Raw genomic sequence first — 121,291 nt, 5'->3', positions numbered from 1 at the left:
TCTCAGGAAACAACAGGATAGAGGCCCAATTGCCAAAGATGGAAGATGCCCACATCCCCGAGTCACAGATACAGCCTATTACAGCACACATTCCTGACCTTATAATACTACTAGTGAATTTAAAAGCCTCATTGATCACCTTTATGCCAGTTAGTATTAACTCACATAGGAAATGCAAATAAATGAAAGAATTCAGCATCTTACCCACTTTTCTTATGCTGAGCATACCTCAGGGTAACCAAATATTTAAGGAGGCTACACGTTACTGTGTGTATTCCTGTTGATAGACTGAGAATGGTCGGGGTTGGGGTGTAGCTCTGTGGTAGAGCACTGGCCTAGTATCTACAAGGTCCTGGGTTTAGTTCCCCAACGCAACGCAAGCAAATAAAAAAAAAAAGGAATGATGGTGGGCCTAAGGATATGGCTCTGTCAGCAAAGCGCCTGCCAGGCAAGCAAGAGGAACTGATTTAATTCCCAAGATCTGTCTGAAATCCAGGTGTGCAGGAGGTGCACGCCTACAATTCTAGCCCTGGGAGACAGACACAGGAGGGTCCTTGGGGCTGGCTGGCCAGATAATTGAACCAAATCATGGATCTCCGGGTTCAGAGATAGACACTGTCTCACAAAATAATATGGACAAAGATGCAGAAGTGATGTTGACCTCAGGCCTCTACACACACGTACAAATAGATGCATGGGTACCCGACACATATACATAAACATGTAAGGCACACACATGTGTACACACACTGAAAGAGACAGAGGGGACCCTGGAAGTTCAAACAGGACTTGGAACACCTCCTGAGCTCACATACCTGCAGCCTCCTCACACTCAGAAATGTCTCCAAGAAAGGGTTTGGACCTCACTGGGAGCCTGCATTTTTCATTCCTGTACACATCACTTAGCCTCCACACAGAAATGCAAAATGCAAGAGAAATCATTTTCTGTCCAAATTACCACATGGTCAGGCACCTTCCTGTGGCAGCAAACATCCAGTACATTTCCCAGTCAGCCTCAAGGATGCAAGACAGGAGATGTGAAATTATTTGGGGGAATTATTCAGGTGGGGGGGGGAATCAGCAAAATCCCAAATGTTGTATGACTTCTCTGAGAACACAAATTAAAAGGCAATTTTCCCCAAGAAGACAAAAAGGATCATTCGAGTGGGTATGGAAAACGGCAGCCTTGAGCACTGGTTAGGCTGAAGCCACAGAGTAGCCTCAGTTTGGCTGACAGACTACCGTGGAAGGCAATGTCCTAAGGGTGGATCATCCAGATTCTAGTTGGGAAAGTGAATTCCAAGTCAGAGTGCTGGGGAGTGACAGAGAGGAGGTGACATTTGCACCTGGACAACTAAAGAAGGCAGAAAGTCAAAGACTATATGAGAGACAGCTAGAGGCAGCCTATCTCTACCAGATGCAAATGAGCCCTCCTGCCTCTCAGGAAGACAAGGATGGGGGAAGAGACAGCCTCAGCTTCCTTCCCTTCTGCCTCCTTCCAGTGGCTTGGGGCAGAAAGGATTTGGGGACAGAGTGACAGATGTGCTTTTGACACTGAGCACATCTATCTGTCCTATCTGTGCAGAGCCTTCTGGGCAGCTTAATGTGCTCACTCTAAGGCTGAGGTGTGGCACTGGCAAACCTGGCTAACTTTTACCTCAAAATCTGACTCAGCCCTTAGAACCATGAGAAGCAATGGCTGACTAAGTCTCCTAGCCTGAGGTCTGCACTACTCAGACCCAGGCAACAGATGTCACAACCACAAGTTTCTTGGGGCTGGGGGTGTGGCTCAGCAGTAGGAGACTTGCCTAGCCTGCATGGTATCCCAAGTTTGAGCCCCAGTGCCTCAAAAATTGCTTTCCTCTTTGTTTTGATTTATCTTGCAGTGTTAGCCCTGAAAAGTGGTGCTTACAGGGATGGTATGGTGTCCAGACCTGGAGTTTCGCCCCTCAACTGCCAGAGAGAGATGAGAAGGGTCCACAGCCCTCTCTAGAGTCCCCTTGACTGCACGGGGAAGGAGAGACAGTACACATCTCCAGGAATGTTGTTAGCAGGGCGGGAAAGACCAGACTCACACCACACAACATGTAAAATCATGAAGGGCCAGATGCTGCTGAGGCCAATCCCATGTCTCTGGGGCCCTAACACTGTAGCAATCATATTTTCATCTCACTTCAGCATAAGACACCAAGACCCCAGCAAGTAAGGCCCCGGAGGCTTGAGCAACTTGTTCAAAGCTACCTGCTACAGAGGGCAGGCAGAGCCCAGGCTTCTGATCGCGGTGTTCTGTGACTTCTCTGATCCAGTCACCAGCTAGAGTTGTGTGACACCGACCTTCAAGTTCACGATACAATTCTCTTGTGTGTCATCGATTACAGCATGTTTCCCATGCTTTGGAAGGTAACCATCTCTCGGCTCTCTCACGGAATCTGTTCTCAGGTTACGTCTGTCCTCTCGTCAGAATTCACAACTGTGTAATGAGGACACAGAATGTGTCTTGAGGAAGCCCCAAGACTAGCCCCACCCCAACACACACACATAATGTGAGTCCCGCAGATTGGAGCTCTTGTTTGTAATGAAGAATTACATTCTGCCTATCTGTCTCCCTCTCTAATCTTCCTAGTCTATTCCCCAACTCTCATGGTGCCTCCTGGCTGCCTCTGCTGAGGCTCCTCCTTCCCAACCCAGCCTGTAGCCAGTGTTTGCCTATGTATGCCTTCCCAGAGTAGCACAGGCCTAGGCTTTCCCCATCCATACCCCAGAGAGGTCTGTCCGCACTCCTGCATGGAGCAGACCTTCAGCAACTGCCAACAGCAGAACTCCAGTGCATTCCCTGATCAGCAACCGTTGTACTCAGTAGTTTGTTTATCGAGTCGTTTATCTTTGTTTACTATTTCCCTCACTATGTGTGAAAGACTTTTCCTGAAAGAACTGCAATATGCATGTCTTTTCAGCCCAGAAAGGGAGCCCACTACAGACCAAAGTAATGACTGCACCAAAGCCCAACCTGGTGAAGCCCAAGTTTTTAATTGCAGTCACTAGCAGGAGTAAGGGCGAGGGTGAGGGGTGAGGGGTGAGGGGTGAGGGATGGCTCAACAGCAGCTGCATCACCCAAAGGCCCACCCAACATGGGCGATGTCTCGTGAAAACTGCATCCCTGGATTTTTCTGCATGACCTGCCGGCAGCTCAACAGGCCCAAGAATCTCGCCACAGCTGGGCCCTCACTTACTGCTTTCATGACCTTGGAGAAGGGCCTGCAAATTTCATCTTCCCCAGGCATTAAAGCGTATTTTCTTCCTAACTGAACCTCCCCTCTCTGCCTGCACCCTCCTGTTCCATCTGTGGATGCTGCTGTAAAACACTGGCCCAGAACACAGTAAGCTTCCAGAAGGTGAACTAGAATGAATGGGGACGGTGGTGATGGTACTAACGATACTGAGATGGTGATGGGGAGGGTGGTGCTGATGGTGAGGATGATGGTGGTGGGTGGTGTGTAGACTGTGCTTGTGGTGCTAGCAGAGGTGACGGTGACAGTGATGAGGGTGTTTGTGATGGTATCCAGACGGCAGTGCTGAGTCAGCAAACGTTAGCAAGATCCTGAGTGGGACCCCACCTCTCAAGCGTTTCTGTTTTTCTTTTTCTTTTTTATGAAAATCTCCAAGTGTGAACTAACAGCCTGTTAGTCTCAGTTGACAGATCAAGGCCTCACAATTCTCTAGAGATTGACCCAGGTCTCCTTTATCTGGAAAATTCCCTTTCTCCCAAGAAGTTCTAGTGTTACCAGTTTTTACCACCTGAGAAAGCACCGTTCCACATGAGCTACACTTGTCCTGTGCAGATGGAGTCCCTCACGTCCTGTAGGGGTGGCTCCAGCTGTGCCCACCATGCCCAAAGGTGTGCCTCGTGCCCTTCACAGGAATCCTGCTCACCTCCTCATGCTCAAACACCAGTGAGCACTGCTGGATGCCACTGGTGGACCGGTCTCAGTGCCAGGAACACAAAGGAGAGGGAACATGCTAGAGTGTTTGGGCCAGCAGGTCTTTCTCAGACTCCCCTCTGACACTCCATGCTGTCACCTACATTTGGAGACAATCTTTATTGAGTGTGTCTGTAACTGGTGCCTATATTTGGAGGCCATTTTTATTGTGTGTGTCTATACCCTCGGGATGCTGCTTTGTAACTTATTTACATACAAGATGCTCTCAAAAGTTTCAGTGGTGTGTGTGTGTGTGTGTGTGTGTGTGTGTGTGTGTGTTTTAAGTAGGGGTTATAACACAAAACAAGTACAGAGAAAACTCTAAAGAGAACATGAAAACTTCATGGGGGAGTACTGCCTGGAACTCTGCATTTGGAAGTGGAAACAGGAGGGGACCTGTGTAAAACAAAACCAAGCCAGCCAAATGCTAAATCCAACCAACTGGAACCCTCGTTTCATCCCAAGCCACAACCGCTAAATTCTAGAGGCTGGCTAGACTAGGAGGGAACACACTGGATGTCCACACTGCTTGGAGACTAAGGTGAGGCTTACTCAGGTGCCCCTTGAACCTGAGGTTCCTCTCAGAGAGAGACACGAGATGAAGGCAAAGCGGTGATGCAGCCACTCCACCCGAGGCGCACCTTCCAGGTACACCAGAGAGGCTGGCTATGGGAAGCCGCCACGCCAACCGCACCTGCTCTACAGACACAACTCATCCCTCCCCCCTTCACTCTCTTTTCTTCTGGGTGTGTGTTCACCCACAGAACACAGTGTGCAGGTGGAGGTCAGACACAAGTGTGTGGGAATCAGTTCCCTCCCTCCACCTCATGGGTCCCTGGGATCGAAGTCAGGCTGTCAGGCTTGGCAGCAAGTGCCTATACCTGCTGAGCCATTGCTTCTGTCCACAGAGTCTTTAGACATACTGTCTGCTTTGCTGAGTGACTTCTCTGGTTTATGTTTATATTGTGTACTACAATGTAAGGTCTATATGGATAGAGTTTTCCTTCTTTTTTGCCTGCTGTACTCTTTGTTCTGTCTTCAACATTTGCAGTAGGTATTGACATGACCGATATTCAATAACTGTTAAGTGAATCCACTAAAAATTAATAGACTTCTAACAAATTGTGATGGCTAACATGACAGTCTCAGACATTCGTGTGGCTACACCTAGGCTGGATGCAAAGCCACTAGCTCCATCCATGTGTGTGACAGAACAATGCAGCCACCCTTAAACACAGGGTACAAAGCAAGGCCGGGCCAAAAACTAGCCTAGTGGTGAAGGCGACCACAACACAGGAGGGCTGCTCCCATTTACGGCAGGTTGCCTGAGCCTGTCTGAGCATACAGAGGGAGTCTTCAAGGTCCTTGACACTCATTCAACAGAGTTGTTCTCTCAGCTCTGCAATCCTATCTCAGTGCTGGGATTACAGATATGTGACTCTTAGAGTGGATACAGAAAAGCAGGGCATGGTAATAACACCTATAATCGATGTTCTTGGAGGCTGAGGCAGGAGGATCCAGAGTTTAAGGTCAGCTTAGGCTCTCACCCAGTCTCAAAACAGTTATAGTAATTTTTTGAACCTCAGGTAAGAGCTGAGCAGTAATTATAGGCACCGCACTGATAACATCCCTAAAAGGGTAATCACATGGAGTCATATGCATGACACTATGTGTGCCTTGGAAAAGACACTGGGCTCAAGGAGCAGAAAATGAGGAATTGAGGACATTTGTCATACTGATGGAGATTTATGACTTTGCAACACCAGGGAAATGATTCAGAAACTAGTCAGGATGATGTCTTATTGGGCAGGTCCTTCTAATTAACTCCCTGATTTTTTTTATAATAGTAATTTGGAATGGAAAAATACATCAGTGAAGACCCAGCAGTATTACGTGGTCATTACATGTGATGACATGACAAGGGGAACACTTGTCTAATCCCAAACCAGATCTCAGTCTACTCCTAAGAAAACACCAGATAGATGCAGACTGGGATCCTTCAGAAATGTCAAGGATGTGAGGCACAAAGCCAGACAGAGGAGGCTGGGCAGGCGGGAAATGATGTGCAAAGTGGCGTCCTCTCCTTTGCAGCTTTGGACCTAACAGCCCACCTGGAGGAAAAACTGTAAGAAGGATGCATCCACTGACCCATCAGAACAACCAGGCTCTTTCACAGCTGACCGCAGCTGGCCAAGCAGAATGCTCTCCCAGTGTGACAGCTCCTCTAACAGACACGTGAACCTGGGCTCACAATCGCCCCTGCTCCATGTCTAACCAAATCCTGACCCTGGCCAGCTGCTTCCAGAACCATCTTCCTTAAGCTGGGTCTATGCTCCCTACTCTTTGTTCTCAACACTGAACTAATTGCTATTTCCAGCTCTTAGATAAGGGTCAGCATTTGTATACCATATCAGTTTCTCATCATGTGTTGTGTTGGCTACAAGACCATGAAACCTTTCTGCTACCACCTTAGGTCCTTCCTAAGTAGCCATAGGATTGATTCCAGGATTCCTGTGGGTACCAAAATTCACAGGTGTTCAAGTCCCCTATACAAAATGGCCCCATATTTGCAGAGAACCCACACACATCCTTCTGCATGCTATAAGCCATCCCTAGGTGATTAATAATAACTAATACAATGTAACTGCTGTGGAAATGGCTGTCACACCCGGTAGCTATGACAATGTAAGGGAAAACGATTGTACATGTTGCTTTTCGGAACTTTCTAGAATCCTTTTCCAAATATTTTGATCCCCATTTGGCTGAATTCCTTAGATTCTGAACCTGTAGACATTTCCAGTCATTCCTGACATTCACCCAGGAAGACATGACAATGAAAGTAGGAAAATATAATTTAGACATACAGTAAATCACGTAAGTGATTTCTCCCTCAATAAAATATCGCAGGACATCCCTATTTTGTGTAGCTTAGTATTCCGCATTATCACAGCCCACCTCCTTGAAGCTTCCCTCGCAGAGCCTCTCAGTGTTATCATGCTCCAACATGTGTATGAGGTCTTGGGACATGGAGCCTGCTGCATGGTCACTTTCAGATCTTCAGCCATTCAGTGTGGGCTGAGAACATGGGGGTGTGTGCTGATTAAGACTCACAAGCTAGAGAAAAATGATCTAGTCAAAGTCACAGCTTCCCACACCACAATTGCCTCCACCCTGAGGAAATGCAGCTCCCTACCTCATGACACTAAGACTCCCACCACCCAAAACTGCAAGGCCAGTGCCTTGCCAGCGCTGTTGAGGAGCCGGGTAATGGTGGCCAGCGATCAGAGTTGCTGCGGAGAGATGCACGCCTTGGTGTCCTCAGAGCGCTCTGGAAGCTTGTGCCAGCAACAGACTTCAGGTTGAAAGAGGTTCTAGAAATGACTGTTAGAGCTGATGTCTTGCCTGGTGAACTCTACACCACTCATTTAGTGCAGTCCACATGCTCCTTAAACATATCTGACCAGAAGACTACAGGGCACAACTAAACTAGCTTGGGAAGGTACTGGCCCAAACTGGGGGACCATTTGCACATTTGTTTATGTGTGTGTGTGTGTGTGTGTGTGTGTGTGTGTATGTGTGTGTGTGTGTGTGTAGAAATTGACTGCCCTCATGGAATCAAGACTTTTATTCAGAATATTATTCATTCAAGATAAAGGTGATTGCTTCATAATGCAGGGTCACAGGGCACTCAGGGGGTGAGAAAATGATTACAAAAATTCTTTTGTAGTAGATTAAGATAACAGGAAACTGCAATTATCACCTGGAAATGCACGATGCCTCAGAGCCCAAGCAGTGCTCTGATAGCCCAATGCAGGCTTAGGCAGGAGAGACCTGAAGACACTTGGTGTCTACAGCTGCTCGCAGTGGAATACCGGGGAGCAAACCTGGTCTTCAGGCCGGCTTCCTGGGCTTCCCGATGCTGCATAGGGATTGGATCAAGAGCTTCTCATCTCGCCAGACAGAGCTTCCCAGAAAGGAGTGATGGTGGCATTACAAGAAATTTACTGGGGCTGCACCTGGTGCTTCAGTTTGGCGAGTTTCATGAGACAGTCGTCCCTCCATTGCCTTCTGGCAGCTAAGTGTTCTGGATCATCAGGAACCTTCATACACATGTCCTGAGAGAAGGAAAGGGGAGGAAAAACAGAGAACACATGCAGAAAAATAATCTGCCATGAGGGTAACTGTCTTTCCTGTTTATGCCAGCTGTGTGTACACCACTTCCAAAGACACAGAAGCACAAACCCCACAGTTAGTTAACACAAGCTCCAGATCTCCAGCATCCCCCAAGACAAGTAAAAATGAGATGCTGGTCACCATCACCTGACCCTTAAGGATCCTGAGGGCCAGGATGAAACTGCACAGTCAGGAAGGAGTAACCATCAGAACCAAGGGTCAAGACTGCAGCTACTGACAAAGCCCCACCCACAGGTGGACAAAGCCCCACCCACAGGTGGCACGGGAGGGAGATGGCCAGTGTGTGCCAGCTTGCATGCCCCTGGGGAGTCCACATACCTGGTTAACTTTCTCCACTGTGGCCCCTGAGAACTCTGGAACAGGTCCAAAAGTCTTGAGGACACGCTTCATTCCATCACTGTACCTGCCACAGTAGCTTACCATACCTGAAATGGCATGAAAACAGGAACCCACACACTAGCATCAACATTCTGTAAGTCTAAACAGATCTACGCAGAAGCTTCTGCCCTGTGGAGAGGGAATCTACACAGAAGAGGCAGGAGATGAGCCACCTGCTGACCTTGGCAAGCAAGACCCTCCCCAGAAGGGGAGCCCCTCAGGCCTGCCATGTGCCCCACACCAGTGCATCTCGGGGTCCTCGGTCAGTGGCGCTCACACTCTGACATGCACAAAGCACCTCTTTCACCTAGGTACTGCTAAGGGTCTGTGCTGAGCTTCAGTGCATTTTTCTCTTCGTTTTCTCTTTCCTTTTGCCTCCCACCCCTTGTCTTTCTTTCTGACACAAGAGCTCATGTAGCCCAGGCTACATAGATGACTTGGAATGTCTGGTCCCATGCCCACTATTCAAGTGCTGGGATTACAGGCATGTGCCACCACTCGTGCTTTCGGTGGAGTTGGGGATGGAATCAAAGGTTCTATGGATGCTAAATAAGTACATCTTCAGGCTCCCCTCCTTCCCCCACCCTCCTTTTCAGAGACAGAGTTTCACTCTGTGGCCCACTGTAGCCTTAAGCTCACGGTAATCCTCTTGCCGCAGCCTCCCAAGTGCTGGCATAGAGGCATGAATCACCATGAATGGCTTCAATTCATTCTCCATGCACCCCGATGTCAAAACTCAAGTCACTCCCTCCTTATCACATGCTTAAGTCTCAAGGTCAGGTTATGCCTTATCTGGTATTTATGAGCGGTGAGACCTGGACCGGGGTTGCATTCACCACTTGCTACACTTCCATAACGAGGGCTGGAGACAGGCCTGCCTGAACCCCTGTGCACAGGCTGTCCCCGCCCAGCCCGCTGGTCAGTTTCCCTACTGCAGGGTTTTGGTGGAGAAATTAGGGAGGAGGAGGAGGAGGAGGAGGAGGAGGAGGAAGAGGAGGCACACAGTCCGTACAAGCAGCGCAGGGCTGTGTGGGCTGACGCCAAGATTAAATAGACATGGAACCCAGGTGAGCTACAGAGTAAGCACAAGCCTGTGTGTATCCTGGGCACCTTTCTGAAGTATAGCCACCTGCCCCGGACACTCAGCTCCCTCCTCTTCCTCTATATGCTGAGCCGAGGGGCTGCAAGAGGAGGCACAGGTTAGAGACAAGTCAGAAGCCAGGCCTGGATCCCAGAGGCCAACATGTCCACATGTCCTGGCTGTGCTGACTCTGGTCCATTTTTTTTCCCTTTTGTGGTACTGGACATGAGTTCTACCACTGGGAGAGCCCCCAGGCCCATATTCAGTCTCCCAGAGTTCGAAACCCTCAGCAGTGGGTCACACAAAAAGAATTGCAGAATTTGCACAGCCCCCAACGCTTGTTCATCTACCCCATGAAGACAAAGGCCAAAGAGTGTGTGTGTGTTCAGACTGAGTCTCATGTAGCTCAGGCTGGCCCCAAAATCACCTTGTAGCCAAGGCTGACTTTGAACAGCCCCTCCTACTTTTACTTCCCAAATACTGGGATGACAGGTGTGCACCTTCCACACCCATCCTGAGAAATCATTTTGAAGGGTAAACTATTAAAGCCGACCAGCATTTCTGTCATTAGCACCTGCAGTTAACCATTGGCTGGTTTTAAAAGAGCGATCGATCTCACTGCATACATGTTAGCTCTCAGCAGGTTAGACCTCTGCAAGCTCCTGTTGGCTTAGGATTGCCAGGGACCAGAAAACCAGGTAAATGTCTTTCCCTTAAGAAATTAAGCATTTTGTCCACTTTTCCTATCTGTTTATTCATTTGCACTAACAATAATAAAATCTACACACAACTGCAATGTACTCATTTGGAGTTAGGAGCAAGAGACACAGGACGGAATATATTTGAAATATGTTAACTGATGACAAGTTAGTCAGCTTCCGTCATTATGACAAAATTCCTAGGCTAATCGAGTGTGGGGACGCGGTGAGCTGCATCAGGACAGTGCTCACCACTCACTTGCACAGCCATCGGCGTGCTGGAGCCAGACCTGCCTTAGCCGCCAGCCCTCTAAGCTGCGCTGCCCCAGCTCAGCCAAGCTGATGGATCTCCCCATTGCTTTGGGCCGGTGGCAAGCAGAACCCCATGGTGTGGAAGACATGATGCAGAAAAACTGCTCACCTCATGATGACCAGGATACACACCGGAAGAGGCCAGCCTCCCAATATCCCATTCCAGGGCACACCCCCAGTGGTCTAACTTGTTTCTAAATGAACCCTGCCCCTTTTAAAACAAATTTATGACACGTATGCTTGCGTGTGTCAAACCGTGTGTAGGTCAGAGAACAGCTGTGGGAGCTGGTTCTCTCCTTCTACTATGTGGGTTCTGAGAGTCAAATTCAGGTCCTCAGGCTTGGTGGCAGAGCCCTTTACCCCTGAACCATCTCAATGGCTCAGGATCCTGCCTCTTAAAGATCCCAAACCACTTCCCGAATAACACCAGGAGCTGGTCACCAAGCATTCCACACAGAGTGTCTGGGAGACTTAAACCCAAAGCATCACAGGAGAAAGTTAGAAACTTAACGTGGCTGCATGTTTAACCAGCTTATAGTGAAAATGGAGCCCTAGCCCCTCTCAAGAGCCAGCTCCATCTCCCCAGACAATGTAAGCAGCAGCCTGGAGGGATTTGATACACCGATCATCCTTTATCTCTGTGTTACTTTATATTCCCTCAACAAATGTTCAACTTCCACTATCCTGAAATCATTCCACTCTCACAGAGACTTTCTAGAACTTTCTCTACTGCCTTCTATAAAATTCCTGAAAATTCAAAGGGACATTTCTTCCTCTTTTTGTAGATTTATTTATATTTTCATTTTATGTGTGTGAATGTTTTGCCTGCCTGTATGTATATATATGCACCATGTGCATCCTTGGTGCATGTGGGTTTGGAAGAGGGTATTAGGAATGGCTCTTCCACAGCCCTTGGAAAGTTTGGCTCTGCAGAAGTTAAACTTCATGTTTTTAAAAGATGTATTTGTTCTTATTTCATGTATGTAGGTGTTTTTTGCTGCATGTGTGTCTGTGCTGTGGTTGTGAGACTCCATGTGGGTACAGGGAGTGACGCTCCAATCCTCTGGAATAGCAGCCAGGGCTCTTAACTGCTGCTCTCAACTCCCTGGCCATGAACTTAATTTCTTAGGAGATGCTTGTATGGACAGTGAAAACACAGAGAGGAGCTGATTCCCAAAAAAAATAGAGTTAGCTTATCTTGCTGACTCCCAGTTCTCTCTCTGTGAGCCCCTCAGAATAAAGCAGGGGGCTCCCTGAACCCTAACTAACATTCCACCAACAGGAAACCCTGCCTGTCGAATACATGGGGTGAGACACGCCATCTTTGGCTGGCCACCCATACCTGATGGACACCCACCCACCCCCAACACTGGGTGTCAGTTTTCTTGAAGAACCTTATTGTAACCAAAACCTAAGGTCTAGTTTTGACCCAGTTCATGAACCCACACCTACATGGATTCATCTGACTTATCAGAGTTTCACAGACTTTATGAAAACAGGTCAGAAGTGCCCAAAAACGGAATGACAATATTGGATGTCCTCTAAGGACAGAGCTGTCCAGGCAGCTGGGTCCACTCCAGCACCAGGCCTTGTCTTTAGCTCAGCTGCTCCCACGAGTCACGATGGCTCAACATAGACAGACAAGACCTCCAGCAGGCTTCCTGCTCAAAATCCAGGTGAGTATCTACAACACAAGAAGCTGGTAACCAACCAATTCACCCAGAGGGATCTGGGGTTTCCAGGCTCTGAGATGTTGTCCCTCCACAGAGACAGCAAAACACAAAGTCCAAAGAGCTGCCAGGGACAGGGCAGGACCCACGTTCTCAGCTGAGAACCCAGGCCTGCTTCTAGGGCTTCCTCTGCCCTGCAGTCAAAAGGCAGCCTCATCTGTGTTCACTCGGTATGTCTCCCCAGGCCTGGGTGAATCTTTGGGGGAGAATTAAGAAAACTAAACACAAACAAAAACCCTGGAAGAGAAATAAATTAAACACAACAGGCTAAATAAAGATAACATTTAAACGGTGGATATGTAGCTCAGTCTAGCATGGCACTGGGCTCTGGGTTTCATGCGCCAACACCCAAAGATAAATTAAGCAAAAGATCATTTATTAAGCAAGCAAGTAAGTGGAGTTTTTTGCTGTTGTTTTGTTTGTTTGCTTGGTTTTTGCAGGAGTAGGTTTTTTAAGGAGAAAATGGGGAGTCTGTACTTGGGTGAGCTAGTAAATCCTGATTGGACATGCTAGCTAAATAATGAATTTTGATCACTGGACCTTGGTATTTTGTCTCAGGAATAAGTCAGTGGCCAAATTAAGGGAATGGACCTTGGGGGCTAGCTTTAGGTATGTAATCTAGTGGTTTTTAGGGAGGAGGAGGAGGAGGAAGCCAGGTGGTGGTGGCGCTCGCCTTTAATCCCAGCACTCGGGAGGCAGAGGCAGGTGGATCTCTGTGAGTTCGAGCCCAGCCTGGACTACAGAGCCAGTTCCAGAACAGCCTCCAAAGCAATACAGAAAAACCCTGTCATGAAAAACAAAGGGGGAGGAGGAGCAAGGTAAAAGGCAAAACCTATGGGCACCATGTTTATCATACTTGGGTTTGCCATGCTCAGGCCCGTGTTTGCCTCTCTTGGGCCTGCCAAATCCCTTCTTTACCTTCCATGGGTTTCCTTGTACCTGAGTGTGGTCTCTGTGTTGCACCCCACCGCCAGCAAGTGGTCGTTCTCCCCACTGAACAGATGGGAAAACCAAGGTGCCCTTAACCACAAGGCTGATCTCAGCTTATACAGCTAACAGATGGGAAAGCTAGGGTGGGGATCTAGCTGTCCTACTGGCCAAAACCTCTATTCTGAGAGCACATGCTTCACAAAGGCTGCTCTTAAAAAGTTGACAAGAAGCTAGGCGTTGGTGATGCACGCATTTAATCCCAGCACTTGGGAGGCAGAGGCAGGTGGATCTCTGTGAGTTCGAGGCTAGCCTGGTCTACATAGTGAATTCCAGGACAGCCTCCAAAACAATATAGAGAAACCCTGTCTCAAAAAACCAAAAAAAAAAAAAAAAAAAGGAAAAAAAAGTCGACAAGAGGCAAACTTCTACCCTACTGTTTCCCTAATTAGAATCTCTTTTTAAAAAATTTTTCCCTTCCCCTAAACAGCTTCTCGAAGCACCTCTGCCACAGGCCTTCCCAAGTCTCTGAGTTTCTCAGCAAACTGTAACTTTTCTTCTTTTCTTTTTTCTTTCAGATACTAGCCAAAGCCTGTCAACACTTTCCCTGGAACTCTGGGAATTCTCTGAGTGTTCATCCACCTCCTCCATGCTTCCAGCCTCCACTGCAGAGGCTGCCTGCTTTCCCAGAGCAAACTCAAAAGGCAAGGCCCTCCTCCTCCTCCCCCTCCTCTTCCTCCTCCTCATGCCCTCATCACCATGGAGGCTGACATTTACAGCTCCTCTGCCTGGTGTTCTCTCTCCAACTCGAATCAAATTATCCCCAATCTTTAAAAGTAAATCAAGAAACCTAAAGTATCTGCACTCAATTTAGGTCGGGGCGGGGGGGGGGATGGGTAGCTTATAAGACCAAAAACTCCTGTAAGTTCAAGATTTATGAAAACCACTTCAGCAAAACCAGGAAACGTCCTCCTGACTCCAACCCTGATATATTCTGGGTGACACCAGAAGAATAAGGGCCGTTGACTCCCAGCCAGATCTTATAACTGTCTAGCTCTGGGCTTTGGAATGCTCAGAAGTTGAAAACTACATCCGACCCCTATTATCATGTTAAACCAATTAAGCTTTCTTATCGTATCGGTTTTGTTTGAAAAATTGTTGTGGCCTCCTTCCTGTCTGCCACCCCCCCTGATCTTGAGTGTCTGGTGTCACTGGCTTCTGTTTCTATTTGTTTGAGATTCAAGGCTGTTCTCAGATCCCTCCTATCGGTTTCGCACAATACCTGAACTGTCTTAGTTCTCTCAAGAAAGGAGAAATGTGGTGGTTATCAGACAGTGTCCATGCCCATTTCAAATGCTTGCCTATGCCTCACTCACAAGAGCTGGCTGAAAAGGCACCTGAAATGATCTAAGGCCATTCCGATGATGCTTCAAAACTCTTATTTCACTTGTATAAAGGCGTCTTCTTGGTATTTTCTTCTCAGGTTCAAAGTTACCTCCCACACAAAACATGGGAGAGTCCTCTCTTCCTTCAGCTGCTCTTAGCAAGGCTTGCCTTTCAAGGAAGACTCAGTCATTACACTATTATCGCAAGGCTTGTGTAGTGGGTCCCCTCCTCAAATCATATATTCATTTGCATTATGTAATGCTGGGTCTGGGAGAACTGCCTTGAATGTTGTTCGGGAAGTACAGCTCATTAACTAAAATATCATAGGATCAAAGGACAAAAGTCAGATCTGAAAGGCTCCAACCCACCACAGGACAGGAATTTCCTCTCAACATCTGCCCATGGCCCTGTAGTTCACCCAGGGTGTGAGCCCTCTCTCCCCGGGTCACTAGCAACAGTTACTAGAAAGTTCTCTCTGTCACATCAGTCACATACTACACAAACCAGTCTGCCTGCCATTTCCAGTCTTCTGTTCTGGTTCTGCCCACTCAAAAAACTAGGTATGGTGATGCACTCTTGCAATCCCAACACTGAGGAAGCTGAGGCAGGGGGATTACTTGATGTTTGAGACCAGCTTGGGCTACATACTAAGTATCAGGAAAGCTGGAATTGGAATGGAACCCTGTCTTCTCCCTCCTCCCCAGGAAATCTCTTTCCTCAATATCTCTTGTGAAATATAGCCTTGACCTACAGGTAACATCCTTTTCTCTATGTCTCCTTTACCACTTAATGAGGATTCCATTAAAGTAACATACAGAAATTCTATAAGTTTAGAGCAACAGAGCAGTAAGAAAAGAATAAATATTACTTGAGGTTCAGCAAAGGAGTGCTTGTCTAGCATGTAGAAGGCTCTATATTTGATCCCCAGCAACACAAAAGAAAACAAGGAAAAGCAAAAGCCATAAGCACCATTTCCTACTGTGCCTGATAAGGCTAACTAACGCCTATGATCCCAGCATGCAGCGTGAGAGTCAAGCATCTGTGGCTAGCCAGGGCTATGGAGTGAGACTTCACCCAGGAGAAAAAAGAAAGTTACTATTAATTTTAATACCAAAAGATAGCTAACGTGCAGGTAGCATCTTTTCAGATTTTGGTACATCACTGCATTGGTGTGTTTTAATTTGGTACATCACTGCACTGGTGTGTTTTAATTTGGTATTGGTTTCACCAGTTGGTCGTCTTTGGGTCCTTTGAAATCTCCTTCACTCTTGTCCTTTCCAGTTACCTTTCTTTGGAACTACCAGGTTTCCCGAGCCTCTGAAGCCGGCTTCCAGACAGTTGTCCGGCTTGTCCCACCTTGCCAGGCCTCTCGTGTAAAGCACCCGCCTTGTGACTGCTGGGAGGCCATCCCAGCACTCTGCAGAAACACACCCACAGGCACTCGAGTGTGGGCAGAAGATAACTCCAGAAGCATCCCTGGGGACTGCTGGCACTACCGTCTCTTGTCTTCGCTCTCCCTCTTGCTTCTGTAACTCATTTCAACCCTCACAGAAGCTACAATCTCTCTTCCACCAAGGTCCTCATCACAACTCTTCCCTTTTGTCCTTTTTGGACCCCTCGTGGTCCAGAGCCCTGAGCTTCGCAGAGCCCATGTGGACTTCATGTCATTCCACAGTGCTCTGTGCCTCAGCCCTTTCTGAGTTACTAGGGTTGATCAGAGTCCTTCTAGATACTACCATTACCACACTGCTGAAAAAGAAATGGCGCAGGCCAGCAGATAAGAAAGCTCAGAGAAATACTCCACACTGCAGAGCCCCATCTCTGTCCCAGGCATACCTTCAGCATTGAGGTGCATAGTCTCCAAGGGTCCAATGAATGCATACCGCATGCCCAGCCCATCTGACATGACCAGGTCCAGGTCGTTAGGAGACACTATTCCTTCCTACATGGGGAGAAGGTGGTAACATACAGTTGAATTCCTTGGAAAGGAATTTTGTTAACATTGCTTGTCCTAAGTTCTTGTAGGCAGTATCTCCTCCCACCCACACACAAAAAAACCACTTGCCAATGCACTGTAATAGTTTAATGGAATTTTGTACAACCAAGCTCTCCTGTATGTGTGGGTCCTGAAAAGCACAAATACTGAGACCTGCAATCAATCTGTACCCTTTGCCTCTTCACCAACACCACATGTCACTTGCAGCTTTGGAGACAGCGAAGACAAAGCAGACCCAGGGGCTTTTTCTGGATATTTTTGATCACAAGGTGGGAATGCATTCAAACACCCCCCAAAGAGTGGGGAGTGCATGCAGGCTTCACCTGCCTGCAAGTCCGGCCTTGTTTAATGAGTTTGTGGGAAAGGCCATTCTTTGATAAAACATGACTTAGGATGGGTTTGTTTGCTGAGGTGGGGCCCTAGAAGTTTCTGCAAATCTGAATTGCCAAACAAGAGGAAAGTTGTTATGTGCCATACTTAGAAAGCCAGCCAATCTGTGTGCATGGCTTCGGGTATGAGGCTTCAACACTGCAGGTTCACTCCCTGCTGAGGACCTCTGTACCCTGAACATCTCAAATCTCTGGAGGGCAGATAGGAGGGAAGAGAAACATTTCCCCCAAACTCCTGCTGGCTAGGCTGGCAGCATGCCTGAGGAACCTGATACTCAGGGACTCTTTCCTGAGCAGTATTTTTTTTTTCAGAGAGGACCCTACAGGCTTGATATTTGTAAGGCCACTAATAGTGCTGCCTCTCCTATAAGCAGTCCTGGGAGGCCCCATCAGTCCTCAGCCGGAAGACACAGTTCCCATACAGAGATACATCCATACACTGTCACCCTGTACACCTTGCTCCCAGTGACAAGCTCAGGCAAGCAATCCACCAGCCATGTCACCTCAGTCTGGGTTTTAGATCTTTCCCTGAAATGGCTATCTGACATCTTTCTGAAGAGGACAAGCCTTGTCAGCCGGAAGGAAGAATCCGAGAGGTCATCATGGTCCCCACTGGGAGAACCACTTTGTCCTCCAGATGCCCCTGGGATTTGGGCATCAGAGGCTGAAGAACCCCCTGCTGGCCTGGTCAGTGGGCACTTTCCACTTCCCAGACTCCAAAGGTAGGAAGAGGTAGAGCAGTTGGGAAGCGGATTTGCAATACCCCACCACCTCTGCTACTGTATCCCAATGAACCCCACCACCTCTGCTACTGTATCCCAATGAACCCCACCACCTCTGCTACTGTGTCCCAGTGAAAGGAAGGGACACAGGGAGTCTGGGATCCCCAGCTCTATTGAGGGAAAGGATAAAGATGCAGAATCAAGACGAAGACGGAGCCCACCACCCTGGAACGGCAAGGATAAGTCATGTCTGACTAAGCAACTCAACTTCAAAGAACCAGTGTCCATTGAGCTGTTGCACATATACATGAGTATAGAAAGACTGTGTGTGCTCAAGATGCACACACAGTATGGAAAAATGTGATAAAGCAAGGATCTGGAGTCAGCTCTACCTTCCTAAAGACAGACACCAACTTTCTGTAATGACCATGTCATGGCTTTTGACAGGCCCTCTGTTTATGACCCTTAGCAACATAGCTTGCTTTTTGCATACTTCTAATCAAGCAGATACATAGTATGTATTCTCATGTGACTTGATTCTGTTTCTCAACATCACATTTTTTGTTTTTGTTGGGTTTTTTTTTTTTGGTTTTGGTTTTTTTTTATGTGTTTGATTTTTGAGACAGTGTTTCTCTGTGTAGCTTTGGAGCCTGTCCTGGAACTAGCTCTTGTAGACCAGGCTGGTCTCAAACTCACAGAAGTCCGCCTGCCTCTGTCTCCCAAGTGCTGGGATTAAAGGCATGTGCCACCACCACCCGGCCAATATCATGTTTTTTAAGATATACACAGGGATGGGGGTGAGGTTCACCTTCCTAACACGTGCAAGTCCTGGGTTTTATCCCCACCACCACAAAAATGAAAGTAAACATGTACCTGTTCTACATGTGTCTGTAGTTTGCCCATCCTTGCTGATTCTCATGTACAAAGTGGGCATCTCTGTACAAAGTGACAGAGAATATTCTGGAACACAGCCCCCGCCTATGTCTAAGCACAACTGCTGGGACCATGCTCCATCTTCTGCTTTATCAGGCAGTGCTCTGTTGCTCCCCAGCACCACACCCATGCTCATTGCCTCAGGCACCAGCACAGCGTACAGGAGCTTCCACGACTCATCGCCTTCCAAGGACAGGGTGCTACAACGAATGCAAACCTCTGCTGATCTGGGAGGGCACTGTGGAGTCGCACTGTGTCTCTTGTTACCGCTAACCACCCTGCCAAGTGTTTATTTGGACTGCACAGAAGAGCAGTTCACCAAAATGCTGACAAGTGTTGCTTCCTTCCACTCTTCAAAATAAAGCTGTGAGGTGGCAGGGCATCCACAAAGGCATGAATCCACAGAAAGTCCATGGTAATGTCCAGAACCATCTAGAAGATCATCCAGTGTGAAACTGTCCTTCCCAGCTGCTTCTGCCTGCCTTGCAAACTCTTGCTCTCCTAGCCTGCCTGAATCGGGGTGGAGGGTGGGAGGTAGGGGGCTGGTTCCTGAACTCTTTGGAGCCTCCAATGTAGTGAGATTTGCGTTTCCCGGATGGCTAAGGATGTTGAGCACTTTCTCAAGTGCCTCTCAGCCATTTTAGACTCCTCTATTGAGAATTCTCTATTTAGTTTGTAGCCCACTTTTTAATTGGATCCTTTGGTGTTTTGGAGACTTGCTTCTTGAGTTCTTTGTAAATTTTGGAGATCAGCCCTCTGTCAGATGTGGGGTTTGTGAATATTTTTTCCCACTCTGGGGGTTGCCTTTTTGTCTTGCTGACTGTGTCCTTTGCCTTACAGAAGCTTCTCAGTTTCAGGAGGTCCCATTTATTAATTGTTGACCTCACTGTTTGTGCTACTGGTGTTATGTTCAGGAAGCTGTCTCCTGTACCAATTCGTTCAAGGGTACCACCCACTTTCTCTTCTAAGAGGTTCAGTGTGGCTGGATTTATGTTGAGGTCTTTGATCCATTTGGACTTAAGTTTTGTGCATGGCAATAGACATGGATCTATCTGCATTCTTCTACATGCCAGCATCCAGTTATGCCAGTGGGTGGCCTGAAGACCCTCCTTCAACCTAGAGTTGCAGCTCAGCATTCCAAAATGCCTAAAGTTTTCACTTTCACCTCAAACTATGACTGATACAAATACTGAAACCACCATACGCTTGCAATGCTATCTGACTCATCTACAATTGGATTTAGTATTTTTAGAGCTGACTTTAAAGAATTTCAAAACACTTAAACAACGAGTTACCCAAATTAGGGTTTTCAGGTTTTTTTTTTTTCGTTTTTCTTTGTTTGTTTGTTTTCACCTTTTTGCTGGAAATGGAAGGAACCTGGGTCTCACATGTGCCTGGCAACTACCCTACCAATACCCAGCAGCTTGCTTTTCTTTCTGGTGTCGTCTGGAGGAAAGAAATCTACTTTCCTCATTCCTTTCCCCATAGGACAGACATAAAAGGAAGAATGTTGTATTATCTTCACTTCTGCATTTCTTTCTGCCCTGTGTGGAATTTTCAAGGGGAATCCTCACACTTGTGTTTTTACCTAGAAGTTAATCTAGAGGAAGAAAATGGCCGTGGGTATTTCCTGAGCCTTCCGGACTGAGATTTCACACGGCCGAGGCAGCCGTGCGCACTTCTCCCTGACTGAGATTTCACACGGCCAAGGCAGCCGTGCGCACTTCTCCCGGACGCTGCCCTGCATGCCGAGCTACAGGCTTCGCCCTCGGGGCACACTGGTCCTCAGGTTTGCTCCTGAGCTCATTTCCACCCCAACTATATAATAACATGAATGGCAGTATGTATAACAGATATCCGTGGGGGCGGGAGGGGTAGAAACAAATGCTGACTCCTGGAACCTAGATGGAGCCCAGCACGCTGGCTGGGACATGGAACCCGACGCAGCCCAGCACGCTCGCTGGCTGGGACATGGAACCCGATGCCAACCCCGTTTAATCCTTATCAGATAGCTATCGGCACTTCCTCCATCTTGCAGCAAAATTCTCAAGACATGTGTACAAAGGACAGTCCCAGGGGGTTAGAAGAGTCCTAAAAACTCCCACAGAGCAGTGAACACTACTATCACTGTTTGTTCAAAACCTGGCTTTTGTGCCACATTCTGAAACCTCGAGGTGAGGAGGGCCCAGACACCGTGGTAAGGAATCCCCTTTCACTGGAAAACTTCTGCTCTGGCCTTTCCTTAAGATCTGGGACTGACCACAATTTACACTGATGCATCGGGGACCCGGAGGGACAAGATAGTCATCAGAGAAGCAAGAAAACACAAGGCACGAATGAAGAGTTCAGTTACTCTGACACATTTTAAGCATAACTAAAGTTTTGGAGGTGTACCAGACAGGATTCTATTAGTGGAAACACACAGAACACACATTCTCTCTCTCTCTCTCTCTCTCTCTCTCTCTCTCTCTCTCTCTCTCTCTCTCTCTCTCTCTCTCTCTCTCTGTGTATGTGTTTCCCTCCCTCCCTCTCTCCCTCCCTCCCTCTCCTTCCATCCCTCTCCTCTCTGTCTATGGAAAACTTACTAAAGAATATCCCCATCTCTCCTTACCCAAGTTCACAGATGCTCAAGTCTCTCAGATAAAATGGAATTGTCTTAAAGCCCATATACATCTTCTCATAGACTTTACCTCATTGCTTGGTGACTTGAAATACCTAACACAGCATAAACGCTATGCAATAATATCATCTGACAAGATGGCTCAGTGGGTAAAGGTGCTTGTGGCCAAACCTGATAACCTGAGTTCAATCCTTGGTTCTCACAGGATAGACGGAGAGAATCCTACAAGATGTCATCTGACCTCCATATGTATACATGAATACATACTGGCCCCCCTCCACACACTTAATAAACAAATAAATTTAAAATTTGTCATGACATCTCATTTAGAAAACAAAGAAACTCTATATATGTTCAGTTTTTAAAAATATTTTCAGTCTGTAGTTTCTTGAATTCTTGAGTGGAGAATCCACAGATTTAATACAAGGAATTGGCTTATGTGACTGTGGGCTGGTGAGTCATGGGGAGGCCTCAGTTCAGCTTTTTAGACTTCTTAACCCATTAGATGCAATCCATCCAGATTATAGAGAATAGCCCCATGCAGATCAGGTCGGCTGAGGCACCATGTCCCTCCAGGACATTGCCCACCCTGGTTATCTGTGGGAGAGCATCACCAATACAAGGGGTGCACACTGCGCTGACTGACCTGCTTCTCTGACAGAGGGAGAGAAGACAGGTGAGGGGCTGGCATAGTACACAGTATTTGACGACTAAATCCCATGACCGCCACCACTTCAGGTCGGCAACTGCACACGCTGAGCTCCCTTCTCCGTGACCATGCGCCCCTCTCTTCCTGTCTGTGGTTGGCTGCCCTCCTTTTTCTCTTCGTTTTCCCCATTTTAATCCCGGCCACTCCCCTTGTCTAATTTTTTTAAAACAATCCCAGCCTTGTTTGTTTTGATTTCCCCACACTTGGTACTGAGTTGTCAAGTATCTCTATGAGCACATAGTCCTTACTTGGCCACCATGGTCACCTCCAGGGACCACGCCTTGCTCCCAGGCATGCAGATAAGGTTCTACCTGACTTCCTTCCCTCCCCCAACCTTCAACCAAAACTGCTGGGGTGTAAGCCCAGTGCCTTCATTGAGAAACAACAGAAAAGGGAAGGGTGAGGAGTAGAAGAGGTTGTATCAAGAGTACATTCCAGTCTGGGTATCTTGGCCACTGGGAAAAGGTTACAGATCAAGGGGCCACTTCATTCCCTTTATATATGGAACAACCCTGAGTTTCAGTTGTTTCTCTGTCTCTCGAGGTGCTCCCAGGTAGGTTAGATAAAACAACCAGCAGGTACAGATTTAATTGCTGCAAAAGCCAGGTTCAGGGCTGTTCCACTTGGAGACACTCATTCCTGAAGCCCTTGGAGATGATCCAGAAACAGAGAGTTTCATTTAGATCTGAAGGTTGTAACTCAGAACTGTTTGGGCTCCGAGGGTCTTGTAAACTGAGGACTATAACAATGCAGTTCTCCCATGAAATGAAGTAGGACCACGGGCTAGTTCCCTCGACTGGTATAGTCTTATATATTGCTTTTTATTTTCTTCTCCACACATCACTGCTCTTCTACACGCCACAAACATGATGCAGAGAGGTAGGGATGCTAGAGAGACCTCCGCGGCCAAGAGCACATACTGTCCTTGCAGAGAACCTGAGTTTGGTTCCCAGCATCCACATCAGGGGTTCACAGCAGCCTGTAACTCTGGCTCCAGGGGAAAAAGCAAGAAAGACCTGGCCTAAGCACTCCCACCCACCCACAGCACCTTTCAGGGAGACATGAGGCAAGAGTAAACCTCAATAAGGAGAAAATACAAGATGTCTGAGAGCTGCCTCATGACACACAGTTACTCACAGAGTTGTGAGCAGCGTGGCCCCCTGCCAACACTTACAAGAGTTCTTGGAAGCAGGACACAGACATTCCTGCATGATGACACAGGCAGATTTTGCTAACTGTGGAAAAGCCTACTGAGGCCCACACTTACTGAAGCTCATGCAATAGGACACTGAATCATGCCTAGAAAACACACGTCTTTAAGAGCCATCTGAAAGACACTGAAGAGCTAGAGTCCCTCCCCCAGCCCCCACAGGGAGGGTGAGAAGCAGCAGGTGGCCCTCACTGGTGAGCCTGCTGGGGACAGGTGTCCCATGTGCCCCTCGGGTGGCAGGAGAAGCACATCTCACTCCTGGGGACATTTTGGTCACGTGTAGTAAGTGATGAAATTGTCATTCCCTGGCCTGGACAGCCCACACCCGAGACTACCCAGGAAAAGACCCCCAAGGACGAAGGTACAGGAACAAAGGCATCGCTGAGTGGAGGTCATGACAGAAACAGAAGGTATTCCTGCAATGGGAGAAATACCCAAATATCTAAAAGTCAACCAAATGAAATAATGAAGCTATTAAACAACGAATATCTGAGCAAATCATTCGTATTAGGGACTAGATGGATGAAAGCCCAACTAAGGTAGATAATTTGTTGTTGTGTGTGAAATGCTTTTATATCCTACAACTTTACTGAGCTTTCAGCTTCAGTATCCCGCCTGTGAACTGCAGCTTTATCTGTTCTAACAGGGTTTGGGAGTCTTCAGTGTTTTCTGTATGTAAGATCACACCATTGTCTAAGATGATTTAGTCTCTTTCCAATATAGATGCCTCTTATTTCTTCTTTTGCCTAGGTTATCTGGCAAGGGTCCCTATCATGATACCAAGAGAAGCAGTGACATGGGTGGCTTCTACTTTTGCTTGGTCTTAGAGGAAAAGTTTTTGGCTTTGAATTGATAGGTGAGCCCTGAATTATGATGCTTGCTGTGGGTTTGTTATACATGACCTTGTGTTGAGGTATGCTTTATCCTTTTTTTGTATTTTTTTGAGATAGGGGCTTACTCTGTAGCCCTGGCTAGCCTTGAACTCACTATATAGGCCAGGTTAGTCTCAAACTCACAAAGATCTACTTGCCTCTGCCTTCCCAGTGCTAGGATTAAAGACATACATCATCAATCCGGCCAAGGTATACTGGTTTCTTTACTTAACATATGGAGTTTGCTTGTTTGTTTTCCCTACAGAAGGTTGCTGAATTTTGGCAAATGCTTTTTGGCATCTACTCAGAGGATCACACGGGTTTTGCTCTTTGTTGATGTGATGTATCACCCATACAGCTCTGCATGTGCTGAACCACTCCTGCATTCCTGGGACAAACCCCACTAGACCTTGTAGATGATGCTCTTCTTGTGCCATTTCTAATATTCAGTTTGCTAGTTGTCATGGAGATTTTCAGAGATCCAGACCACGCATCAGCTGCTCTCCTTCTGGGAGCATCTCCTGGTTTCTGCTGAACTGGACACTGTGCTGACTTGGAAGTGGGGTTCTGGTATAGTCCTGGGCTCCCCCAAAAGTCCTCCTGCTCTCAGTACCTCCACGTAGAAGGTAATAGGTCACCCACAGGGACAGAGTTATGCATCAGCTACAATAACATGGCAGCCTGACAGATGTGTGGCTTGCACTGTCACTGGACATCCTCCATGTTTGCCAACTTCACATGGGTGAAAGAGTGAAAAGAGCTAAACCTCAGAAAACTCTGACTCCCTCTGGCTACTTGTTGGCTGTGGTAGACACACTGACTGACTGAGTTTCTAGGCAGCTGGGTGCCCTGGGTCCTGCACCCTGCAGTATCCAGGAGCTCACACTTCCACACTCAGCGGGCAGACAGATACCCCCAATCCTCCTTGCTGCAAGCAGGTATCTGCATAAAGCTGTGATCTGCAGCCCTGCCTGGACTTGGACATACATTCCCAGGCTCCTCGTCCTCCCGGTTCCCACTTCTATCCTCCTGACTGAAAACCTGATCACAATTTGCATCTCTGTTCAGGAAAGGGAAGGGTGGAGTGTGGCTGGTGTTACATGGGTGAGCAACGTGACCAGGAAGCAAGTCCAAGTGATATAGGGTCTGGCCAGGCAGCTTGTGATTAAAGAACAATTCTCGCCTCCTGATAATTCCAGTCTTACATTTGTACAACCTGCTTGTTTTTTGCTTTTGTTTTTGTTTCTTGGGACAGGGTCTCATTTAAACCCAGACTGGCCTCAGACTCTCATGGTTTATGTGGTTCTGGGCATCAAAACTAGCGCCTCATGCATGCTTGCCAAGCGCTCTACCAAAGGAGCTACATCCCCAACACACATAAGTGCTTTAGTGAGAGTGAATTACGACTTTTAAAATACAATTTTTGAGCTGGAAATGGAACTACACACCTGTAATCCCAACACTCACAAGGCAGAGGCAGGTAGTTCTCTGTGAGTTCAAAGCCAGCCTGGTCTACATTAAGAAACTCCATAACAGCAAAGGCTACATTGTGAGACCCCTGTGTCAAAAATCAGTTTTCACATCTCTTTTGGAACAGGCAGAGGTTCTCAGTGTTTTAAACTGGGGCTCAGATTCATACAGTATTGAAATCATTGGAACCTGTATTTAAGAAGAAGTTGGTATCGATGGGAGGCCTGAGTCCCAGGTAAAGAGATAGAGTAAAACACATATAAGCAGGCAGAGAAAACTAAAGAGGAAAACCATTGGGAAGTAAAATATCATTATCCCCATGAAAAGGATACTCCTCAAATGCAAGCTGAACTGCTAATAATATTCTATTAAGGAACAAAGAGCTGCCAGTCAGCTAAGCCGCCCCACCAGCTGCAATGTGCAGAGTTCATCTTTGAATGGATGAGACATAGTCTTAGGAGAATTTTTGACCAAGGCTTCAGGGAAGCCACACCCAAGGCTTTTCCAGCGTTCACATCCATTAGACCCCCCTGACTTGTCACTGATTCTGATTCCACGGGCCGGAAGGGTCTGCAGACTGTATTTCTGATAAGCACTCAGATGAAGCCCACGAAGTCCTGAGGGATGTCACCTATATAGACAGGATACGGAGGCCTCAGCTTAGAGCACTGGTTCTCAACCTGTGGGTCAGGACCCTTGGGGAGTCAAATGACCTTTTTACAAGGGTCACTTAAGACCACTGAAAAACAGATGTTTACATTATGATTCAGTACAGTAGGAAAATTACAGTTATGAAGTAGCAACGAAATAACTTTATGGTTGTGGGTCCCTACTACATGAGGAACTGTATTTAAGGGTCACAGCATCAGCAAGGTTGAGAACCACTAGCCTAGAGCATCGTTGGAGGGAGCAGATCCACATGAGAAAAAAAGAAGGGTAAACTCAGAGGCTATCATCATGTGTGGGACACTGGTCTAAGCTCTTACACAGAGACCCCCACCTGGTCCTCATCACAGCCCAGCAAGCAATAGGTCCATTATCATCTCCACTTCATAGACCCTACAGCAGAGGCCAGTGGGTATAGTGTGTGACCAAGCCACTTAACTTATTGGTCAATTTCCTATTAATGTAAAGTCTAAAATCATGGAATGTTTCTCCTGATATTGAGAACTAACTGACAGATCTGAAAACATCCGATCATGGGAAATGAAAAAGAAAGTTTCCAAATCCCTGAAATCCTACAATGGGGAAGATGACTGTGATGAGCATTCGATTGTCCTGGGTGGGCTAGGCTAACTCCCAATTCCTGCAGCAACTTCAGGTAAGCAATATCCATGCTGCAGCCCTCCATAAGGAGCCTCACAAGCTAATCTGACGACATGATCTTTGAAGCACACTTTGCTAACTGGAATAATCCTCCCAGCACTTGGCACTAGGGTCTGAAAGGAAGCTCAGTGCTGCAGTTCTAGAACCCCCAGGGTGGCTTGATCAGATGCCACAGACCACGCCCCTTGTGAGAGGCTAAGAACTGAATCCAGGATCTCAGGGTGCAGGGCCCATAGACTGTCTCCCCACAACACAGCAGGCCGACCGTAAATTGCCTTGTGTTGGCAGAGGCTGTGTGTACCTAGGCTAACCTTCCATTTTCTGCCTGAAGACTAGACTCACAAGAGGAAAACAACAGCCTCTATCTCTCTGAGGTTTCATGAACTAACCCTGCCTACCACAGGATGACTGAGATGCCACCACCCCGGGACAGACTTTGTCACGAGCTATTGTCCATCTTCTGAGTCCACTCACTTTCCAAAAGGAACAGCTTATGAACTACTATCTGTTTTCCAGGTCACTCATTCGGTCTAGAAATTAATGCCCCTCAAATATGTCCTTAACTCCCTCTCCCTTAGAAAAAAAGGGCACAACTGAACCCTGAGAGTTTGTTGGGCACCCACTATCCTGTGATGTCCTCCTGGCAGGGTGACAAACTTGCATGCCTTGTCAATTATCAGTCTATTCTTAAACCTCTCAAGGGCGAAGGGAATACTTCCTCCTCATCCCCATAGGGCCCTATGAACAGGAATCCTGCTAGGGATTATACTGCTCAGAAGGATAAAACCCACGGTAAGCAATTTCTAAGGCTTACCACCAAAACATGCCAGCAGCCTGAGAACCTGCTGATGGCTTCATGATTCATTCCAGGCTCCCCCACCCACCGAACCCTGATGGAGAAAGAACTGACGGGCAATAAATCAGCTGTTGTCTGACCAAAGGCTTTTCATCACAACACAACTTCCCTCACTGTGCTAATACCTCAGGAACATGAACTTGAAATTACATTCCCAGCCAATAGGATCTCATCACCCAGTGGCCCAGCCCTGGCAGGGAAATGTTAGTGTTTCCAGACTGCAGCCAGACCTGTATACCCAGAATTCACTTGTTCATGAAGGACTTCTGTGCCCCAAGATATGAAGCCAAACTAGAAGAGAGGACAAAGCAGGACTAACATCTATGAGACAATACTACAGACCCCAGTTCCTTGGATACCATTCTTCTTCAGAAGGTATGGGGACAGCAGCAAACAGCAAGTCACAGCGAGGCCATGCAAAGACAGGGTGAGAGCATGCCTCTCACTACTGCACTTTCTCTTTCTTACCTAGAAATGCCCACACATGGTACCCTCCACAAGCACCTGCCACCCATGGTACCCTCCACAAGCATCTGCCACACATGGCACCCTCCACAAGCACCTGACATGCATGGTACCCTCCACAAGCACCTGCCACACATGGTACCCTCCACAAGCACCTGCCACACATTGTACCCTCCACAAGCGCCTGACATGCATGGTACCCTCCACAAGCGCCTGCCACACATGGTACCCTCCACAAGCGCCTGCCACACATGGCACCCTCCACAAGCGCCTGCCACACATGGTACCCTCCACAAGCGCCTGCCACACATGGTACCCTCCACAAGCGCCTGACATGCATGGTACCCTCCACAAGCGCCTGCTGGTGGACATGTCCACAGGGGAGTCTTCTCCCATGCCACTCCTCCTTTGCTTCTCTTAGAGTTGATCTTGGTTGCTTAGCTATAAGAATTCAATTATGCACTCCATAATTAGTGACTGGAATTTAAAACAGGAAAAATAGATACTGATCAATGAAAAAGAAAAAGATTCTGCTGTTTAGACATTAAATGTCCCCCAAAGACCAATGTAGGAAAATCTTAGTCTCTAGGTGGTAGTGCAGTGGTTCTCAACCTTCCTAATGCTGTGACCCTTTAATACGGTTCCTCATGTTGTGGTGACCCCCAACCATAAAACTATTTTCAGTGCTACTTCATAACTGTAGTTTTTTGTTTTGTTTGTTTGTTTGTTTGTTTTACGAGACAGGGTTTCTCTGTATTGTTTTGGAGGCTGTCAGTACATCCTGGCCTCGAACTCACAGAGATCCGCCTGCCTCTGCCTCCCGAGTGCTGGGATTAAAGGCGTGCGCCACCATCGCCCGGCCATAACTGTAGTTCTGCTACTATTATGAATCATAATTTAAATACAGGTATTTTCTGATGGTCTTAGGTGACCTCTGTAAAAGGGTCGTTTGACCCCCAAAGGGGTCACAACACACCGGTTGAGAAAGAACTACAGGCCTAGTGGGAGGCCCTCGGGTCATGGGAAATGTGTTCTAAAGGGGTATAGGACCCTGGTCTTCCCTCCTCCTCTCATGGGAAATGTGTTCTAAAGGGGTATAGGACCCTGGTCTCCCCTCCTCCTCTTTTTTTCCAATCTGGACACCAGGACACAAACAGGTTTCCTGTTCCACAGGCTGAGATGCTGTCTTGCAACAGGCACCAGCCAGTCATGGACTAAGCCCTCCAATGCTGTAAGCCAAAATAAATGTTTGCTCTTTTTAAGATGCTTATCTCAGGTATTTTGTTACACAGTCATGGAAAGTTGAGTAACACAGTCTTCCTTCTCATAATTTACAAATAAATAAAATTGACAAACACCTAACCAAATTCAATGGAAAAAAGTAGATATAAAACATTAATTTCAGAAATAAAACCAGGGACATCACCATAGACCCTGAAGCCATAAGATGGATAAAAGTGATATTACCAATAGCGCTACACTTACAAACCTTGATACCTTGGAATAAATGAACCCATTTCTGAGCAACCATAAACAACCCAAACTCAAACAAGAGGAAAATAGACCAAAAGTCTACAATTAAAGAAACTAGATTTGCCATGTAAAGGTTCCTAAAAAAAGATTTCTCCAGCCTCAAATAAGTCTACTATAGATCGACCAAATATCTAAGGAAACATTTAAGAAATTTAAATTTAAGGTTAAGGAGAATTAATGTGTAATCTCTTTCAGGAAGACCCTTTCACAATTCACTTTACAAAGAACTACCCTGAAATCAAAGTCACATAGTGTACCATGAAAACTACCAGTAAGTATCGCCCAGGTATCCAGAGGTAAAAATAAGCAAATGGAACTCAGTGATGTCTAAAGTAAGTGGTATACCACATGAGAATGTGTATTAGCACAAACATGGAGAACAGAATAGAGTCAAACACCACTGTGCAGTCCACAGGTAAACCCAATGATTTATCAATTAAAAGCAAAACTTTTAACTTAGATATATAAAGATAATTCATGAGCAAGTAACAGTTATTCCAGACAGGTCTGGCTCCATACCAAGAAAGTCAATGTAACTCTCGGAATCCCAGCAAGTAAGTGCCAAGGCAACTTCCCTGAATGTTCGTCCCATATCAAAACTCTGCCACGCTGGTGGCAATAGTCTGGGTTCCATCCAGACCCACTGCCTGCCCTACCCCATCCTAGCCCTTACCACAGGGTTAGGACACAGACACATGGCTGTGATCTGTCCTGGGCTTTCACATGTGTGACAGGGAACATAATTAGCACCAGGCGTCTGGACAAAGGCTCTGAGGCTCTTCTAGAACTATGCTCCACCAAGGACTTGCCTGGAGTAGAAAGAACCTTCCTCACTTTGTGAATCCAGAGAACAAGGAGACAGAGCACCCGTCCCTGGAGAATGGGAGGGAGAGGTGAGGAAGCCAACCCACATACGGAAGCTCATTCTGTTCTCAATCCAGGCTAAGGGCAGGGCGGGCACACTGGCCACAGGGGGAACTAAGCCCAGGCTTTCTGTGCAAACAGAAGCTCTGAGCTGGCCCTTTGGTGCCTGCCTGTAAAGGAGGATTCAGTAGTTCGAGGCTCCACAGGCTGTGTGCTGAGTTTCAAACAGGCCTGGCCTTCTTAAAATGACCTTGTCTCCAAAAGCCAATGAGAGTGGGAATATGGAGGAAGGGAGGAAGGGAATTGAAGAAAAGTGGGGAGGGGAGACGTGGAAGGGGAAGTCTTCCCAAGGGCTGTGACTAGCCGCAATTCTGCTCCTTTTGATAGTAAAGTTACCCTAGAGTTTTGAAGCAAACTTGGAAAACCCCAATCCAGGTCGAAACAAATGTAAACTCAAGTTCAACAGGCTCTGTCTGAAGTTGTGAGGAGTCATTTAACTCCCACCTGGACAGGGACTGATTGGCAGCAGGAGGGCAGGCTCTGGAGAGGGTTTCTCCAACCTTTGCTGATTGCAAGTGCTGAAGAGAAACCAGGCCATAGGCAGCATAGACCTTTCCATGAGAATGGACACAGTAGTCAGGTGTCCTTAAGCAACCCCCAGCAGGTGCAGCATCAGACACACTTCCATGGCAGAGGGGTCCTGCAGCTGGCACAGTTACTGTGGGGAGGGTTTCTCTAGAGCCACCTCGAGATGAACCACAGCTCTGGAAACTACGGGAAGGAAGGGGTCCATGTAGACACACAGAAGCCCATGCCAGCAACTGCTTCAGCAGAGAGCCGGTATCCAGGGCGCCCTGCTCGAGGTCCTGGGAGAAGAGTTAAAGAGGGTTGAGAAGTTGATAAGGTAAAAGGAAGCGCACTCCTGGATCCCGCCCCTGCTCTCTGCATTCCAGCCGCCTCCCTGTGCATGCAGAGCCCTGAGCCCCGCAGACTGGAGACAAGACACACCGACCAGCAGTTTGTCCTAAAAGTCTCCAGATCACCTCTGCACTTGACACAGATTGTCTTCTAGAATCACATGGAAGGTAAGACTTTGGGTTCTTGTCACACTTCCCTAACCTTCCCATGTCTTATCCTGAAGTAAACAAAAAGCAGACAGTACAAGCCAGTGGGAGTTTGCAAGGCAGTGAACTCAGCATCCCGTCCAGTTTGCTTTCCTCCAACAACACAAAACACCAATGCTGCTCAGATATTCCAAAGTACAGTCAGCTCCACTGTGTCGTCAAACAGACAAGTTTTGTCCTACACAGGTCTCTGCGTTCTTTCCAAAGTTGGTTCATAACTTTCAGAGGAAACCAGGCAAGACTTAATCCTAAAGCAATTCTTTACTCTGAATTAAAAAATAAAAATTAAAAATTGGCCGGGTAGTGGTGGCACATGCCTTTAATCCAAGCACTTGCACAGCAGAGGCAGGCAGATCTCTGTGAGTTTGAGACCAGCCTGGTCTACACAGCTAGGTCCTTGACAGCCAGGGTCACACAGAGAAACCCTGTATTGAAAAGCAAAACAAACAAACAACCTACAAACTAAAAACCTAACAGATAAAAAGTTAAAATTGCTGCAACGCCATTTCATACCATGCTGTACTATAGCACTAAATTTTTCTTGAGTCTAGTTTTGCTGTTCTATTTTAAATAGGCCTCAAAGAAGAAATTTCAAATGCAGGATTCATTTAAGACATCCTGACACTGACTGATTTCTAAAGCATTTTTCAAGGGGTGTGAGATCCCAGCATGCACGTAGCAGGTGGAGAGTGGGAGGCAGGATTTAAACACTGAGTCACAGCACGGTGTGCACCTACTGCACAGGTAAGTGGTGTCACATGGTGACTCTAACAGGAGAGTCACATACATCATGCACACCTGTTGAAGTCTGGAGGAAATACTGGAAGGAAATATAACACCCACAAAAAAACAAGGTCCAGCTGGCTTCCTGGTTCCTGTCCTATGCACTCTGCAAGGAGCTGTGGTGCTTCATCTAGTGTGGGTGGTCCAAGGCAAGCACTGTCCTCACCTGAGAACCAGGCAGCCCCTCATATACTTTACTATGACCTGCACGGACGTGGCTGCTGTACGTTTGATCCACAAAGAAGACAAGCCTATTACTAACAAGTTTAGTATTTATCACGGCTTTCCTCGGTTCTTGAAATAAGCTGTGTTCTTTAAGGGGGTACAAGCTTACATTGTACAAAAAGAATACATTCTCATGCTGAAAAGATTTGACACCAGGAGGTAAAAATCTGTCTGTGGGAAAATGCAACATGTCACAAATAGGTAATTTTGTACAGAGGGCAGGGAAGGCTTTCAATTGTGTCTCACTATTAAATAATGACTTAGAGAGAGGGATCTCTCAGACAGGGAACTGCTATGTTGTTTTGTTTCCAAATAGAAGGCCGTGGGTCTCCAGAAGAGAGCAAGGAGCCCTGAGTGTCCTCTAACTTTGACAGACCCAGAAAGTAACTCCTTTCCTGCTCGACCATGGAGGCATGGAGGAAAGAGGGGAAGAAAGGAAAGGAGGGATGGAAGGAAGGGGAATGGAGGAAGGGACACAGGGAGGAAGGAGACGGATGGGACGGAGGCCAGAAGGAACAGGAGAGTAAAAAGGGACACAGGGCACGAACCTCCACCAGTCTCCAGGCCTCGCTGATGATGGCATACTGCAGGCGGTTCAGGACGAAGCCATCGATCTCCTTCAGGAGTCTCACCGGGGACTGTCCAATCCTCCTCATCAAGGCATAGGTTCTGTCCATTGTGGCTGGAGCTGTCTCTGGGTGAGGGACTAGCTCAACCAGCGGGACATAGTATGGTGGATTGACCTTTTGAGAGGGAGAGAAGAATAAGAGGATCAAGGCCATGGCAGACAGTGGGGTGTTAATCTGGTCCACTGCACCTCACCCGTGTCCAGTAGCAAGTGGGGTAGGAGCAACTTTGGAAAGGCCCCTGGCTTCCACACCCAAGATAAGACTTGAGTAAGGGCTACATGGACGGGGAGGGGTTTTGTTTTTGAAAAGAGCACACAAGGTACGCCTTGCCATCCTGCATACATTTGTGGAGAGCCCCAAGCCCTCCTGCCTCCCAGGACAAGGGTTCTACACTAGTAATTGACATAGCTTTACCCGTCCCCACTGTCCAGAGCCACCTTCCCATCCTAGACTCCTCACACTTGACCGTTCTCTGCCTGTGTTAAGAGCATGAGCAGGACGGCCAGCTGTGATGGTTCATGTTTGTAACCCCAAAGCCTGGGAGTTGGCAGCAGAGGGCAGGTGACACTAGCTTTGTCTGTGTAGTGAGTTCTAAACCAGCCTGGACTACAGATGAACTGCACTTCAGTGCATAATGGAGAAACTAGGGTCTGGGGTCTTTGCAGCACTGTGGGTGTCACAGATGGTGAAAACAAGCCTGCATCTCTTGATATGGAGATATTTTGTTCTGCTGATACATTGTAGGGTGTGCAGTGGCAGGGACTGGAGAGAGAACTGATATTTAAGGGGTAAGCCTCCTTCAAGAAGGGAAGGTGTTCAAGATGGATAGTCAGTAAAAACAGAAAGGTATTCTCAAATTTAATGCCTCTGAGCCACCCCCTTAGGATGGTTAAAGTCATCAATTTTATGGTAGTGCTCTGATCTCCCCACCTCCAGCTCCAAATTCTGGCATGATCCCCTGTGGCCAGTTTAGAAGCTGTACAGCTGAGGTATGGTGGTGCATGCCTTTAATCCCAGCACCTAGCACTCATGAGTAGCTAGGCTTCTGTGATTTTGAGGCCAGCCTTGTCTACACAGAGTCCCAGGCCAGCTAGCGCTACATAGTAAGACCCTGTCTCAAAAAAAAAAGTGGTACAGCTATCAAGCATTGGACCTCTCAGACCTCCCGAGATGGAACCTGATCGCCCTCCTGTCCCTCCAGGAGGCTCCAGGTAGGATGGTATCACTCCACCCACAGCACTTGGCCTCTGGCAATGAAATCAATCCCTGTTTGGAGTCAGAGACGAGCAGAGACAAGCCTTGGGCCATACAGTGGACAGAGAAAAGGGTAGAACAAAATGCCATGACAGAGGCAGCCAACGTCAGATGGTGGTACCACTTCTAAGCCTACCCAGGGTGGTATTCTTCTCATGGGTCCGACCAAGGCAGGGTCTCCAGGCACTACAGACGTCATCCTCCAGAGGCCATCCATAGGGGCTGTTCCTCTCAAGCTTCCTGGGAAGTGAGCTGAAGACCCCCATGTTCTGTGCCTAGCCCCCCTCTAGCCAGGTGCCAGGATGCCTAGAAGCAAATGTGCACATCACAACAGGGCTCCCTCAGTCAAGGGCGTACTACAATTCGATTAACTTGGTGTCCAACCAGAAGGTACCGCCACAGAAAAGGTACAGGGAGCTGGCCTTTCCTCCCAGCTCCCAAGAGGCTAAGGCAGGAGAGTCTCCAGCTTGGTTTGGACACTGAAAATAAGAGTCAGAGGTGGAGCTCAATGGTACAGCATTGGAAGCATGGTAGCAGTGACAGCAGCCATTTTATACCAAAAAAAAGCAGGCCCTTATCCAATTCCAGGAAGAGATGTCCTGGGTCCATTCCAGAGTCTATGGCTTCCTTCTAGGCAACCTGACCTACAGAACAGAGCACGGAGAGGCCCTATTAGCTCCACCAGAAACCTTGATCCCATAACACATCAGGAAGGAAGATGAAGGGGAAGCTTTTAAAAGTGAGGCCAAAGTAAGTGCAGTTCTCTGTAACTTTGATGGACGGCTGACGCTGTGTGGTGGAGACAGAGAGACTGCCTCTGTGCCCCCCCCCCACGCCAGTCTCTCTAAAGCCACCCCTACACACACCAACCCTGGCTTCCTCCCTACATGAAGGGAAGTTGATATAAAACACATCCAAGGACAGGAAAGGCCACAGCAGGGTAGGTGGGTGCATGAACACCCTTTCCTCTCTCGGGCTTCATGTAGCAGGTCTTCCGCAGCCTCCGAAGGGACAGTCCAGAAAGCCCATACCGAAGCCCGCGAGGCCCTCAGTGCTGACAGCACACACCCACTCTCAGTCCCTTCCACTCACCCTGGAACAGAGATGACCAGAAACTCTGCCCTGCCCCTGTGAAAACTGCCTGAGAGAGCATAAGGCTGTCCTAACTTGCCGGCTGGAGCTTCCCTGTGTGGAGGTGGAGGCCACAACCTATTGCAATGGTAAATATCCGGTGTGCCAAAGCCCTGCAGGGGCATGACCAGGCCTCCTTCCTGACATCTGATTTCCTGTCCAGGCAAAGATCCCAGGGGACTATTGGGCTAAGGGCATGAGCTCAGACACTTTGGTCTGGCCTGTGGGACTGGGAGGAAATGTAGATTCTCAGACTAGGAATGACTCTTAAACATTTAAGATAGTCCATATGATTCAAGATGGTCTGCCTACTCCCCTGGATGACATAGAATGACAGAATTCAAAGATGGTCAACTTTGGTGATCTGATTTGCTTTAGTTAACATCAGTTTGGATTAAAAAATACCTCATAAAAACAATAAAAGATAGTGTGTGTGTGTGTGTGTGCGCGTGTACACGCACACACACATGCACATGCATATGCATGTGTACACTCTTCTTGTGTCCTAATAGGACTGAGACCTAGGGCCCTTTGCAAGCTGGGCAATGCTCTACCACTAAGTAGATCAATTTGCAGTGACTTTTGATTTTGTTTTTGTTGTTGTTTTGATTTTTTTTGAGAACTCTGTAGCCTCCCGTCTCAGTGCCTCTAGTCCTGGGATTATAGGAGTGACCCATCACACCTGATTTTAGAGAGGTCTGAATGTATGCTTTAGTTTGTGTATTCATCTACTCATCTGTTATTCTTTATCTTTGGTTTTAATAATTTTATTTTTGAAATCAAATATAATTTCACCATTTCTCTCTTCCCTTTCAGCTTCCTCCAACTCCTCCCATGTACTTTCAAATTCATAACCTCATCTTCTTTGTTGTTTTACATATATTCCTAAATATAACATCCTCAGTTCATATAATGTTATTTGTATGTATATTATCATTTCAATGCTGACCACCTAGTACTGGATAACTAATTGGGGGCCACTGCCTTGGGGAAGACCATTTCCCCCTCTCTCAGAATTCCTTCATTGCCTGTAACTCTTTGTCTAGAGCTGAGGTTCCATGAGATTTCCCCCTTCCATGTTAGTATGCCTATGGGTATCATCCTTGTTCAGGTCATGCTTAGGTCTTGTAAGACTTCATGAATATAGCTTCTCAGACATTTCTAGGAAATACAATATCACAACAGACTTCCTGCTTCTCTGACTCCCCTTCTTCCATGATCACCCCAGAGCCTTAGGTGCAGGGGTTGTGCTACAGACGTATTCATTGGGACTAGGCTTCACATGATCTCTTGTTCTCTGCATTTGGATTGGCTGTGGTTTTCTGTAATAGTCTCTGCTGCAAAGAGAAGTCTATATGATGAGAGGTGAAACCTATACTTACCAGTGGGTATAAGGTTAAATATTTAGAGTGTAGTTAGGAATTATTCTGATTTAGTAAAGTAATGGTAGTATATTTTCCTCGAATATCTATGATTTCACTAGCCCTGAGTAGATATTTAAGTCTCCAGTATGATCATTGAGCATGTCTCAAGTCCAATTAGACAGCTGCTGGTTACTGCCAAGGTATAAGTGACACTATTACACCCTTAGAACTATTGTGCCATGCTGGTCACTGTCGCAGTCCATAGGCATCACAGCTGGGTAGGACTGTTGGTTGCTTCCTTCCTTTAGAGACTTGTGTGACATCTTCTATACCATGATAGCTAGTCCTCAGAAAGGAGGCTTCAGGGTCAGATCCAGCTTGTGTTCTCCAGGTCCTGTGTCTAAAAACCTCTGGGTCTTCAGTATTTATTTATATGGGGACTGCACACGGGTGATGTTTGAATGAAGGTCTCATGAATCCTGGCAGGCCTCAAACACCATGCTGCTGAGGACCTCCAGCTCCTAAGAGCCCCCTGCCTCCATCTCCTGAAAGCCAGAGTTACAGGCATTTGCCACCCTACCCAGTTTCATACGTTGCTAGAGATCGAATCCTGGGCTGGCGTACACTAGGGAAGCCATCTACCAACTAGACTTGACTTATGCCATTTGTCTTTGCCTAAACAAGGTGCAAAAGTCTTTTTGAGAACATACAGGTGATTTCTGAAGTCTTGATTTAAGTAGTGTTCCTTTCTGAACCAACTTAAATGCAAAACAACTGATTAAAAATTAGTGGCTTTCTTACAAGCAAATGTTTTCCACTGTAGTAGTCAGTGGCTGTTTTCAGAGCGATTTTGTGACATCTATCTATCACAAGAAAAAAGACAACTCATGGCCTTGATGCCTGGACACTTTCAGTTATCATCCCTCTTGCCTCTAATGTTACTTGCATGTTTTGTAACTGAATGTAGCTACTTCTATTCCATGTTCTTTTGGTTCTATGGCAGTAACCCTGATGATCATTCATCATTCTTTTCATGTATTTCACAATACAGCAAAACTTGGAGTCTGGGCTGCCTAAAGCTTGACAGTGAGTATCTAGCGGGTGTCTAGTCTCTCACCCTGACCAGTCTGACATCTCTTCTTAGCTGATCTTCTTGGAAGAAGACTTTCCATGCTCCCCATTCCAGTCCTGGCTCCTCAGGCTTCAGATATGGCCTGTGCACTGTGTGGTGAGTCTGGACTGTAGGAGGCCATTACCCTCCCAAAGCAGCATTTCAATGCTTTGTACCGCCTGGCATTGGTGGCACACGCCTTTAATGCCAGCACTCGGGAGGCAGAGGCAAGCGGATCTCTGTGAGTTCAAGGCCGGGCTGGACCGATAGCCTCCAAAACAATACAGAGAAACCCTGTCTCATAAAAACCAAAAAAAAAAAAAAATCAAATCAACGCTTTGTACCTAGACTCACACAGTACTTCAAAGTAATGCTCATGAGCCTCTAAAACACTCCAGGTGGAGCTCCACTACCCCCAAAGGTTCTGGGCACCTGAAATGTTTTAAGCTCTGACACTACTTTAAAAAAATGTAAATTTCAGAGCTTTTCAGATGTGGGTTTTTTTTTTTTGGATTAAGAATTCACTTGATAAAGACTATGTAAGCATTCCAAACTTCAAATTCTGAAATACTGTTAGTTCCAAGTATTGTGGCTAAAGGATACTGCTATGGTTTGGATATGAGATGCTCTGTGGAGCTAGATAGAAGGCTCAGCAGCTAAGGCACTCTAGACTCTTCCAGAGGACTCAGGTCCTATTCCCAGCACCCACACGGTAGCTCACAGCTGTCTGTAACTCCAGTTCTGGGGAATCTGATGTCCTCTTCTGGCCTCGGCACACACCAGGTATACATGTGGTGCACAGACATATCTGCAGGCAGATCACCCAAACACATAAACTAAAAATAAACTTTATTTTTAAAAAAGGTTGTATACACACACGCACACGCACGCGTGTGTGTGTGTGTGTGTGTGTGTGTGTGTGTGTGTGTGTCTGTGTTTCAACACTTTGTTCCTAGCTGCTGGTGTTGTTCTGGAAGACTTTGGAACCTTTAGCTAGCTTTTCTCACTCAAGAAAGTGGAAAATAGTGTCTGTGTAATGGGTCTTAAGGTTTACTAGTGACCCTACCCCTTGACTTTTCTTTGCTTCCTTCCACCAAGCTTTCTCTATCATGATACCCCTCAAACTAAGAAGCTAAAATAAATGTCCCCTCCCTTAACTTACTTCCTGTCAGACATTTGACCACATCCACAAGAAAAGCAACTGACACAGGTACCGGTCTGTATTCTCTAATCTTCCGACCTCCTGCTGACTGTCCCCCCACCAGTGTGTGGGCTCTGCCAGCAAGGCCATGATGACCCCACCCCAATTACTCCGCTTGCTCCTGCCTTTCAGCCTTTGCTTATGCAATGCCTTAGCTTGCAGCAGTTCCCATCAACCCAGCCAGGCTGGCCCCGCTCCTCTGTGTAGCTTTTGGCCGCTAATGACACAGTATGCCATCATATTTATCATGGCTGGAACTAAGGTAGCTTTCCCACCCAAACAGGCTGTCCTGGTTCTTCGTGGCTGTACCAGGTTCATGGTCAGGGCTCCAAAATCATTCACCCAGTGATCTACAAACCCTATGCTTGTTCCTGCCCTCACAATGACATGTCAACCTCAGAAAGACTCACTGAGCCCTCCCTCACCTGCTAATAGGAGCCTGTGACCCAGCGGACCACACAAGGTGTTCCTGGTGAGGAAATGTGCTTAGCAGCTCGCAGTGGATGGGGAAAGGGGAGCAGCAGAGAAAGAGGTTGAAAGAGGGCTTCAACACAGACGTCCTGAGTTAAAAATTTTTGCTATGACACCCAGAACCTGCATTTTAACAGTGCATATCCAACCTTCAGTAAATGACACAGGGAGAGTGACATGTCTGTAAACACCTGCATGACATGTACATTTTAAAATCCTCTGTGTGTGTGTGTGTGTGTGTGTGTGTGTGTGTGTGTGTGTGTGCGTGCGCGCATGTGTGTGTGCCTACATGTTCCTGTGCTATGGCCACATTCTGCGGCCTGACGACAACCTCTGGTATCAGACCTGATCTCCTACCTTGTTTGAGACAATGTCTCTGTTGCTTGCAGCTGCATACACAGGCTTAGCTGACCCTAAAGGTTCCATCATTCTCCTGTCCCTATTTCCCATCTCCCTGTAGAAGTTCTGAGATTACAGATACACACACTACTATTCTCAATTTACATGAGTTCTCAGGATTCAAACCCAGGCACACATGCTTGCACCCACACACTTTATCCACACAGCCAGCCCCCCATCCTACATGGACAATTTTAATGCAGCACTTTATCTTGATAATGGGACTGCTAACTTAGCAGCTTATCCCACATGATGAGTGTCCTGGGGGGTTAAGCATTAACTACTGCTTGTTTTATGCCATGACACCTTAGATGCTCATATAAAATTTCAAAGAATTTTGGTTCATATTGCTTTGTTTAAATGATGATATTGCACAATCCCAAATGTATGCAAAACCACCCAATTGTATAATGTTGGCCAACAGACAGTATGGTATATGGGTGACATGTCAATAAAGCAGTTCTGGATACTTGCAGATCCATTGCAATTTATTGCCCCTAAAAAAAGAACGAGAGATACAATCAAGTCCCCAGGCTTACCACACTCCTAGAGGCTAGAGTGGACCTTGGTACTTGACTAATGTGTGAAAGGACCAGGTTTGATCCCCAACACCATCAAAGAAAACAATGTACTCACGGGATGAGCCACCACGCACTGCTTCACATGTGCCAAGCCTGTAAACAGCTTGGAAGGCAGCAGACACGAGCTGGAGCTGCTTAAGACGACTCTGTCGTCCACGATGCGATCCAGCTGGGCAAAAATCTTCTTCTTCAATTCCAGGTCCTCTGGAACACATTCCTGAAAGGGACACATTTGGATGACTACTTATGATCAAAACAGCAGTCAGGCTGTGATTGCTTTTGTTCCTAAAATGAATTAATCTGGAAATGATGGATCTAGGGACCCATAACCCTAGCACAGGGCACCTTGAAAACAACTGAGACAGGAAGTTTTCCTGGCTTTTTTCCTGGCCTTCCCCCGTGCAGAAGCTATAAGACAGTTTTCTGCTTTTCCTAGAAGCAGATCACAAGACCCTCTACAGGAGGTAGCCTGAGATACACAAAGGGAAAGGGAGACAGACACGATAGACCTACCCAGAAGGCCTTGCTGACTCCTTAGGTGAGAATCCCTTTGTCCACTATTCATCTTACCAGCTGTAAAACCATGGGATTTCTTTGATCCTCCCTGCTGACTAGTCCTGTGCCACATAAAACTTTATTAAATCAAGGTGTGTGTTCTTATTGGTCTCTATTTTACTCATGGAACCTCAGCTATAGACCTTGTCAGAGGTGAGAAAATATCACCCCCACAGAGCACACCAGGATTTTAAGAGGGGAAGAGACCACTGAAAGGATGTGAACACTCCTGGCAGGGACTAATGATGCAGGGACTCACTCGCTCACTCGCTCCACTGCTGGTTTTAGACAGGTCTGAACCTTTCATGCTAAGAGGCCCAGGCTGGGGATCAGCTCTGTGAGAAGGCACTTGCCTAACATCTGGAGGCAACCCTGCTTCCATTTCTCAGAGCCAGGGCTGCGGGACCCTGCCAACTGAAAATCCCCATGATGAAAAAGACCACAGGGAGATGGATCCTACAACAGGGCTCACAAGAGCCCTCCAGCAAACTGCTATAACCCGAGTACTTTCACCGCCACATACTTCCCCTATCTGCCCTGACCATCACATCCAGGATCTTCAAGGGAAAATCTCATCCTCCTACAATGAACATACACATTGCACCTGTAACTCCCAGAGGCGCCCCAGGACCCATTTCTAATTGGGAGTCCTTTTGAAAAAGACCTTTGTTTTTAACAATTGCAAAGTACTAAATGGGGTGGGCAACTGGATAGAAAAGATAGGGGAGTGACTTTGGATTAATTACACTGATAACAACCACTCTGAAATTCTAATTACAGGCCTAGGTGGGGCTGAGATGGCAATCTCAAACAGCCCAGGCTGGCCACAGGTAAGAGATGTTCCTGGGAACTTGGAGTTGAGGAGGACACCCTGCTCTGAATGGAAGCAATGCATGAGGAAGTGCCTTCCTGCACCTATGGGGATCACATGGGGTCACAAAGAGGGTCACTCAGCCTGGGTGACAGGAGACCCCCAACTTAACCTTTGTGACATTCACTTTCTTTTCACAGTGACCCCAAAGCCAAGGATTAGAATCAGTTAGGTGTTCCTTAACCACAAAACCCCAAGCTCCCATCTGAACCTACTGGATGGAGTTACCTGCTTTTTCACAAACATCCCAGTGATTCCTTAAGCTCAGCATTACCATTCTGAAGCTCAGATGCAAAGTGCATTGTCATCACGTAAAGAGTGGCCATGCCCCACACTTGGAATTCTACCAATGTCAGGAGCCCCCATCTCCTAGCTCAGTGCTTCTCAACCTTCCTAATGCTGCGACCCTTTAATACAGTTACTTCTTCATGTAGTGGTGACCCAACCATAAAATTATTTCGTTACTACTTCATAAATGTAATTTTGCTACTGTTATGAATTGTAATGTAAATACCTAATATGCAAGATATTTGATATGTGACCCCCTTTGAGTTGTGATCCACAGGTTGAGAACCACTGTCCTAGTGACTCACAGCAATTAACACAATCACACTAGTATTTTGGTCACTTCAATGACTCTAATCACCTAGCCAATTTTACTGGAACATTATATTTATGAAACATTTAAGGTAATGAAAAAAATTCAAGAGCCCAACTGCAAAAACTCAGTGTCTAAGTGATATCAGAATCACTCCTCACAAATAAAAACTGTCAGCCAGACAATAATCCCAGCATTTGAGAAGTGGGGTGTGGTGACCAGTCCCCCATTTTAGCAGCCATTACAGGCTAACATGTGCTTGCATGACCTTGCCGCTCCTGTCTTGGTCACTATGGTCAGATGCCTCCTCGTGGCAAGGAACCAATCAGAAGTTAGCTGGCGGGGCTGTGCTTTACGGCTCTGGGTATGCTTTACGGACAGCACACAACAGTGACCTGCAGAACATAGCAACCGCCCTGGGAGGGCCTATGGGCCATAACAACCAGTTGACCAATCAACACAGGGCGGGTCACCCAAACCTAGAAGCACACCAATCCTGAGACTGTTTCATGCCCCTAGACCCTCCCCTTACGCTGCCCTTTAAGATCCCTGCCTCAAGGTTGCTTGGGGTCTTTCTCCAGCCATTCGCCATGGTGGCGGGGTGAAGGGCCCGAGCTAATGGGGTTAGCTCGTTTAACATCTACAATAAAAGACTCTTTGCTTTTGCATCAAAATGGGCCTCTTGGTGATTTTGGGGTTCAGAATTTGGGCACAACAGGGGCAGGAGGATCAAGAAGGTCAAGGCCGCCTTCTGCTGCACAGTTTGATAGTGGGCAGTGCTACACTGTGTCTCAAAAGAATACATAACTAATAAAAATAGATAAATAACCCAGGGGCTGGAGAGGAGGCTCCGAGGTTAACAGCATTGGCTGATGGTACAGAGGACCTGGGTTCAGTTCCCAGCATCCACAGGGTGGCTCACAACCACCTGTAACTCTAATTCTGGGGCTTCCAATGCTCTCTTCTGTGGGCACCAGGCACACCCATGGTACAGATACGTACACAGGCAAAACGCCCATACACGCAAAATAAAATTTTAATTTTTAAAAATCTTATTCAAATGGGATAACACTGTGTTTATTTAAAAGTATAATCAGGCCACATGAAATTTTATTAAGAAGGAAAAACCATATAAGCATCACATCTCATACACAGAAGGAAAGAATGGAGTCATTTAAGAACTGTAAAGCCCATTGTGTTCTGTCCCCTTATCAAAACGGGAAAAGGAGCTACAGTAGCTGGCTGTCCCTATTGAGTCACTCCTGGATCAGTTAAGTCCGTGAGGCGGGTTCGGTTTAAATGGAGCCTTGTAGTCAAGCCAGAGGTGAAGACCGACGCAGGGCTTGTATGAGCCTGGAGAGAAAGGACTCATTGTCCACCACCCTGCAGATTCTCCTCTGAAATTCTACGCCTTTCTCCAGATCGTTTGATCATGACAGAGGCAAGAAAACTTGAACCACAGGAAACCCAAACCTTCTGCAATTATGTAAGGGTTTCCAGTGGCCTGCTGGCTTGAAATTTGGTTGCTCTTGCTGTTGTAACCCAGTTGTACGAGATGGATGGAGCCACAGACCTCAGGCTTCGATCAATGCCACGCGCTAGGCTCAGTTCCCTGTTATCCACTAAGGTAGCCCAGGTCTATAAAAGGGAGTGGGTCATTTTAATCAGGATCTCAGCCCCCAAAGGCTGCAATCCTGGCCCTTCAGGGCTGCAAAGATGGGACCAACAGCTTTGACAGAGGAATGTGGATATGACCCTCCAGCTTCTCCGGTCAGTCTGCCTAGGGCATATTTCTATAAAAAGCTACTATGTGTGAAGTATTTGCAATGACTGCCACACCAGCTTGCCTGTCTAATTAACCTCTGACCATAGGGAGCTGATTTACTACTATTTGTTTGTTTGTGTTTATTTGAGGGAGTAGGAATACCACATCTAACAAATAATATGGTCACATACAACCAAAACTATATGCATGCCTAGATTTAGGCAAGCAAAACTAAAGAGTGAACACTTGGGAATTAAATTATAACAAAACTTCCCAGCCACACAATTCTTTTTTTTTTTCATTTAAGTTAGAAACAATCTTGATTCACATGTCAATCACAGCTCCCTCTCCCTCCTCTCCTCCCCTGCCCTCCCCACCAGGTCCCCCAGTCCCCCACCCAATCTCCACTCCAATCCCCAGGGAAGGTGAGACACTCTATGGTGGATCTCCAGAGTCTGTCATTTCATCCAGGGCAGGGCCTAGGCCCTCCCACAAAAGTCCAGGCTAAGAGAGCATCCCTCATTGTGGGATGGGCACTCGAAATCTATTTGTACGCCATGGATAAATACTGATCTACTACCCAAGGCCCCATACCTAGGCCTCTTCACTGACACCCACATTCAGGGGGTCTGGGTCAGGCCCATGCTTTCCACACAGCCATCAATCTGGGGTCCAAGGGCTCCCCCTTGTTCAGGTCAACTGTTTGGGTTAAACCAGCCCACTCTTAGCCGGGCGGTGGTGGCGCATGCCTTTAATCCCAGCACTCGGGAGGCAGAGGCAGGCAGATCTCTGTGAGTTCGAGGCCGGGCTGGACCGATAGCCTCCGAAACAATACAGAGAAACCCTGTCTCGTAAAAACCAAAAAAAAAAAAAAAAAAAAAAAAAACCAGCCCACTCTTAACTCCTTTGCTCATCAATTCTCCCTTTCTGACAATGAATTCCACGAGTTCAGTTCAGTGTTTGTCTGTGAGTGTCTGCCTCTGCTTTCATCAGTTGCTGAATGAAGGTTCTGTTTCCTAGACTCTCTGGCAGTGGGATTGTATGCTGGCACTCCCCTGATTCATGTCTAAAATCCATATGTGAGTGAGTACATACCATGTTTCTCTTTTTGTGACTGGGTTACCTCACTCAGGATGGTTTCTTCTAGTGCCATCCATTTGCCTTCAAATTTCAAGATTCCATTGTTTTTTTTTCCGCTGAATAGTACTCCATTGTGTAAATGTACCACATTTTCTCTATCCACTCTTCAGTTGAGGGGCATCTAGGTTGCTTCCAGGTTCTTAATGATTGCCAAAATCAGCTTCTTCCCTTAGTTTGTTTGAGGCAGGGTCCCACAGCCCAGGCTAGCCTCCCACTCTATATAACTAATGCTGACTCGGAACCCTGACCTTCCTGCTTCTGCTTCTCTGCCATCCCAGGCATAAGCCACCATGCCTGCTTTACTCAGTATTAGGGACCAAACCCAGGGCCTGACAACTCTTACCAGCTTCCAGGTCTAGGCAGTAGCCACAGCTAAACTGTAACACTGCCCTTTTCCCTTCTCCTCTCAAACTGAAGAAACTGGATGGTGGTGTTATGGGTATAACGTTTTTGGTTACAAGTTTTTAAAAAAGTAAACCACAGACAAATGTCAGTGTCTCTCGTCTGTAGTAAAAGCTAGTTGGAACTGTAGTTTGGAGAATCTGCACAGTCACAGCAGGTCAGCTCACGGGAAGATTCCCAGAGAGAGCAGAGCACCAGGTGAGTAAGTTCCTGCTTGGCAAGTCCTGCCACTGGCCAGAGGACACACACTCCCACAGGCGTCTGCCATGAAGGGCAAAGATGAAATTTTGTTGAGATTTTCTTTTTATGACCCCACCCTGCCCTGCCCCACCTGGTCACCCCACACCATTTAAATGGCATCCCGTTACTCGAGTAAACCGTCTGGATGGAAACGGCAGTGTGCTTTCCAAATAAAACCAGACGACTGCAGTACTTAAGGAGTTTTGCACACAACATGGTTCTAGAGGCTGGTTTTAAAATGGGAGAAGGAGACTCAGGAAGGCCAGGGAGAGGAGCTGACAGGGCCCGGGGGAAAGTCACTACAGAGCAGAATACAGAAATGTATGGCCACCTTGATGTCAGCATTTAATCTCCTGCTTCCGTCTGTCAAATCACCACTGCTTTCTCTACAGGGTTTTCCCCAAGAGCACCATCTTTAAAATCGATCAGTTACCAGGTGACTGTGTCCTCACTCCTGAAGACGTAGACAGGATGTGGGAGAGGGAGAGAAGAGGTCAGACATGAAGGGGACAAGGAGCTTCCCTGCTCCAGAAGTGCTGAGTCAGAGGAAAGGACATTCATTCCCCAACATCCCAGCCAAACTAATTGGACTCTTTATCCCCTAAAAATAAAATTAAAGTTGTATTTTGTTCAAGTATACTACATGTGCTCACTCTGCTAGCCTAGAGGTCTCCACAATGATCCAAAATGAATCATACCCAAAGACCATCCCAAGACAAACAGCAGAACAGAGTATACTGGGCAGTCTGGGGAGCAGCGGGGCACAGTGTACTGGGCGGTCTGGGGAGCAGCAGGCACATCACACTGGGCGGTCTGGGGAGCAGCAGGCACATCATACTGGGCGGTCTGGGGAGCAGCGGGGCACAGTGTACTGGGCGGTCTGGGGGGGTTGGAGGGGCAGCAGGCACATCATACTGGGCGGTCTGGGGAGCAGCGGGGCACAGTGTACTGGGCGGTCTGGGGGGGTTGGAGGGGCAGCAGGCACAGCATACTGGGCGGTCTGGGGAGCAGCGGGGCACAGTGTACTGGGCGGTCTGGGGGGGTTGGAGGCAGCAGGCACAGCATACTGGGCGGTCTGGGAGCAGCAGGCACAGTGTACTGGGCGGTCTGGGGAGCAGCGGGCACAGTGTACTGGGCGGTCTGGGAGGCAGGCCAGTGTACTGGGCGGTTGGAGGGGCAGCAGGCACATCATACTGGGCGGTCTGGGGAGCAGCGGGGCACAGTGTACTGGGCGGTCTGGGGAGCAGCAGTGTACTGGGCGGTCTGGGGAGCAGCAGGCACAGTGTACTGGGCGGTCGGGGGGGGGGGTTGGAGGGGCAGCAGGCACAGTGTACTGGGCGGTCGGGGGGGGGTTGGAGGGGCAGCAGGCACAGCACACCAAGTGGTCAGTTCCTGGAGCTTAGGTGTTAGCTTATAGAGATTAGTGCGGCCTGCGTTTAAAAGCAGTCCTGCCTTGGGTGATGTCACAGAACCTCAGTGGCAAGGGTGGCACAGCGCTGTCCCTGCAAGCATCTACTCCCATCCTCATTCCAGGGATATTTTTGTACCTTTTATGAAATCATTTATTTAGAATTTACATGCTTGACATGAAAAAAAGAATACAATAAAAATAGTTCACTTACATCTCTATTTATACTATTGGTTTTTGGCATTTCTAGTATTTCTCAGGAGGAAGAGGTGACATTTGTCTGAGTGCCATGGGCTAAGCCATTGTGTCACTGGAGCTTCAAGATAAGTGACATTTTTAAATACGCATTACTGAGACTTTTGTTTCTGTAGAGTGGTGTGTGTGTGTGTGTGTGTGTGTGTGTGTGTGTGTGTGTGTGTGTGTGTGTTCGGACAGGATCTCATGTGACTCAGGCTAGCCTTGGCCTTACCTTGTAGCTGAGAATGATCATGAACCCCCGATCCTCCTGCCCCCACTCCCACCTCCCAAATGTAAGAACTACATGTATGAGCCGTGACACCTGGCTTCAAGCTGATTAAAAGCAAAAACAAAAACAAAAGCAAAAACTGCCCAACCACAGTAGACCAGGATCTTATTCTGTAGCCCAGGCTACTCCAGAACTCACTCACTATGTAGCCCAGGCAAACCCCATCTCGGCCTCCAGAGTGCTGGGGTTGCAGGGCTGAGCCACCATGCCTGGCTGCTACATTTTGGTATTTCCATTAAGTTAAAATTCCATTTTAAAGCCAAGACACTAATTTTTATTTAACGTTAACAATTAGGCAGCATGCTTGTTTCTTTTCCTGATTCCTTTATTGTTCATTTGATCTGTTATCTTCACTGTGGCACTAAAGAGAGCATACTCACCCCCACTTTATTTGAGACAACACCTCGTGTGTCCTGGGTGGCCTCGCTGTGTAGCTAAGGACAACTTTAAATTTCCAGTCTCACTGCTCTCACCTCCCAGTTGCTGAGGTTACAGACATATGCCCCCATACCTGGCGTTGCGTGGTATTTGGCCTGCTGCAAGCTAGGCAAACGCTCTACCAGCCTATTTGTTTGTGCTGTGTTATTTTGTTTGGACTAGGATCTAGCTGGATAGCCATGGCTGGTCTGGAGTTGGGTATGTGGACCAAACCAGCCTCAAAGCTTTGGATATCCTTTTGCCTCTGCCTCCCAAATGCTAATAGTATATTCGTACCATATCCCTCACCTTCGTTAAGAGATATTTCTAATTCTGCCTACTACATATTGAATACATATTTCAGTCTTTAAAAAATTTGTTTTCTTTTTTAAATAAACAAAACCACACTTGATTTTTTAATGGACTTATTTGCTGGCTTTGGTGGGCCAAGACTTCTATTACAAGCCAGTCATGGTGGTAAACACCCACAATCCCAGCACTTGGGAGGTAGAGGCAAATGTATTAGGAGTTTGATGCCACTCTGGGCTATATGAGACATTTCAAACATAAAAAATAAGATTTAAAATATCTAATACAAATATAGTCACTCTAACCCTCAATTTCTAATGTAATTCTAGTCTGCCATGAATAGTTAAACATGAGTGGCTAGCATAACAATCATTCTTTCCTAGTCTCCAAAAGAAGCCAACCAGCATTCATATGGCAAGTGCTTGTAAGGCAGAGAGACAGTCATTGGACCAGGGTCTCAAACGGGAGCTCACCAAAGTCATAAGATATCCTTGAACGTAGCAAGAAGATAGGGTAGGGCCCCGTGTTGATGGCCTGCCTCACAAAGCCACACAAAACTGAGAGCCTAACACATAGTTATGTGTGATGTTGAGACTGTGTATTGGTTTTCTCCCATGGTTGTTAATCCACAACTCCTTCCTCGGGGCGTCCCCCATAGAGACTTTAATGTTCTCCTGACTTTAGCTGGCCATAAAGAAATCCCCTAACCTTTCCTGGCAGGTAGTAAGTTACACTCCCAATTCCAGCAGAGTCTTGCTCGTGTCCTAGAGCCCTGGAGTGCGACTGGTTCCCACTCAAGATGCTGCTGTGGGAAAATACTGAAATATGGTTGGTCAATATGGCTTCTCCAACCATATTTCAATACTCTTGTCCTTGCTTCAATCACACTTACTCATCAGTGAAGTCCCCCCAACAGCTCAACAGATGGGGTTCATGTGACTTTCTGCCCTACTAGACAGGTGGGAAACTGTGGAGGGTCTAGAAGCTTTGGTCCCTTCCCCCACACCTCAGCCCATACATCTCTTCATTCGAAGCCTTTGTGATATGCTTTGCACAAACCAGTATGGAACAAATTAATCAAATGCAGTCATCGAACTGTGGGAACCCTGATTTGCAGGACGTCGTATGGAGAAAAGTCAGGCACGGTCCCACTGTAAGGCAGTGGCAGGCGGATATTGTGTAGGAAATCCCACCTGGTCTACATAGTTCCAGGAACAACACCACCTCGTGCCAAAAACAAACAGAAGTGTAAGGAAATCAGGAACTTCTGGAAAAAGTGTAGGGGTGGGGAGCAGCCTTAGGGTGTGTTCACCATCCACAAGATTGACAGACTCTGTCTCCAGGCAGACCATACAGCCCCCAGCCAGTGTGTGCTGTTGTAGAATGCACACTTCCCTCAATGTGGGGGAAACCACACCCACTTCTAGAGTTTGTGTTGACTGCCTGTGAGAACACAGGGAGGGTAGCACCTTGTGACTGACACACACCTCTGTTGAGACACAATCCTGATATTTTATCTCCCATCAAGAGAGCCAACAGAGGGGTGGGAAGGGGGATGCTTAGTGTAAGTGCATATGGGAGTGTTTATTAGTTTGTCTACATGATCTTTGGCCTACAGTAGAATGCGACTCAAAGGCTTCTCACCAGGGTTCCCCACAGGTTCCAAAGTAGCTATGAAAGAAAGAAAATATATTATGACCCCCAAAACAAGGGTAGATAGTTTCACTGGGTGGGGACATTCCCATGTAAAAATAAACCTTCTCCCATCAACATGTGGTAACTTCTGATTCGAAAAATATGAGGTGCTAGAAAACCCAGTCCTCCTTCTTCAAATACTGGCTGATTCTACACAAAACAAACCATCCTTCTAAATGAAGTGCTTCACTGTCAGAAAGCTAAAAAAAAAATCATCAGGTAAAAACCCAAAACAAAACAAAACAGATCCTGGGGCCACAGGGTTAGGACTCTTTTTCAGAGTCCGGATGAAGTTGGTTCAAATACCTTCCAGAAACGCTGAAAAGATGAGCCATGTATTAAAAACCACAGCCCAATCACCCCAAGACCATGCCTTTAAAAAACAAGGTGGACAGCTCCTGAGGAACAAAATCCAAATGCATACTCAGACACACGAACACACCTACACAGGTATACCTGTACATACACAAGCATGCACACATGTCAACACAAAATAAATAAGTAAATAACAATGAATGAATAGATTATGTCTTACATGCAAGAAAATTAAATGCAGTAAGAGTCTGGAGTACTGTCAAATAGCAGAGCACTTGGCTAGCATAAACAGCAGTTCTGAGCTCAACAACTTCAACTTTGACACCAAAAACAAAACAAAACAAAAACATTAGTAGACAAGCTGGGTATGGTGGGGCTGAAGCAGGGGGATCATGAGTTCAAGGTTCCCATCTCAGGAAACCAACCCCCCTCAAAATTAATATTATGTGTATGTATATCTATTAGCAGAATGCTACCTATCTTCACTGAGACATTTATATATAATTTATATAAAATTTCAAGAATGGAGATTAGATTTCTATTTTTTTGTCTGTATTGTAGCTCTATCTTCAAGAATATACCCAGTCAGTACCTGGCGTGAGCACTATGAGAATGAATGAATGAATGAATGAATAGCAGTCCCTGGGTCTTAGGTCCTTTCACTGGAGCAAAGGGACATAGTGATAATGAAAAATTTGTATTTGTAGTTATTTTTGCATTAAAGTACTTTTTATTTCTTTTCCCACCTCTACTTGTATATGTGTACATGTATGTGTGTGAGGCATATGTATGTATCTATTTATGGGTGTGTGAGGTATATATGCATTCATATGAAATATACATGTGCATGTGTGTAAGGTGTGTGTAGGGAGGTATGTATGTGTGTGAGTGTGTGTAGGGAGGTATGTATGTGTGTGAGGTGTGGGGAGGGGATATGCATGTGTGTGAGGTGTGTGTGGGTATGTAGATGTCAGGTGTGTGTGTGGGGGTATGCATGTGCCCGGTGGGGGTGTGTGTATGTGTGTAAGGGTATGTGTTTGATGTGTGTGCCTATGTACACACAGAGAAGCCAGGGGACGCTGTCTGGTATCCTCCTTTATCACTCTTCACTTATTCTAAGAAGAGAGGGTCTCTTGCTGAATCTGAAACGTGAGGTTTTTCTACGAGGCTTCCTCCAACAAGCCCCAGCAAGCCTTCTGACTAGCCCTCCACCCCACCCCATCAATGCTGGAGTTACAGGTATGCTCAGATCATGCCGTTTTTTCACATGGGTGCTAGGATCTGAAATTTGGTTCTCATGCTTACACAGCAAGAACTCTTAACTGCTGAACAATCTCTCCAGTCCGTATCTCCTCATTTCTACCCATAGCCAGCTCTATGAAGTTAACAGAGCAGTGTCTTTTTACATCATTGTGCTGACAAAGGGCCTGAACTAAGCCCGGGTAGACATTCAGTAAACATTTTCCCTGATTAGTAATGAAAACTTGTGGGACTGAATTTGTTGATCCCACACAATGCCTTTAGGCTTGAGGACTTTACTCTTCTAGAGTGCTCTAACACTGTGTCTAAAGGATCTGAGAAACCAAACATGAGCCTATCCCTGCCTTCACTAGTCAGTGCAGCCCCACATGTTTAAAGTATGTTCCTGTTCACCATGACTTGAGGGTCTGAGCCTTTAGTCTATATGATTTCCAACTTAATGTGACTATGTTTGAGTCTGAGTATGACGACCCCTCTCCCCTCTCTGGAAGAGTATGTTTGGAATCCTGGCGGTGGCAGCAGATAAAGTGGGTGCATCTGTGGGGCTTTAGGAAGGTGGGCTCTGTAAGAGGACCACCACCTCAGCATTAGCATGCATATTCAAGGCACCTTTGTTGAGGAATGGATCTCTGGGGGACCTTTGTCAGGTAAACAAGAAGATATGGGGTGCTCGTCAAGAAACATGTTCTAGGGAGATGAGACACAGAGGAGGCAACTGACTTAAAACAGGGCAGGCAACACATGTTGTGACTGAAGAAAGCAAAACCATACTATGATGCCAATCCAGACTGCCACTTACCCGCTGGCAGTGTGGTGAGAACAAACGTGAATAATAATGAGCTTTTGATAAAGTCAAAAGACAAACAGCATCACAGACTGAGCAGAATTCCAGGGAGGAAACAACACACACCACAACAGCAGAGGAACACAGGGATGCTGCCAACAGCTCTCACTTGCCACCAGGGGGCTAGCACTGTACATAACAGTTGATAAACCAAATGCTGTGTCTATGAGGCTGAAGAGATGGCTGGGTGGCTTGGGCCGCTCACAAACGCCTGTAACTACAGTTCCATGGGTATACGATGCCCTCTTCTGGTTTCCACGGTCCCTGCACTCATGTGCACATATATGCACACACATACATAATTTTAAAATAAAATCTTTCAAAACAAAAAACTACTCCTAGATGCAGTGTAGCTTTAGAAAATAGCCAGATAAGTTGTTTTAGACAAGTCCATTTGCTAAGAACTGGAAAATGTAAAAATTAATCCTTTCAAGGCTGGGTGTGGTATAGACTTGTAATCCCAATACTTAGAAAGCAGAGTCAAGAAGACTACGAGTTCAAGGCCAGCCTGGGCTACAAACTGAGCCTGAATTTGTTGTTGTTGTTGTTTGTTCTGTTTTATTTTAATAATCCTCACTTAAGATATTGGAAAGCATTCATAAGAGTGAAAAATTGCAGGCCAATACCCAGATAGGGAGGAACACAGAGACAAGCATTTTCACTCATCTTAACTTTTCTTTTTGAATGTGCAATTGTCTGTTTGAAAGTCACAGGACTTATGTGGCTGAAATGGTCAGCAGAACTTTAACTTCCCCAGAATGCTGAGGGTGGGGGAAGTATTCTAACCCTCCCAGGGCTGTTTCCTAGGAATAATTGTGACAAGAAACAGGCCAGTCTTCCTAGGAACTAAAGGCCAGCCTCAGCTCAGCTTCATCTCCAGGTTTGTTAGGGAGACTGGCTTCTGTCTCACCTGCCTTCAAGAAAAGTCTCCAGAGCAGAGCATAAGCCAGAGCCTTGGCTTTTTCACTGGCAGTGTCTCACAATTCAACAACAAAAATAAAAATAAAGTAAATCCTGGGGACTCCCAGATGAAATGCAGGTGAAAATAGACTTTAGAAATAGGGCCGAATGACATTCAGAGTAGGTATTCTCAGCTGTGTACTTTGAAATAACAATAATTAATATGTCTGAGAGATTAAAAGGTTTTAAAATTTTTCAGAATATAATCAAATGGAAATTTGAAAGCTGAAAAATACAGTTAACTTAAAAGATGCACTTCAAAGCAGATTAATCAGACTTAGGGGAAGGCATAATCAATAAACTTGAAGGCACATCCAAACCAAAAAAAAAAGGAGAACACAGGAAAGAGCAGGACAGACACGGAGAAGTGCTAGGAAGCCCTCACAGGCAGTGGGTGTGGTCCCAGAAGACGAGGAGGAGCTAGCTTCCAAACCTGACTAAAGGAGTTGCTTGTTTGTTTGCTTAGATTTGTAAGGGTCTATTTGTAAGGGGAATGAGTGTGATGTTCACGTGCAGAAGTCAACCTCCACCATGGTGTTTGAGACCACATCACTCCCTGGCACCTGGGAGTTGCTGGTTAATCTAGGCTGGCTTAGCCAGCAAGCCCCAAGGGTACTCCTGTCTCTGCCTATACAGTTCTGGGATTACAGACGGTGGTGGGTTCTGGGGATTGAACTCGGGTTCTTACAGTTTCAAGGTAAGCATTTTCCAACTGAGCCATCTCTCTAGCCCTTTTAAAGACTTTCTTAAAGGGACAGCCAGCATGGTACACTAAGCATAAAACAACAAAAAAAGGTCTCAAATATGGAAGAAGGCAAAGACTGACTCTTGAGGTTTGTCTTCTGACTTCCACATGTGTGTTATAGTACATGAACGCACACACACACACTCTTTAAAAAAATCTAATCCTAAACTTTCAGTCTAAGACAAGATAATTCCCTTCCAAATGGAGATTTACAAAGTTTCTGTAGCATTAACTACCATCAAATTAAAGGCTCTCATTAACGTAAAACCTACCCAAGGAAGAGAACTGATGAGAATACTTGCATGCCATCAGGAATATAATTATCCAATGCTTCAGATGAACAAAGTTACAATCCTTCTTGATCAATAATACTACAGAAAAGTAAAACTTTTGAAGTCATGAGTCTCAGTCTTAAATGGCAAAGGGCCAAGAGCTGAGCACTTAAGTGCCAGCATAATCAGGTTCTCTGCTGGTCTAGTTAGTTCTCTGCTGTCTACTCACAATGGAGAATGCCCCTTAATGAAGAGCAACCCTTCTTCTTTCAAAAAAGTGCAAGGCTAAAGAATGAACGAGAAGTATCTTGTTCCCCTAAACAGTCCACTGCAAGACTTGTAAAGTGATTCTAATGGAAACCCTGGGCTTCCAAATGACTGCATTCAGCTGGGTGCTGCAGAGAGTACCCATGGTCCTAGTTATTTGAAAGGCTGTGGCAGGAGAATCCCCTGAGCCCAGGGCCCAGGGCTATGGTGTCCTATGTTGATCTGTGTCCATTGATGTCCACACTATGATTGACCTCTCAGGAGCTGGAAAGCATGGGAATACACATTCTGGTCAGTAGTGGAAAGATGCCTATGAACAGCTACTGCAATGCAACAGCTATGGGCAATGCAACCAGATTTTATTATTAGAAAAAAAGGATAAAGTAGCAGTCATTGTCAATGTTATCATACATTGTACACACGTTGTACAATTCAGAGAAAGCTTATGATTTCGTTAACATAACTCACATAGCATTCACTTTAAGCAGTTATTTTTAGCTCAAGATCTCTAGGAAGCAAGCCCAAAGGCAGGGCCAATCAAGAGCTGGCACGTAACATCCATGCAAATACCTTGTAAGGACAAAAACCTCCATTGGTAGTTGAAACATTCTATGCCACCTTGCAATAGCTTTTGATGCTGAGGACAAACACACAAGTTAGTTACTCAATCCTGCAGTGCAGAATGGCTTCCTAATCCACTTAAGGCAGCTCACAGCAGTTACCAGGTTCTCAAGGTATGAACATCCACAGGAAAGACAGGGAAACAAGCAGAAAAACAGGTTTTCCATGACATCAAGGATCCCTTAGAATGTGATATAAATGTTTTTGTCTCACTGACGTGTCTAAAAGCAGGAGCCCTGGAATTCCTGAAGTAGAGGGGAACTGGAATAAAAACACTTATTCCTGGAGGAGGAGTGAGAACACATGCTGCCCACCCCAGGGAAAAGCCAGCAGCCCTGCAGAGGCCGCCAAGCCCCGGGACAACGGCCAGAATCTTCCCCAGGCTCAAAGATCTTAACCCGAAAATGAGAGATGGGCACTCTGGGGAGGAGAGCATGGAACCAGACCTTCATGAGGACGTGCAGTGGGAAGACTAAAGGCTGAGGGTGGAGCAGACATGAAGAGGAAATCACACATGAGCCTCTGCCCAGCTAGTCCTCATTAACACATGGCATTACCGACAGAACTGGAAAGCTTTAGTGCACCTAGGGTAACCATAGCAACACCAAACCTTAACATTCACCAGACTAACTCAAATCCCAGTGAAAGCCTAGCAGAAGGAAAGGTGTGCCCATGACAGACAGTAAACACTGCTTACGCCAGCATTGCTGTACTGCTCAACATGGCTAGATTTTAAAGTCACAAGGCATACAAAAAGGCAAGAAAGATCAGCGGCAGACATGCAGAAAACAAAGTGATCATCAGAGAACTCAGATATGGCTCAGACATGGGGTGATCTAATGGGAATTATAAACAATTATGATTAATATGCCAGGGGCATTCATGAAAATTCCAAATTCATGTGTGTTATTTCAACAGAGAATCAGAAGCCAAGAGAAAGTGCCCAAGAGAATGCTAGAAAGACTACAACAAAGTAACTGAGATGAATATCTCTAGACACAACTCAGATGAGAAAGGAGTCTACATCCTTAAGGACTGGGCTGGTCGGCAGAAATCATCCAAAACAATGAGCAGAAAGACTGAGAACAGAGCATCCAAGATCTCCAGTAACAACATCAAGTAAACACATGTGAAACCGGGAGGATTGAGGTGAGACAGCACATGGGAAGGGTGGGAAATGTAGGTCATTAACGGCTAAGAATAGCATAGCTATAATGAAAGCACAGACCCAAGGAGGTCTGCAGATACTCTTTCTCTCTCTCTGTCTCTCTCTGTCTCTCTCTGTCTCTGTGTGTGTGTGTGTGTGTGTGTGTGTGTGTGTGTGTGTGTGTGTGTGTCCATGGCTGTCACAAGAGAAAATCAGATCCTGAAGGGTGTAGGAACCAACGCAGAGGACACAAAAGCAGGAGAGCTGACCCCACCCTGTACTCACAGCTGCAAGGGTGAACTAGCCAGGGCAATGCTGGAGAGCTCACCCTGGTGGTGAAGACAGGAGAGCTGCCAGATTGACCAACTTGGCAACTACCTAGGACCAGAACCAGGGCTAGGAGTTGGCCCAACCCAACATTCACTCCATTTGTGATCTGCTGAAGCACATGGAGGGGCCATTCCTGCAGACCCAAAGCTGCAGGATCTCCACAACACAGGGCAACAGCAGGACAACCAAGAGGAGTCCCTGTAAGGGCCCAGCATTGACAGTGTGGCAGAACCCAGAGGCCTCGAACCAGACCAATGACTCTTTGCAATAAATACCTGCAAGTAAAGATATATGGATAAAAGGGTTTATTGTATGACTCACCGTGTAATATTACGGCTTCCATGATGAGACTGATTTTTTCTTTTTCCTCTTCAATTTTATTTTATTGGGGTGGGGGAGGTTGCAAAGGCAGAGGTCAAATACAAAGGGATGGGGAAATGAATGGGATGGAGATGCATGATGTAAAAGACACAAAGAATAAATAAAAAGAAAGTTTAGGAAATGAATAAATAAAAAATTCAACAGAAAAGGCACAGATAAGAACCCTGCACATCTGAGACCAGCCTGCGCTACATAGCAAAATCCTATCTCAAAACTTCAAAGGCCAGGGCTGCAGTTCAGTGGCAACACTTGCCTAGCATCCCAGGTTCTATCCCAACACTGCAAAATTAATAAAAAGCAAATAGAGGTGCTTGAACTTAGAAAAAGAAAAGTCAAAGAGACCAAAATAATTCTGAGAAACTTTTAAGTTTGATGATACACCCTCTAAATCTCATCACTTCCTTCTTTAGGTTTACATTATGTGCCACCACACCTGGTATATGTGGTGCTGAGGCTCAAACCCAAGAATTCATGCATTCACCAATTAAGCCACACCCCTGCCCTAGAATTTAATTTGATGTGTGTGTGTGTGTGTGTGTGTGTGTGTGTGTGTGTGTGTAACCATGTGAGGCCAGAAGAAGATGGCAGATCTGGATTTGCAGGGGGTTGTGAGTTACCTGACATGGAGGCTGGCGTTGAACTCAATTCTCTGCGAGAGTAGGAGGCGCTCTTAACCACTGAATCATCTCTCAGGCCCCAAGCCTGTGAGCTTTATAACTCACTTGTGTTTGTGCGCGTGCAGGTGCATGCCAGGGTCCATGTATATGGAGACCAGAAGCCAGGTGTCATTCCTCAGGTACAGGTACCTTTTTTATTAAGACGGGGTCTACTTGACCTGGAGTTTGCTGCATATACTGGCCTGACTGGTCACAGTAGAGCCGCAGGGATCTACCTGTCCCTACCTTTGCAGCCATGACCAGAATTTTCTTTTTGTGGGATCAGACTCGGGTCCTTATGTGTGTGGCAAACTGTCTACTGACCAGAACATCTCCAGAAGAGGGTACCACACCCCCTGAAATAGGAGTTACAGACAGTTGTGAGCTCCCTTGTGAGACCCTTTTACTTCCGATTACAGGACTTCTTCCCTGCCTCCTTCTCTCCCTTCCTTCATTACAGGGTCTCACTATGTAACCCATACTAGCCTTGAACTCACAGTCCTCTACAGCAAGCTTTGTTTCTGTTTTCAAGTACAGAATGCTGTTTTGGGACCATTTGCCCATATTGAATAAGGGCATTGGCCAGGAAGCTCCCTCCTAGAAGATGAGGGCGGATGCTTTCGGCACAGCCACGCTCACACCTCCACAGCACTGAGGGCTGTGGAGGACAGGAGATATGCAGTCAACAGTTTCTGGAGAGCTAGACAGAGTGCCACACTAAGGAGTCCACCCCGCATTCTATCAATAAGCAGAAATGGCAGGAGAATTTTAAATGGTGGAGAACCTATCAGAATGGCCAGCTGGAAATCTAAAACAATGGCAGGAGGGGGGAGTGCTTCTAAAACGAATTCAGGAAATAGAGTCACTCCACAGTGACTCTTGGGGGGGGCGGGTCTGGAACTGAGGACATGTGCCAGGCTCAGTGAGCTGGCAGAAGGAGGCACCCCAGAACTCTCCAGGCTGAGGATGCAAATGAATGTCTTGGAGTAGGTGGGTGTTAGTCTATGCTTTCAATGCTCATACAGTAAAAAGCAATGATCAACCCTATGGCATGAAAACAAGGCAACAAAATAAACTACGACAGGTTTGAGCGCTGTCCTAAGGAAAGTTCTGGAACTCTTCCAGCCTCTCAGGCAGAGAAGATTTTCAGTGACTTGCCAGTGTGAATATTTCCTTGGCAGCCTTCATCACTCAAGAAGCCATTACATACCAACACAAGCCATTTAGCAGCCTACACTTAGAATAATAACTAAGCAGTCACCTCACTCTTCACCATATTTTCAAGGACAGATCATCGGTTTCATCCACTCAGCCTTGTCTGGGCCTGTGGCTATGGCTAAACCCAAGGCTCATATAATAAGGGAGCTTACTTAATTTCAGTCAACCACAGGGGAGGTAACCAGGTTTACTCCTTCCTAAAGTAATAGGTACACAATTTATCTTGTAATACCTGCAGGAATGTGCCACAGCCTTTGTTCTCAGAAGTCAGCCAAATACAAAAAAGCAAAGAAATGTTGGCATCACTAATATTTCCAAGCATTTCAAACAATACCTAATACCTGGCAAGCACTTTATATCCCTTTTCATTTAATTCTCAGACTGAGGCTAGGAGATGTCTCTGTAGGCATAGTCCCCAGTAGGTACAGGCATGAGGACCCAGGACTGGATACCCAGTAGCCACATAAAAGCCAACTGTGGTCACATACATCTGTAACCTCAGCCCAGGGCTGTGGGGCAGCAGAGACAGGCAGATCCTGGAACCCATCAGCCAGCCACTCTACCAGTGAAATCCAAGTCTGGTGAAAGAGCCTGTCTCAAAAACCAGGGTAAACAGCAAAAGAAGATACCTAGTGTCAATCTCTGGCCTTCCACACACACACACACACACACACACACACACACACACACACACACAGAGGCAACCACACCCACATGTGTACAAACATACACACATGCACTACACAGGCGGCATACACACAAAAATAAATAATAAGGAAATTTCAGAGTAACCATGTTATAGACTGGATTGGAAATGACCCCCAATGACCCATGTGACAAAGGCTGTCTCCAGCCTATGACGCGATTGGAAGATGGCACTCTTAGGAGGTAGCCCACGGTGAAAGGTCGCTGGGGCCCCCACGAGGAAGGGGCACAATCTTAAAGGGAACCCTATGGTAGGTCTCTCCTCTACCCCTTTCCTTCCTGGCTACCAAGTGCTCCCACCACGATGAGGTGCCTTATCGTAGGCCCACGAGAGCACTGGCAGAGGTGACACAAATCATATTCTTGTTTCTCTCGCATTTCACAAGTGAGAAACATTTCCTAAACTCATGGAGCTAAGTAACAAACCGCAGTGAGACTTGACGCCAGGTCTGCCCAGCTCCCAGGCTTTGAGCAGGACAACTAAACTCAGGTTCCCAACCAGGAAGTTGGATTAGTGACTCATATGTCACTCTTAACTGACAGAGACACATGCAAAAGCAATTCTTTGTATCGCTACAAAGGATTTAGGCAAATGCCACTCAAATCCTCTTAAATAAAAAAATACCAAAAAAGTGGTATTTTGTAAGGTTTGGGGGACAGGTCAGCCTACACACAAGCCTGCAATGTGACTTTCCTGTCACTGAAGCACGCCAGTTGACTCCATATGAAGCTCAGTTCAAGCTCAGCATTTAGTTTTACTTAGGAAAAAAAGAGACTTTCTATGCATGTCATTCTTAAGGGAGCCAATTAGTAACAGGTAACAGGACTGACTCTCTCTCTCTCCTTCCCTCCCTCCCTCCTGTCTCTCTCTGTTGTCTGTCTCTCTCTCATACACACACAGAGAGAGAGAGAGAGAGAGAGAGAGGAGAGGGAGGAGAGGAAGGGTTGGAGATGAGGCCCACAGGGCACGAGAATAGGACACGTGAAGATGGAAGCGCGGGCTGGAGCAGGACGGCTGTCTGAGGACACCAAGACCAACTCCCAGGGAGCTGGGAAAGGACAGGTGTGATGCTGGCTCACACCCTCCTGCAGGGAGCAGCCTGCTGGTGCCACAATGGGGCTTCCAGAACTGAAAGACCCATTTCTGTTGTTTTAAAGCAGCCACTTTGTGGTGATTTGTCTTGGGGGCCCCAAAGCACTGGTGTAGGGGAACCCACTGAAGCCCTCCAGCCTGGCACACCCACACCATCACCAAGAGCATGGGGGTCACACTCTCACCAAAGCTGATGGGGGACATGCTTCAGTGGGTTTAAGCTCTCCTGTATTGTGTGTCAATCAGTCATTAATAACATCTGGCCATCTTTTTTTTTTATCTGAGACAGAGTTTTTCTGTGTTGCCCTGGCTGTCCTAGTGCTCACTGTGTAGAGCAGGCTGGCCTTGAACTCACAGAGATCCACCTGCCTCTGCCTCCCGAGTGTGAGGGTGTGTGCCACCATGCCCGGTTACATTACCTTTTTAAAAAGTATTTTTGCTGTTATAAATGTTCCCCCAGAATGCCATTCACTGTCTGGAAAGGTTTTTAATATGATCTAGATTAGTCTCATTTGTGACAGATTCCACTTCACATTAGGAAATCCCAGATAACTTTCAAGAATACAATAAAACATTTCACTGGGCACACACCCAAAAAAAAAAAAAAAACCACACAGTTAGCCATCTCCACCATCACCTTAGAGAAAAACTCTTCACCCTTTTCAAGACGGCAATGATCCATTCTGCCCAGAAGTCCCTACAGATAAATCCTTTAGTCAATTAAAAACTCCAAACGTTTATTCATATTCAATTTTCTCTTGTTTTTCAATGGCATGGAAGTTGAGAACACCATATCTGAAATACTTGGGACCAGAAGTATTTTGGGTTGGGGATTTTTTAGATTTTGGAACATCAGCTTACACGTAATGAGACCCTACGGTGCTGGAATGCCTGTCTAAATGAGAAATTGGGTTACTGTTTCATGTATGTCTTGATCTGGTCTAGATCTAGAATGTCTTCCCCCAAGACCCATAAAAGGGTCATCAGCCTCTGGGGCCACTGGAGGCTATAGAACCTTTATACTGTATTGCTTTCTCTAGGGAATCTATTTCTATTCACCCCAGATAGAGAGGGTACCCACAGATCCCAGATCAAAGAAAGGTTAGCATCGGAGTCAAGTATTTGGAACTAAGTTTATAGGGGCTCTCTGCAGGCCACCAACTACTCCAGAACAGATGATGCCTCAGTTTACCACCCAAGCATCCCCTCTCCCAGCAGCTGCTTACCATTTACTTAACTTTGTAAAAGACTGAGAATCTTGAGGGTTGCATGATCTGTGTGCCTCCTACCCCCACCACCAAGAAGGGAATATGTGGAGCTGGGCTGCGCCCTGCTCCAAGCGACTCCACCTTGTGTGAAACAGTTTTCAGTCCCTGTCTTGCCCTGGGACTCCATTGTGCACTCAGCATTTGGCTCCATTGTGAATGAAAAGGCAGGATGATTCTGCATCACATTAGGCACTTAACATCTACAAGGCACAGACGGATAAACAGCTTATTCCTACAAACCTACCAAAGGAGACACATAGGCCTATGGCGTATCAAAACCCTATCAGGGGAGACAGCCTAAGACTCATCACACATACCATATGCCTTTACCTGGACCCTATAAAAGGGAGCCACCTAATGTGATGGTTATGTCCCCGATCAACCCTTGATGCACGCGTCCGAGGAAGGACAGGCAGACAGCGCCCGAGTTCCCAGGGCTTCATGGTGGTACACTCCCCACAGTCCTGTGCCTTGTCTCCCACTGTTCATACCTCAGCTCTGTGAACTCCAGCATCCCTCCATCTGTGTCTTACTGAAGCACCTGCGATGACTCTGCACGTGTCGGCTCTGCTTCTCCCCCCAGTAAGGTCATCTTTGAACTCTTCTGACCTCTTTAACCCTTTTGTTGCCATTCTGTACTCTACATAATACGTAAATAGATAATACTGTGTGGGGTGATCTTAGAGTTCATTCTAGTAATTCAAATTAAAATACAATTACCTATGTTTGCCAATGGCAAGCTATCAAGGTACATCAAGACTACTTGGCAAACTGCAGACAATAAGAGGTGCCATGTAAATTTATCGTTATTCAATGAACTCTGAAATCGTGGAAAGACAAACATGCCTGGTATGTTTCTGGGAAGCAAAAGCTACACACTGAAAGAGGTGAGATTCTTGAGAGGAAATTAGTCACTGGGAGCATGCCCGGAGACCCTGGTGGGCCTCCCTTCCCTGCTTCCAGGCTGCCATGAGGTGGCAAATCTCTGCTACACACTCCTGAAGAGACAGACTGAGAAGCAGCAAGTCCAAAGCAACAGTCAATTGGTCATTGTCATATCATCAGACCTCTAGTTGTCCTCTCTCTGTCAAAACTCAGTCTCTCCCTCTCCAAGGAGAGGTGATGAGATGTATGTGACCCTTGTAGAGCTTGATCCCTCCCTTGTAACTGCAGCACCCTCTCCCCACTGCCCAGACTCCATATAACCTTGAATTATCTGCGGTGGTGTGTGTGTGTGTGTGTGTGTGTGTGTGTCTGTGTCTGTGTCTGTGTCTGTGTGTCTGTGTGTGTGTGTCTGTGTGTGTGTCTGTGTGTGTCTGTGTGTGTGTCTGTGTCTGTGTGTGTGTGTCTGTGTGTGTGTGTCTGTGTGTGTGTCTGTGTGTGTCTGTGTGTGTCTGTGTGTGTGTCTGTGTGTGTGTCTGTGTGTGTGTCTGTGTGTGTGTCTGTGTGTGTCTCTGTGTGTGTGTCTCTGTGTGTGTCTGTGTGTGTCTGTGTGTGTGTCTGAGTGTGTCTCTGTGTGTCTCTGTGTGTGTGTGTCTGTGTGTGTGTGTGTCTGTGTGTCTATGTTGTCTGTGAATCTGCAGAGACTAGGAAAAGACATCAGATTCCCTGGAGTTTGTTGTGAGCTGTTTGGGGTGTGTGTGTGTGTCTGTGTATGTGTGTGTGTGTCTGTGTGTGTGTGTCTGTGTGTCTGTGTGTCTGTGTTGTCTGTGAATCTGCAGAGACTAGGAAAAGACATCAGATTCCCTGGAGTTTGTTGTGAGCTGTTTGGTGTGTGTGTGTGTGTGTGTGTGTGTGTGTGTGTGTGTCTGTGTGTCTGTGTGTCTGTGTGTCTATGTTGTCTGTGAATCTGCAGAGACTAGGAAAAGACATCAGATTCCCTGGAGTTTGTTGTGAGCTGTTTGGGGTGTGTGTGTGTGTCTGTGTATGTGTGTGTGTGTCTGTGTGTGTGTGTCTGTGTGTCTGTGTGTCTGTGTTGTCTGTGAATCTGCAGAGACTAGGAAAAGACATCAGATTCCCTGGAGTTTGTTGTGAGCTGTTTGGGGTGTGTGTGTGTGTGTGTGTGTGTGTGTGTGTGTGTGTGTGTGTCTGTCTGTGTGTCTGTGTGTCTGTGTGTCTGTGTGTCTGTGTGTCTGTGTTGTCTGTGATCTGCAGAGACAAGGAAAGGACATCAGATTCCCTGGAGCTTTTTGTGAGCTGCCTGATGTGGGTTCTGGGAACCGAACTGGGGTTCTTTGCAAGAGAAGCAAGTGTTCCTAACCTCCTCACCATGTCTCCACCACCACCATTAGTTTACTTTCATCAAAGCCTTGTGACTTCTAAGTAGATGTGTGGTATAAAGGCATGCCCCCCCCCAAAATAATCCCTACAAGAGCAAGAAACTCTACTGTGCTCCCTGGGACCCAAAGGGAAGTGTCGTCAGAACTGAAGGGTCTCTCCCCCATCTCTCCAGGACCCCACTGCATCCTGTAGAGCCCCATGCTACAGCTTTCCTGCTCTGTAGAACTGAAGGAATCGAGGCACTCTCCTTTAAGACCTGTGCCACCTGAGGTGTGATGCTATAGCTCTCCTAATATCCTGGGAGTTGACAACCCTTTCCTTCCAGGATCGTCATCACACAACCTCTCTCTCCAAATGCTCTCCCATCTCAAGACCAGATCTTGACGCCTGTGGCCATAAGCCTACTCTAATAAAGCTCACCTACAGAGTAATTTCAGTTCCTCTTTCTTTCTGTGAACCACTGTAGCATCTTTAGCTCTGACAGGCACAGACTAAAACCCGAGATGGTAAAATAAGACCTCTGTCTACACTGACATCTCAGGCATGTTTTCCCAGTGACAGAGCCTCACTCACGTGTGCCTTCCATACATACCCGAAATTTTTAAGCATGCATATGAATGGAATGAAGTTTTATGAAAAATTATTGTAAATTTTTCCATTTGTGCTATCATGTCCATACTTCAGAAGTTTGGAGTTTTTGGAACGTCTTGGATTTTAGATTTTTGGGTTAGGGGTGTTCAACTTGTTTATGTAGAAAGGCCAACTAATTTCTTCCCCAACCCTTCCCAAACATTCTAAGGCGGACAATAGCTGTAATTTAAAGGATCCGGACTTTTAAACATCCCAACTATTCACCAAGTTTAGTGAACTAAAGGACGAATAAACAAGAGTTTCGCAGCAGGGAATAGCTTAAACAGAGCCAGAAAACTAAGCTAGGAGTCAAAGAATTCCACAACTACTCCCCACCCTGCTGACCTGCTGTGTGAACTCAGGCGAGTCACTCAACCTCTTTAGACCCCTGAAACTCAGAGAAACAAACATACCGAGATTCAGCATTGAACCAAAACACTTCAGTGTACAAGATTTTCTGGGGCTGGGCTGGGGTGGGGAGTTCCTAGGGACCCCTCTGGAATAACTGGGAGGTTGGGTTTCATTTTCTCCCTTAAGAAAGGAAAGAGTCCTGAGCAAGCATTTGGATGGGGGTGTGCATGTGACACAAGGCCCGTGATGGGACAGTTCAGCCCTTGAGCAAGAGTCAGAAAAAACAAAGACAGGCACAGATCACACTGGTTTTGCCACTCCAAGCAGGTGGGCTCACACCTCTCCTCCTTGTGCATTATTTTGGACATCTCTTCTCAGCAAAGACCTGACACTAGCCCATAATGAGCTTACCAGATACCGGCAGCCAGGATCTAAGAGCCTCCTGAAGTCAGGGCCCTAGCTCCCAGATGTCCTACTGGCAGAGGTGTCAAGAAACTCCTAAACAAGCATTAAAAAGTCCCAGAGACAAAGGAAAATGTTGATAACTTTGGCCATGTTGGAAATGATGATTTATGTGCATAAAAGGGACACCAAGAACACAGCAGGGCACTCTTAAAACAAAGGATTTAGTACATAAAGCAGTTAGTATGAATCCATTAAAGAATCGCTAAAGGATCTTACTTAAATAGGCAAAACAGGTTCTGTACCACAAGCAGAGAAGAGTTTAAAAAGCAGCGCAAATACTCAGATATAATTTCAGATAAAGGAAGCATATACCAGAATGGCAAACATTTACATCACTTGAGTAGTTCTGGTGAGAAAATTAATTGGTATACACACGAAAATTGTGTGTGTATATATGTGTGTGTCTGTGTATCTGTGTGTGTTCTCAGAGTATTTTTTATAACATTTCTAGGAGTGTGTGTGTGTCTGTGTGTGTGTGTGTGTGTGTGTTCTCAGAAGTTGAGTCTTTAATTTTTTATAACATTTCTAAGGGTGTGTGTGTGTATATCTCTGTGTGTGTGTGTGTGTGTGTGCACGCACTCGCAGGCATGCAAACATGCCATGATGCACATGTGGAAGTTAAAGGACAATCTGGGGGAGTCAGTTCTCTCTTCCTGCCATGTGAGTCTCTGGGATCCAACTCAGTCATTTCCCCAAGCTTAGCAGCAAGTACCCTAAGATGCTGAGAAGGCCACCTCAGTGGTCAGCATTGTTTTCTTTTGTTTTGAAACCCGATGTTATTCTATGTTATTCTAGAATCTTTCTTTAAAAATGCTACAGGCCTCACCTTAAAAATACCTGGAGGAGCAGACGTCACTCCTTTAACAGGGATGTTCTTTATCTACATTAAAACACGCTAACCACTTGAATTTCACAAAAGAAGTTAAATTGCTAAAATTTTCCAGTTTTGCAATCAGTGATCCTGCTCTTGATCCCCCATCTCCTCGGAATTTATTTTTCATGTTGAAACCATGCCTCAGCTATTCAACCATCTTTGGTATGAACCCATGACCCCTAAGCAGGATTCGCATCCCTGACCATCCACAGAACATACTAGAAGCTGTTGTCCAAGGATCCTTTCTAGAAATGCCCCCTTCCTTCCTGCGCCTTGTGTGCTGGGTGAGAAAGCTATGCGAGGCCTCAGAAACTTGTCTATGAACTCAGAATGCAGTGAGAGCAGACTTCCAACTCTGCCACGGGCAGCACTGCTATCGGAATCATGTCCACAGCCAGGTTTCTCGTCTAGTCCCCAGTATCTCCAGGGATATGGCAATGACCTATTTTCTAGAACTTTGCAGACCATGCAAGTTGTAGTGCATAAATGCTATTTCCTTCAGGAAATGAACCATGTGTCACATAGAAAAAACAAGTTCAAACTTAGGAGTTTTTTTTTTCAATATATCCATCCATGCCATTCAAATCCAGGCCCAAGAGTGATTTATAATCACTTTAATCTTCCTATATGCACCTGTAGACAAACAAGCAATAATCCACACCCCAATCCCTGCAACTGGGTTTTGAAAGCAACCAGAAAACCTTCTGAAAGGTCAAGTCTGGGTCAGCACACAACTTAGCACATTTACCAGCCAAGTGCTTTCGGTGACAAGGGATCAAACACCTAATCTACCTGCCTTGAGGAAAGAAGAAATTAGTTGGTTCACAACACAGGAAGCCAGACCTGGGGAAATTTGGGGTGCCAGTCCCACAGCACTGCGGCTTTGCTCAGCTGTACCCCTTCTTGTAGTCATCTCATCATGGGGCCAAAGGAAAGATGTCTACAGTACCCCTTTCCCTCAAAGCTGTGTGCATGCACGTGTGTGCATGAGCATGTGTGTGTGTGTGCATGTGTGTGCGTGTGTGCATGTGTGTGCATGTGTGCACATGTGTGCGTGTGTGCGTGTGTGTGTGCATGCGTGCGTGTGCGTGTGTGCACGTGTGTGCACGTGCGTGCGTGCGTGTGCATGTGTGCGTGGCCTGTCTGTAGGAAACCTGTCAGGGTCTGGATGGAGCCCTTCTCCTCCTTGCACCAAGGCCTGGCTCCACAGGAAGCAGAAAGCCACACTGGTGAAGCATGGCTTCTCCCACAGGGGTAGAGCAGGTCAGGTCCATCCCGACAGCCTCGTCATTATACCAGATTGAGTCTGAATGCAAGGTAAATGGGCCCTTGGCGGGGTGGGGTGGGGGGTCTTCATTCATCTCCTATTGTGATAACACAATACTCAGACACGGATGAGGTGAAGGCAAAGAACTTTTGATCTAGCTCACAGTTCTTGCTGAAGGTTGAGGAGCCTCATCTGGTGATGGCCCCCTTGCTGACAGAGTTGAAGCTACCGGAGGGGTTTATGGGATTAGAGAGAGACCTGGCCATGCTGGCCTGTTTGTTTATTGAAACAGTCTTGCCATGTAGCCCAGGCTAGCCTTGAACTGACAACAATCACTCTGTCTCAGCCTCTGAATGCTGGGATCCCAGGTGTGTACTGCCACATCTGACCCAAGCTGGTTTTTAAGGCAGACTCACTACTGAGACAACCAACTGTATGAGTAGGTTGACCCACTCATGATGGGAGGGCCCTAGTCACTTTTGAAATGTCACACTGGTCCCACCTCTTCCTATCATACAATGAAGATCAAATTTCAATACGAGTTTCAGGGGACAATGCATATTCAAAGTAGAGCAAGAGGACCTCAGCATTCAGAGCACACTGATCAAGTTTAGGTTGGAGGTCAGTCTTTTATACCTACTGGCCCTGGAGAAGGCTGTTGGCTGAAAGGGCCGGAGCAGAAATATATCCAGCATGTGTGTATGTGTACTATGTGTGTGCCTGGTGCCTGTGGAGGTCAGAGGGCACTGGATCCCTGGAGCTGGACTGAATCCCAGCCCTCAGCAAATGTAACAAGTATTCTTAACACTCTCCGGGCCCCACATAGGTTCTTTTTGAAACAAATAAGAGTTTTTTTTCAAATAAGAATGCATATTCAAGCCGGGCGGTGGTGGCGCACGCCTTTAATCCCAGCACTCGGGAAGCAGAGGCAGGCGGATCTCTGTGAGTTCGAGGCCAGGCTGGACCGACAGCCTCCAAAACAATACAGAGAAACCCTGTCTCGTAAAACCAAAAAAAAAAAAAAAAAGAATGCATATTCAATACTTTGTTCACATCTATAAAAACTGTATATAAATACCAGAAAATGCATGTAGATTAAAAAGATACACACATAAAACAAAACTATAGTAATGATTATGCAATTATGCATGTTGCATATCTCCCGTCCTAAAATCTTGGGGCAAGAAGTGTTCTGAACCTCATAGTTTCTTGGGTTTATAATATTTGCATAGACTTTGATGGCTGGGCATCTCTAATTCACAAATCCCCTAAGTCTAAATGCTCCTGAATCTCACATTATGAACGTTAGAAATGTTGTAGTTTCAGACTGGAGATGCTGCAGTGGCTGTAGGCAATCAGTCACTGATGAGAGTGACAGCTAATTCTAAGCCTGAACATGGGTCAAGTGTGTCTTCCCTCCTTGCTGCAGCGTTACGGGGAGTCCACATCATCTCTACCTCCGCATGCAAATGTGGCGGCAGCTGAAGCCAGGCTTTCTCTCCAGCACTGTCTGCACCTCTGAAAGAGGGGCTCTAGCAGGCTAAGGACAGGCAGCTGCCCTCAAGCACACTGCTTTTAGAGGTGTCCAGTGGGGAGAGGACACCCTACTGGAATGCGGTGTACCCTAGGCCCAGGCCAGTGAAATGTGTGGATTCCGAGTTGCTGGGAAAGTTGAGAACCTTCAGGGAATCTCGGAGCTCTACTCTAGGTGGGGCCAGGCAGATGAGAGGAGCCTGGGCTGGGAATGGGAACCAGCTGGCCCTTGGAGGTGGATACTCTGTGTACTCGCACCGGGCTTCAGTATGTGCTGGTAGGATCGGGCTTGGGACAGAAAGCAGCTGAGTCAAAACTGCGACCTTCACTCTAACTCACATCTCTCCCCTACTGACTGAGGTATGGAAACAAATATGCTACTTTTCTCAGCATGCGAAGGGAGGCAGTGTGAAACTAGTGACGCATGGCCATGAACTGAAGCGTCAGCAGGCAGGACACACAGGTCAAATCTCACCGTGGCTGGTCAGCAGACCACTCTCTGCGGCCATAATATTTGATTTTAAGGAGTCACTAGGCTGATATGCTTTATGTGGAAATTTCTAGACTTTGAACCACTAGTGAATCATTCTAACAAGAAATGCACAGCTTTTTTTTTTCTTTTGACTGCAAGTTAGCTCCTGAGCCTAGCCCAGACCTCTGAACTGGCCTTACGCTGGAAGAGTTGGTAGAGTCCTGGGTCCTCAGGGAGCCACTGGGAGTCCTGCAGGATGGAACCAACTCCCTGATGGGAAGCAAAGAGTCTATCTGGATGCCAAAGCCGTGTCTCCTGGGCCTGCCTCCCAAACACAGTAACATGGTCTCTGTGACAAAGCTAACAAGCATGCCACCAGAAATCCTGGTTACAGTGCTCCTAAGAGGACACCTGAAATAATACAGAGGCTGAGGGTGGCATGTGAGGTAGCAGTTCAAGGTAACCGATACTTCATCTCTCATTTTATCACTGTTTCTACAACAAAACAACGGCTCCCACGTATTCTAATGTCTTCTCAGGAAAGTACCAAAACCCAGTCCATTGTATGTAAGAAAAAGAGAAGTTTCTTGCTATTCACTCACAATGTTATTAATGAAAGCACAAGTTTCCCTGTGTTTCTTAATCTCTAGGTAAGGGATCCCCTGCCTGTGGGCTGGGAAGAGAGTAGATGCCAAACAGAAGCATCCAGTACAAAGAGAACAGCACAATGGACAGCCTTGAGCTCCAAGGGACAACAGATGGTGCTGACAGGGGCTACTGTCTCAGTGAAGGACTGAGACAGACAATAGTGTTTTTAATTGGGGTTTTGTTTCCTAAGACCATGTCTCGGTCTGTAGTCCAGACTATCTTACTCTATGGACCAGGCTGACAGAACTTGGGATCCTCCCACCCAGCCTCCCTTACAGCCTTATAGGCACACACTGCCATGCCTGACTTAATAGAATTTTAAGGGACTGCCTACATTTTTCATAATTCCACTTTATGCCACAAAGCAGAGATCCAGGGAGGGAGGAGATGACAAAGGTCTGTGCCCCCATGGTTTGATTCAGCCCTGGTAACAAGGCACATCACTGATACATGGCACCCTCATTTGTGCAAATAAGGGATATTTGTTAACAACCAAAACATGTATCTCAAGGTTTAGCTTGGACAAAGAATAAGAGGGGAACTTTGGAGGAAATAAGTGTTCCTGCCCCTTCTCAAACACCAGTCCCTACCCCTGTCCCCAACCCTGGATGGAATTTTGTTATTCAGTTCCCAGCAACTCCGGATCAGGCTACTGTTGAGTTAAAAAATGATACCCAAAGTCCTTGACATACTAGTACATTGAGTTAAGTTAATTAAAGGATTGAAGGATTTAAAGCCGCCTCTGATAGAGTTCATTCCAACCTTCCACCAAGGGCAGAGAGATCTCTCTGAAGTACTCTGTACACACAGCACTGCCCACCTTAGGCAAAGAGAAGACAGGGCTCACACCCCATCCTTCGGAGGACAAAAATGGCAGACATCTCTATGACCCGTGTCCCAGGTTGCCATGGCTTCTGAGTGCCAGGAAGTCAGGCTGCTGCTTCAGACAGTGGAGGCCATCAGCTGAAAGAAGTCTTTTGATCCCACCCCACCCACAGTGCTTCACAGCTTCTGGGCATTGACTTTCAAATGAAAATAAACAACTAAGGCAGTGCAGAGTCAGCAGATCTGAGTCCCCCCAGGGTTAAAGCTACGGGTGAGTGGCAGGAAGCCCAAAGGCCAGGAAAACCAAACAAACGATAGTGGACAACTTTTCGTGCAGCCACCCAAACGCCAGAGTCTCGTGGTCTCAGCCCAGCATGCAGGTCTGCCCCAGGAGTTCCTTATCAATATTAAGTTGCTGGAAAGATTTCCTTGTCCGCCTTTTAAACAGGCAGAGTCCCTGGTGTGTTCGGTATGGTACACAGGTTCTAGTGGACTTGGCCGAACAGCAGCCACACAGCAACAACCATTAGTGAAGCACACAGGGAAAAATGAATGGGAACAAATGTCATGGTTGCTAAACCCCTCCATGCTTCTGAAGCTTTAACATGTGTGCCAGGTATGCTGTGCTACAGACAGAGGCTTACTTAGCATGTGCGAGGTCCTGCGGTTGGTCTCCAGCATTGAGAGTGAGTGAGTGAGTGAGTGAGTGGGTGTGGCTGGGGGGGCAGGGGGTGTGCACGGTAAGATCCCTCTTAGTGGCATCCTGTGTTTCTAGCCTGGTGATAAGATCAAACAATCATTTTCCTAACTTGAGTTTGTCTATTCTATTTAACGTATTGTTACGAAAAATATTTAGACACATTCATTTTTACTGTGAGCATTAACTATAATTTGTAGACCATAATGGATTAGATATTAGCACAAAGTCAAAAGCCTATATCAGAAATTAATTGTTCCATCTTCCTAAAAAATGTTCTGTGGGGTCCTTTTTGGGAATTTGTACTTTCTGGGTTTTTTGTTTTTGTCTTTGTCTTTTGTCTTTGTTTTTGTTTTGGAGACAGGGTCCAACTATGTAGACCAGGCTAGCCTCAAATGGGAGTACCTCCAGTCTTAGCCTCCCAAGCGCTGAGATGATAGGTGTATGCAAGCAATCTTGACAAGCAAGAATATCTATCGGTGTTGGGTGGGGTGGGGCGGTGCACACCTGTGATTCCAACACTCGGGAAGGAGAAACCCAAGGACCAGGAGTTCAAGGTCAGCCACAGCTATACAACAAGTTTGAGGCCTGCCTGAACTACATGAGGCTCTCTCTGTCTAGGAAGAGAAAAGAAGAAAGGGGAGATGAGGAGAGGGGAGGGGAGGGGAGGGGAGGGAATAGAGGAGAATCAATGTTGGGACAATCTTTTATCGGTTTACTCCTTTCAGAAAGTAACACACACACAATACTGGCAAACTTGAAATCAAGCCACACCAACAGATTGCTTGTGAAAGGGAGGGCGGGAGTGGTAAAGATGGGCAGGATTAAGAGCACTGGCTCCTGCAGGGGCTCAAGTTGGGTTCCCAGCACACATGGTTCACAATGGTCCATAGTGCCAGTTCCAGGGGTTCTGGTGCCTCTTCTGGCCTCCAAGGACACCAGGCATGCATGCAGGACACTTATATACATGCAGGCAAACACTGATACACATAAAATAATTAAAATCTTTAACAAGAAAACTTTGGGTTCTCGCCAGGCCGTGGTGGTACATGCCTTTAATCCCAGCACTCAGGAGGCAGCAGCAGGCAGACTGTCTATGAATTCAAGGCCAGCCTGGTCTACAGAGAGAGTTCCAGGACAGTCAAGGCTACATAGAGAAATTCTGTAGCAAAAATATAGAATAATAAAATAAAATAAAATTGGGCTCAAGAGATGGCACAGCAGTTAAGCTTTTACAGAGACCCTGGTTCATTTCCCAGCACGCAAATGGTGGTTAACAGCAATCTAACTCCAGTTCCAGGAGGTCTGATGCTCTCTTCTGGCTTCTTTCAGTACTAGGCACACACATGGTATGAATACATGCATGCAGACAAAGCATACAATAAAAATAAAATAAGTAAGTCAGTCATGGTGATGGATTCCTTTAATCCCAGCACTTAGGAGGCAGAGGTAGGCAGATTTATGTGAGTTCAAGGCCAGCCTAATCTACAAAGTGAGTTCTGGGACAACCAAGGCTACATAGAGAAACCCTGTCTCTAAAACCAAAATGATAATAGTAGTTATTACTATTATCTTAAAGGGAGAGAGGAAGATATATCACCCAGGAATACATATCAAGAGCCATCCAGATAAGAGTGTTCATCTAGAAATTCCATTTTTAATTAAACTTTCTTTTAAACAGTAACCCAAAGGATGGAGGGATGCTGTAGAGAGATAATAAAGTCAGTGTGATTGGCTAACCACAATACTGGTTTGGTTGCTATTAGGAATCAGGGGAACTGGGGATCAGATGCAGGATGTCACTCACAGTAGGCAAACACTTTCCCTCTGAACTCCATTCCTAAAGCAGGTACTGCAGTAGCTATAAGAACGTTACTCTCAGGACTGGATATATGGCTCAGTGGTTAAGAGCCCTGGCTGTTCTTCCAGAGGACCTAGACTCGTGATTCCCAACATGGTGGGTCACAACTGTCTATAACCCCTGTCTGGCCTCTACATTCACATGGGAACTACATTCACATGGGACACATACATACATTCAGGCAAAATGACCATACACATAAAATAAAATTTAACTGAAAAACAGAACATTGCTTTCTATTCATTGGTTGACTGAGCTGATGTATTTACAAGGTAGACTGCTACAAAGACCCTAGAAGAACCACAGACCCTAAAAAAAAAGTGCTAATGTTGATTACAAAACAGTCCCTAAAACTATATAAATAAGGACTCACTATGGTAACTAATAAAAAATCAATACAAGAAATGAAAATGGGGGTAAATTAATTAAAATGTTACACGAGTTTAGGAGGCAAGTGAATTAGATGTTTTCTTCCTTCTAGCACCTGGACTAATATCCCCAACACTTTTGTTTGTACTTGTTTGCTGACACATGGCCTCTACATGTCTGGCCTTGAAATCACCATGTAGTCTAGACCACCTTGTTAAGATTACTATAGCCAACTGCTGACATTACAGGCATGCACCCCCCCGCAAGTCTGACTTGCCAATAAAGGGATGGTTTGTGTACTAGGCTGCCCTAAAATTCCTTTCGGAAATTGGTTGGCCCAGCCTAAGGCATGTCAATCAAAGTGCTAGGGCTGACCCTGGGCCCAGCTCCAGGCAATGTCCCATCCTTAGCTTTCCCCCCATCCCATCCTCAAGCAGCTCACCAACAAGCCTCAGGCCACCACTGTCTGTCCGCTGGAGCCAAGCTCCCTCCGTGTCACACATCCGTTCATGACTGCAGTCCACCCCAAGCCTAGGTCAAAATTCCAACAGGCCAGGTCCCAGCCCCACAGAGTACAGGTGTCAACAAAGATGGCACTGAACCTTTAAAAGCACACAGTACCATGTGCAACTCAATGAAAGAGAGCCAGCCAGAGTACAGTCAAATTCAGACCTATGCTAACCTTCACCAGGTTAAGAGCAGAGTCCACTGCCTTCTACCATTCTGCCGGGGACATGGCTTCCTTCTCAGTCTCAGAAGGCAAAGGCCAACAAGAGCAAATGGCCATGGACTAGGTTCCTACTGATCTTGCAGATCACAGTCTGAGACACACAAGTCATTATCTCAGCTCCTTTGTCACTGAGGGCTTGTAGGATAAACCAACCATGTTGGCCATTTGCAGGCCTTGCCTGCAATCGGGTTGAATGCAAAGTAGGCACTCTCCCCACATGTGACTTAACTTCCCTTTGTTTGTACTTTGAGTAATCACTTTCTCAAGTCCTGATTTGGTCACAGAACCTAATATAGTCATGTGTTACTTGACGGTAGGAGTATTTCTGAGTGCTGCATGAAGAGGTTATTTTGTGGTTGTGAGAACATCCTGGGCTGTAGCTACACAAAGCTAGCTAGTCCTGGTCAGGTGCTACACATGATCACTCATGAGGTGGGGGCTGAGGCGGTGACTCAGTGGGAGAGAAAGGACACGTGCATGCACAAACACATACAAACATACACACACAAATATACACACACAAAACACACACACACAAACATACACACACAAAACACACATACAAACAAACATACACATACAAGACACACACCTACTTGCTGCTTTGCAGTAAGTTTTTTGGTGTGTGTGTGTTTTGTGTGTGTATGTGTATTGTGTGTACAACAAGGTCTCAAATAGCATAGGTGGCCTTCAACTACACATGCAACTGAGGATGACCTTGAACTCTTGAACTCTTTCTTGATCCTTCTACCTCAGCATCCCATGTGCCCAGATCTATGTAGTTTTTTATAAGTACTGAACTTAAGTCTAAAATAATGATTTAAAAGTATAGTACAAGATGGGTGTGTTGATGCATGCCTATAAACCCTTATGCCATGGAGGCTGAGACAAGAGAACTACTACAAGTTTGAGGTCAAGCTAGGCCATATTGTCTCAAATAAATAAAGTAAAATAATAATAAATGAAAAGTATACTGCATTAAACATATATACTAGTATCATTGTTGCTTATTATGATGATTAAGTATTATATACTAAATGTAACTGTACCACTATCATAAGACTTGCAGCTTGGTAGGCCAGTTTGTATAACATCACCACAGGCATGGTTGACACATTGCAGTATGGTGTCAGGGCATCAGCAGATGATAAAGATCTTTCAGCTCTCATATAATCTTATCAGTCCCATGGCAATAGTCTACGGGATTCATCAATTGGTCATGAATATGTGACTGCACACCTACAGAGAGAAACTTGCCTCATATATATATATGGTAACACATTTTATTCCTCGATTACACTGTATCTTTGAAAGCTAAACATGCCCCAACAAAGAGGAGAGAGACAGAGACAGAGACAGAGAAGGATGGAGAGAGGGAGGAAGGGAGGGAGGGAGGGAGAAAGGAAGGAAGGAAGGGAGGGAGGGAGGAAGGAAGGAAGGAAGGAAGGAAGGAAGGAAGGAAGGAAGGAAGGAAGGAAAATGCAAATACACAGAAACAAGAAACCAGACCACCTGCCCAGGTCTGGAAACACACTGTTTAAATAGGGCAAGAGGAACTATCAGAAAAATAAGGGTTCTGGTAAGAAGAAAGATGGACAGATGTTTTTCACTTTTTTTTTTTTTTTTTTTTGGTTTTGGTTTGTTGAGGCAGGGTTTCACTGTGTAGCTTTGTAGACCAGCCTGGCCTCGAACTCACAGAAATCCACCTGCCTCTGCCTCATGAGTGCTGGAATTAAAGGCATACACCACCACTGCCTGGCCTGTTTTCCACATTTTGCAAATCAAATAATGAAGCTGTGTTCTTCTGAATGACTCTTGAGTGGAGGGGGCTTGCACACGGACCACTGGGAGCTTGCACTCCTTAGGGTCTGGAGCCATGGGCTCTCTAAGCTACAACAGACTTCTCCGATAACCAAGTGGGCCAAGAGTGTCCAGGAAGCCCCTCTTTTGTCACCCTCCTCCACACGTGGTACTACCAATAAGACTCCAGCCAAAGCCACCATAAGCTTTCCTTTGACCAGACCTAAGATGTGTGTCAAAGGCAAATGAACCTTCTTCCCCCAAAGGTGCTTTTCAGTGTGACACACCTCAGAAACCTTGCCCAAGGTCCCAGTCCACACACAATCTCTTCCCATCACCGCCTGCTTTGCAGTATGGAAAAGACTGCCAATACCAAGATAAAGTTGTTCTTTGTCAGGTGCAGACAAAACCCAGAGCCAGGAAGGCAAGGGGGGAAAGAGTTGGTGCCTTGCTTGTAGACGATAAGGACTGTCTCAAGGACTCCTAGAATGCCCCCACCAGAAAGTCCTTCACAGCTGCATGCCCTGCTCACCCCGCCGTATGTACAGACTGTTGTGTCAAATGTTCTCTGGAACATTCTCTAAGTATCACACAACTCATGGAGGTGTTCTTCTGGTGTCTGCTCCTCCAGTCAGCTAATGTCAACCCCTGCCTCAGTCAGACCCGAGGCTCCAGGCCTATGTGGAAGTGACTTACTTGAATGTCTGTCTCCCTTTTGCTGACAAAACTTCACATCCCTTGTGTGGTGTGCCTATGGCTTGCCATAGCTTGAACCTGAACTACAACCTTTTTTCTCACTCCTGAACAAATTCTTTCTGTTTGAAGGTATTTCCTGTGGTTTCTTTGCAGCTTCAGTACTCTGTAGGCCAGACAAGGCACTCCTAGCCCCTGGGACCCAACCTGCAGACATCAGCACCACTAACTCTTGAAACTTTGGGCAAGCAAATAGTAATGTTTTCCTCCTACTAACAAAAGACAGATGAGGAACAATGTCTAGTAAACTTTCCCTAGAAATCAAAACACAAGACTCAAACTTCTTCATAAAGAAGCTGACAAGGGCAGTGCAAAAGGCATTGTGTTGCTATGTAGTGGCAAGTCAACTAAATTCCATATATTTAGCATTATCTGAAAAAATCACTATCATGGTCTGAGGATACATAGCTCAGTGGTGGGACGCTGGACAAAGCCTGGATTCTACTCCCAGCATTTAAAAAATGAAAGTCTTTACTAAGAATGTACATACTTCTTTTGTTGCCATCATGCCCTAAAATAGTCAATATAAGCAGTGTATGGGTTTGTTAATTATGATAAATCACTTAGGGACGACTTGAAAACATATGGGAGGGTGTGCACAATGTCTGTGTGACTACTACACCATGCCATACAAGGATCTCAGAGTTTGGTTTCAGAAGGGGGTCTTAGAGCCAGTCTCCCACAAATGCTTGATGGCCTTCAAGAATGTTCTTACCAGGTGTAATAACAGGGGCCAGTAATGTCAACATTTGGGAAGCCGAGGCAGATGGACTGGAAAGTCTGAAAGGAAGGAGAGAATCCAGGAACACTGTTGGTGAATGAGATCACAGTCCTCATATCACTGCCGTTCCTACTTTACACAGGATGGCAGGACAGAGAAGTCAGTCCACCCAAAGATCAAGTCAGTGTCAGAGCTGAGTCCTGAATCCCAGAGCTTGCAGCCTTAGGACTGACCTGTGCTAGAAATGTGAACTGGGGAGGGGCACAGGGGGCCTGGGCACAAGGGCAGAAAGTCCCTCCTGTGTAGTCGGCAGGAATCTGCAAACAAGGCCTTGGGTCAGCACCCCTCCACGCTGCAAACCAACAGTGAAAGAGTATAAAACACAAAATAAAAAAACAAACACACAACAGAGACTCTACCCAGCCCTCAAACCCTAAAATATTTACTGCCCAGACCTTAAAGAGAAGGTTTGCTGAGTCTTGCATTGGAGTAAGCTTTATTAGCACTTGAAAAGGCAAGCTGAGGCCCATTAAAATTTTAATAGTTTATTTGAGCAAATAGTGATTCCTGAAGAAGGCATCGCCAAAGTGGGTCTGAGCTCTGTTACTGGGATTTGCAAAGAAGGCTTCAAGGGATGACTGGACTGGCAAAGTCTGAGCAGTGGTCTCATCTGACAGTCCAGTGGAAAGCCCCTGGTTACCCAGGAGTGTGCAGCGGCCCTTCCTTTGTAACTAAGATCAAGCCGCATTTACACAAGCCCAGGGCAAGGGGCCTGCTGCAGCCCAGTGAACACTCACTAAGTTATCATAGACACAAACCTTAGCAGTCGATCAATAGTAACACATTTACAGTAATAATTAGTTACGTCTTTAATCCATAAAGATTACCCAATATGTTAAAGTATATTGTTTCCTGGGCATTAATGTTCAATTGTAAAAACACAGTTAATGATTAAATGGTAGGCATGAAACGATTTCCCAACCCATGAAAATGCATAGCTGTGAAAGTCAGTATGCCATGGAAGAAATGAACATACTGTATTATTAAGTACAAATGTTTAGTCTTCAGACTGCCGTCAGACTTGATATGTAACCAAGGGCAACCTGGAACTTGTGTTCCTCCTGGCTCTAAGTCCTAAGGGCTGGGATCACAGCTACGCACCACCACATCCAGTTTATATAACATGGGGATAGAACCTGGGCTCTGTGAACACCAGCTATCCCACAAACTGAGATACATTAAAATTCATTTTTTAACAGTCCTAGCTGTCCTGGAACTCACTCTGTAGACCAGGCTGGCCTCAAACTCACTGAGATCTGCCTGCCTCTGCTTCCCACGTGCTAGGATTAAAGGCGTGCGCCACCACTGCTTGGCTAAAATTCTTAATAAATGAGGGTTTTGTTAGTTTGTACTTGAGAGAGAGTCTCACACTGTAACCAAGGCTGCCTCAGGCTCACTCGTATAGCCCAAGTACCCTCAGACTCACGGTAATCCTCCTGCCTCAGCCCCCCATGACTAGAATTACAGGTGTATTTGCTCAGCCTACTTTCCTTATTTTAAGTACTAGAGCTCTGATCCAGCTTATAAAACGAGGAAAAACCTTGGAATCCCTGCCACCTGGGATGTGGAAAGTAGTTTATAAGTTATATTTGGTCGTCCGTATGCATGCGTATGGCGAACACACAGGCTTCCGTATTCTCCACAGCTTCGGGTGCCCATCCGAAGCCATGGAAATTATCCGTGACGAATAAAGCAGCAGGATGCTGTGTTTGTGCTTTCTACGCCTTCACGTGTGACGAGTTAAAGCTAGAGTTTTCGTAATTGGAGGTTTTCTCTTGATACACACTGATAAAATTTAACTTATAAAAACTGCATAGCAAGAGGTGAGCAAGGGTAAGTACAAATAGAGTATGTGCCAGTGTGAGGATCAGACACGAGCGATGCTTACCCCAGAGCGCTTTTCTCCATGGGCTCCCAGGACAGTCTGGGTGAGCCAGAGAAGTGGACAGGAGCCATGTGGCGGCTGCTGCGGGAGACTCATGAGGTGGAGGCATAAAGGTACAGTGGCGTTTGGAGCTCATGGCAGACCTCAACTAACTACGGAAACAGCAAACGGCACCTGGAGTTCACTTCTTACCTAGACGGACGGGACTCCACTCATCAAACCAGCAATCTAATGAGAAGAAGCAGTGTCAACATTCAGTGGGAAATTACAGGAAAGCACACTAAAAAAGAAAGAAAACAATTGGCGGAACTGGATCCAGTGGAAATCTAGGAACCAGAACCGTTAAACTGGGAGCTTGTGTAAAGATCAGCATCTTAAATGTTCCGGTGACAAAATGGCAGAAGAGAGATGGACGTTGTAGTACAACATCGGGTAAAAATGGCAAAGAGAAAATTGCCTTTGAAATGACACAGCAGCTAAAGGCACTTCCTGCCAAGTCTAATTACCTCAGGTTAAGCCTGGAAAGCACATGGTAGAAGCAGACAACTGCATGTGAGCATGTGCGTTTGCGTGTGAGTGAATCCATGTGTGTGTGTGTGTGTGTGTGTGTGTGTGTGTGTGTGTGTGTTTATGGTGTAAATAAATAAATATTAGCCAAATGAACCCAGAAAACATAAAAAGGGTAGCACATCAAAACCAAGTAGGATTTATTCTAGGATGTAAAGTTGGTTCATCATTCTAAAATAATCCAATAAACCCACTATATGCATAAGGCCCTGGGTTTGTTCTCCAGGAAGAGAGGGAGGGAGAAAAGAAAATACAGTAATAACAGGTTAAAAAGAAAACCATAAAGTTCTCTTAGTGAACAAAGAACATGCATTTGACAAAATTCAGAGTTCAACATCCATGCATTATCAACACTCAACAAACTGGAATTAAAGGGAATTTCCTCAACCTGTTAGAGGCACCAAAAATAAATTCAAAAAAAGGAACTCCGACATCACAATTAGTCATGAAAAACAGAATACTTTCCCCCATAATAAATAAACAAGATACAGTGGCATAGGAATCAAATCTTATATTCCTGATCGATACCACACAAGACAGCTGTTATCGGCACAAAAAATTCCATCAATAAAAGTCATGGCAATTGGAAAATTATTCAGATACATGACTACCTAAATGGAAAATCCTAAAACACCACCAAGAAGCTGTTAGAGATAATGAGTGTGTTTAGCAAGACTCCAGGACCTAAGGCCAATGAACAGAACAACTGGAGGGGGTTATTTTTGACAGAGTTATTGAAATTAATCTAAAATCACTAAGTGTTTACAAATATATCTGGCAAAATGCACACAAAGTTGCTCTTAAAATCTACAAAACATAGCCGGGCGTTGGTGGCGCACGCCTTTAATCCCAGCACTCGGGAGGCAGAGGCAGGCGGATCTCTGTGAGTTCAAGGCCAGCCTGGTCTACAGAGCAAGTTCCAGGACATCCTCCAAAACAATACAGAGAAACCCTGTCTCGAAAAACCAAAAAAAAAAAAATCTACAAAACATGTCGGGTGGTGGTGGCGCACACCTTTGATCCCAGTACTTGGGAGGCAGGTGAATTTGTGAGAGAATTTAAGGCCAGTCTGGTCTACAAAGCAAGTTTCAGGACAGACTCCAAAATAACACAGAGAAACTGTCTCAATAAACAAAAAGCAAACAAAAGAATCTACAAAATATATGAGAGAATTTTTTTTAAACTAAATAGAGGGACATACCATGCACATGAATTCCAAGGTACAATCTTGTCACAAGCCAGTTCTCCGTACTAATCCATAGTCACTCAAACTCCAGTAAAAATCTCAGGGGTGGGTCCTTTTTTGATATGGGTTGTGGGATGGAATAGAGGAGTCTGCGCACGGATGCTGAGCCACACATGCACAGCTCTCTGATGAAGGTCGGAGGACAGCCTCAAGTGGGGGTGGCCAGGTGCCTTCCACATTTTGTGTGACACAGGGTCTCTCACTGACTTGGAACTTTACCTCATAGACCAGGCTAGCTGGCCCCAGTGTTTCCAGGGATCCAACTGTCTATGTATGTACCCCAGGCTGGTCTGGGACTAAAAGTAATCCCCCTGCCTTAGCTTCTCAAATATTAGGATCATAGGTATGCGCCACCACAGCCAACTGTATTGTTTGGGTTTGTAGGGGAGGGTGGAGTTAATTTATTTATATATTTTTATTATATGCATGTGAGTTTGTGTAAATGCATCCATGTGTGTTGGTGCCCACAGAGGCCAGAAGAGGGCATTGGCACCTGTGGAAGTGGAGTTACAGGCAGTTGTGAGTGGTTGGATGTGGGGGCTGGGAACCAAAAACTCAGGTTCTCTGGAAGCACAGCAAACACTCCTAACCTCGAAGCCACCTCTCCAACCCGATGTATTTTTATTACACTTATTTATTAGTGTCTGAGTGTACACCCTGGCATGTGTGGAGATCGGGGACAACTTTCAGGAGTCAGTTCTTCCCCTCCACCGTGGGGGTCCCAGGGGCTGAACCAAGGTCGCCAAGCTTGGTGGCAAGCTACATGCACGTTTACCTACTGAACCCTATCACCTCCCCAAGGTTTTCCTCTGAGTAGTTTCCGTCCGTGATTGGCTGGATCCATGGATGTAGAACACACACACTCAACAAAATTGTACTACCCCTCTCCCCAAACTCAAGTTCCACTGATTAAGCATGAGTTCCAGCCCCTCAGGCCTGTGTAGCTCACAAGTGAGCTGTGTCGGCATTTGTCACGTGCACTGGTACTGAACACCGAGACAAGCACGTTTTGTCATACACAAATGATATCTTGCCTGTGTGTGGTAATGCACATCTATAGTCCCAGTGCTGGGAGGAGAATCAGCAGTTCCAGGCCAACCCTAGCTACATAGATAGTTCAAGGCCAGCTTAGGCTACATGACATCCTGTCACAAAAACAAACAGACAAATAAGTAACTACAGCCTTAGTAAATGCAATTTCATTTCCTAAAACTTTAAGAGAGTTAAAGCTACATTCTGTGGTAGAATACTTGCCTGGTAGGCACAAGACTCTGAATTCAATCCCCAGGAAGCAATGAAACAAACAACAAAAACCTATATTAAAAGATATGTTAACATATAAAAACGGTGTCACATACCTAATGAGACCCATCTCAAGACATGCCACAGAGAAACTGTGGAATCCAGTTTCAATACACACCCCTGTGCCAGGCTCAATGCTGCCATCCTAGCGACCTGTGCCCATCCCCTTCAACTGCCTCCATCCCTAAAGTGACCATTGTGAGCCTTGGTGACTAAGACCAGAGGTCCCGTAGGCCCATTATTTAAAAGAACACAGACATTTCAAAAATGCTGCTACTTATCGCGCTGCTTCCTGTAACTGACACCCGTGTCTGGACGTCCTTTCCAAATGACACCAGTACTTTCTAGGCTGTAAAGAAAGGTGAGGTTCAGACGAAAACTCCCAGCATCTGCAGAGACTGTGTGACTAGGACTTCTAGATTTCAGCTGCGGTCCTGCCTTTGGAAGGAAGCTCCATTGAACTTCCTGAGTTAATAAGCCACTCTCACGGCTCCCACCGGCCACCTTATCCCCAGGATCCAATCACAGAGATCAGATTATGCCTCCTCCAGCAGCTAATGAGCCTTAATGCTCCTCAGAGGGTGACGCTTTCAGACCGGCTTTTGAGACACAGCTTATTTCCAGTAAGGTAGACTTTCTTGCCAGGCAAGATTTGGTTTCAAAACTGCACCAAGTTCTAGAAATTCCAGTTTCTTTCTCGGAGGCTCCCACATTTCAAGAGTGCTAGGAAACCTTCGCCTGTCCTCCTGCCTTCTGGGATTTGGGGAGACGATTACCTTGGGGGAAGAACAAAGCACAACTGACCAGGGCTTTGGCCACTAAGCAAATCCTACAGCGGGACTGTTTGGGGTTGAGGAACTTCCACGGGCAAGCTCCCAGGATGCATCTGCCTATCTTAGCTCTGCCCCCCACTTTTGAACATTTCCCCCACAATAACAATTTTGAGAAAAGAAAGCAGCCTGCTAGTGCCCTATTTGTCTACGAGGAAAAGGGAGTTGTGAGAACTGAGAACTGATTCAGTCTTAAGGAAATTAAACATAGTAAGAAGTGGATTTGTTTGGGGATAATTGACCAGACAAAAACACTTAGTGTGTGTGTGTGTGTGTGTGTGTGTGTGTGTGTGTGTGTGTGTGTGTGTGTGTGTGTACAGACAATACATACATGTTTGTTTTTGAAATGGGATCTTGCTGGCCTCAAGTTTGCATCAATCCTCTGGCCTTTGCCTCTTAAATGGTACAGTCATAGGTGTGACTCACCGTACCCAGCCTTCTCCAAGTTGTATATTTAACATTCTTGGGTATTAAAAACATTAACATAGTCTTTAAAACATGTAGCATACCATTACATGGTTTTTCTATGAAGGTTTTGTTCATTCATTTGCCTGGTAAACAAAGGTTGAAACATTGATAGGTACTAATTACAGACATTGGATTATTAAGTTTATCATTTGCCTGTCATGGTGGCAGCAGGATCACAAGTTCAAGGGCAGCCTTTGCTACATACATAGCAAGTCCTGGTCTAAACAGGGACTGGAGATGTAGCTCACCAACAGAGAACTTGTGTATGTGGCTCAGCGCTGGAAAACTGGAGTACCATATGCAATGCCCTGGTGTTTGATACCTAACACCACAAGGAAATAAGAATTTTAAAAATTATTGTGTAAAGAAACTACAAGCCTGGTATAGTAACCCATACCTGAGACGGGAAGATGTTCTTGGGTTCAAGGTCAGCCTGGGCTACATAGTGAATTCCAAGCTCACCTGAGCTGAACTACAGAGTGAGACCCTGTCAGAAAAGAAATAAAACCTACGCAAGCATGCCCGAGAAAATCTAGCAAATGGGATCACCATGTGACTTCCTTCCCACCTCCCTTTCTGACTAGTGTCACCTCTTCTGACCGTCCTTTTGGGAAGATTCTATCAAGAAATTACAAGCCAGGCTGTTTCTAAGGGGAAAACTGAGTGTTACAACCCAAACTGTTTCTAAAGGACACGAGTGTCCTGGTGATGACACTATCCTGGACATGTTAGAAGTGTTAACTCATTTCTTCTAAGGAACTGTGAGGTGGCATTAAAAGCCACCCTGATCACCCTGCCTCCACCGCTTTCTCCTCCATGCTGCACCTGTGTCTCAGTCACACTGACCTTCTAGAACATTCATATCCATCTCCTCCATTCATCTTTCTGAATACAGTCCCCAGCCCAGCCCCCTTACACTCCCCATGGCCCTCTTGTCTCCCCCATTACACCCTTATACTCCCCGTGACCCCCTTATGCTCCTCATGACCCCCTTACATTCCCTATGACCCCCTTATACTCCCCATGACCTCCGTATGCTCCCCGTGACCCCCTTATGCTCCCCATGACCCCTTACATTCCCTATGACCCCCTTACATTCCCTATGACCCCCTTATACTCCCCATGACTCCTTTATGCTCCCTGTGACCCCCTTACGCTCCCATGACCCCCTTGTGTCCCCCATTACATCCTTATGCTCCCCGTGATCCCCTTATGCTCCCCATGACCCCCTTATGCTCCTCATGACCCCCTTATGCTCCCCATGATCCCCTTATGCTCCCCATGACCCCCTTACATTCCCTATGACCCCCTTATGCTCCCCAAACTCCACCTGTCAAATCCTGTCTGCCTTAAACCTCCCCAGTCCTGTGCATTCTCTCCCTGTTCCAGGAGACAGTTTCCCAATGCAGTCTCTTACAGGAATTAAACCTAGTGCGGTCTGAATCACTGTTCTCAATTCTCCCTTCCTCTCCCGGCTCTGGTTGTTCCACTAGCAGACAGAGCTCAACATAAACACATTCATTACTCGGAGAACAGAGACAGACTTTAGTTATGGCGTCTGCTGCATAGGAAACACCATCTCTTGCTCCATGCCATTTATTTGTTGTCAAAAATTGTACACAAATTATACAATATACAATTTATAAAATAACTATTATCCATGAAGCATTTTCTGGGTCAAGGACCTCATAAGGTAGCATATGTCCCCTTAAGACTATCCCTTAAAGGGTTGACTTATTTCCAAGCCACTACAATGTCCTCACGCTGTTAAAGATTTTCATTTTTTAAAAGAAATTTAGACCTATTTTATTTTATGTATATGAGTGTTTTGCTTGCACGTACTAATGTGGGTCTGAAAAGGGTGTCTGATTCCCTGGAACTGGAGTTACAGATGGTTGTGAGCTTCCGTGTAGTTGTTAGAAATTGAACACATGTCCTCTGAAAGAGCAGCAAGTGCTCGTAACTGCTGAGTCATCTCTCCAGCCCGACAATATGCTGCATTTGGTGGTTATGGTGATTAACTGCTAGAATATTTTTCAAAACTGGGGAGAGAAGTCCAAGAGATCACCAGCCATGGTGGCACCTGCCTTTACTCAAGTGTGCAGGAGGCTGAGGCTGGGAATATCACTTGAACCTACAAATTTGAGGCCAGTCTGGAATACATAGCAAGAAAGTGTTGGATCACAGGTTTGTTCACTATCCTAAGGCATGTCTTCACACCCACCAGTGCTGGGATATGTGTAAATAAGCGTTCTAAAAGTAACCTCAAAGGAAGCAACATGGCAGGTTGCCTCATTACAAAACCATGCGTCCTATGACAGAAGAGAAAATAGTCTCAGTGTTCAAGAATACGTAACTGACGGGGGGATAAAATTTCTATTTCTGTGGAGATGGACGACTAGGAAGGGTTTAGACGGTCTCACAGGGTCCAGGCTAACCTAGAACTCACTGTGTACCCACACCTGGCTGGGGATGGAAGTTCATGCACACATTCAAAAGCTGTAGTATGAGCATCTCTGGAGAAACAAAACATCTCTGGGTTCCTGTCTAGAAAGACCCAAGATGTGACAAGACACTGGACTTAGAGATGCCTGGGAGACAAGACCAAATGTTTTGTGAAATGAGAAACAGGAAATTACAGTGGCGCATCACATATCCACGACTCAGGTCACACTCTATCACTAAACAGGTGTGTGTGTGATTATGATATGGCAGTCTGCTTCTTAAACACACATGACTGTGCTGCTGCATCAGCAGGTTCAGGGATTCAGCCAGCTTCAGACTGAAAACATGAAGGGGGAAATGCCAAACTGTGCCTCCACTGGGTATGTGCAGACTTTCCTCCCCGTTATCGGTTGATGTGTCCCGTGTGATAGATCATCGAGATTATCTAAAGTCCACAGGAGGATGGTCACTGGTCTATGCAAAGATGACACCTGAGCAGCTTTGGATTTTAGAGCCATAGGGGACCCAGCCAATGCTCTGGGGATGCTGGCAGCCCTTACATCAAATCAGTCCCCTAGAAAGGTGAGTCTCAATCCTGTCACTGCATAAGTAGAGCCTTGCCTTCCAGGAGAGTCGCTGTAGACAGATTCCCGGATGGAAATCCTCACACCACTCCAGAGTGAGGTTAGTGTCCTCATACAAATGAGGAAATGGAGCTTAGAAGTTAATACACACATTAAAGCTCCCCAGCCAGTGTGTTGAGACTGTCCCCAGACCTGTCTGACTGGAGTGTATCCTGAGCCACAGGCTGCAGGGAAGACTCCTACCTGCCCTTTGCCACTGCCTGAATTATTCCACGCACACACCACACACACACACCACACCCAGACACACAGACACACACCACACACATACTCACTCCCAATACATAAAGTGCACAGTTCCTTCCAATTTAAACCCTAGGAAGAAGCTGTTCCACCAAGATCAGACCCAGGTGGCTTCTGTGCTCTCCAGAAGCAAGCCCGGGAGTTAATGTGGAAACAGGGCATCTGCAAGCTCACCCGGACTCCCTCAGACCCCTCTTGGGGCCCTGTATTTCATACAGCCTATGCCACACCCAAAGACAGAGATGAACAGACAACTGAGTGTGGTGCACGATGCCGTGATCCCAGCATTCAGGACAGCTGCAAGTTCAAAGCCGTCCTGAGCAACATGGCATGTTCCAGGTCAGCCTGAGCTACACAGTCAAACTTTGTCTCAAAAAAGAAGATGGGGGGAGAGGGCATGTGTTGGGGAGAGAGGGGGAAAGAAAGGGAAAGGGAGGGAGGGGCTGGAGAGAGAGGAAGTGAACGCTCCATCCACTGGGTATATATCTCAACACCCCCCCACCCCGTGGATGCCCAAACCACAGACAGTATAAATATTATTTGTGCAGTCTTTCCTAAACATGCACGTATATGATACAGTTCAATTTATCAAGTGAGAGACTACATAACAATGCACTGGAAAGTGTCATGTGACTATCTACATCCTCATAGAGACAATAGTATTTTGGACTCTTATTGACCAGATAACTGAAACCACTGGCAAGTGTGGCTGTTCTAGTCTACAGAGAAGAACTGGAAACAGTCCTCTCCATCTCTGCCCTTCCACACATTTGATAAAGGACGCGGAGAATTTGAGCCACAGAGACAAGGAATCATCCTCTCAGGACAGGGTCCACGATGAAACACATGTGACCTCTCTGGCCTCTCCACGTCCTCGGCACATCCCCTTGGAACGCAAACACTGAGGAGAACTGGGAGCAGCCTCTGAGTTTTAAGTGAAGTCATTCCAAGCTTCTGGCAGTAAGTGACAACTGCACTTCAGACAGGAGCAGGGACTTCCTGCAGGGTAGGTGCATGAGCTGTGGGGACAGTGGCCTGGAAAGCTGCAGAGCCTAGATGCCACTCTCCGCCTGGAGCAACCAACACCGCTCTCCAGGTAAGTGGTGAGCAAACAGTGCCTGTGATAACTCCTTTTTTTTCTTTTGGCAAAATCACCTAAAATCTAAATGCTGAAGGTCTTCCTTTAGGTGACTTCCTTCTACTTTCTACTTACTAGTGTGAAATGTATCTGTTTAAGACAGTGATAAAGACAGACCTGGTGGTACTCAGCTTCAACCTCGGCACTCCTGCGACAGAACTCTGTGAGTTCAAGGCCAACCTGGTCTTCAGAGCAAGTCCCAAGTGACAGGGCAAAACAAAATACTGTTAGGAGTCCAGAAACCCATTTATTTCTTCCTCAATATTCTGACAACTCTAAGACACATTGTCATCGTAGTTGGATGAGCATCTGAACCAGGGATGTTTTGATGACCCTGCTTCCTATCACACGGAACAAAATTCTGACCTTGAAGACACAAAATGTCCACACCTTCCATGGTGGAATCTTGCTGGTGCTTCCAGAAAAGCAGCAAGACAACAACTTCGGTCTCTTCAAACCAGTGCGGCTTGACTGGGACTCACCTGAATGTGCATGGCGCCCTCTACTGCTTCTGCTAGGTTACCGCATCCACTGATGAGCGACAACTGCTGCTCTACACTCAAGGAGCCTTTGAGAGAGCCGGACTGCCCCAGCAATTTCATCTCCTTCCTGCAGAGAAGCAGAGAATGGTCACCGTGGCAACGAAAGCAAACTGAAGGACAAAGCTGGGCAGACCCAATGACAGTCACAATGACATGCAGCCTCACACTTTTTGGATGCTACTATCACAAAAAGGAGGATGAGGATGAGAAACAAGGAGGTGAGAGGGAGACAGAGAAGGAGGGGGGAGAGAGGGAGGTGATGGTGAAATATGGACTCAAACCCATGTTCCCTGCTGGGAAAGTAGACAGTGCCGCAGCTATGGGAGTCAGCATGGAGATGCCTCAAAACCTTAAAAACAGAAGCCAGTGGTCACCTCGTCTAAGTACCAACCGGAAGAGTTGGAAACAGTCTTTGAGGGGTGATGGGTTTGAATTTGTGTATATATGGGTGCATGGGCGCATGGAGAGGCATTCGCATACATGCATGCAATGTGTGTGGAGTCAGCTTCCGATTCTGCTCCTCAGGATCCATTCACTGGTTTTTGGAGACAGAGTCTTTCACTGGAGCCCGAGGCTCACTAGGCTGCCTGGCACCAAGCCCTGGGGATTCCAAGCACTCACCACCAACCATGTCAGGATTTTCACATGAGAACTGAACCCAGGTCCTCATGCATTACATGGCAAACACTTTATAAATTTCACTATCTCCTCCAGCCCCAAAACACAACTTGAAGGAAGTTCTGCACACCCATGTCCACAGTAGCACTGGGGAAGCAACAGAAGGGTCTGCTGATTGACAGGAAAACAAACGGAGCACATACAGACGATAGAGCATCGTTTGTCCTTAAGGAGATGGGTAGGTGAGTAAGATGCGTTCTAGCCTAAAGGAGCACCATCCAGCCTTTAGATGGGAAGGAATTCTGGCGTGCACTGTGCAGTCGCCAGCCTTTAAGCGGGAAGGAATTCTGGCGTGTACTGTGCAGTTGTTCTTGAAGATATCGTGCCAAGTGAAATCGGCCATTCACACAAAGGCAACCCCTGTGACAGGTCACACTTGGTCACGTTACCAAGAGCGTCAACTGGGAGAAGAAAGCAGGCTGCTGGTTCCCGGGGCTGAGAGTCTGGGGGATGAGGAGTTAGCCGTTAAGGAGTGCGGCTTCTGCTCCTCAGCTTCTATGAGTGGTGGTGACAACCGCACACCATTGCCCATGCCTTGTGTACCGACGGTGCTTGAAACGGTGCAGTGACAGGTTTTATAACATGTTTTGCCGCATTTTGGCATTTTTAATTAAGTTTTTAAAAAAAAGCAAAGGGTGAAACTAACTCAATGGTGGGGTTAGATATAGCCAATGGTTCATTGTCATTCTTGGCTCAGGCCCCTGGCATGAAAGAGACCGTGGAAAACATTGTCTTAGCCGGGCGTAATGAGCCTGTGATCCCACCATTTGGAAAGCTGAGGCAGGAAGAACGTGGATTATGAAACTAGACCAGAAAGGAAGAGAGCTGGGCGAGGGAGCCAGCATCATGCCATGTGACCTGTGCCATCACCGGGGTGTGTGCTGTTTGAATGGGGAGCCCACATTCTCATTCTTCTCACAAACTATGTTGTCAGCCTTGCTCACTCTGCAGGAAACACAGAGCGGGCAGGACATACATACACACAGCCACCTGTGCCCTCCAAAAATACACTGCAAATTTTTTACCAGCAAATCAAACACCTCTGATTCATTTCACATAATCAGTTTTACCTTTTGAGGAGCAAATGCATCTAAGTGTGCTTAAATCAACACATTTGCAGGGCTACGTACCCTCAATGAGTAATGCGCTAGTAGTGGCTGCAATGTACCGATTCTACCACTAGATGTCAGGCTAGCATTACAATGCAGAATAAAAACACTTGCCAACCCTGCAGTGGACCCAGCACCTGGAAAAATGATCAGATGTTCAGGACCATCCTCAGGTACATAGCAAATTTGAGGCCTGCCATGAACACAGTAGACTCTGTCTCAAAACCTAAAAACTTAGAAGGGGAAAAGTATGTATCATTGTAAGATAAAATAGTGGGGTTTTTTTGAAACTGTAAAAATAATTTTTTTTAGTTTAGATAACCATTCTTTTTTAATGAATTTTCTTTTTAATTTACATTTATTTAATCATTCATTTGGTGTGTGTGTGTGTGTATGTGTGTGTGCGTGCACGCGCCTGTGTGTGTTCTCAGAATGCAGATTTGCATATACATGTGAGAGTATATACGTGCTACAGCACATGCATGCCCATCAGGTCATATAGAGATCATACAGAGAGCTGAAATCTGCTCTCTCCTTCCACCATGCAGGTCCTGGGCATCAAACTCAGGTGGTCAGGGTTGGTAGCACCCTTACTAAGCCATCTTATTGCTCCCTTATTTCTATTTTAAGTGTTGCATTAAAAATCGGCAACTGGAGACAGGCAGCGGTAGTGCACGCCTTTAAGCCCAGCACTTGGGAGGTAGAAGCAGGTGTAGCTCTGTGAGTTCTAGGCCAGCCTGGTCTAAAGAGCGAGTTCCAGGACTGCCAGGGCTACACAGAGAAACCCTTTCTCAAAAAGCAAACAAACAAAATCAGCAACTAGGGGCTGAGCCTGACGGCTCTTGCCTTTAAAACCAACCTTTAAAAGGCAGAGGCAGGCAGACCTCTGTGAGTTCCAGGCTAGCCTGCTCTACATGGTGGCACTTGTCTCAAACAAGCAAAGAGTACCTGTCTAAGGACGAGGGGGCACTGGAGCCCTGGCCTGCTGATCAGAAGAAACAAATGACACAGTCGCTGTGAGCATGGCCACCCCTTGGAATTAAAAGCAAGAGGCACACCAAACTTCCACTGACAGCACAACCCTTTTGAAAACCAAAGACTATCTGCAGTTTGCCCAGGGCCTGCCACCAAGTAGTCACACCTGCTACCCAGCCAAGCCGGCCAGTCGGCCCTGGAAACCTGAAACCCTCTGAGAGAGACACCTAAGCTTGAATGTACTGCAAAAAAGTCAGAAATGGGCCCCCAGCTGCCCACAGCAAGTCCGTGGTCTGACTGGTGGGAGCAGGCCTCCCAACCTCCTCTCCTCTCCTCTCCTGGGCCCTGAGGCCGGTGACAACTCTGGGACTTGAAGGCCAGGAAAATAGAAGGAGAGGCCCGCTTAAATCTTAGGGCAATCCATTTTACTGGTTTACAGTGTAGTACCAGGTGCCCGCCCACTCATGAAAGGGGCACTGTGACTGCCAGCTTGTCAGTCAGACACACAGGGAGACCGCCACAGTTTGGAGGTGTCCTCCAGGGTGCACGTGCTGGAAGGTTGAAACCCTACTGAAAGACACTGGCGCCTTCAGGGTGTGTGGCCTGCCGGGAGGTGAGGCCACAAGCACACGGTGATGAGTACAGGTTTCGCAGCAGGGGGCTAGTTGGTGTGAGAGTATGGCTGTTATTAAAAAAAAAAAAAAAAAACAAGCCCACCCTCCCAGGTTCCTGTCCTTCCAAGTGGCACACACCCTTGCTATGCCCAAGTCTTCCCCTGTGTGACCCCATCTGTGATGCAGTCTAATGGAACTGTCCCGCCCTGGATCAGCTGCATAGGCAGGGGACCGCTCCTCTTTATAAAATCGGCAGTCTCGAACCCTTTGCTACAGCAATGTGAATCAAGATGATGAGGCAGGAGCCATATCATTCCTTTTGAAATTTATTTTAAAACTGATTTCCTAATTCTTGTGTGCACATGAATGCAGGTGTGTATATGTGCACACGCATGTGCCCACATACACACACACACACACACACACACACACACACACACATTTTTCAGCTAGGCTGGCAAGTCCCAGCAATGCTATATCTTTAACACTAAGGCATAAGGCAGCAGACATGAGCAAGGCCATGTTCTTGGTGCTGGTTCTACGAGGGGATTCGAAGCCAGGCTGTCATGACTGTGCAGCAAGCACTCTTAACCAGCAAGCCATCTCTCTGGCCCCAAGTCACGCTTTTTTTTGGGGGGGGGACGATTTCTTTCTGTGTAGCCCTGGCTGTCCTGCACTTGTAATGTATTCCAGGATAAGCTCAAACTCAAAGATCTACCTTCCTCTGCCTCCCAAGTGTTGGAACTAAAGGTGTGTACCACCAGGCTGGGCCCAAGTCACACCATCCTTGAGCCCACATCTTTAGTACCGCCTAAGCTGCGAAGCCCTATCCTTCTGCCACCAGGCTCATATGCAAGCACACAGTGTCAACAGAAGCCCCTGGCCTCGGAATGTTCAGGGACTGTCACCTGAAGCCCCGCTGTCTACAGCAAGTCAGTCACAGCATTCAGACTCCTCCCCAACTTTTCAGGTGCCAAGTTCTCACATCACTGCTGCAAATCAGATAAGCTAAGGCTTTTTCTGCTTGGGTAGAAAAGCAAACAAAGAAAGTGAAGCAATTGCCTGAACTGTCATGATGACAGCCAAGTAGGAGCGGAATCTGTGAACACCCAGATAACCGGGGTGGAATGACCCAACTGAGTCCACAACCAGTGACTGTGGACCTTAAACCACCAGGCTCAGCTTACTCCTGGGCCTGTGTCCTGTGGTCCTTCTAGACGAGACTGCACCTGCCTCCCCCACCTACTTCTATTTCATTGACTATTCATCACTAAAATTAGATACAGCATTCCTTCATGAATACATCTGTGATGTCATACATTTCATACTTTTTAAAAACACATATACCGTACATATTTTTATACTATTTACACTTACTATACTCTGATAATATATTTTATTACATTTTCTGTGTGTAGCCAATCTATAGAAATATAGCAACTTTTCTTTCTCCCACGTATTTTCTCTGCTTCCTTGGGATTTTACCTCCAAAGTCTATGTTCAAAGTTCTCTTTTCAAACACTCACAAACAGTATGCTAGAACTACCAACTCCCCGGCGGTGTCATCACACTCCTCTGTCGCTGACCCATCTCCCCTAGGTGGGGAGCAGCACTTTATTAGGCGCTGCCGGGTGTGTAGGCTACAGACTGAATGCAAAAACAGTCACTCTGAAACAAATGGGTGGGGCTGTGTCCTTTACAGCACCATGCGTTTACAGAATGTCCCTGTATGTCATGGATTAGGGCAGTGAAAGTTCCCTGGCTGCACCAGGCCACCAGTCCCCAAGCCGTGAAGTCAATGGTGGCTGCTGATTGCAGAAGCCCAGCCAAAGCAGACACACTAGTTCCCAGTGTTCTGTCACGCTCCCTGGGCTGGCATTCTTGGTGGGGCTCTCTAACACGGAGGCTGCTGGTCTAAACTGCATTGCTTCTCTGTCTAGCCGACGGTACTGGGTAGTGCTAGCAAGTCACAGTGGACAAGTGTAGAGGAAGGTTTCCCAGCACTAAGTGGCAGCCTCTTGACGCACAGTGTCTTCCAGGCTTCTGCTGAGTCACTGTTAGTCCTGCCCCACTGGCCAGTCCAAAAGGCCTGGCCCAAGTCCAAGGTCAGAGGAGAAAGCCACCTTGTGCAGGGCTGACATACGCACCTGTAATCCCAGGGCCTGCCGGGTTGACACGCACATGTAATTCCAGGACTTGGGAGGCTGAGGCCACCCTGGGCTACACAATGAGACTCTGCCTCAAAACAAAACAAAGCAAAGGGGCCAACAGAGGATGCTTGCGTCATATGCATGAGCCCCCCAAGTTCAATCCCCAGACCACAAAACAAGAAAAAAAAGTATGTGTGGGTGTCCACAGACAGGGGAATAATTTATGGCCATTTTGTGGTCCGTATTCTAGTGAGTGGTTGTGTTACTGTTGTTTCGTGACAGTGTCTCGTGATCTCAAACTCCTGGTGCTAGGATTATAGGCATGGACCACCACACCCACCATTCCAGATGTCCTAGCCTAAGGTGTATGGGAAAACTAAAAGAAAGTTCCCAAACAGGCGAAGAGCAAATCCAGAGAAATCCAGGTGGAAACAAAGTTAAGATGAAGTTTAGGGGGCTGGAGAGATGGTGCAGTGGTTGAGAGGACCCAGGTTCAATTCCCAGCACCCACATGGCAGCTATCAACTGTCTATAACTCCAAGATCTTGACACCCTCACACAGGCATACATTACATAAAACACTAGTGAAAATAAAAATAAGCCCTTTTAAAAAGGAAGATGAAGTTTAGACTAAGGCTGAAGGAGGCTGGAAAGGTTAAAAACAAGGGATCGGGTCACCGGCAGGGCATGTGTTCAGAAACGACGTCAGCTGTCTCGGAGCCAGAGGGCAGGGCAGCTGCCTTGTTTCAGAGATCACTTCCAGTGGTTTATTAACTCCTGATCTATAAAAAAAAGCTGAAACATTTGCAGAGGGAAATGAGTTCCCAAGGACCACAGAGACTAGAAAAGGGCAGATGACAAATAGAGATGTCACCCAAAGACAGTGATCACATTAGGACTTGAGCCACACAAGACAGCATGTTCATATCTGAGTGGGGCTGGGTAGTCAAATGATGACTCATGCTGAGGACTTGGAGAATACAACAAGCTGCAAATCCTAAGAAACAATGCACTCAGATCTGCAGGCTACGGGGGCACTCAGTGTACTGGGTTTCAGTTTATCTTCTTAAGATGTTCTTAAAGGGCTTGAGACCTAACACCGACCGGGCTCAGAGCAGAACAAAGGCAAGGCATGGAGGCTCTCCCCAGTAGATACTGCCCTCCAGCTGAGAGGGTAACAAGTTTCTCACTCTGCCTCCCTGCTAGGAAAAGATTAGTCTTGGACGACATTTGTTTTTCCATGCACTAAGATCTCCTGTCACATGGTAAGCGTTACGATAATAACTTCTTTACATGCTGTTTTGTTTTCTCGAGCCAGGGTCTCATTCTGTGGCCTAGCCTAAACTGGAATTTACCATGATCCTCCTGCCTCTGCTTCCAAATTCAGGAATTACCCATGTCACTCACTATGCCTAGTTTCTAATGCCTTAATATTAAAAAAAAGTCAACTGCTCCTATACTACACTTGTTTTTGCACTTGCTACATGAATACATACTATTTCTACAATTTAAGATTAGTTATCAAGAAAGGCAGAGGGAAGAGGCCGGAAGGATGTAAATTCTAGGTTAGCCTGGGCTACACAGTCAGGTTTAAGGTCATAAACAGATACCATCTCTGAAAATAGAGAGGACCTGTAGCTCAGAGGCACTGGAATAGGGTCAATCTAACATACAAGGGATTTCTAAGATGGTCTGAGAGTGGGGAGAGAGAGAGAGAGAGAGAGAGAGAGAGAGAGAGAGAGAGAGAGAGAGAGAGAGAGAGAGAGAGAGCAGCTCACCAGGATGTTTCCTGCCATAAAATGCTCAGAACAATAAGACCCTAAAACCTCTGATAATAGACACTGGCCAACTACTGTTTCCAAAGCAAGGTCCAAAAAGCTCTAACATAAACTACTCATATGGGACTAGAAGATGACTTTGACAAAGTATTGTTGTTCCTCCAGTCTTCGGGGTCTGCATCCTCAGATTCAGCCAACTGCAGGTGGAAAATGATAATCAGGAAAATGTTTTTCATCTGTATGGAGCATGTACAGACTGTTTTCTTGTCATTGTCTCTAAACAATACTGCACAACTACTTCCACAGCATTTGCATTGCTTTGGAAATAATGAGTCACCTGGAGATGGTAGAAAGGATACAGGGATATAGGGAATGAGTAGGTTCAATATAGATGCTATGCCACAATCCTACAAGCAGCTTGGGCATCTGTAGATTCTGGTGAGGGATCCAATCGATATATTTTTACTAATGTATCTGAATATTCTCTGAAGACTTCTACTCCCAGAAATATAAGTGGACCAGAATTTCTGAAGAGTCATGTTACAAAATCTTTACATAGGATTCTGAGTAAGAATAATTATTATGTGCCAGGAAGTCACAACAAATGACAATCTTTAAGGATCACATGTCATCCAGAAACATCCTTTTTTAATTGAAAGAAGGAAAGAAATTGGGTCTACATAATGGCAGAACACATGCTTACATATACAAGGCCCTGGGTTCAATCCTCAGCACTCAAGAAAGGACTGGAATATACAGATGGCAAAAAATGTGTGGAAAGGTGACACATGTCATATGCTATCAACAGATCAAAAACAAGATGGTACCATTAGACATATGCTATGGTACCATTAGACCGATGCCCAGAATGCTGGCTGCACCTAATGCTTTCAGGGATACAGAGGACCAGGAGAGAGTGCAAAATAGTACAGCCACTTTGGAAATTAGTGCAATGGATCTTTATAAAACAGAATAGTCTTGCCATTTAATCCAGGAAGTCTTCAGTATTTATTCAAAGGAATAGAAACATGCCCACACTAATCTGCACATGAATATTTAAGTATCTTTATTCATAATTTCAAAAGCTTGGAAGCCACCAATGTACTCTTCAGAAAGTGAATGAATAGTCCAGGCAATAGACTATTATTATTCAGTGCTAAAATGTGACAGTTCATTAATACATGAAGGAAACTTAAAAGCATATTGCTAAATGAAAGATTCCAACTGGGAAGAGCTACAAACTACTTGATTCCAACTATGCAACCTTCTCAAAAGAAGACAAACTATGGAGACAGTAAGAGTATCAGTGATTGCCAGGGCCTGGGGGAAGGATGCACGAACAGGCTCACAGAGCATCTCTCAGGCAGTAGAGCATTTGGTATGCTCCTGTAGCAGTGGACACACACAAGGGCAGCCTACAGAATACACAACACGAGGAGAGAACCCAGGACTCTAGGGGACAGTGGTGCATCAAGGCAGTTTCATCTACTGGGGGAGAGGAAGGTTGCAGGAGGCAAGTTTGAGGCATGTGAGAAATCACTATACCTTCTCAGTCTGCTGAGTCTAACACATCTCTAAAAGTTTAAAGCTAATGGACACATAAATAACTGCTGAGACACTCGTGGGATTGAGGGCTAAGATCCACGCACGGCTCTTCCTCCCTCACTTGCCAATGTAAAGGCTCTCTTCACAATAAGCACCCCAGATCCATGCTCTGTGCCGGTGAACCCTAAACCTGGCCTTTGTCATCTCATGCAAACAGGCAATTTGCAGATAGTCACAGCCTGAAGGATCTGATGAGCCAGACAGGTTGACAGCAGCAGGGCCATCTGGTGACCTCCAGATGTGCGAGTCGAGCTGGACCTACCTGATGTTTTCCAGGGCGTTTGTTATCTGCTGTTGCTCAATGTCATAAAGTTTTACCTTGAAGCCTCCACTGGCAAAGAGCATTGCCCAGCTCCGACCAATGAGTCCACTGGGGAGAAAAATTAAAAAAATCAAATCACTTATTGATCCAATCACTTTTCATGTCTTATATAAGGCAACTATAAAAATTATACAACCTCTCACTTTTATAACGGTTGATAAATATCTGAAGAGCTTGCATAGCCTTTATGTTGGATTGTGTGGTACACGGAATCTAGAAGGATTTAAAGGGAAGATGTGTATCACCTCTGCAACACTGCCATTTCACTTATACAAGAGACTTGAGCATCTATGTTGACACCTCCTGGGGACCTCAGAAGCCCTCACTCACAAATACTGAGGGACAATTGCATTTTCCCAATCCACCCTCTGCCCCCAGATAATGTCTGCCTCTATCACTACATCGAGGCATGGAATAGGTGCCAGACCCCATTCGACACTTCCAAGTCTCACCTCTGTTAATCTTTGCAATACCCTATGAAGACTTTGCAGTAGATGCTATCCATTTCTCTTTTTACTCAAGGAAAGGAAGGCATCAAAGGATCAATCCCAGGCAGGCTGCTTATGCTGTGACTAGGAGATGAAGCCAAGAGGTCTGACTCAAGAGTCCTTACTTTGTTTTAGTTTTGTTTTGCTTTTATAAAGAAGAGTAGGGATTTTTATCAAAAGGTATTTTTAATATAGATTCCAACATGCAGGTTAAGAGAAAGAAAGGTCTGACTAGAGAGATGGTTCAGCAGTTCAGAGCACTGGCTGCTCTTCCAGAAGACCTGGGTTCAATTCCAAGCCCATACAAGGCAGCTCACAACTGTCTGTAACTCCAGTTCCAGGGAATCTGACAACCTCACACCAATGCACATAAAATAAGATTTAACTACTTTTTTTAAAGGTTAAAATGTTAAAGAGAGAGGGGAACTAAGAAAGACACCAGAGAGCATGTGTGTGAGCTTCTCTAAGAAAACTCCCAAGATCTAACTTTTGTTTTTCTTGCTTCCAGACAAGGTTTCCTGTAACAGCCCAGGCTGGCCAGGGAGCTGAAGGATTTGAATTCCTGATTCTTCTGCTCCCACCTCTGGAGGTGGCTTGTGCGCCACCACCCAGTTTGTATAGTGCTGAAGAGCAAGGCCACAGCCTCTCCTGTGCTAGACTGCACTCTACCGGGTGAGCTCCGACCTGAGCAGGAGTCTTTACCGGATGTGCCATCCACCTTCCAGACTGACTGACAATCAAAAGGACAAAAAGTCACCGTTTCCAAAGGACTAAACACAAAGTTATAAAACACAGCTGGGTGCAAGGTAAATATATAATATACTTGTTATCCCTGAACTTGGGGGTCAAGAAGACAAGAAGAGAGTCCTAGGTCAGGGCCAGCATGGGCTACATGTAAGATATGTATCCAAAAAAAAGAAAAAAAGCCAGAACACATCTAGGGTCCAAACTGGCTTCTAATCCCATTCTTCAATCAAAGGAAGCGGGACACCTTGGAGAAATGACTAATTCTAGGACTGAGCAAGATAAGAGATGACCCTGGACAGTCTGCCACATCGGAAAGCCAGGAAGTGCTAAGGTAGATGCCTGGCTAGCCCAGCATGTCCAAGGGACACATACAACCACTAAGAGAGTGCCCAGGGGCCAAGGCAATGAAGTCTAGTTTTCACTACACAGAAACGAATAAACAAATAAAAGTACCCTTGTGGAAGAATTCCAATCATTTGTGTGGCTACACCACCCTCGGGGACATGAGGTCACACTCTGTGACAGCTATTCTTGGTTGTCAACTTGACTACATCTGAAATAACTAACACCCAAGCATCTGGGCACACCTGGAGGGGTTCTTCCTAACTGAATCATATGAAGTGGGAACACTCACCTTTAATCCAGATCTTAGAGGTGAGAAGACACCTTTAATCTGGGTCACACCGTCTGCAGGCAGCCTACATAAAGGACGTGGAAGAAGGAAGCTCTCACTCTGCCTGCTTGCCCTCAATCTCACTGGCAAGTCTATCCCTTTGCTGGAAGTAGAGTCTACTTCTTTGGGATTCCGGCATATACTGAAGACCTCAAGGCCTGAACAACAACTAGATTCATGGATATTCCATTGGGAGACAGCCATTGTTGTACAGTCTATAAGCCACTCTAATAAATTAAATAAAGGATAGATAGGTAATATATGTATATATTCATATACATTCATTCTATCAGATCTGTGCCCTGATGGATACACCCTCCGTGCACCCTCAAATGTAACTTAGACAGAGCCACTCTCAAAAGTATAGTAAGGAAGAAAACAGGGAGTAACTCAACCGTAGAGCAGCAAGGCAAACAGGACCTTAGCCAGGTTGTTCAAGGTTACCATCAATCATGGTGAGTCATACTGACTGTTCGCTCCCAGGATGTGCTGCAATGAGAATGGCCCTTGACCTCCAAGCCCTTCCCCCTACAGCCTCAGTCTAATCAGGGGCAAAGTATTAGGAGAACAAACAGAATTCAACTTCTTACCTGGTGTTCTTCCAAACTGACAAGGTCACCAAGAACAAGGAAAAGTCTAAGAATTGTCACAATCTAGAGGTGTTGATACAGAAACAGCAAATGAAGTGGCCCTCTGCATGGATGAGCTCCAAGGCCCTCCTGCCCTGTACCAGTAAGTGGCCATGTCCCTTACCTAAAATGGCATAGCATTTGCACAGAACCGATATCCATCATCCCATTATCTGCAGATCCTGCCTTGATCATCTGTAAATGACTTACACAACGAAAACGCTATTGTACATGGCTGTCCTATTACATAGTTTAAAGCAGTGGTTCTCAACCTTCCTAATGCTGTGACCCTTTAAAGCAGCTCCTCACGTGGTGACCCCCAACCATAAAATTATTTCATTGCTATTTCATAACTGCAATTTTGCTGCTGTTATGAATCATAGTGTAAGCATCTGCGTTTTCCCATGGTCTTAGGCAACCTGTGAAAGGGTCGCTCAACCCCCAAAGGAGTTGAAAACCACTGGTTTAGAGGATAATGATGGGAAGAGGTATACACACATGAAGTCAGACACTTTTTTTTAATGATTTTCAGTCTGCAGATATGGAGGCCAAGGACATACAAGTGTGAAGATAAGTCTCCCCCAGGACTGATTCTAAGCAAACTCCATTGTTGGACCATCTCCTACATGCAGGCAAGCGTGGGAGTGGCTGAGAGTGCCTAGGAGCAAATGACAAGTCCAAGCAGGACCATGCTTCCATCTTAATCCCAAAGCCTGGGAGGTTCACTAGATGGTAACCCAGATCTTTCTGGCGTATCTCAGCATGTGGATAAAATTTCTGCTTTGTGCAGGAAAATGGGGAAGGCAGTGCTGATCAGCACTATGACTTTGTTTGTGCTTGTTTGACAGGATGAACTCCACACGCTCGAAACCTTTGTAATCTTGGCACATTGTAGAGCTTGATAAGTGTGTGTTGTTGTCAACAAAAAAAGCTGACATATGCTAGTGACAAACTCTAGATAAAGGTCAATGGCACTTCCTTCGGGGTTAAAACAAGAGCAACACGGAGTGCCCGGTGCACCCCAGGCACCGCTCCTGCTCCAGATCAGATGGCATTGACGCCACCTAACGGAACTGCTGAGAAAGAGGAAGTAGCAAGAAGGGCTTTGAGCAGGAAGTAGAGTCTGGGAGGCACAGAAATCTGAAAGCATCCCCAGGGACTGTCTCACCAGGGACAGGAGGTGAGAGGAGATGTCTGGAAGAAGTGTCTGTGGCAGAGCTGGAGTGTCTGCAGGTCCCGCTGGCATGGAGGTGGTTAGGAAAGGGTGGCCAAGGATGAGGTCAGAAGAGGGAGGGCAGAGGGGTGATCTCACTGCACACATAGTTTCTCAGAGGCCTTGCAGGATTTAAGGTTTTAATCTGGGTGCAACGGGCAGCCAATGAAAAGTTTTAGATTACGGGCGTGAGCTGACTGGTTTTAAAAGTTTAAAAGGAAATGTCTGGAGCTGGAAACGGTGCTGCATACCAGTACTCAGGAAGCTGAGTCAAGTGGATTTTGAGTTTAATGCCATTCTGGGCTACAGCAAGACCCTGCAAAACACACACACACACACACACACACACACACACACACCACCCCACACCTCAAGATGCTGGGCAGCAGCAGCAACTGTAGCTTCCAGTCAACCCTGAGATCACCAAAGACACTCCACAGTGTGCTATAGTGTTAAACTGGAATGTGTAGATGGGTTGTTAGATTTAGGCATTTTTCATTCCTGCTGTGTTCACCTTAAGATGCATTTATCAACGGGGCCCCACGAATTGCTGCTGGTCCATATGATGGGAGGGGGATCAAGGATGATGCCAAATTATGTTCCAAGAACAATAAAGAGTGAGATGTCACTAACTCTATTGATGAAGATGCTAGGAGAGACAATCAGGATTCGGTGCAGGACATTTTTAAGTGGGAAGCTGACATTAAAGAGGTATTTCTAGCACATAGCTGGATAAGAACTGGGTTCAAAGTCAAGGCCCAGCCTGAGATGTCAGTGTGGGCATTTGTAAGAATGAGATTCATGAGATCTCTAAGAGAGTGAAGGTTGATACATAAATCAAAGGGTTGGACTTTGGGACAGTCTAACTTGTTTTTTCTTTGAGATAGGGTCTCAACATGCAGCCCTGGCAGGCCCGGAACTAGTTATGTAACCAGGAGGATGTTCCAGCTATGGGGAAGGCAGTGCTGGCAGGTGACTCAAGCAAGTACAAGTGGTTGCACACATGACTGCCCATCTAAGTTCAATCCCAGATCCCACAAAGTGGCAAGAGAGAACTAACGGCTGAGAATTGTCCTCTGACCTCCACACATGCCCTGTAGCATGAGCAAGTGTGATGAGATAGATAGATAGATACATAGATAGATACATAGATAGATAGATAGATAGATAGATAGATAATACATATAGTCGATGGATATATAGATATATCGTGGATGGATGGATGGATGGTTTGGGTGGGTGGGTGGGTAAGTGAGTGGGTAGACAGATGGATGGACGGACAGACAGACAGATGACAACCAAATAAGAAGGTGGGAAGAGTCAGGGGGTGAAACCAAGAAGAAGATGGCACCCATCTGTGTTCATCCAATCAGGTTCTGATTTGAACTGAAACTCATCATTGGCTTTAGCTGAATAAATAGGGATGTGGATCATGGTAAGAGCAATCTAGGGGGTCTGGTGTCAAGAAGAGCCTGCCTGGGGAGGGGCTAGGCAGAAAGAGCCTCTGGATATTAACTACCAGTCTCTTGGGAACAAAAGGGACAGGTGGGCATGCTAATATATTTGACAGTGTCTCAACTGTGGGAGATTTGACTCCATGTTCTGCAATATCAAAATCTTCTTCAAAATAATTAATGTGTTATGTCATATACATACAAATTTTAATCTAACTCTTAGACCTCTAGATGTACACTGATCAATATGGTAGACTTTAGCCATGTATAGCTATTAAATTTTTTAATTAGTTAGGTAAATGTTAAAGTTCAGCCAATGTGCAGAACTGACCACAGTTCAAGTTCTCAATGCCCACGTCATATTGGCTTCCAGGTTGGACAGCAAGGTTGGACAGACGTCTTCCCATATCCACAGGGAGAACTTGCATCTGTTCTGAATATGCTGACTTTCCCTGGCCATTACTCGCTAAACAATAAACAACTATTTACATGGCATTTACACTATGTTAGGTGAAGGTATAAAGATGGGGGAAGTTAAGGTGATATGGGAAAGGAATGGGCTTCTTATCTAGAATCTAGCTTAAGTCTCTCACCAACTATGAGTAAGGAATTCCATAACAATTAACAATATTACTGTAAAGCTTGCTTTCCTAAAGACAGTATTCCTTTTACACAGAGACCTTTTTAGAACAGGCTGGCCTTGAACTCACAGAGATCCACCTGGGATCAAATGCGTGTGCCACCACCACCTGGCTTATACAGAGACTTCCTAAGGATGTTAAAGCAGCAATGAGCCATGCTTAAGGCCTTGCTCCCATATGTAAAACATAATTTTTATGTGACATTTTCTGGAGAGATCACAGCCTTCTACGTGTGTGCAGACTTGTTACATAGTCATGGATGGCCTCAGACTTACACCAATCCCTCTGCCTCAGCCTCTCGGGTGCTAGCATTACAGGTACCAAGCCTGATAATTTTAAAATTATGTCTGTCTACAGCTACCTCTTTATGAGAACAAGTTGAAGCAAAGCTGCCCCTAATGTAGGCATTATGCTGGCCTGCCCCTGTCAGCTGGCAGAATGCACTCAGGCAGTACTCTGGTCGGCCCACGGTTCCATGAGTGCTGGTCTGCAAGCAGGTGCAAAGGACCCCTTTAAAAAGACAGGCCCCGCCCACTTACGCTCTCTTGCTCTCTTTTGCCCCTTCTTCTCTCGCCCTTCGCATCCCCTCCCCCACACACACACACATGCCCACACCACGCCCAGACATGTTTCTGTCTTAAACAAACTAAGGTCTGGGATAGGTTTACCAACACAGAACAGTGTGTAAATGAACACCGCACTCGGACATCGTGACTGCCTGGGAACACCACTCAAACGTCCGTCCACACTCATCTCTACTGCCGTCACTGAAGATGTCACTTCCTGATTTTCCCGCTTTTGCTCCCACAGCCCCGCACCATGTTTCCGTTTGTTTGGCTATGGCGGATGTTCTCCTCACTTAACTCTTCCAAATCTACTCTTCCCCACCTTTTTGAAACAGCCTGCCCAGAAGTTCACAGGGTTAAAAGGTCCTGAAGAAGGGGAGCCCTGGTAGAAATGGTCACAGGAAATCGTCAAATCAAAGCCGTATTTCTAGATAGGCATCACCTGCAACACCAGCACTAAGGGACCTATGGGGACACTGAGGCAGAAGGACCAGAAGTTCAAGCTCACCCTCAGCTACACAGGAGGTTTGAGTCCAGCTAAGACTATATAATACCCCCCCAACGCACACATACAGAGTGATAAACTTCAGAGCCAATAATCTGGCTCATGTTCACACTTCTGAGTCCAGCTAAGACTATATAATACCCCCCCAACGCACACATACAGAGTGATAAACTTCAGAGCCAATAATCTGGCTCATGTTCACACTTCTGACATTCAGAGAGCTGAGGCTGGAGACCAGGAGATCAAGGCCAGCCTAGGTTATACAGTAAGGTCCTATATCAGACGGCGTGAAAATGGCCTAGGGTATAGCTCAGTCCTTAGCACTGCAAGGAAATGAAAGAGGGGAGGGAGGAGGGAGGCCAGGCCAAGGAGAGGGGCCAGGGTGCTAAGTTACTTGCTATGCAAACCTAGCAACCTAATCTGAGTTTGGTCCCCAGACACCACATAAGGACATGGAGCAAAGCAACGCCTCAAAGTTGTCTCCTGACATCCTGTCACACTCACACACACACTCACACACACTCACACACACATGCACACACTCACACCATACACTCACACACACACTCACACACACATGCACACACTCTCACACACAACACCATGCACTCACACACACACCATACACTCACACACACACATGCACACACTCTCACACACAACACCATGCACTCATACATTCACACTCACGCACACACACAACACCATGCACTCACACACTCACACGCACACACTCACATACACAGTCACACACAACACCATGCACTCACACACACTCACACACAAACTAACTTGTATAACTTCTTTTTTAAAAAAGTACAAAAAACAACCAGTGAGCCCCAGCCAGGTCTATTTCGCTTTTGTTTTTGTTGAGACTCTTGCCCAGGTTGGCCTGGAACTCGAGATCCTTGTGTCTCCGCCTCCTTAGGATTACAGGTGTGCATGCGTATGGCCTTGCCAAGCTCTTCATTCAGGTTTAAGGAACTGCTTTAATTCTGGGCACCACGTGTTAAATGGTTATTCCCTTGAATCACCTATGCATCCTAAAAGACAGAGACAGAGAGTGCTAGGGAAGACAGAAAGATAGTTGACAGAGATGAGCTAGGCGGCAAAGATTGGTGACAGACACGATATAGACATGTGGAGGACTGACCGGAGCTGGATGGACAGATGAGAAAGGGGTGGGGAAGGGTTAGGAAGGCCAACCTCGTGTTCATAAGGGCTGTAAGCAAAAGACAGAGCTTTCTCATTAGAAGACAAATAACGTCCAATCGCCCCAGGTCATCCTGCAGTGCTGAAGATGCCCCAAGCCCCTTCTAAGTTCCCTGTCCATGAGCTCAGATAACTGAGTAGCTCCTCCTCGGGGGACTGGGAACCAGCCACAGGATCAAGTCAAAATCCCTCCTGACACACCAGAGCACCACTACACACTGACAAGACATCCAAAAAAGCCTACCCCTGACCTGGTGGCTATCACAGCAGGCGGGGCAGCACAAGTCACCACAGGGCAAAGTGCACTTTCTGATATTCCTTGACCATTCAACCACAGGCATCCGCCGGAAAGGACAAAGTTGCCTTTAATCCCGCAGTTCTGTGAGAGAAAAAAATGGCAGGAGGCATCCTGACCCCTTCCTCCAAAGGGCTCTAACGGAAACCCCTGAACTTGGGATTGGCCTGCAGGCTGGGCAACAGGTGGTCAAAGCATAAGCAGGGACAAGAAGGCCCTCCTCAAATAGCTATCAGCCAATTCGAGTTACTGTGTGTTGTTACATGTCGATAGAATTGTAGGCTAGCCAATGAAAAGCACACATAAACGCCCCCTCCTTACTGAAAAAAAAAAAAAACAGCAATGAAGGCAGAAGAGGTGTGAGAACAGAAATCAGTGGCGAGTGAACTCGGGCTGTTAAGAGGGACTCTGCCTCCAGCCTTGGGACACGCGGACACGTACACTAGAGCGCAGGTGTCTTGACTGACAAGGGTTCTGCCTCCAGAGACTTACCAGCCTAGCCCCGTGGTTCATATGAACCTTCTTAACCACCCTAGCCAATCTCCATCAGTTACTATCACTTGTTTGCGCTCTTAATAAAAATAAGGGCACTGTTTTCAAGCCGGGTGTGGTGGCACACACCAGCAATTTCAGTCATTGGGAGGTAGAGGCAGGAGGATCAAGAGTTCTAGAACAGCCTCAGCTACTTAGAGACTCGGAGCCCAGCCTGAGCTACGTGAGACTCCGTCCCAAAACGTTAGAACACAATTTGCACAGGATCATCGCTAGTATCCGGTTAGTACTTGATGCTAGGCACCTGAGTAGCCCGGCACCACTGAGCTGTCCAGCCTGTGCTGACAAAAGTGGAAACCTCCGGGTGGCCCACACCGACTTAAGAAACACTTTGGCTCTCCTCAGGGCTCCACCAAGCCACGACCGCCACCGTGTCTCCTGCCAGGCCAGCTCTGGAGCGCAAGTGCAAAGCGCCTGGAGGAGCGAGGTACAGCCTGATGCCCACCCGAGGCACTCACGGCCGCCAGAGCGAGGCCCCGCGTTCCGGACGCTGCCGAGGCGCCAGCCTTTGCAGCGCAGCGCCACTGAGACCTTTACCTGCCTACGATCACCACCCCGCCTGCTGCGGGGGACGCCATGGCAGATCCGGGCCTGGCAGCACAGCTGCGCTAGGGAGGGAGCAAGCAGAGCAGACTCCGCAGTGAGCGGGATGAGGCTGGGCGCCAGGGTGGGGCTGGGCGCCAGGGTGGGCGTGCCACAGCCTCGTGCAGCCGCTCCCATTGGATGCCAAGCTCCAGGGCGGGGCCAAGGCGCAGGAGGGCGGAGCCTGCAGGGCTAAACTCCAGGTCGGTCACGGGGTTCTATCTGGCACAGGGAACGTGGGAACTTGAATGAAACCGGGAAGACCAGACAATTCTGAACTGAGCAATTTTACTTTTCAGTTTCTAACAGGAAACCGTTAAGCCAGTGTCCTTAGGAGCGGATACTGCCAGGCTGGCACAAAACCTTACCCCAGAGACTTTGAAGAAAATGTTCCTTTAAAGACGTTTAAGACATAGCACCATTTCGGCACTTTAAGGACGTTTGCTTCACTGTTTCCATTCGACTGTACACTGAGGTGCAAATCTGGTGAGATACCTACCGCCTGGCTTCACTGATGTTAACTGAAGCCCGGGTACTTAGGGACAGCTACAAAGAAAAATTCCGGATATGTCAATCTGAGAAACGGAAGGACGCGTTTGAATTCCTTGTAACGTGCCTCAGCTACTGTGTGCCTTACTTCCTCCTTCCAGAGGCGTGCAGTGCCACGTGTGTTAAGAAAAGGTCAAGCAGGACACGCACCGCACCTGCTCTCCCCAGACCTGTGAGGCAGAGCCAAGAGTTCCGCCCCACCCGGGCCTACCCCACTCCCCCCCAAAAAAATGTCTAGTGCCTTGACTCCTGGCTCTTTTAATTGAGAACAGACACAGAACGAGAGGAATCCCACTGCGTGGCACAAGTTTTGTCCTCACACATCACAATCAGAAGTACAAACAAATCGTGGCCAGAAGCTTGGGCAAAGCTGAAACCAGAATGCGCTGTTGGGGACAGACTCAGGAGAGTAGAACTTGCCTTATTCCCATCCCGTTGTCGGGAATATGGAAAGAGAAACCTAAGAGGTTGGGGTTTTTGTTTGTTGTTTTTCTGAGACAGGGTGAGAGGTCTAAATTTCCCCTTTTTTACAACTGGATTTAGGTTTTTAGTCACCATTTTGTACAGGTGAACGGCCTGGCATATGCTAGTTAATAAATGCTCTTTGTTCTTGCATACTATCTGAGTCTTCAGTGTTTTCTTGGACCATTACAAGGGGTTCTCTGTATAGCCCTGGCTGTCCTGGAACTCTCTTTCTAGACCAGGCTGGACTTGAACTCACAGAGACCCACCTGCCTCGGCCTCCTGAGAGGTTATGTTTGTGCAAGCTAAAACTAAAATCAGAGGGAGTGTAAATAAAAAAGAGTTGTCATATAGTGTCTGACAAACACTGCTGAGTTTATCAAGAAAACAGATGTTGCTAGACTACCCCAAGTCCCACGCTGATGGGAACCCTGCCTCGAACACTAATGTAATTATTTTTTGTCTTTAAAATGCAGTACCCCAAGACACATTTTGGAGGCATGAGCCCACTGTTGGTCTGACCATTAATAAAGGACTCATTATTTTGGTCGGTTTAGTTAGCCTGGTTGTCAGTAGCTTTCTCTTGTGGACCATTTCAAGGCCACAGAAGGTCACTGGGAGAGCATCTGCCACAGTTCAGACTCCAAAGCCTCTGTCTCCTGATGCCAATGGTTTCTCAAACAGACACAAAATATTACATGGGTTTGGGCACCAAAGGGAGGATCCTGCACTGCTCACTACTGGGGAGGGAGTCTGGGCCTGGTATCACTCACTAGTATCGTACACAGTATGCTGAGGCAGGAGGATTGAGTGATCTCAGAAGGTCCAGGCCAACCTAGACAACTAAGCAAGACCCTCTCTCTAATTAATCAATTGAAACTTTAAAAAACTAAAGAGCATCTTGCAAATACTTACTTTTACTCTCACTCTAAAAGATTTACACCTCTTAACCTGTAGGTCTTTTATCAACAAAACAAAACCAAGTTCATTTGCTGGGTAGCAACTAGGTGAAAATCTTAGATCCTCACAGTTATTAATACAGAATTTAATATGGGAGGACTATTTTGTTTGTTTGTTTGTTTTTTGCTTTTAGCATGCTGGAGGTCAAACCCAGGGTCTTGTGCCCACTAGGTCAATGCTACCTCACAGAGCTACCCAACCCCCACCCCAACTTACATGAACCTTTTGGCTTAATTTCAATTTTAAAGTCTGTTTCACAAAAATATAGAGAGACAAAGATATGGAGAAAATAGTTTATTTCAGTGTGGTTTTTTTAGTGAATATCCACTGATTTAAAATGGCTTTAAAGGTGGTTCAATTCTGGTGAAGTTAGAGGAGCAAAGATGGAGTTCAAGCATCTAAGTACTTAAAACACAGCAGGAAGGCTGCCCCAAGGAGAGAATAGTGTTCTTAGACACTGAGCAAAAGTCAGTCTGGGTGGCTTTCAGTGTAGCTCAGTTGGTAGAGTGTTTGCCTCGAGTGTGCAAAGCCCTAGGTTTCATCCCTGACACCACATTAAATGGAAGTCATGGCTGTGTCTGCAATCCCAGCACTTGAGAGGTAGAGGCAGCAGGATCACAAGCATCAACCTGACATCATTCTTAGTCAAATACTGACTGGAGACAAGAGAGAAAGAGGCAGGGAGAAGGGTTTCCAAGGAGAGGGAGAGATGTCATTAGGTCATGTGACACATAGTCGTCAAATTAATGTAGCTCTTGGGAGACCTTAGTTCTCACAAGAGTGATTTACAATGAATAAAGCAAACTCATGTGCTTCTCCGTAAGACTGTTTTATTTCTTCTCCACTGTGTTGTGATACAGCCAAGGAGGCATCTAGCAGAAGCCAAAACGGGGGTCACTCATCTAGGAATTTTAGCCTCCTGACCTGTGACACACTTTGTGAAAACCTAGCTTCAGATGTGAGGTGGCAACAGAAAGAGACAGCTACAGGGGAGCTACTGTATTTGACTCCCGTTCCTGAGCAGAGCTCCTAAAAGCCTGAATCTAGCCTGAGCATCAGGAGCTTTAAGGGGGGGAAGGAACATCTTGGTCCACACCTGAGTTCAGCTAGTGAGTGACTGGGGAAGGCCTCCTCAGGATAGGGGATGGCTGTGGGGAGACTGAACCATGTGGCTAGAGTGAGAACTTCCAACCTCACCCTTCAGTCTCCTGGGAAGAAAAAGGTCTGAAGATTGACTTAAATATCAGTAGACACTGATCTCATGAGCCATACCTGTACAATGATGCTGCCATAAAACCCAAAAGGGGCCGGGCGTTGCTGGCGCACGCCTTTAATCCCAGCACTCGGGAGGCAGAGGCAGGCGGATCTCTGTGAGTTTGAGACCAGCCTGGTCTACAAGAGTTAGTTCCAGGACAGCCTCCAAAGCCATAGAGAAACCCTGTCTCAAAACAACAACAACAACAACAACAAAAAACAAAAAACAAAAAACCAAAAGGACGGAGCTCATCTAGCTTCCTAGTAGTAAGCAATACCGTGTCTATTAAGTGAGATACCCAGGCCCAGAAAGACAAACGCTCTATGTTCTCTCTCATATGTGGATCTCGGTTGAATTTTTATATTTCTGTATTGAAGTAGGAGCGAGAGTGTCTTCAGGGGCCAGGAAACAAGAAGGGAGCCATAGGAAGGGACAGGCCAGAGCCTTGTAAGGGATGAAAGATATCAAGTGACTTCAAAGTAGATGAGGGAAGAGTAGAGGTGGAAAGGGTTAAATGGCACAGGGGTGATGGGCTGGGGAAAGTGTAGGAATTAGAAAAAGCTAACCAAAACTCATGATGTCTGGAAAGACATCATAGAAACCTACTACCTTGTAAGTTAACTAAACGATACAATAAAAAAAAAACAGGGGTGCCCAGCATGGGTGGACAACACTCCTCCTAGAAGCCTTAGGTCTATAAACAAAAACCCCAGTGCCAGGAGTGGGTGATCTCCCAGTGAGTTCTCAGCAAGCTCCCAGAGCCTCACAAAACAACGGATAATTGCCATTGATCTTAGTTTCCCACCAGAACTAGATGACAAGATCCTACTGCTGAAGATACCACACACTTTGAATACAGGACACACAGAAACCCAGCCAGTACTCAGTTCTAAACTTCCTCCCTGCTGGCTAGCCTTCACAGTGCCTGAAAGTGTTAGGCAAGCCTCTGGGGAGAAAAATCACCACGCTGTGAAGCCCACTGGCCAAGCTAGATATGCCCACTGAAGCAACAATAGAATAGCTATTTGGGGAGCAACCAACGTTTTTGTTTGTTTAAGACAGGGTTTCTCTGTGTAGCCCTGGCTGTCCTGGAGCTTGCTCTGTAGACCAAGATGATCTCACACTCACAGAGATCCCCCGCCTCTGCCTCCAGAATGCTGGGATCAAAGGTGTGCACCACCACCGTCTGGCTTCCTCTTTTTTATTCTCATTTTCATGATACCAAGGAATTAGATGTTAAATCAATGTATTCGCACACACTAAGCAAGTCCTCTGCTGCTGAGCAACTGCCTCAGCCCTCACTTTGGATCCTAAGAGTTTCTCACATGCTCACATGTTGAATGCTTGGTACTCAATCTGTGGCACTTTTGAGAGGTGACAATCTTTAAGAGGTGGGATTTGGAAGAAGTTGGGATGCTGAAGAGTGAGCAATCACAACCTTGAGTGGCATATGGGGACCCCCGCCCTCGTCCTCTTTTCTTTTGCTTCCTGGCCACGGTGAGATAAACAGATCTCCTTTATCAATGCTGCCTCCATGATGTACTTTACTGCCAAAGGCCCAAAGCGATGGGGCCAAGTGATCCCCGTAAGACCATGAGACAGAATAAAGCTATCCCTCCTTTAAATTGATCATCTCAGGCATTTTGTTGAAGTTGGCTGATGCTTTTTTCAATAAGGTAGCCATCAGCCACATGTACTGACTGCTACTTTAACTATGACTGCAGTAGCCAAGGAAATTCGTTTTAGTTCAGTTAATTCTACATTCAGTAAATGACTGTATGCATCTAATATGAGGTAGCTCAATTCTAGGCATTGAGAACAATGGTAAGCAAGACCAACAAAGACCTTTAGTTTCCTGAAGTATCTTCTAAGAAAAGAGACAGAAACTAAACGAAGACAAATAAGCAGTATATAGGGTTTGGGAATAAATGATTAGCAAAGGTCTCTTTGGGAAGGTGAGATTTGAAACGCTGGGGTTTTTGTTTTTTAGTTTTGTTTGTTTGTTTCTGTTTACTTTGGTCAGAGGTCTGGTGCATGGTAGACAAGTATTCTACCACTGAGCTACGTTTTCAGCCTGAGATTTGAGGTATTGAAATAGCTCTGCTGACCTACAGCCTCTCCAAATCCAACACTGTTCTCACCAGAAGTTATCGGAAACTTCCTCTCTTTTTAAGCAGCCTACACCATTTCCCTTTTGCAGCTCTGACAACTTCTTCCATGATGACTGCTCTTTTCTCTGAGCTCCTAGGATGCTAGTCACCAGTACTGCACAGTGTAGCCCTCAAGTTTCAGTTATTCATTCACTCAATTTTGTTTTTTACTATGTGAACCAGTTTGTTAATAAATGCTTATTAACATTAATAAATGCTTATTAATAAATGTTTAGTCTTCCACTAAATTGTAAGTGTGTCCGGTTTTTCCTTACTAAGCACATAATAGGTTTAATATTTAAAGATGCTCCTGAAAACTTTCTATTATTTCCAAAACCAAGGGAAGGAACAAAACATTCTCCTATTTTGTTTCCTTTTCCAGCTTGACAGGGACACTGTGCAGGTAAGGGCATCCATGCCACAGGAATCTGCCAGGCTTTAAAGTGGTCTGCTCTACTCATATGTTATAGAAGGACAAATCAAAGCACTGAACCCCAGAGCAAAGAATGTTACTTTCCAAACAAGTTGAGGTAAAATAAAATTCAAAATAGGCAAGCCAGGAACATTGGCACATGTCTGTAATGGCAGCTGGTCAGGACGCTGAGGCAGGAGAGTCCCTTGAGCCCAGGAGTTCCAGACCAACCCAAGCAACACAAGGGGATTCGGGTTCAAAATGAAGAACAAACATTTATTTTAAAGTCTTAAATAAGGCCTAGCAGTAATATTGCACACTTTTAATACTAAGACTCAGGAGGCAGAGGCACGAGCATCTCTGTGAGTTTAAGGCTACCCTGGTCTACAGAGTTCTAGGACTATGTAGAGAGACCCTGTCTCAAACACACACACACACACACACACACACACACACTCCTAAAATAGGACAAAAAAACCAACCCTGTTGCCAGCACTTCAGTTCCAGGCCTGCCTGGGCTATATAGTGGGACCCTGGCGAGGGCAGGGTGGGAAGCAGGAAAGAAAAAAGGGAGGGAGGAGAATATGCTTTTGTTGGGAGAGACAGGGACCCTTAAAATAGACTACTTAATATATTATATCACGTTTGTGTAAAATAATATTGTTACAATTATTAGAAAAATCAGATAAAAGTCAGCTGTGGGGTATGTGATTAGATTATTTTCAAGGGAAGGTTCATCAGTTAAGAGCGCTGAATGCTCTCTCCAAGGACCCAGGTTCGATTCTCAGCACCCACATGTCAGCTCAAGCTATCTGTAACTCCAGTTCTAAGGGATCCAGTGCCTTCTTCTGTCCTCTGTGGACATTAGGCACATTCATGGTGCACAGACGTACATGTGGACAAAACACCCATACATATAAAATAAAAATAAATGAATCTCACAAGTTTTTTTTCAAGCCTTGTAAATGTCTATTTCATAACAATAAAAAAATTTACTTAAGCCAGTTAAGCTGTAGCCTGGTGTTGGCGGCATACTCCTTTAATCCCAGCACTGGTGGAGGGGGGCAGAAGCATGAGAATCACTGAGGGTCAGCCTGCTCTACAGAGAGAGTTCCAGAACACAGAAAAACCCTGTCACAAAAAAAAAGAAAAGAGAGAGAGAGAGAGAGAGAGAGAGAGAGAGAGAGAGAGAGAGAGAGAGAGAGAGAGAGAGATCTCATTTGTCAGCATTAACTGCTGGGTATGAGCTAAAGAACTCCATTGTGAAAGACAGGCAATCAAGATCCAATTCTAATATTGTCTCTGCATTCCCAAAACTGAATAGAGGAATTTATTCCCTTGACTTTAAGTAAGGAAAGCTTGGGTGAGCTCCTGATCATCCTGCCAGATTTACAAATAGAAAGAAGCCTAGGGGGCGGAGAGATGGCTCAGCAGTTACTGGCTGCTCTTCCAGAGGTCTTGAGTTCAATTCCCAGAAACCACATGGTAGCTCATAACCATCTACAATGAGATTTGATGTCCTCTTCTGACATGCCAATACAACATTCATATACATAAAATAAACAAATCTTTTTTTAAAAAGTACATACTATTCTAAAAAGAAGAAGGATTGGAAGAAGGAGGAAGAGGAAGATAGGAGGAGGAAGAGAAAAAGGAAGGAGGAGGATGAGGAGGAGGAGGAGAGAGGAAGGGGAGGAGGAGGAGAGGGAGGAGGAGGAGGAGGAGGAGGAGGAGGAGGAGGAGGGAAATTCTGTTGTAAAGAAAGCCTCAGTTGGAGAGCTAAATCTCGGGTTCCCATTGACCACACTTGCAAGGAGAGAAGAAAGGAGAGTCAGGTAGGATCAGGCTATTTCTCACTCACCTCTGTCACCACTCACTGCTGCTTTTCTCTCCCTGGGTGCAGCTGGAGGACAGAAGGGGCTGGTGACAGAGGGCATATGATCCTCGGCTCACTGCTTCTCTTAAGGGTGTCTCTGTATCTGGGGATATTCAAGTCAGGTAGAGTTTCTTGGCCCCTTGGATGGCCTGGACCTCTGGAGGGACCCTCTGGGCCATGTAAACTAACTCCTGAGACTGAGACGAGCCCTTTGCTCCTTTGTTTGCCTGCCCTCCCTCAGATGTCCTGGTGGCCTGCTTTGCCACACTCTCCTGGGGGAGTTTTGCCGACCAGGTGAACCTATCCTCTTTGTCTGGAGTCACGAAATCCCGAGAGTCTCCCATGTGTTCCTCATCTGTGTTCACTTAAAAAACTCCAACATTTCCTGCCTTCTATGAGCAAGAACTTAACCCATTCTCTGCCCCCCCTTCAGTCTTTCTGCTTTTTACATTTTTTTGAAGCCAAAACTAACCTATCAATCCATGTCTGAAATCACATTTCTCTAAGTGGTTGTCAAGCTCAAATTCCACTATAAAGAGAATGCTTCATGCTTCCAGATTCAGCTACACAGCAAATATATTTTTGAAAAACAACTGCATTTGTAAGGAACACATGCAGACTTTTCTCTTGTAATTGATCCCCCAACAATCAGGGTAACAACTATTTCCATACTGTTGACATTGTGGGCACGTAAGTCATCTGAAGAATGCAGGCATGCACACAGGTTCTATGTAAACACTACTCCGTTTTGTTTAAGAGCCTTGTCATCCAGTTTATGCTGGAGAAGATGTGGAGAAAGGGGAACATTCCTCCACTGCTGGCGGGAGTGCCAACTTGTACAGCCACTTTGGAAATCAGTTCTGGAGATTCCTCAGAAAAAATGGGAATCAGCTTACCACAAGACGCAGCAATTCCACTCTTAGGCATATATCCAAAAGATGCACATTCATACAACAAGGACATGTGTTCCAACTTGTTCATAGCAGCAATAGCCAGAACTTGGAAGCAACCTAGATGCCCCTCAAATGAAGAATGGATAGAGAAAATGTGGTACATTTACACAATGGAGTACTAGTCAGCAGAAAAAAAAAAACAATGGAATCCTGAGATTTGCAGGCAAATGGATGACACTAGAAGAAACCATCCTGAATGAGGTAAGCCAGTCACAAAAAGACAAACATGGTATGTACTCTCACATATATGGATTTTAGACATAGATCTGGGGAGTGCCAGCCTACAATCCTATGGCCAGAGAGTCTGGGAAACGGAACCTTCATCCAATGACTGATGCAAGCAGAGACAGACTCCCACAGCTAAACACTGAGCTGAACTCAAGGAATCCAGTGACAGAGAGGGAGGACTGATGAACAAAGGGGTTAAGACTGGGCTGGTTTAACCCCCAGAACAGCTGACCTGAACAAGGGGTAGCTCTTGAATCCCAGACTGATGGCTGGGAATCCAGCTTGTGTTGGGTCCCAGCCCCATGGGGTCTCTGTGAGTTGCTGGACAGCCTACAAGTGCAACCTGTTTTCCAGTCCAAGTGTGCCTCGCCCACTGCACAGCCTGTATCCGAGAATGTGTGGAGGGTGTCAGGATTAATGACACAGTGACCAGTTCAACGATGTAAAGAAAACTTTAAGCAGGCCCCAAAAAGGCTCAAGAAAACTTCCCAAGAAAGGCTTCTGCTCTCTCCTTACCCCTGGCTGGTTCTGCTCTGACACCAGAGACTGACTTGGGTGTGTCAGGAGAGGCGGTTAGTCTTTGGAAAAGGTCGAGGTCAGGGCGGTTCCCTTGGGCATGCCCTTTTCAGGAACTTATTGCCCCGGGCATTGTATTATTTTTAGTAAACATGTTTTCAGTAAACATTTTCTTACAGCTGCCTGGTCCCAGGCTGATGGGGAAGTGGGTCTATGGCCAAGGTCTGTTGTCCCCACACAAGTGCTTCCTATTTTCTAGTCCTGGTTTACTGCCCCAGCCTTAACCCTCTGACATCAACATCTAGAAGGAGGAAAACACACTCTCTTCCACCTGGGGTTTTTCCATTGTGTTGTAAGCCTGTATATAAGACTGCTTCCTCCTACAAAAGAGAGACCTCTTAGCACTTGCAATAAAGATACACACACACACACACACACACACACACACACACACACACACACATTCTCCTGGCAATGAAGGCAGCACATGCATTCTCTTAGTACAAGACAGCTGGATGTCTTATCTTTCTTTTCCTGATACCCTGTGCCACAAGCAAGAGACTGATCAAGACACCCTGAATGTGGATGTCAGTGAGGAGGCCTAGGCAATCTATGGGGCCGTAGGTAGTAGATCAGTATTTATCCCTGGCATACAAATGGACTTTGGGTGCCCATCCCACAATGAAAGATGCACTCTCACCTTGGACTCTTGGGGGAGAGTCTAGGTCCTGCCCTGGATGAAATGACAGACTATGTACACCCCCATGGAGGGCCTCACCCTCCCTGAGGAAACAAGGGGGGATGGAGGGTTGATGGGAGGGCGTGAGAGGAAGGGAGGGAAAGGGAGAGGGACCTGGGATTGACATGTGAAGCAACCTTGTTTCTAATTTAAATTTAAAAATAAAAATTTGCCGGGTGGTGGTGCCGCATGCCTTTAATCCCAACACTCGGGAGGCAGAGGCAGGCGGATCTCTGTGAGTTCGAAGCCGGGCTGGACCGACAGCCTCCAAAGCAATACGAGAAACCCTGTCTCGTAAAACCAATAAAATAAAATAAAATAAAAATTTTAAAAAGATCCTTGTCATCTATGGACTTGTGGATTTGCACACTGTCATCACCACTCCTAAATCTACAGCAGTCTTAAAACAACTAGAAAAAACAGCTAGCTTTATGTCCTCCTTCCTGCCCACTTGTCCTTTACCTGCACTGTCCTTTCTCATCACCTAATAGTTACCCTTTCTTATTCTCCCTTCTACTTGTTATGCTGGACCCACATGTGTAAACTCCAGTGTGAAGCCCCACACTTTCACAATGGCAGTTCTAATTGTATAGAGGCCCATTGAGATGGATAGACTTTGAGTTGGGCTAATCTCCATTCATGATATGTTTTCTCTTCGAGATCAGAGATGTTTTCCCCAATTGCTCTCTACCTTAGTTTTTCCAGTGTGCTCCAAGTATTTGCTTGTCTTCACCTCCCAGGCACCACACACACGCGCGCGCGTGCGCACACACACACACACACACACACACACACACACACACACACGCACGCACGCACGCACGCACGCACGCGCACACACTGGCCATTTATATGGCTCCTAGGAACCCAAACTGGAGTCCCCTTGCTTATATGGCAAGTGCTTCTCCTATTGAGCCATCTCCCCAGCAACACAGGGTTTTGTTTGTTTTAACAAAACAAAACCAAACCAAGATACTTTACTGCCATCTGGGAAGATCGTTCTTCCTCTGTTTCTGCTATTATTACAAGTATCAGATCTCTGATGCCCATGATATACATAGGACCACCTTAGGCAGTTATGTCCCCATCAGGCAATGCACCACGCATAACAAAAGTTGTGATAATCATAATATTGTTTAGGAAACTTGATAAGCTTGTATGTAACTATATTCAGACAGATAGTGGCTCTCCATCACAAAGGCCTGTTTCTAACGACTGTGTAATTACTGTGACTTCTTTTCAAGTAGTCACTGAATTCACTAAGAGACATCATCACATATGTTTTAAGTGTGTGAGAATGCTCTGAGTAGCAGATGAGTTGTCAGTGAGTGTGAACACCCTGAATGTGAAATATATCTAAATGTAAGAAGCTAATTCAGCAAGCACAGTCTTTGTCAAGGAAATGGAACAATTATGTCATGACCCGGGGTGACTTTTGAAGGTTATTTGTGCTAGAAATGGAAGCTAGGCTTAGAGAATTCTAAGCAAGCAGTCTACTTCTGAGCTGCCCACAGCCTCCTCTGACTTTCTTTCCTGGGGTTTTAGATGGCAGACTTAGGTGTCCCTTTCGGATCTGTTAATGAGTAAAGATTTCTTTGTTTTTTTTTCTCATAGTTCTACAATCCCCCACCCACAAATATCTACCTTGAATTTGAAAATAGAGGACAAGGGTTCTTTATTATCAAAATGCAGGTAACATAAAGAATAATGAATTTCATCATGGCATCTTATACATGAGTATCACTATACTTTGTTTTCATTTGTTCCTCTCCCCAGCTGGTTTTCTCTGTGCCTCATTACCCTGGTTCTTCCCCTAGTTAGGCCCTTT

The 121,291-nt window shown here is 46.3% G+C and overlaps 1 protein-coding gene across 1 annotated transcript; it reads right to left on the bottom strand.

Moving 5' to 3' along the window:
• Positions 1-7,587: 7,587 nt before the first annotated feature.
• Positions 7,588-109,453, bottom strand: Cryl1 (crystallin lambda 1). The gene is made up of 8 exons (XM_040740652.1): positions 109,319-109,453; positions 99,747-99,854; positions 90,516-90,642; positions 40,977-41,138; positions 33,329-33,523; positions 16,520-16,625; positions 8,490-8,596; positions 7,588-8,092 (listed from the first exon to the last, which is right to left on the bottom strand). The coding sequence occupies exons 1-8, from the start codon at positions 109,357-109,359 to the stop codon at positions 7,979-7,981; spliced, it is 960 nt and encodes a 319-aa protein (XP_040596586.1). The 5' UTR covers positions 109,360-109,453; the 3' UTR covers positions 7,588-7,978.
• Positions 109,454-121,291: the final 11,838 nt, after the last annotated feature.

The sequence above is a fragment of the Mesocricetus auratus genome, unplaced genomic scaffold (genome assembly GCF_017639785.1).
Source record: "Mesocricetus auratus isolate SY011 unplaced genomic scaffold, BCM_Maur_2.0 Super-Scaffold_100707, whole genome shotgun sequence".
Lineage (NCBI taxonomy): Eukaryota > Metazoa > Chordata > Mammalia > Rodentia > Cricetidae > Mesocricetus > Mesocricetus auratus.
The sequence above is the reverse complement of the archived record's forward strand: the minus strand, read 5'-3'. Positions and strand labels throughout refer to the sequence as shown.

Bases quoted from the DNA above. Each gene is read 5' to 3' on its own strand.
- Cryl1 (XM_040740652.1), bottom strand. From the start codon at position 109,359: ATGGCGTCCCCCGCAGCAGGCGGGGTGGTGATCGTAGGCAG. The intron at 41,139-90,515 runs GTGAGTCCCAGT...TGTCCCTTTCAG, and splicing joins AGGGCGCCATGCACATTCAG to GAATGTGTTCCAGAGGACCT. The intron at 16,626-33,328 runs GTTCGTGCCCTG...CTCCCCATGTAG, and splicing joins AGGCCTGGAGACTGGTGGAG to GAAGGAATAGTGTCTCCTAA.